At 37.6% G+C, this 144,179-nt stretch overlaps 1 protein-coding gene across 3 annotated transcripts; it reads right to left on the bottom strand.

Annotated features, from left to right (window-relative positions):
* Positions 1–5,949: 5,949 nt before the first annotated feature.
* Positions 5,950–98,229, bottom strand: pdzrn3b (PDZ domain containing RING finger 3b). 3 transcript variants are annotated; one of them, XM_051896646.1, is made up of 10 exons: positions 97,364–98,229; positions 94,115–94,201; positions 90,668–90,775; positions 15,516–15,769; positions 12,638–12,725; positions 10,718–10,816; positions 10,525–10,587; positions 10,340–10,441; positions 10,125–10,241; positions 5,950–8,259 (listed from the first exon to the last, which is right to left on the bottom strand). In XM_051896646.1, the coding sequence occupies exons 1-10, from the start codon at positions 98,075–98,077 to the stop codon at positions 6,724–6,726; spliced, it is 3,168 nt and encodes a 1,055-aa protein (XP_051752606.1). In that variant the 5' UTR covers positions 98,078–98,229; the 3' UTR covers positions 5,950–6,723. The 3 variants fall into 3 exon arrangements, with proteins under 3 accessions (XP_051752606.1, XP_051752608.1, XP_051752607.1); XM_051896648.1 differs by lacking the exons at positions 90,668–90,775; positions 94,115–94,201; positions 97,364–98,229 and adding an exon at positions 43,835–43,979; XM_051896647.1 differs by lacking the exons at positions 90,668–90,775; positions 94,115–94,201; positions 97,364–98,229 and adding an exon at positions 29,196–29,835.
* Positions 98,230–144,179: the final 45,950 nt, after the last annotated feature.

Here is a 144,179-nt window from a genome sequence, read left to right on the forward strand (position 1 = left end):
GAGCTTTTCTGCAGCTCTAAAGAAAAAAGTGCACTATGAGTTACTGCAATGCTAAGCCATAAACAACATGGCTAAACAGACCTTTGAACCCAACAAGTCCGTGCTAAGTTCAAGGGTCAGGTGACTAGTGGGGGTAAATTTTGCTTGCGGTCATGCACAGGGTCAAGACCATTCTTTACCATTTGTGTGTTCAAATGCATGAATTGCATATTTTCTGACTTGGATAATTTCCTGAATTGCACCGCGGGGATCAATAAAGAACCTCTTTTTAATTTAGGTCTGATGTGAAAGTCACAACAGCATTTGATATAATATATTGCAACAAAACCATCATCCACCAGGCAAACAAAAAATGAATTGTGATGCTTGTTGATTTCTTGCTTGTGAAAACACTGCCATTCATTCCCTGTAGTCAAATGGGAAAAAGTACTCTGTGACAAGTAGGCTGCTGAAAAATGATTCCATAAATGCAATGCATCACTATTGAGTGCAATTCCCCAACGGACTTGTTTCAAACAAAGCTAAATGAATTGGTGATAGGCATGTTTCTTCAAAATGAGAATGAAAATGATTAAATTACCATCAACTCCATCATCTTTTTTTAAGTCTGTCATCAATAGATCTTCACATTAAAACATAGAAACAAACAGCAGATCACACTTTTTGTTGGATGTGTTGCTGTAGGCTACAGCTGTCCTCCACACTTCCCAGTGTTCAAATCACTGGCCCAATTGCATCTGCTGCCCAGAGCCTGAAAGTTAATGGTGTAAGCTTTCTGAGAGATGTGTGGATAAGGAAAAGGTCAGTGTGACTTAAGTGTGTGTGTGTTTTTTTTTCTTTTTTCTTTTTCATCTGGTGAGAGAGTGACAGGTCCATGTTTGACTGAAAGATTTCTACTATTTCTCCAGTTTGGCAGAACCTATTAGTGTAAGAACATCTGTACCATAACTAGAGACCAGAATAGAATCACTGAGACTATGGGCTGCAGTCCTATCAATGCAGTGATGACTTTTTTACTAGTTCGGTTCTTGAACGAATCATTCTTTTAAGCCTGTAACCTGTCGAGCCGGTTCACAGAATCGAACTTTAGTTCAGAGTTGACGAAGCAAGATCTAAAGTAGCACACATGCTCCTTGCTTGTTATTGAGGGGTTATTGAACCAAAGAACGGGTTTGAAACAAACAAATCAAACCTACAGGCAGAATTGAAGGTCATTTTTTCGTTCATGTCCAATTCAAAAAGAACAGAAACAGATGGTTCTAACTGTCGAAGTTTTCAAAAGTTATTCTTGGAAAACTTCGACAGAACCAGCACATTTGTTTCTTTTTGAATCTGTTCTTTTTTATTTGTTCATTTCGAACCGGTTCTTTAGTTTAATAACCGGACTATATGTAAGCAATAAGGTACTCGAGGCTGTGCTGTATCGTGAATAAGTCACGGCTGAAGGCCCTTCAGTCGTGACTTATTCACGATACAGCACTAGCCTCGAGTACCTTATTGCTTTTATAAAACGGTTACCACACAATACAAATATTAAAGCCAGAAATATGTATCAATGCAACTTTCATGAAGTAAACTTTTTCTAAAAGCCCTCCTTCCGCCGGAAAAATAGTTCTTGACCGTGAACAGCAACAGAAGTTACATTTTCATGCCATTAGATGGCAGCAAAGACTGTCTTTATGAGTGTGTCAGTCAGTAGCGAAGACTTTTACATTAAAAAGACTGAATTGTTGTGAAAACGGAACAAGACGCAACTGACAAATGCTTTGACTAGCGCTGTCAGTCACGGGAAAACCCCTTAAATGTTAAAAGGACAAGATAATACATTGGACATTTAAACAGATTTTTTATTATGAACATAGGACTGACCTGAAGGAAAATGATAAATCTGAATGCAGGTAATAAACTCGTTCAATCGATCTCTTTCTTACAACACTCTTCTACATAATACAATAAGCTACAATGAACAAAATCAACTGAGAACAGTTTGCATTGCTAAGAGTGGTTGCTAAGGGTGTTGTGTAGTGACATAATATGATATAATAAATGATATAAATGTAGTGATATCATGAATAAAACACAGCTATTGACCAATCAGAATCAAGGACAGGAACTACTACTACTACTTCGGATGTGTGTCTAGCGTCATCAACACGGAACCTGGTTTTGTTTTTCATTTCCCACTCCAAGACAGTGTATCAGAAATCTATTAAAACTATGAAAGAATGGGTGCTCACATAAAAAATAAAACCTCAAAAGAGAAATTTGAATGTGTGACCAAGTATTATTCTACATTCCTTTGAATTGAGACTGAAGTGGTCTCTTCCATTCCTATACTATAGGCTATGCAGTTCAATGCACTCCGGAAATTGCACATAAACTCTGTCCTACGTTTCAACTGATTGAAGTGTTTCAGTACATTGACAGAGGGCTTTTTTTTATAAACTACATCATCTTAAAAATAATGAGATGTCACTATTCAGAATTCATGGATCTGGTGAAACGGACAGCCCAGCAGAGGAGGTTTAATTGAATTGGGTGCATACTTCATGTTTTCTCTGACGTTTTCTTCTTGTTGGAGGGTCTGTGGGTGTTTTATATGGTGCATGATCAAATGGAAGTCTACTTTCCTGCTATCAGTCATTATTATGTCTGATGCCATTTCACCTGCATAATATATGAGAAATGATATACAGTTTATGGCATCATGTATTTACATACTGTACGTTTTTGTATATTGGTCCATTGTGCTGTTTTGATGACATGACAGTGTTGTTGCATTCAATGTAGCTGTATTTGCACACAGAGGATTGTAAGCTAGCAAATGTCAAATAATTAACTACAGATGACATGAAACCAAACATGACATAAGTGCAGTTGCCTATGGCAATTTAAAAATGAGTAGGCTTAAGTTAATTAACATTCAGTACGTTTTCACATTTTCATATTGTACTGTGACCTTTTTGAGTCTTGGAGAAGTGTGAAACAAGAAACCCTACAGGGTTTGTAACGTGAACAAAATATTAACAGAAAAATGACCAATTATTCAGTGTTGAGTTTTTTCAATTGATAGCCTGTATTATAATAAGGATAGTTACGACTTTCTGAGAGGACTAACCATGTTTGAAGGGCGTTGTAAATAAACACACTCATGATGAACATTCTACATGGCACATATTTGCCCGGTTTCACAGACAAGGCTTAAACTAGTCCCAGACTAAAATGCATGTTTGAGCTGTTTTAACTGAAAGCAACTTGCACTGACACATCTTAAAATATATCAGTGTCATTGTTTTGTCTCAAGATGCTCACCAGTAATGTTTTTCCCAAGGCACATTTATAAAAACAACTTAAATGTCCTAATTGAACTAAGGCCTATAATCCTAGCTTAATCTAAGCTCTGTCTGTGAAACCGGGCCATTAACCCCACAAGTTGCTAGTTAACCTTAAATAACGTATAGAACTAAGTGAGGACTACCACTTAGAGACAAGATTCAACGACAAGCTTGCGTTTTTGCCTGTCCAGTGTGATGAACGTGAAAATGGGGCTACGAGACACAGTAAATCACAAACAGCCAATCGGGTATGTTTCCCAAAGCCAACTATGGTCACAAGTTCCATCATTACCAATAGAGTTCAGTGGAACTTGCGACCAAAGTTGGCTAACGATGCTTTTGGGAAACCCACCCCAGAATAGTCTCCGTTTGCATGCTGTCTCGCTCTTGCAATGCGCTAAATCTGAAGCTCGTAAAACAACTCATACATTACCTTTTTTCAACTTATACATTACCTATTTTTATGACTTCCGTGATGCTGCAGTAGAGGATGTTATTTATGTTTTTCCCTTTGTAACTTATGCGTTTTGTCATACATATTCAGAATTTATACTACAGGGCTGTTGATTGCTCGAATCTGATTGGTTGACAAACGTTCCTAGGTGTGCAATTATTTTCAGGGAAAGGCATGGCTAAAGTAATTCTAGCCAAGTCTTGACCGCATTACATGTCCATATCACTTCGCCATATGATTTCAGTTATTTTATTATCCTTACAGCCTTACAACCGCAAAAGAAACAAAAGGAGGCTTTGGAAGAGATGCGTAAGAAATTAGTCCCACACATAAGAGAGTTTTAAGGACAAAAACCTGACAAATGTCTTGAAATACAACATCTGAACAGTGTCTTAAGGTGTGGTAACTATAATATAACGAAATAATTGACTCCAGACTGTTAAATTATTAGAAAATAATTCACATCTGAGGTGTAACGTGTATTATTATTTTCTGAGGAGGGTACTTCAGTCCAATGAGTTTGAGTGTGGGCAGAGCTATCTGCCGTGACGCCACATAAATACTAACCAACTCACTATGTGCTGTAATGTTTTTACGCGATTGGTTATAAATAAATTTTATAATATGAAATATGATAAATACATAATTTATTGTACATACAGTGATTTTCACCACATAGCTGTTGCCACCTTAAGACCTTATCTTACTCTGATAAAAATTCCAAAACAATAAGCTCACTATTGCCGATCTCCCAAGCAGAGAAGGCCCACTGGAGTTCATTCTCATTCTTAACAATAAACCCATCCCGTCAGACGGTTTCCTCTCACAACGCTGAACAAGAGCCAAGGACGCAAACAGTGGTCTTATCGGTCAACAGCCGATTTACTCTAGAGCTTCTCCTTTTCTTTTGCCGTGGCATTTAGACAAATGAGAGGAGCTCCAAAACTAATACCAGAGGACAGCCGGCCGTATCACACGTTGCCCACCTTCATTCATTACTAATATAAAAATAAACCAGAGAGTGTGATCAAAGCAATCTCCACTTCGCCTCTCTTCCTGGCCCGGGAAGGGAACAACTCAGAATTGATTGCTGTTGCTTCTTTTTGTTTGCCTTTGCATGGAACGCTGTTATCTCCTATTAAAAGAGTGTGTGTGAAGAGATCTCTGTGGACATAAATCACACAAACAGTCCTCCTTTAGGCAAGCAGAAAAGCAATCAATTACATACAAGCAGACAGAGAGGAGGAGGGTGACAGCATGTTCCATCTCCTCCCTTATTAACATAATTATTCCCTTAACATTTGCACAAAGATACACAATGGTATGGGCTTTTTTTTGGTAGATTATATATATATATATTTGGGGTGTGTCAAGGTATGAAACAGGTCTTGTATTGACAAAGTCTTTAGATCATGCAGTAGTAAATAAATGCCTAAAAAGCTTATTTGCTGTATGCACAATGCCCTCACAAAGTATACACAAGGCATCTGTGCAAGACTGCTAGATACATCTATTAGAAAATCTAATATTTGAACACTTTCTGATTGTCAAACCTTGTTTAACATGTTCAGTATAGGTCATGTGATGAACTGCAACTGTGGTTACTCTGCTAAGACAACTCTCTGAACTTTATCCATCCACTAAAAAGACACCAGTTGGTTAAAACAAACTGCAAAATTAACGAAGGAAAAAGTTCTAGCATCATTTGTTTGCACTTGATTTGATACTGTGTTATCAAATGCAAAGACATGAAGTTTACCAGAAAAAGACTGAGCTAGTATGTGTGCTAGGAACAGAAGTCTTTCAGCATGCAGCTGGTTGCATTGCAGACCTTTCAGTGTGATTGTAATGAGATAGAGGTCTGTTCACTGACCTGAGCTCTACGTTTCAGAGCTACACACAGCTGGGGACAGATAAGCAGAAACAAGGGCCTGGCCCTAAGGTCGAGTGGTCACTGAAGTGTGGACATCGTCCACCCATAACCCCCTAACAGACTTGGACACGAACAGATACACACACATATCTGCAGAACCCTTTGCTTCAGTCATTTAAATTGGTTTGAAGAAAAACCCAACTTATTGTGGCTGCAAACTGAAAACCCTTTTTAGTTAAAATTTACTGAAAATAAAAAAAGCTCACAACAAATATTTTGAAAGCTCATCAAATATAAAACAATAATTTATTATTTCTCTCATTTTACAAGACATCAAATTGAATTTCTAACTAATGATTTGTTAAACTGTATTATCTTGCTGTAATAGAATTGAGACCTATACAAAAGGCTTTTTGTCTACAACAAACATTGATATCAACAATAATATGAACAGATTTAGATTTTAATAAATGGTTTCGCTTATGTAACAGTAGCTGAGTGAAGTATGAACTTTAGGAATAACAGCACCTTTTCTTTAAAATCTGTAAAGCGAAGTTATCGTTTTTGTTGTAAAACCCTGTAATAATAATGCCTGCAAAGTATATAATGACACCTGCCAAATACTCTGTGATGACCATGAAGCTAAATATCTGCATTACTTTAATAAGCAACATGTATGCAAAAAAAGTACAATATTGATGACTGTTAGTAACTTGTTGGAAGAAAAAAAAAAATGCTGATGGTCATTTATGGTCTTTGTATTGTTTTCCAAAACTTTTAAACAGGCTGAATGGTCATGAATCAGTTCCTTAATATAATATTTCAAACCACAAGCTCAATATAGAAATGAACAGAGCAAATAAGAAAACATGTTCTCGTCACTTGTATAAATCCATCGTCCTATTCAATCTTTGAGACTCTCATTGTACCTTCTCTTGGCAAATGGCAAAGTTCCTTCAGACAAGGCATTCACATTTCCTATTTACAAATGTTGCCGCATTGAACGAGGCAGGATTGTCTACCCCAATCGGTAGTGTCCTATATACAGAACATTACAGAGCCTACACCGTGGTCACTGACAGTAGGGAGTTGTACACTCGTGTCCCATCGGGGGACTTTGTACCATGGGTCAACAGTTCCTGGATAGTCATCCAATTGTCGAAGATTTTCTTGTTCCGTTTCTTCATCATCTTTTTGTGACTCAGTTCAATGATGTTGAGCTCCTTCTTGTCTTCGGCGCTGCCTCCTTGCTCCTTCAGACAGTCAATACGGCTTTGCTTCATAAACTCCCTGCGCTGGCGCTGCTCTTTGGCTCGAACGGCATGTTGTTTGCGTTCCTCTTTGCTCCAGTAGCGACCCATCTTCATTTCGCTGATGGCATCGTCATCGGTAGTCATCCCACTGCGCTCCTCTCGGATCCGTAGGGCTCGCTCTTTCAGAAGCTTATCCCGGACGGGCCGCTTGGTAATGTAGCGTGTACCGTCACTGCGGATCTTCACTTTCCATTCCATCTTGGGTCCCAAGTCGGCAGAAGCGACGGGGTCCCGGCACATGCTGACTAGGCTCATCTGGCTTTGGGCGTACTCCACTGATTTTTGCTGGATCAGTTGCATGTAGCTCTGGTAGTGCTGGGCGTGAGCCGGGATGTGGGCGTGCTTGTAGGGCGATTGGGGCTGGGCATGGCGACCTGCTTTGCGCTCTCGGACTTCAGGCTGGGTTCCAACTTCCGACTCTTTCAACAAGGTTGGGCGACCCCTGCTGGGGCTGCAAGCCTCTTGGACGGGCGATAGCAGAGGTTTAAGAATTCTGCCGCCACCTGATGTACTGCTACTCGCCCCTGCCTCCGCCTGATTTTCATTTCCACGCCGCAAAGAGTTGTCCGGCGACAGCTCTAGAGTGAGCGGCGTGCTACGGCAACTCTCTCCTGTGTTGTACGCGCTGGAGCTGTCCTTGTCTGACTTTTCTGGGAGTTCGCTGATGTCCGCTAGCTCGTGGCGTCTTGCATCCACACTCGTGTTGTAGTTGCGGAAGCCGCTGTTGTGCAGCATCCAGGACTGTTCGCGGCACTGCTCACGCAACTGCTGCATGCGGTGTGCTCTGACTATGCTCAGGCACTCAAGCTCAATGCTGCGGAGCTCCTCGTTCAGAAGCTCCAGCTCTTTGTCGACGCCCTCCTCGCCGTCGCCACCCTGTCCGCCACCTACACTGCCAACGGGCCAGAACAAGCTCTGATCTGGTGTACCACTGCTGCCCGTGCTCCGCATCTGGCACTTGAGCTCCAAAAGCTCACGAAACCGTTCACATTCGTCAGCAGGAAAGTCACCCAAGAAGTCCGCATCCCCATAGTCTGCGGAAATGAAAGACTCGCTGCTGAAGGGGAGGTCGCTACTACCTAGGGTGTCCTGACTGTAGGCGAGCCTGCGACGGCTGCCTAGCGTGGTGGAGGCGCTGGTCTGGTCGTCCGCAAGATTCTCCTGCTCAGAACTCTCATCGTTACGAGTGCTGTCGTCAGTGCGGCCCACTCCACTGTCCTTCTCATGGTGGTGGGAGAGCAGCGTGGCAGTGTCTGTTGTACCTCCATCTTCCTCGTGCTTCTTCTGTAAGAAAACAAGTCAGGGAATGTCATTACTCTGATATGTGTAAATACATACTGCAAATTTGATGTCAGGCAGCTTCGTATTAATATTAAATATTAATAATGATCAGTTATCATATCAAATATTTCCATATTGGTGCATCTGCATCAAAATATATCTTAGTATGTACAGGCTTCTCCAAAGTTTTTGGAGGATGTTTTTTGGAACCCTAGCTGGCAAAGTTTCTAGTTTTGGCATACATATAGGAGTAAACAAGAGTAAACAATCACTCAGTACTGTTTGGGATGAATCAGGAAACATTAGTGCTTACATTACAAATTTAGGTTACACTTTATTTTAAGGTGATGTAGTTACATTGTACTTACTCAAATATCGTTCAAAACCAGTAAGTCTTTCGTTCATCTTCGGAACATAGATCATTTTGATGAAATCTGAGAGCTTTCTGTCCCTCCATTGACAGCTACACAACTGAAACTTTGACGCTTCAAAAAGTTCATAAAGAAATCGTAAAACTAATCCATATGTATTGAGAAGCTTAGTCCAGATTTTCTGACAAGACTCAATCGCTTAATATGATGAACAGATTGAATTTAGGCTTTTATTCACGTATAAACATCATTTGCAGTAAACGGAAGCTCAAACATGTTTACATGACGTGCGAGAACCAGTGAGGTTTATTCTCACGTTTGAGCTTCCGCAAGAGGCTTGTTCTCTTGAATGTTTATGTGAATAAAAGATTAATTTAAATCTGTTACTCATATAAAGCGATCATGTCTCTTCAGAATATTTGGACTAAACCACTCAATTCATATGGATTAGTTTTACAATCTCTTTATGAACTTTTTGAAGAGTTTTTGAAGTTTTAGTTGCGTAGCTGTCTATGAAGGGACAGAAAGCTCTCAGATTTCATTAAAAAGATCTTCATTTGCATTCCGAAAAAAAGTCTTACGGGTTTGGAACGACATGAGGGTGAGTAATTAATGACAGAATTTTCATTTTTGGGTGAACTAACCCTTTAACTACATGTACTTGCTATAGAGTTACATTTAGGGTTAGGGTTTAGTTTAGGGTTAGTTACTTGTAATTATGCATAATTTACTGTTATTACTATAGTAAGTACATGTAACGTGTAACTACATCATCCTAAAATACAGTGTTACCCAAATTTAATGCAGCCATTCGAGATTTGACCACCTCCAAATTGGTCAAGATGCATTTGACTCTGTTTACACATGTACATTGCACAGTCCAGAAACAGATGCTAATACCAGGTGCAAATGGGGCCTAAACTAGTCATGCTTTCTTTAAACCAAAGTACAGGCTTGCCTGCTTTACCTCCTGCTCAGTGACGGACACAGAATTTATGATTGATATGTTAAGGCAGGAACACACCAAGCCGACGGTCGGCCGCTGGGCAGTTTTTTGTTCGTCGGCCAACTAAGTTTTCTCAGTGTATTCCGCACCGTCGGCTGAAGTTGGTCCTCGTCGGCTTTTTTCGGCCGATTCGACATGTTGAATTGCCGTCGGAGCTTGTCGGTCCGTCGGGCCATCTGATCATTCTGATTGGCCGTTCAGCTACTGCCACCTGCTGGTACGGAAAGGCATTTCATTTTGCGCAGGCGCAGAACGGACGTGCTACTTGGCCGTCGGCTGTCGAGCGTCGGTTTGGTGGGTCAGGCCAACTTCGGACCCAGATGCTGCTGACGTGAGCCAACCCCGCAATCTGCTTTCGTCGCCACTAGTTCGTCGGCGTCAGCTTGGTATGTTCCTGCCTTTAGATGTCATGCCATGACAGGCTGAGATATGATTGACTGATATGCCTCCTGACAGACTCCACAAGTGACTTTGTGATGGATTTACTGTACCTGCTGGAGCATGCTTGCGGTGAACTGCATCGCCTGATGGTGTTGTTGCTCCAACATATCCATGTGGAGGTCATCCAGGTAGTCGTTTCTGTCATCATCCATCCAGCCTTCATCCAGCTAAAGCAACAAGGACAGGAGAAAAGCTATCAGCTATCAGATGTCCTTTAAAGTTTGTGAACAGCATGTATGGTATGTCTGTGGCTTGGGTCTCTGACCTGTATCTCTGGTCGAGCCAATAGCAGGCACACATTTGGGTGTTCTTCACTGGTTAAAAGAGCCACTGCTTCCTCACGGTTCTGGATCTCAATGCCATTGATCTGAATTGTGGAGTGGAGATTTGTTTAGACAATGCCTGAATATGATGGAATAAGACAAATGAAATGAATGAAATAAAGCAAACCTGGATGATTCGATCTCCCTTTTGAATTCGGCCATCTTTTGCAGCAATGCTGTTCGGATCAATCTGCACAATGAGAAAAATTGGTGACCAAAAATACAAACCGATAAAAAACATAATTGAAACAACTGGTTTTAAAGAACATACCAGAGACATTAGCAATCACAAAAATGGCTACTTTCATGACATAACTCACCTCACTGACATAGATCCCCGTCTCATCCTCATCGTCAGTCCTGTAGCACACAGTTAACCCCAATTTATCCTGGATATTAGTTCTGTATAAATCCACTTCCTGAAAGAAGAGAGCGATAATTCAATGCATAGCAAACTATCAGTCATTTGTAAGCTGACTTGCCGAACTGTGTAAACAAAGCAGCTTAATCATAAAAATGTACACAATCTGTTGTCTTGATCTGCACATTTGAATAATTTGCTCAGATTAAAGAGTGCTGCGACAGAACTACATGCTGCCACAAACATGTACATGAACCAAGTCTCATGCATCTTATGTCAACACCTGTAATCTACAAGATACATATGGAGATCACAGCTCTCACGGGGCTGGTATCAGAGCAGACATGAAGGAAGAAGTTATCTGCAAAAAATCCCCTGTAATCTATTCTACACCAACCAACAAATGCTCTACCATCAGTCTTAGTCAAATGTAAACAGAAACATATGTATGTATATGCTACTGTTCAGTTTAGGGTCGGTAAGATTTTGTAAATTAAAAAAAAAAAAAAAAAAATTCTTTATACTCACCAAAGCTATATACACGTATATATATAAAATAATAATATATAATAGAATTTATTCCTGTGATTTCTAAGATGATTTTTTTTTTTTTTTCCCCAGCAGCCATTACTCCAGTCTTCAGTGTCACATGATCCTTAAGAAATAATTCTAATATGCTGATATGGTATGATATTTCTTATTATCACAGTTGAAAATAGTTGTGCTGCTTAATAATTTTGTGAAAACTATGATAATATTTAAATCAGCATAAATTATTATTGTAATTTTTTTTTTTTTTTTTTTCTTCATATGACGGTATTGAGAATAAGACTTTTTTATTGTGGTAATGAGAATAGATGGTAGAAATGTCAAAATGTAAAAATCTTAATTGTCCTAAATAGACATTATTTTTAAATACTGTATAACAAAAAAAAATATAATCCCTTATTTATTTCCTTTGATTTTGGGGTGAAATATAATCGTAACAGGCTTGACAGTTTTCATGAGATTTAGCTAAGCAATAATTATCCATTATAAATCTCTCAGACCTTTGATTTTTCCCAAAAAAAAAAACAAAACAAAAACTTGATCCTTGTTTTTAACAATGAGTTTGCTCACGACCAGGTTGAGGAAGTATTTGATAAGCTGGTTAGTTTATTACATAACATGATTAAAAATTTTTGCCAACACTGCACTACGGTATGAAAACACCCACAAACATTGTTTATTAATGTATTTCTACCTTACAGCATTTAAAACTTTTCTTTTGTCCTTGAAGTGCAATGGAGAGCATTAATCAAGGTAAACAAGGCAGGAGGGTGGTGTTGTTGGGCATTCAGATATGTCCTATCCTGCTCGTTGATCTCTGTCTGCATGGCCCCTACTGCGGCACCTGGAGGCCCTCAGGGGCCAATGAGAGGTCGTTGAGAGGGCTGCGTGCAAAGCATCTGCTGCTATAAGTCTCTGAACTTCATCTCTTCATGGACTCACTCGTGACCCCTCATGACTCACAGCCCACCACTCTCATTACAGCGTGATCTGTCTATGCTTATTGTACACTCAGATCCATCACGCCAGTCGTTAGTCTAATTCCAGCCTATCCAATTATCTCTTTTCACCGATATATAAGTCAATGACAAAAGTAAATAATGATATCCCTGTCTTGCATCTGTTCAAGGGAACAAGGCTAAAAAGGGTACTTGATGTCGGAACAGCTGACCACTTCAGTGTCTGTGTGAGGTTATGGAGGGTGTGGTTGGTCAATTCACCAATAGATCAGTGGAGACAGTTTGCATCAGGACTGGCGTCAGCATGTCTTAATTCACATTTCAGGGAAGACAGAAGACGGAGTAAAGAGAGAGATTCTGTGTGGCATTACCTCATATTCCAACTCCTCTCTTTCAATCTCATGCTGCATTCCCTCAAGGAAATCATTGGGGTCGAAGTATTCATGAGCAGGTGAATGTCTAGAAAACATAAAACCAAAAGCATATCGTACTGTAAAGAAAAATAATATAGAGGCACTGTTTAGATGGTTGATTAATAAATACGTTCTATGAAATGCTACCAGGCTGGTTGAGCTGCCAATTTCACATCTTACATGCATCATGCGTCTAAGGCCGTTTACACTTGGTATTAAGATGTGTTTTGGTCGATCGGATCACAAGTAGACAAAGGAGACATTCCTCATTTACACCTCATTTCTTTTGTCCTTTTTCAACCACTTTTGTCCTGATTTCTTCGAGGGGAAGGTCAATGGGTGGTTAAATGTATGGGCTTTTTCACATCTTTCGATTTAATGGATGAAATAAGCTTGTGCAATTTACATATGAACGCGAATGGAGATGCCGGAAAAACATACAGACAGCATCAGCTTTCGTTTCTGTTCTGACAGCGGCAAGACCACGCCAAAAAAGGTGAGTTTGTGTTAGAAATCAGGAATGGTGAGAGAACATTGTGCTTTGTATGTTGTTCATCTTCAAACCAAACTTGGGTCATCAGCCGACAAAGTTTAAATCCGATCTGGCTAGCGCACTTCATATAATATTTACACATTAGGTCAGTAGGCGGAGATTAGACAGACTTTTGTGGTTGTTCGAACACATTCAACCACATGAGTGTCTATACTACGAGAGCAATCCGGTCAAATGCGTTCTCGACTGCCTCTGGAAGTGGTTGAAAGTAGACAACCTGAAAACGTTTTACACCCAGTTTACACCTGTATTTAGCATCGTCCGCTTGTGATCCAAAATGCATCTTAATACCAGGTGGAAACAGGGCCTAGGGGATTTTACCCTTAAAATCGCTAGAATGTGTGATAAAATAGTGATTTTAGAGCTGTAACTATCAATTTTATAAAATGATGTGACTCCCAAAGACCTTTTTTTTCTTGGACAGCACCAGTCATAATCTATTTTAATAACTCAACTAAAATCTTTTACAAAATATAAGAATTAATAAGGTAAAAACAAGCATCTGAGGAAATTAGATATCACCAAGTTTTTTTTTAATTTTGGTATGTTGGGAAAAAAAAAAAAAAATCAATTAAATTCTTTTCTCTTGGCTACCAAGTTCCTGTCAGTAACATGTCACAGACAAACCCCAAGGACACATTAAGTGTGATATAAAAGGACAATGCAAATCCAAATAAATGAGAGCAACTTAATTTCATGTTGTGCCCTGGGCCAAAACACTGCTAATCTGACAAGTATATTAAAGTCTAGTTGGGCTGGTAGCGCAACTTTTGAATTATATGCAATGGCACGTAAATGGTACATTTGTATTGTGTCTCATAGTGTTGTCAAGTACTTCGGTACCAAGTCGGTACTCAAATTTTGAAAATGTGACGATACCCGCATTTCTGTAGTACCGGTAGTACCGAGAATCCAGGTATATTCGGTACCCACTGATAGGGCTGTGGCAGTATTTACTTGAATATGACACGAGTGAAGCACAAAGCTTTGTTTACAAAAGAAATAATAGGTTAGCAATTAAATGTGACATCGCAGCCATGGAAACATTTTGGTTCATGCCGAATGAGAGAGGTACGTGAGTCCATACATTTATTTTGTTTTGCGAATTTAACAGTATTCCATTAGTTATTCCACTGAACATGGAATCTCTGTTTCTTTTCCCAAATCTTCACTCACTCAGGGGATTATAAACGTTTCTTTCTTTTGTTCGCATTTAGGCCTATTGAAGGCTATTCGCATTCTTTAATGTGGTAAAGTAGAAAAAACCCCGTAGCACAGAAACCTTTTTGCTTGCGCGTCAATTTCTATTTACACAGTTTGTGCTTGTTATTAGACTTTATAAGGCAAGTCAAGTTTATTTGTATAGCGCGTTTCACACACGCTGATGATTTTTACTTTCGCTTTTTTCTGCCAGAGCAAAATCAAACACAGCCTGAATGTCTGAAGATAAAACTCGGTTTTTCAGACCTTTTACAACAAGTGTCAGTTGCTTGTAACATCAGGAGATAACATGAAGATATTATTAAAGAGAAATGGTCTCTTTCCTGCTCGTGTCCCACATCCCTCTCAAAGAGCAGAGCGGTAGGCTATATGATGCATCTTTGTGTGGAAATAAAAAAACGAATGTTTTTAAATAATATTTAACTTTCTTATTATTTAGGTTACCATTATTTACCGATATTTATTTAATAGTTTTACAGGCTGTAGTGTGTTGTTTCACTGACGGAATAGCTAAAATAAACACGCACGTCTGCTACCCCTGTTGAAAAAAACAGCATATGCTGGTATGGTAGGTTTTGAAGCTGGTATGCTGGTTTGAGCTGGTCCATGCTGGTCCAGGACCAGCTTAGGACCAACATAAACCAGCTCAAACCAGCATACCAGCTTCAAAACCTACCTTAACCAGCATATGCTGTTTTTTTCAACAGTACAAAATGAGCATTTATTTATTTTTTTTATATTTCAAAATGTATTTCATTGTGGTAGCCTATATATATACACACACAAACAAACATACACACATGCTCCAAATCATATTTAATATGTTTTTAAAATAGGCTATATAAAATAGTAAAATAGTTCCAACAGATTTTGCTGAAATTGGTACCGAGACCGTAAAATTTTCATGGTATTGGTCCCGACTACTGAAATTTTGGTACCATGACAACACTAGTGTCTCAGAACTCTCTTTGCTATAAATAGCACCATCTTCACTAATTAGGTGTCAGTCATAACTGAAATCTGTGATATGCATTCTGATTGGCCCAGAGAGTCGTCACTCACCCCTCTGGGAGCAGGTACTGCTCAAGTACATCCACAGGCGGGGAGGACGTAGGCAGCTTGCTGAGGGCCATGATATGTTGGAAGGTGATGTCCGTCTGGGTGCTGATGTCTACTACCTGTGCTTCCCCAGTTGGGCCTGTAGGTTTGGGCCTGGGAGCACGGCGTAGCACCTGGACCATAATGGGCTCTTTAGCCATACGGAAGGCCTCCACTGCCTGGTCGTGCGTTGCCTTGGACAAGTCCTTTCCATTCACCTGTTGAAATGCACAAACATGACAGAACTGATGTTAAAAATTGTTTTAGCATTATTGTGTGTGGAGTTTTGCATAACAAAAACTACTCCATCATAAACAGTAGAGCTGCACTGAGATGACAAATTCATGGGAGCAAAGCAATAAAAACAACCATTACAACAGAACAAAGAGTCTGTAGTGCCTCTCGTCGCTTTCGGGGGTCAAAGATAGACTCAGCAAAACAACAAACATAAATTAGAAAGCTCTCTCTTGCTAATTAATCAGGGTCATTAAACAAACCGAACCAGGGGAAACGAATTTAGCTAAGTAATTTGAAGACGAGGGCCTCCCTGGAAGATGTGGGAGCTGTACATGAGGAAATGAACGCAAGCTTCAGGGCCAAAGCATGACACACCAATCAAGAGCAGAGCTCTGTTGATGAGGGCTGAAAGAAATGAGAAAGAAGAGGTTCAAAGCAATCTTTTAATGCAGAGAACCAAGGCCAGATGGGGTCTGAGCTGCACACATAAGGGGAAATTTCAAAACGAATTCGTACAGCACTGAAGTTGCATTTATAAAATTGCAACTGTTGGTACCCTTACAAAAAAGGGTGGTGGCAACACAGTCATGCTATAGTACTTATACTATAAGTATATGTACCATTGTAAAGATTTATTACCATATATTTTTAATGTCTTAAATTAAATAAATAAGGTGTATATAATATATAACTGAGAACAAATTAATTGCTTGAATCAAAATGGCATGAAAACAAGTCCAAAAACATACTGCTAAATAGTAAAAAGTAAAATTTTATTGTTGGTGTATTGCATAAATTATTTCCAAAAAAGAAAAATTCTATACAAATGTCCTGGTTAGGCTGATGTCAAGCTAAACCAAAAAGCTAACGCACCTTCATTTGGATGCAAAAGCATGACAGTTTCTGTTAGTGTGTTTGCTAACAGGGTGTCTGACCTTGGATGAACCGCCTTTCTTATCTCAGAGCTTATAGAGCTTTTCCCCATGTTCTCCTCTCAACAAACACAGCATTCCCCATTTGTTCATTTTTGATTTCTAGACGAGAGACAGCTTTGATAGGATCTTTGCTTGAGGCATTCACACCCACTTATGCAAACCTGCTTTCACACACACACACACACACACACACAAGCTGACAATAGCACAAGGGTGTGATGAAATTCAAGGAAAAAACACAAGAAATTGGGTGATGCCATGTTTGAGAATACACAAACATCTTATTAGTGCACACAAAGTGAATATCTCCAAATGCGTGCACAAATATATTTACATACAAATACTCAAATAATGGTTTAGCGATTCATTTTCTGAGAGGCATGGATGGATTTCTCTAGTTGTATGCCATATTCTTTTATATCAAACATTTCTTCACCTTGTCCACAGAATCAAACCTCTCACACAGCTTTTAGAAATGTATAAATCCACTGTGCATTCAATTTTCTTTATAAATAAATAAATCACTTGTGAGAAAAATATATAGTCTAATTCACAAGCTGCTGGATTCCATTCTCAGATTTTCAAACAGGCAGGATCGGAGCACTTCAGCTTTGAAGAGGGAATATGTTAACTAATAACCAAGAGGATTAAAACTAATCCCAGCCTGAGGGATAATTGGAACATCCAACATGAATCCAAACTCTGAAACTTCCAAATCGAAACAAAGATTTACCATTTTTAATAAATTAACAATAAGAAACCCTTTTATTTTTTTATTTTGTTTATTTTTGTTGTTGCCAAAATCAATATTCAATATTAACTTAATAGGACAGCGAGTTAAAAACTATGTAAAACCATGGTACATTCATTTTATAGGTAGTATGGTCCTGAATGATTTATACACCATTGTATTTATGTGGTACTTCAACATAATGTAAATCCTTACAAAAAATTCAAAGGTATATTTTATTGGACATGTTACATGGTACTACCATGGTAAATTGATTTCAGTACCACAGTATATTTCAAAGTACCACAGTATAACCATCATTTCAAAACAACATGGTAGTCCCATGGTAATTTTGAAAATGAACTGGTTAGTATTTGCTAACCAGTAGTAGTAGTACTTTGGCAGTGTCATGGTATTTACATGGTAAACAAAGGTCCTTCAGATAATATCACAGTATTACTATATCTAGTGTCCAAAACCATGGTATAACCATGGTATGTTAAGTAACTACAAATAAAATTGTGTCAGTACAATAGTACATGTCCAAAAGATACAAAATACTTAAGGTACCAAATTTTGTACCAAATTTTGCTGCAGTTCTTTCCCTTTCTTGATCTTTCCTTTTCTTTATTTTACCTTTTAACTCTTAACTCCTTGTATTCAGTTGTGTATAGATTTTCTTTTCCTTTCTCAATCAGCTAGTTCAATAACACAATCATCCCTTTCTGTGTGTCTGTCTGGTTCTCGGTAAGACTTAAGTGTGTAGGAATCCCTCTCCTCCTCGAAGCCCATGACCCCGAGACAAAGCCTCAACCCTGGAAACGTTCTGCCTCACTGCCTCTTCAGCAAGGAGGTGGGGGGAACCGGGACCCCCATTCACACAGCTCACCTCTGACACCGTCTCACTGAGGAGTACACACACCAGAATGGTGCAAACTGAGTCTCTTCACCCTCTGTTTAACACGGACCCACTGGAACGATCACTCACGGATGACACAAGCTGTTGCATTAGACAATGAACAGAAACAATATTCAAACTGACACAATATGAAAAGTCAAATCTAAAATACAAACTTCACACTTCACATGCTGCTTAATATTTTTGTGTTTATATCTTACTAACCCCAAACTTTTGGATGGTAGTGTAGCTAAACATAGCCTTAGTCTTGATCTAGATCTGGGTCTTGGCTTATGACCTTAAACAAGACTGCAGTCTATTTCCAATATACTAAATTCCCTACTCATCTCAATCACAAGTATATTTACCATTACAGATAATTCACAAGAACTTCATGACTCTGAATGAATTCATGTCATTACTCCAACTCTGGTTCGTACCAGAATGATCAAAAGTCGATCCTTTCTGATGTGAGGTGGATTGGACCTTTTTCCTGTCACTTATCAATATCAATAAACAAAAAATATCAGATGCAAAACCAGATCAGGAGCATTTCACTTGGAAAACAATTCCAACTTCATCATCAATGTCCGCTTCACAAATGCCAAATCAAACTCAAATTATACCCATCATATATAAAGTAGCAGCGGCAAGCGATGACTTCTTTAACTGGATATGCCGGGTGGTGCTTCATGTCAAAAAATGTGCCCGGTGCCGATACGTTGGACGGGTTTATTATAAGCGAGGCGCTCACGTTTGCTCTAGACAAGAGTGTTATCCATAGATCTATGGCGTTAGCTACTCTTATGACACATCACAACACAGCTATTCCTAATATGTTGGACCTTTTATTGAAAGTAGCCTACATTTACCTGTTGAGACATGCCTTCACAAGCACCCATAAGAGCTGTGATTGTGATATTTGGGTTGAAGGAAGCGCAACAAGCGAAAGGGGTGTTTACAAAATATGCTGTATTTTTGTAATTCTGCTAGGTGCCACTAGTATCGCAGAACCAACATATTTCACCTTTAAACAGCTTAAAGACTCAGATGCAGCAACAACAAATTTTTTTTGCTTGGGCGAGCAATTCGCGGACAGCTTTCCTTGCGCATGAAATCCCCCATTTGCCAGCAAACCAATGAGAACACGGAACACTGATGACGATGCATAAAAACAGAGTGTAGGTGCCAAAGCTGTTGTGGATCTGTTAAACCGAAACCATGCATAACTGTCAGATTCGAAGAAAATTATCATTATTTGGCAAATAAATAAATGACGGACAGTTACATACGTATTACCAACACTTTATCACGTAAGCTTTATGTTACACCTCAAACAAGTGAATTTATAGTATTTATAACACAGTTATTATTAATCAGCGAGTCCACAAAAGACTTGGGTATGCAGAGCATTTGCAGTTTATATGGACTGCACACCCCTGATATATAGTCTTCTCTAGTTAGGTAGATTTTTTACATTCTACACATTATGAGTTTAAGAAAAACAACATAAAAAACAAGTATCTTTCAAACTTGACAGATGAAGTTTAAGCTTAAGGCTTTATTCCAAGAATCCCTGAAAGAACATTCTCACCATGTGTTAGTCCCATCTAGGGACTTAATTCTTCTTTTCTAAACATAACAGTCCTAAAGAAAAAATGGGGGAGGGGGGTTTGCAATTTGGCAGGGTTTGATGGTCTTTCGATGTGTACATGTATGTGTGCATTATTTCATTCAGAATGAGGAAACCTCCTTACAGTTCTGGCTGACTTGAAACACAGCAACCTTTATATGCTGTGGCATGCCATCTCAGTGTGGATTAAGCAGCAAACAGAGGGAAACTAATGCCCCTGATAAGCATGGATGCCTGCTAAAAGACGCCGCTGTTTACTTGCTCTTAATCCTGTTTAAGCATGAGACCTTCTGTTATCCACAGAGGATCAATAGTGGGAGGCTAAATCACTTCCTTCAAGCTTCCTGTGTCCTTGCTTTCCTCCTATAATGAGTTGTCCGTCACTTTCCGTGTGAGGAAATACAGTTTCCCACACTCTACCACCCATTTCCTTACACTACTAGCAGTTTTTGAGGTTATAACCAGGCTCACACGAAATCAGCGTCCACAGAACTTTCTGCAGAATTTTAGGCCATATTTTGGGTATTTTAATATCCTTGCAGAATAATGCAATTATCTACAGTAAAATTAGTGCAAAAAAAATGAGAAAAAAGTCTGCAGATCCCATCCAGGCCTAGTCCTAACCTGGTCTTTAAAACAAGAAATTCCTATGGAAAAATACAGTATAAAAGTGTTTTGTTTTAGAATCCAGAACTAGTGAGAATGAAAAGTGGTGGAGATGAAGAGAAAGTTGGTTTGCATGTAGTAAAGAAGTGCAGAACTGAGAACTTCAGATCCATCTGCCAGGCTCTCTGTGGCACCTGCATGGACTTCTTTCATGTTAATTATTGTCAAAGAGTACACCTGTGAATAATTAGTTATTGCCTTCTAATCACTGTTGTTTAGTTTCCTTTCACTCTTGAGTTCTAGCATCCAGTTAAACCTCTGTTTATGCAAGAAACATGTAACCAAATATATGCTTATCAGTGAGGAAAAATGAATAATTGTTCATTCATTGCACAATGAATATGGATAACCACTAATCTGAATATTGAAATTGGTCTCGCGCAACGTCTAAGGAAGTTACAACCGAGGCTTGAAGTTATTTTATTCTACATGTTTAAAATTTAACAGCTGCTACACCTTGTTCCCTTGCAGGCCATTTTTACAGACCAAGTTAAGTGAAAAAAAAAATAAAAAAATACTAATACTAATTAAATAAACATTTAATAAATTAATGAATAAATAATATCGCTGTGACCCTATATAGGAAAATCAGTTTGGAATAAAATGGATGGTTAAAATATAAAATAAAATAATATAATGCAGGCAAATGAGATGTATATGCAAAATTGCTGAAATTTTACCTCAATATTTACTCTAACACACTTATGTTCTAGTCAAATGTTATCTGTGGGGAATATTATGTTACTAAACAAATATTTGACAAATGATGACATTCCATCTAAAAAGCCATCTGGGCAAAGAGAGCTACCACTAGAAATGATGACAATACCATCTTCACACACTTGCACAACAAGCCTTTAGTACCCAAAAATGTACATATTTAAGACACAACAGCACCAGTATTTTTAAAGTGAGCAGTATTTAGCCACTATGAGAGCACTCATTCTGAATATAAATGAGATATAATAGCTCCATCATCAGCATTCAAAATCAGCCAACTGCTCAAGCCTAGAGAGTTCAAACTTCTCTGTTAGCATGTTTTATTCATGACTCAGCATGGACACCAGGGAAGCATGTCACCATTCACCCCCCCAACATGCATACACTCAATTTTTATGCTGTTAAATTGTGTCTTATCACATTCTAAAGAATAACAAAGTCTCTGGAGTGGAAGCTTGTTCTCTGATGGAAATGCTAATAGCAGTTTAGCTTCTCAGAATTGGGTCTATTAATATAAATGATTCAGAATTAATGGATAAAGGTTGACATGCTTTGCTTTTACTATTTCCTTGTATGCAATTATAAAACAGACAGCAAAAATAGTTGACCCCTAGCATTAGACAGAACAAATGGCAGACGTAGCATCATAAGTGAAAACAAAGACAGTTGGGACACTTAATCTGGTCTTATTTCATTTTAATTGTGAAGAATCTGATGCATCTGCGCAAATAAAGCTGTCCATAAAAATGTGAGGGCACACCTGTGTTTGTCTGTCGCCATGCAAAATCACATCTGCGCCAGACTTATGGAGACTAATGACAAAATAATGCACATCTATTCATATTCTCCACTGAGAATCTACTGCAATATATCGTGTCATATATATATATATATATATATATATATATATATATATATATATATATATATATATAAATAAAACAGACAGCAAAAATAGTAATCCCTAAATATATATATAAAATATACATATATTTTATTCAATGCTGAAATAAAAAAAAAAAAAAAAAAAATCTATGATATTTGTGTTTTAAGTTTTTTTTCTGGTCAGAAGTCTATTGCATTTGCATTACTAATTATATTACAGCAAACTCTAATAAAGTTTTTTTTAATTTTTTTTTAGTGTTTTTGCCTTGTTTACATCGTTTAAAACAAGATTTACATGTGTTAGTTAATAAAAATTTTCAGAGAATTTACAGTATCTTGAATTAAGTTTACCAATTGGCAAAACTTTTTTTTTGTCTCGTTTTAAGCATAAACTTCACTAAAATTTGCGCTTAAGAAAAAAACTGTTTGCGAATATTTCAAATCAGTCATTTGTGAGGTTACAATTCAGTTAGATACTTTCTTAGAAGGCAGCTTCCTATGTAGACACTAGACAGTAAGTCACTAGGTTTTCAAACAGAACTTCTGCTTCTTCATGCTCAATTTGTTTTGTCTGTAACTTGACATGTTTAGTCAAACTAGGTCTGTGCTTAAACAGTTCATGTTATGTCTTTACTTTGCTATGGTAAATCAACATTATGTCTATAGCACTGTCAATGACATGTCAATATTGACATGTTATGTCTGTATTTCATCTGTTCATTTGTCTCATTCCATCTGTATCATGTCACTTTGTGTATGTCTTTGTCATGTTCTGTCCATGCTTTGTCTACCCATCAGTGCCAGCGGAGGAAAGAGTTAGCTTGTAAGCCTGCAGACTGGAGGGTAGCAATCTCTCCCGAATGGCTGCCGACCACCTGCTACAGCGTGAAGCAGCTGTGGAAGCGCTGTGGGGAGGACCTGTCCCTGATTAAGCTAACTAGACTACACTCAGTCGATTTCCCCACAGCAATGAGCGTTTTCCCATCCCATCGTTGTATAGACTAATTAGGGGAAGAAGGGGATAGCAAGAAGGATTGTGATAGTGGAAGCAGTTTGGAAAAGACAATGCAACTAAATGACAAACGGACAGACGGACGGATGGATGGAAATTCTGAATTTATAATCCATCCATCCATCCATAGACATACAGATAGACAGAATGATGGATGGATAGCATTATATATTTAATTAATATTTAATATATATAATATAAATTAATATTTATATTGTTTGATCTCAATGACAAACCAATATTATTTGGCATCAATATACTACATATCATTTTAACACTACATAACATTATAATATATATTTATATTCACAAATTTATCATGATTTTCTTAGCTGTTTCTTATATTTGTTTTTAATTATATTTTAAATACATTTTATTAGAATATTATTAATGATTTTATTTTTTAATCATCTGTTATGATTATTTTTAATTCATTTTTTATGTTGAGCACTTTAAATTACCATTGTATATGAAATGTGCTATAAAAAATAAATAAATGTCTTGCTTTGCGAGACATTTAATTTCTGCAAACATTTTGAAGAATGTAAAAGGCCTGCCAAAGTGTGTAAAGCTTTTAGAAAAAAATGCATTAGCTAGCACTCATCCAGTACAAACCTAATCTGCGTCCGAGCTTCAACAGCCTGACTGTTTTGATACTCTAATTAAAATGAAGGTCTTACACGAGGTGCAGACAGGCGCCATGGCCATTACAGGCCACTTCTAGGGAGATTAGGAGCCACAGAGCTGTCAAACACAGTCTCCACCAACATGATGGGCCAACATGGGCCCATCAGGGACAAAGGAGACTAGATCTCCACATGGTGCATACCTTTCCTGTTTAAAGCACCGAGTTCAGCACAGTAAGAGAGAGATCAAGTTTACTCAGGGATGGCGAGGTGAGCTCGCTGCGTCCTCTCTCGGTTCTAATTATCTTAACTAAAGGGGAAAATGACCTTCTCTCGACCTGTAGCTTTACAGGGACTAATTCTCTTTTCCTGTGAGCGGTTTTGTTAAATGGGGCTGCTACATTGAAATCAATAGGCCAACTGAACTGCTGTTTTTAAATGCAGAATTTTGGCAAATGTTGCCAGAATACAACACAAAAGCACAGTGGAAGCTAAGCTGCTCCTTCACAATGAATGATTGCTACTAAAAAAAACTAAAAATTGCATTAAAAGCACATGGTTTGAGGTCAGTAAGATTTTGTAATGTTTTTGAAAGATATCTCTTCAAGATATGCTTATTTAAAACACAGTACTAATATACTGATTTGGTGTTTAAGAAATATTTCTTATTTAAGGCAAGACATCTCTGAACAAGAACTAACAGATATCACTAGAGCTGGGACAATACATTGATTATCAATTTGTGATACAATGAATCTGGAACAATTCTGATATTTTCCGAATGCATCGCGATTCTCTCTCGAATCGATTCTGAGCTTAGTTTTTAACAGCAGATGGCACTATTTGCTTTAGAAAAACACGTAACATTACTGCTGCTTCCAGTTCCTTTACACACACCACTTAAACCTAAAATTATCATTCATAAAGTTCGAAAAGGTTGAAGCAAATTGCAAGTGTGTTTGAAGTGGGCTGTTTACATTAATCTTGTGTCATAAAAGCATTCTGAGCCGAGGCGCAAGTGTAATTAACCACTTACATGACTCAGACGAACACACAAGCGCTCTCCAGCAGTCTTCTTTGTGAGCATTTGTGTGGTTAAAAACTAACCTAGAGCGCCATCTGCTGTGAAAACTAAGCTCAGAATCGATTCGAGAGAAAAAAAAAAAAATCAGGATCGATCCAGATTTATTGTTTCGTGAATCGAGAATTGCATTGTCCCAGCCGTAGATATCACCATACTTCCCTAGTTGATTCATGATATTAAGAATTGCAAACATTTTTTGTATTACAAGTTTTCTGAAATGTTGTTTAAATATGCAAATGATTCAGTCTTCAGTGGTGAAACAAGACAACACAAAGACCATAAATAGACAACAATAACAATAAGCATACAGCAACCAGTATAGTCTGATTCACAAATAAAAGTACTCTCAAGAACTGATTCTTTTGAATGAATTAGTCGAAAAGACTCACAAATCAGTCTCACAAAAACTCACGTGTTACCAGTTTGAAGCGGTTCTTGACTTCCTCATTGAACCTATTACTTTCATCATGACCAACTCAAGAGTTTTGTAATAATAAATGGCACTTTAATTAGAAAGAAACAGTAAATTTAGGGCTGCCAATTGATTAAATAATCAGATTAATCACATATGTCAATATTTGCACTTAGGTGGTAGCTTTATGCTTGAATTACTCCCATGATATCAAAATTCCTTCTTAAAAAAAATTTACATACAGGTTGAACAGCATGATTAAATGTGTTAATTTCTGGAGTTATATGCCCTGGAACACATGGCCTGTGAAAACAATTCTGTGTGCCCATGAATCTCTCTCTAGGTGAGTGTGTGTTTATGTGAGGAGAAGGCATCCTTCTGTATCAGTTAGCCTCTGGGGAGCTCTAAAAGAGAGAGACAGCAAGAGAAAGACAGAGAGAGTGCCAGACACCCTAATGAAGAGGATCTGTATGTATTATCTGGGGATGGGCCCAGTCAGAATCCTGATCCCCTGCCATCCAATGAACCATACACATTCTGACAGATCTCCAGATCTCCCCAATAACGTTTAATTTTCAGAAAAGCTGTTTAAATCCCCAAGACCAATATAAATCCATTTCAATAATGCAGTTCCATGTCACAATCTACAACACACGTGTGTTTACGCACATGCTTAGAGAGGTCAGCATAGTCCAGCTGGACACATGGGTAAGCGGGCGCCTGGGAAAGGATGAGTCAACAGATCGCTTTCACACTTCAAACGAGTCTTTCACTCTATTCATTAAAAGCCCAGCGACATCCTGCCGCCACTCACAGGCCTTAATTGTGAGTGACCCCGACGCCAGCCAAAGCACTCTCAACATTACCCTACGAAACAACAACCCCCTCTGCCGCATACTTCTCCAGGCACCTACTGTCTGTGTGAGACGGACCGATCGGACATCACAAAGACTCCATTATCTGTCTGTGGAATCTACATTTGCAGTATACATGAGCAATATACTTTCCCAACACAACTGTTGATTTTACATTACCTCCAAACTTTATATTACCTAATATTACCTACTAACATATAGGCATAGTATACTGTATGTATATATATATATATACACAATAATATACAATAATATAACATACAGAATATATACGATTTAATGATGTCATGCTGTTTGTGGTTTCTGCACTTTCTGAACAATTCCTATGATTTGCCATGACTTTTTAGTTGTCTGTGTTTTTCTGGAAAAGGATTTGAAATTAGTGCTGTCAAATCGATTAATCGTGATTAATCACATCTAACATGAGTTTTTTTATATATATTGTATATATATTATATATATGTCTGTGTGTTTATACACACACATATATTATGTAAACAAACTTTTATGTTAGATGCAATTAATTGAGATTAATCGTTTTGACAATACTAAATATAATAATATTTTTAAATATAAAATGTATTAATATCATTATCATCATCGTTATACAAATTCATAATGCATTTTGGTGTAACATTTATTATTGTTGTAAAAACTCTATTAATTGGTTCTGCATAATGGTTCCCTTTCAGTCGGTCACGTTCGACGTACGTCAGTAGTGACGGATGAATTGGGATATCGCCAGAGAGCCCAATTCATCGGTCACTACTGACGTACGTGTCCATTCCCTCCTTCAGGGAACGAGGGTTACATACGTAACCGAGACGTTATCAAACATGCTATAAAAACTATATTAGTCCTGAAAGCCTGTAATAGAGATTGACTGATTCAGTGATGTTCTGTCTACCTGGTTTTAAATGTGTTCTGTGTTAGGAATGAAATAACACGTCCTTTGCTGTTGTTTTCAGCATGGACGTCTTCTCTCTTCTAAAATGTCTCGGTTTGATGCTTGTTTTATTGGTAAAAGTCAACTGCTCATGTCTAATTTTAGCAATGTCACACTGTCTGATTCAGCACAGAAAAATGGTGCCTCTCTTTGATGCATAACCCCAGACAAAAATGGCAAAACAGCTGCATCATCTACAACCAGCACAGAAAACAGCAATATCAAAGCTTCTCAGATGACATATCAGTATCATGTGAGGTGTGATGAACACCATTTGATGTTAAACATAGACGAGCATCTTTGTCTGACAAATCTTTTCTCAGGCATGTGGTGACCCGGCTTTGAGTAACTAGCAAAATGAAAGCACCATTAGAGAAACCAGCATGGTTCCCTTTACTAACAGCCTGTCAATCAAAAGTAATTGACAGCAGCATGACAGATGCAGTTGGATGGAGGAGTAGGTCAAATAAAGAGCTCATATGATGGGCCCAATATGTCTTTGTCTCTTTTTTTGTTTCATTCAGGTTTTTTTTTTTTTCCAACAGGGAGTGATTTGAAAAGGCTGATGCTTCCTTTGAAGCCCAACATCGGCCATTGGGTTGTTAACAAACAGAGACCATTTATTGTTGTAGTGCACACACAAATACACATATATATTCACTCAGCCCTTAGCGGGAGAGAAAGCTTTTAGTCCCGCTTTCACACAGTCTGTACGATCAAAGCGGAGTCTTTCACAATAGTGACTGCTCTGTCATCAACAGCTAATGCAGAGAAACAGCCGCTGTGGAATATAGTGAAAGGAAAAGACGAAGTGGCCACTCATTAGATTTACTGAAAGCACCCTCCTCACACACCATACAAACATCAAGTATGCATCCCTTAGTAGGCAAGGAAGTGCTAACAATGTGGTTGTACAATCTTCCTGGATGCTTTCATGCATGAAATACACAAAAAAACAGCGATTCTAGTGTCAGGAATTGAATAAATTAACAAGTTTTAGTTTGTATGAGCTTTTTAAATCAACAAGAAGTCCCCACACTGGAACATATAATTCAGGTTACAATTTGTTGATAACTGTCAATTTCTGTGATAATGCGTTTATGGGTGCACATTTACATAAGTATAAGTAAGAGCATGTGTCTCGCCGTGTTCTCAGAGGCCCCCTATTGGTTTTCATCTACAGCCTCCTGGCGATATTGTGTCAGACATCCTAAAGCTGTAAGCGTCAGGATCACAAAACCCACAGGAAATTAAATCAGAGCTGACAACAATGTCAAACAGTGACATAATGCTCACAAGGACAGTTCTTACATGCTGCATAACATGGCACAAATTCAGAAATATCTGATGAATAGAAATTAAAAGACAAAACTATCTGTCTATCTATTTATTATATGTCAATAACCCACTTTCTACAAACCACCAGTGTAACGTCAGAGCTTATTACACCAAACATATAACAAGAAACAAAAGCAACAATAATTTTTGCATTTGGCTCAAATGTAGCCATGCCAAATAGATGGACAGTGATTCACATACAGCACTGACAATCAGCCTTAGAATGGAAAGTTAGCTGCTTTAAATATAGAAGATAGACTGAGATCTGTCCACACATCAACCCTGTAACATGACGATTCATAAACTGTCACACTCAATTTAAGCTATCCCAAACACAGTCACATAACTCAAGACTATGGACTACTCAGGACCACAGTGCCAGAACATCACTCTCCAAAAGTAGCATTCTGTCAGACAATACTTTCATAAATATGATATACAAAAGCATTACAGATTACAAGTACTAAAAATTGTTGTACATTATTAAAAATGATTGATAATCAAAAACAACTCAACATGACCATGAAATAAAAGTCCACTAAGATTCAAGCATGGTACCACCTTGAATTTATCATACATTATTCATAAAATGATTGATAATAATTCTAATGAACAACTTTCTGTGAAAGATAAAAAAGAACAGTTACCTGGCATACTTCATACAGGAGTTTGTATTGCTCTTGAGGCTTCTGTAGAGTACAGACTCTGCACCCCATCATGGACAGATCAGACCATCTAGTTTTTCTCTTGGAGGAGAGAAGGAACTCAGTGCGCTCCCTCCCTCTGTCTCTCTCTCTTGCTCTTTCACATGTGGCTACCCTCTTGACCATACACCTTGTCTTTTCCTCCTCCTTCTTCACTGTATCTCACCTCCTTTATTCTGTAAGATTTGCACAAGCTCTCAAGCATGCACTATCATTCAGTATGAGTGTGTGCATAAAGGTCTTAGTCAGTCCCCCTCTCTGAATCTCCCTGCTTACACCGGCAACACTCTACTACTTATGCACGCCCAGTCATGCATATTAAGCATTTCCTCATTGAATATTCATAAGGGGGCTGTCCTACAGTGCTGCTGTGTGTAAATGGTGATTTGGGTACATTTAAGTCTGCTCAAGATGAATTAATTATTCGTTCCACCTGATGTGTAAACACAAAGGCATTATGCCAACAACGACTGTCGAATGGGGTCTGATAATTATGCAAATTGAAATAATTTGAGACAAGTCATTCAAACAATTGTTAATGCAACAAAAGAGAAGCACTCATGAAAGATTTTCTTTTCTCCACTAATATTGAAGTATAATAGAATTTTTAATAAATTATAAAAACAATAAGCAGAGCGAATGTTTAGTTTCGTCTTTATTTCTGTGACCTTTGGTATACAGCATGCATGAGGAATATAAAAGAATAATCGGGGCAATCCTTGGAGCTTTTTCTCTGCAAATAAGTGGGCTGACGGCCAAGCAAACAAATCTAGAAACTGAACGTTTCCTTTCACCTCAACGACCATGCTGAGGAGACTGATGCAAAACGACACTGTGCTCTTGGTTCCACGCTAATGCGTGAGTTGCCCTTTACGGCACCATAGCTGACAATAGGGCAGTGCAGACCTGGCATTGGCCATGTCCAACACTGTGGTGCCACTCAGCCAACCAAACATAAGTGCCAATTAGAAGAATGTTGAACCGTGCTGGGGCAGTGTTCCTTAGTCACACAAGGGGAACTATGATATTATTTCATTCACTAATGGGGCACTGCTGTACAACAGGTTGCTAGTAGTGTTGTCGGTACTGAAATTTAAAAAATGTGACGCTTTGAGCACTGTTGAGCGGATTCGTAAACACAACTGGCCATTGTGTTCACTCGCTCTTCAGATACGTCTGTGATTGGCTACAATGATCAACGCTTCAAAAACATTGTAAATAGACATTAATGACGCTCTTCACTAAGCGCTTATTGAAAGCAGGCGTCTATGAGCAGACCGGTCCGCTGAGAGACGCCTTCTTTCAAACACTCTCGCTCCCACTTTCAAAACGCTTTCAAATTCAAACACTTCCGTGTGCTTTCAAAGGCTCCCATGCGTTGATCATTGTAGCCAATCACAGACATATCTGTTGAGCACGTGAACACAATGGCCAATCAGAGGTGTTTACGAATCCGCTCAACAGAATGCATACACAAATATCCAAGTAAACTAAAAAACAAAAGTTGATATCAATGGGTATTATCAAATGCAAGTCAGAATAAATAGAGCACATGTTATTCCTTTATGGCATGACAGCTGAATGTCTGTCCACATTCCATACGTGTCTTTGTATTTTCATAAACACGTTTTGCAGTCCAAAGATATCAGGAATGGCTTGCCTTGTTGTATATTCAGGGTTATCAGATAAGAAAATATTATTTCAGACGTGAGTTTAAGCTGCCTCTGCCCTGTATGAGCTATCATCTCATTGACCGGGAATGTGTCATGAGGGAGCAGCACAGGAAGGTAGTTGGCATGGACCATCCTTTCCTACCAGTCTCTGTGAGAGGGGTTAGGGTGAGAACTGAAGTGTTTCTATGTATGTTTATGTTTAATCTGGTGGCAGTGGTGGGATTTCCTCAGACCAGATGTTTCCATATGATACTTAACTGTCCCGGTTTCCTGCCATTTCCCAGTCTAGCTCCATAGGATCATTCCACTTCCAATGTTCACATCCTTCCTGGACCGTCCTGTTGTCCTCTCTCAATGCAAGCATAATCCCTTTCCACCATCTCTGGTTTTGGAATGATTGACAGCCCTGAACACTTGAGATCAAATGATGTTATTAGAGCTCATGGAAAAAACAAAGGACTGCAAGAGGCATCATGCCGAGCAGATGATAAGGGTTTAGTTTATTTGAAGGTACGAATTCATAATTTGGATGTCTTTCTTTCTTTTCATCATCTTCATGTTTCTATCTTCAGTCCCTAGAGCTATTGTTTGGCCTTGATAGGAGTGTGTATGTGTGTATGGATTAGCCTCTGACCTGCTTAAGGCTGAAATGATCGAAGAGATTTACAGACTCTTGACTGATCTCACCTCAAGCAAGAAGATTACTAATATATATATATATATATATATATATAAAATTAATTTTACTCAGTTAACAAATTTACTTATTTTAATTTAATTCCAACAAATCGAGAATTTCATTATTTTAATGCAGACAAAATTGCTTGATTAATTGTGATTCATTTTTCTAATCTACCGACCACTCAACTACATACAAATTAGTATGTTGTAAACATATTTGTCATGGTAACAGTTTGCTGTTGTGCCAACAGTGCACTTCGCCTCTTTTTCTGGGGAACTTATTTTTTCCCCCAGACTTTTGATCTTTAAATTCTGTAAAAAAAAAAAAAAAAAAAAAAAAAAAAAAAAAAAAAAAAGGTCATTAGTGAAAGTAGGACTCCTGTTGCCTGAGCCAAACAAAAGAAGCAGCCCAAGTCACAGATAATGATGTTTCTCGGGGTGTCACGAGCCACATGGGAGGTGGAGGAAGGGCCAGAGAGGAGGTGAGTTGACATGAGGGGGTGGCGGCTACATCATCCCCACTTTAATTAAGACAACACCGGCATTGGGAGAGCTGTGTGGCCCTGCTCAGGGGCTAAGCTCTGATGCAAACATTTATATTCATCGCCTGTTCCTCCAGATGTCTCGCTGTGGCCCCATTGGACCCAGTTTAACAGTTGTCTCTGTTGATGTTTTAACAGCCACAACAGGGGGCCAAGGATCTTAGTAGCATGAATTCTTTGTTGAAAACAACACTTTGAATCCAACTCTAAGGAGGTACATGCATTCATTTCAGGTTGAATTTCACATTTTAACATCAGTCGTTATTGTATTCTTTTAAAATTGTTTTGTATGACATTTAATATAAAGAGAACTCTGCAATATTTCTCTCTAAAGGAGAAATCATCTTTAAAAAACAAAGCAAATATACATAGGTAATAGTTGTATAGGGACTATTACTGCACACAGATCTCACAATGCAAACCTCAATAACAATGACAATCAATGAATGTAAAAAGATGAGTTCCTAACATCACCACACAACAATTAACTATTGTTGTAAGTGAGTAAGTGACAAAAACAATAACATTGGTATAAATAACAGCAAAACAATAATCATATAACAGTAACTACTAGGGCTGGGTTCAAAATATTGATTTCTCAACTTCAAGAACTGAAAAATCTCAAGAATCAAGCTTTCAATCTATGCTGTTTTCAGTTGGTTAATGAACAAAATTGTAGTGTACCTTACATCCAATAAATAGTAATAAGCTTTGTGCTTTGTTACTTCTGATATGAAACAAAGTCCCAGCTTTCAAATTCTGTCAATTTTATTATGAATTTCAAACAATATATACACTGTTTTGGTTTTCTTTAATGTGGTGTGATAGATCGCTGGTGGCGCCTCAGATCAAGCGAAGCGCATGTGAATGGATCATCTCTTTCACTTTACTACTAGTTACAGCATGAAATAAACATTAATGAACATCAGAAGGTATGTTAAAAGATACAGTACAACATACCAAAATTTCCATCAGCGTTTCAACCACGAAAGACGTCAATAAAAATTTTTGCTAAATATATACACTGTATTGCAAATTCATTGTATTTTTACTAAACCTGTTCTTCAATATTTAATATATTTTTGAATAAACCCATCATGTTTTTTTATGAGTCACCATTTTATTTTTAAACATTATTATAAAAGCTTCCTTGCATGATTTAAATGTAAGTAGCCTAAAAATCAGTTAAACCTTTAATTTTATAGTGATGTACCAACTGGGTTGCCTGTATAGTTTACACTATTAGTTGAGAGATTTTTTTTTTCTTGAGGAAATTTGCCATGTACTGTACCTGATAGGTAACAATTAATCAATATCGAATTCAATTGAACTAAATTGAAATTAAATCGAGCTTGTGAATCAAAATCGAACCGAATCATGAAAATTGTGTCAATTCCCAGCCCTAGTAACCACATAATTTATTCATGCCGTAATGCATGCTGGTATCTCTCAAACCCTTAACAAATCAGCAACAATGTTCAATATGGAATTGTTCACACTCTATTAGACTTATGGGGGAAAGGGGAAATATTGTTGGTCTAACGTGTGCATTCAAATGTAATTTATATATGTTATAAACCCAAAAAGTCTACTAAACTAGTCTGAAATACCCCTTGTTCCTCAGTGAGAGTACATGGCAAGCTGTATCTCCCCACACCTTGTGTTGGAGATCAGAGTTCAACCCAGGTTTGGATGGGAGTTAATGGAGCTGTGACCTGGCATTTTTGAAGTACCACTAGGCTAAATGTCATACTATCACTCTCCCTATCGGACAGTTTAAGCTCTGTGAGGAAGAGAGAGAGATTCAAAGGTGCTCATCACACTTTTATAGTGGGGTAGAGTTTAAAGAGCAAGAGACTGTTAGACATGGTGGAGGAGGAGAGGACACTGCAGTGATGGACACACACGAGATGATGAGGACAATAAAAATTTCAGCACCAAAGCAACACTCTGGGAGCATTTTTAACAGTTTCTGAAAGTTTGAATGATGAAAACTTGTGTTTCAATGATGCACAATACAGGGCTACAAAAGATATATATGGAATATGAGAATGTACAATCAGTCGGTCATTAATCGTAAAATAAACCTTGACCAAATAAAGAATATATAGCTTTTATATTTCTTTTATTAATTTTTTTACTTAAAAAAAAAAAAACTAAATGTAACTTCATAAATTCAAACATTGCAATGCAAGACTTGATTTCTTGCTGATGCTTTTATCACAAGTAACTTTAGTAATTTTGACAAAATGTCTACGCCATATGTCTACGTTGTATAAATATATATATATATATATATATATATACACACACACACACACAAAGAGGGGGGAGAGAGAGAGAGAGAGGGAGAGAGAGAGAGAGAGAGAGAGAGAGAGAGAGAGAGAGAGAGAGAGAGAGAGAGAGAGAGAGAGAGAGAGAGAGAGAGAGAGAGAGAAAGCAAATACTATCTTCAGAAGCCATCAAGATATCTCACAACACAGGCACAAAAGCACACACCTGAAACTATTAGACACCGGCAACCATTTGGAAGGATTTTTCCAGTGACAAAGCCAGAAAAAGTCCTAAAATGGGGTCGAGGACTCATAATAAATGAACAACTGATAGTGAAAAGCTGTCAGACTCCACGCTGAGAGGATAAAAACGGATTTAGATGTGAATAAATTGGCAAAGGTGATGACAGAGGTGGGACTTAACTGAGTTAAGTTCATTCTCAGCCTCTGACTGGCACATCTAATATGTCTTCGGCCCTGGCTGGATTCCAGCGAGCAGTCATCTGCCCTCGCCAGTACAAAGCGGAATTAACCACTATAATAAGGGCATTAAAATCAGGGCCTAACCTTTGCCACAATAAAACCTCCTCACTCGCAAACCCAAGCCTAATAAAACAATATTTACGGTTCATTATCTAAATGCCATGACATTCTTTTACGGAGCTAACTCCCAGTGCTTGTCACCACCACTATTAGACAGAATATTAAAAGATTTCATATTCAGCTCGTGGCTCTTAATTCGCTGGGAGCGAATTTTATCAAGCATTTGACAAAAGCACAGCTGCTTCTCGATCAGTTTTGCTCTGTTTTAGAGTCACTTAATCTGATTATACGGCAGAATCAACAACATCTGATCTTAAATTAGTACAGACATGATCTGCATTTGTTGAATGAGGTGATTTATGAATTTAGACCTTGGCATGACAATGAGGGGTCCTCATTAGGACAGAATCTGCTATCTTCATTTAGCATATGCTTTTAGCCAAAGTGACTTACAAATAAGCAAAAACACAAGCAATTTATCATTAAGGAGCCATCGATCATAGTTTAAACATCAATCCCAAACAGGACAGCAGGGGCCATTGAGGTTACACAAAAACCTTGTCAACATCTGAACAAACCCAGTCAGAGATGATTACATAGAAAAAAGAAGAAGAAAATAATCTGTTTAGTCTTCCAAGCATTTATGCACTGCAAGCCTATCAGGGAATTTCTAGGAGATACGTCCTCTACTACAGGCTTTTGGGATTACCTCTGACATGCCCTGTACATTTCTACTCTGATTACTTATTTATAGGATTTAAAAAAATAAATAAATTAAAATGACTGCCAGATGTTGTCTTATACGAGCTGTATGGGTGAACGGGGTGGTGCTGAGCCACAACTACTAACAATAATGTACCATTTTCACCTTTATATGCCTTTGAGGGCACAACCTAATCTGTTGTATTGTGCTACCCAAGCAAGCCCAAGCACAGACCTATTTTTTAAATGGTGGTATTGTACTTAACTTTTTAACCCCGGGTTATCGTCATTCTAAACACTGCTTTTAACCCCGGGTAAAGAAACGTTTCACACTTGTAATTTAGAAGCAGGTTAGCACCGCTTTTTACCCGGAGTTATGAAACTCTGCTCTGGGGCAGGGTTAGCACCGCTTTTGTGGTGTTAACCCCGCATTACGGTGCCAAACTTGTACAGTGTAAGCAATGCGGTATTAGAATGTTACAGCTAGACACTTAGCAACAGACAACCAATCGTATACTCGTATTTGCCCACTTTTGACAGTTACGGAAACACTGCACATTGTATATAGACAGTAAATTCAGCATTTGAGATGAAAAATGTCAAATGCTGACAGAAAACGTGACAATTTGAATGTAGAAGAAACCGTTTCATTCTTACATTTATAGTCCGAAATGTCCATTCAGTATAAACTCGGTAATATATGCAAATAAGAACGTTAACCCAAGGTTTAGGAATGTACAATGTGAAACATCAGCTTATGAATACCCAGGATTAATTGTTAACTCCGTTGAAATTATGAGCAGTGTGAAACGTGAAAAAGATAACCCAGGATTCCATTTACACGGGGTTTAGAATGACCCAGGGTTAACTACTTCAAGTGTGAAAAGCCCTATTTAGTTGTACTGAAAGGAATTTGCATTTGTTTTCATTTGTCTTGAAAGAATAAAATGACTCAGTCGCAGTCAATCAAAGCATTTCATGTTGTGTTAGAACACAACCAAAGCTTTGCTAGCACAGTACTACTTTTAAACTCACCATGAAATCAAAATTACCACATTTTATTTTTAATGGAATATTGCAGTGTTTTTTTTATAAATGATTTACATGTGCACATCATTTTTTATTATTATTCATGTGCCATCGTAATCTTTAATCAAAAACATTAACTACTTCTCCCCCTCGCAACAACAGCTCTTCTCTGATACGGTGTGCACTGACACAAGAGCTGGCCGATAATCCTTCCTCTCCAGCAACCTGTCACTCACTTGAGATCACATCAATTGGCAAATGCCAACAATCCAAAGATCCAATCAATTCCTGATGGACAAAATCAAGTCCCATCCTACATTTTTCTTGTTCAAGAAGCCAGTTCAATTGCAGTTTCATACTGAACATAAATGCTCCAACAGGGTCTACAATGTCCGCTCACTTTGTGCTATCGCACTTCCTGTCTGTATTTTCCTCCAAACACATCCACTTCAGACAATACAAATCTTGTTAGTGAGTCGTTTCAAATCGGATAATATGTCAAAGTGTAATCAGATAACAATCAAAGTGCAATTTATCAAATCTTCACCCCGGATTTGCCACTCCGCATCGAAACACAGTCGTCTGGAGGTTTAGACTGCAGTCTCTAATCATTTTAGCATTCATGAAAAATTCATTTGTAACAATTTCCATTATTTAATGTCTTATTTTCCAAAAGGTCAGCCAAAATTGACTTCTTTAGAACATGCATGAAAAAGGTTGATATGTGCATGGGAAAAATGTGTCGTGTCGTAAATGTATCATAAATCATCACTAGATTTTTGTAAAAACAAAAAACCTTCAGATTAAACAGCCTTATTAATACACGAGTGCTAATGAGGTGAAACTGTGTGTAGTAAAAACTAACAAGTGCTTTGAAGACGGTTTTCAAAAGCAGAAGCACAGCAACAAATGCTAATCAATACTGTCATTTGGGTGCTTTTGAGTATATTTGTTGTTTCTTTCAACTGTCTTTAAGAGAAAACCACCTGCAACAAAGAGCCGGTTTCCCCATTAGCGAACGCCGCAGTGTTCTCTTACTCCAGGGTTATTAGCGTGGCTCTAATTCCCTAAGAGCTGTTGTCCCCACATAGAGCTGCCTGTTTGTTTGAAGATAATTTTACCCTAGTCTTCACATAGCCCTTCTTTCCTGGCTGAGAATGGGGGGGAATGGTTGTCTGAGGCTTTTAAAAAGACCCCAGGTCCTATAATTTTCATCCAATTCAAACTTCATTTGTGCTGAAGTACTCTGCAAATGCTGTCATTATGGCATACAATACTATGGCTCAGTTAGAGGGGCATCAGACTCCATTAAGCAGGGGAACAGAGGAGTGTCTTAACCATCGGCTGCCTGACAAAGAAAGAGAGTGAGTGAGTGAGTGAGTGAGCAAAAGAGTGAGAGAGTGTTTTGCAAATAGAAAAATGAGCATCTCCACCAGCCAATATGTGCCACACAGTTGCTAACACCTGCACAAATAGTTCAATGCCTAAGGGGAGACTATACCTTTCTGTCTGTGTGCTCCTAATGAGTGAAGGGCATCATTTGATTATGAACTATAGATTTATGCTGGCTGAGGAATCACAGGGAACATTGGATGTGAAATCTAGGTTTATGCACATTTTCCTCAAGACTACAATCTAGCTGTTAAATTTAATAAATTAAATAAATTAATTTAATAAAATAAATTTTAATTTTAAATAAATAAATTTAATAAATGAGCAATGAAAAACACAAGATAGGAGACAATTCTATTCTTTAAGTTTTTCTTTTTATATTTTTATATTTAATTTTTTAATATTATATTTGATATTTAATATATATATATATATATATATATATATATACACACACACACACACACACACACACAAATATATAGTTTAACAATTAAATTAATAGCACATTATATTATCAATTTAATTTATTTCCATATATATATATAAGCATTATAAACAGTATTACATGTTTAATATAAATATTACAAATTAATATTAAATAATAATAATAACAATTAAAAGAAATGTAAAAAATCAATTAAAATTAAAATAAATTTGAATATATGTAACATTGCAATATAATAATGTAATATAATATAATAATGTAATATATTTAACATACTTTATATTAAATTCTTAAATATATAAAGTATTATATTAGTAATGAAGTTAATGTATTTTAATATTTAACAGTATTAATTATTAAATAACATCATAAAGGATAATGGTAAATAAAATATATTGTATTGTTTTATTTTAATTCTTTTCTACACGCATCTTGTTGCAATTTTGCAAAACTTTGGCAATGCAAATATAAAGTCTTTTTTTAATTAATATTAACAAAATGGACTAAGAGGGTAAGAGAAAAAGAGAAAAAACAGAGACAGACAGAGAGAAAAATTTAACGTAGCGTACCACACTCAGCATTTACCCATAAGACATCAAAGACTTCAGTTCAAGGCAGGTTTAAGACCGAACCTCATACACAGAGACGATTCCTCATGTAACCCAGTCTCTCTGTAATATTAATCACTGCTTCTCTCTCTGACTTTGCCTTTTCTAATGGAGTCATAGTCAGTGAAGCATATCCTCTCTCTTCTGACTGCTTATTCTGTCACATGTTTTCAATTACTGTTGCCAGAACACACAAAGAGAACCAGTGCCATAATTCAATAAGGACACAAAGGGAAGAGGGCAGGAGGAGCCCCCCTCATTGTCACCGTAACGGCTGAGTGACAGTGGCCGTTCTGCATCTTTCTCCCAGAAACCATAACAATGAATTCTAACTTTGTACCCGCCATTCAAATGTTGACACTGGGACCTCACAGGGCCTTCAGGGGTTGTGTTATATGCGAGGGTGTGTGTATAGATGTGTGATGGGGCGGAGAGAAAGGTTCTTTGACCGTGGCCCTCTAAAACAGCCGCCTTTTAAAAAAAGACACACACTTGCCAGCTGATCCACAGCTCTCACATATACTGAAGCAGAACAGCAAATGAGGCAAATACAATAATTGGTGTATAATGATAAATTGCCCAAATCAAATTTGCTCCTACATGTATATTTAGCTCCAGGGTATAATTATGAATTAAAGCTATATTAGTGAACCAATCCTTTAGTGTGCAGAAATAATATCTCACAATTCTGACTTTTTTCTCGCAATTGCATCATATAAGTAAGCAATAAGGTACGAGAGGCTGTGCCGTTTCGTGTCGTGCCTAACAACGCCCTTCAACCATGATTTATTCACGATACAGCACTAGTCTCGAGTACATTATTGCTTTTATAAAACGGTTACCACACAATACAAATATTAAAGCCAAAAAAATATGTATCAATGCAACTTTCATGAAGTAAAATTACTCTTCCGCCGGAAAAAATAGTCCCTGACCGTGAACAGCAACAGAAGTTACATTATAACGTCATTAGATGGCGGCAAAGACTGCCTTTATGAGTGTGTCAGTCAGTAGCGAAGACTTTTATATTGAAAAGACTGAATTGCTGTGAACACGGAACAAGACGCAACTGACAAATGCTTTGACTAGCCAGTCACAGGAAAACCAAGGACAAGATAATACGTCGGACATTTAAACAGATTTTTTATTATGAGCATAGGACTGACCTGAAGGAAAATGCTAAATCTGAATGCAGGTAATAAACTCGCTCACTCGATCTCTTTCTCACAGTACTCCTCTACATAATACAGTAGGCTTCAATGAACAATATAAATTGAGAACAGTTTACGTTGCTAAGAGTGGTTGCTAAGGGTGTTGTGTAGTGATACACAGAACCGTTGGGTGAAGCGGTCATAGCCGTGTTTTATCGTGAATAACCAGAATCAAGGACAGGAACTAACCGTTTTATAAACTGAGTTATAAAGTCAGAATTGCAAGATAATAAAAACTCAAGTCAAGTCTTTTTTTCCTCAGAATTGGACTTTATAACTCACAATTATCCAACAGATATATGAATGGTGCAGAAATATAACTGGTCAAATCATAATGCCTAAGCATCAATGAAAAACAAACAAATCTTGTATCTATCCATACTGCATATTATCCATAAATTAGACTAGTCAAAACTAGACTATAACATGTGGTTCATTTAACATGGGGTCCATCATACTATTGATTTAGAAAGGATATAGTGTGTTTACACTCTCCGAAACCAACCTGATTCATTTGCTTCATCAAATTCCCTCATCCTCTCTTTCTTTCTTTGTTTTTCCACCTTCTCTCTCAGTGGGGAGTGAGGAGTGCTGTTCTGTTCAGTAGTATTAGTGTCTCGGGCATGATGGAGATTCATTAATCAGAACCCTACTTTGATGTTTCTTCACAGCTCACCAAACACCAGCCCTCTAATGAGACAAACAGGTGAGCAGTGATCTCTCCACACACACACAAATTCATATCAACAAAGCACTTAAAGGGATAGTTCACCCAAAAATGAAAATTTTGTCATCACTTACCCTCAAGTTGTTCCAAACCTGTACGAGTTTCTTCTGTTGAACACACAAAAAAAAGATATTTTAAAGAATGCTGGTAATAAAACAGCTGATGGTAACCATTTACTTCCATAGTAGGAAAAAAATACTATGGAAGTCAATGGCTACCGTCAACCAGTCTACCTGTCTGGTTACCAACATTCTTTAAAATGTCTTCTTTTGTGTTCAACAGAAGAAAGAAACTCATACAGGTTTGGAACAACATGAGGGTGAGTAAATTATGAGAAAAAATAAAAATAATAATTTTTGGGTGAACTATCCCTTTAACAGACAACTTAAACTACTCATCATATTCCACTGTTCACCAACAAACCCAACATTGATAAAGAACCATAGAAATGGCACGATAAGGGCTTCAATCAAACTAGAGAACATGTACCTCTAACCAAAATAAAGAAAGTCTCACTGCTGATGTGATCGTTATGCAAGCCAAAACCTAAATGACTCCCTCAGCCTTTATGTAGTTGGGTATATGGAGAGAGAGAGGGAGAGAGAGAGAGAGGGTCTTTTGTTGGTCTGTAATGCGATTATCATGACGGCTTCACTCTAGAACCAGGGTAGGCAAAATGGCAGTTTCAACCATCATGAACTGACCAGTGCATCAGCAAAAAAGAGCATCAGTACAGCTAAACAACAGAGATTAACTCAAGCTTGTCACAAATCCAATCGGGTGACCTGTGGTTTAATGCATCGATTTCCATTTACTTTATGCACTGCTCTCTCTGAATCTCTCTGTACTGCAATTTTAGAACTTTGTGTTGTATACAACTTAAGAATTGACTTGTTAAATGTCAAAGTTACGCTCTCTCCCAAACAAAAATCTTGGATTCACCTCAATGAACACTTCACATACAATGAACTAATACAAAGATGATGAATGGGCATGTCATTACTCATTATCAATACTAATATATGAATTGTCTATGTAAACAGAAGCTATTGCAGAGTACATGGAAATAATTTTATTTCATAATCAAATTATGATCAATATATCACTTTAAAGTGTTAAGATTAGAGCTTTATAGATAGTAGTGATAGAAGAACTGATTTTTGAAGTTTTAGCTCCCCCTATAGGTAGCAAGCTTTGTCAGAGGTTTTGTCAGAGATTTAACAAAAGAATTGTGAAAAACATACATTCTTTATATTTACAAATTTTTATAAATAACTACCCATTGGAAGTTTTTATATAATTGTATAAATAGGGGTGAATTCAGGTTGATTGGGACACTTTTTCCCAGTTAACTCAATAGCAAAAAGTGTCCCAACCTGAATTCACCCCTATATGGATTGTCTTCCAGGTCTTGCTGATCAACCAGTTTAGACCAGCTAAAAAACATTAAGGACCTGATATGACCAGTTAGAAACAATATAAAAATAGCACTGGTTCATTTTGGCTGAGATAACATATAGAAGAACCTTTTTTCTAAATATATGCAACAATTCATTATCATTTGGCAAAGCTGCTTCTTGTGGAAAAAAAGAAAGAAAGATAATTGACAAAACCTCTTCTAACCAAGGTGAATCATAGGTGTGAATATGTTGAGAGTGTGAAAGAGGGCGAGAAAGAGGGAAATATGTATGTCTGTGAAAAGAGAGTGGAAAGTTTAGTGTCCAGGAGTTTATAGCAAACTGAGAATCTGTGCAAATAGTTACAACAAGAGAGAAAATCCCAGACATAGACAGATAGAGAGAGAGAGAGAGAGAGAGAGAGAGAGAGAGAGAGAGAGAGAGAGAGAGAGAGAGAGAGAGAGAGAGAGAGAGAGAGAGAGAGAACGAGAGAGCAGGTGGAGGAGGTCTACTGTTTGCTTGCTACATTCAACAGCATCTCATAAATCTTCCCTGCACTCATCACAACACACACAACACTCCTCAGGACATCTCCGTTATTCTCTGCTCTCCCATGCGATTCTCTCTTTATCTCCATTGAAGGTTCTTTCTTTACCTGTCTCTAAGTCTGTGATTTTCCATCTTTCTCACACTCTTTCTTTCTATGCTGTTCTGTTCAGCTTTCTCCCCTCACTAGAAGGATCTTTCTCATCTCTACCCACTCCACTCCCTCTGAATCTCTCTCAGATTTCATTCTCATGAACCCCCTCTGAGTCCATCTGGACATACAGTGTGTGTGAATCATCCAGCGTGCCCTCAGGAGATGTCAGACCGCCAAATATCAAAACAGGTCTTCCTCTCATTAACACTCACTTTCCCAAAAGCTACTGTAGTGTGTTTGTGTGTCTGCAAACACAGAATCTCCTCATGTGGCAACCAGGAACAACACCAGTTCAAAGGAAAACCGCTGTCATCATCAGCATATACAGTCAAAAAGGATAAAAATCAGTTGGCATATGATTGGATTGTGCTAAATGCGATGTGTTAAGTCCGGGACACACCAAGCCAACGTCAAAGAACTAGCGGCGATGAAATCTGACTGTGTTGTCGCCTCTCGTCGGCTGTGTCTTGGCCAAAAAGCTGCGCTTGAACACAACAAAAGGACTATGGCGTCTGTCTAGCAGCGTGTTCTGGGCCTGAGTGTAAGGAAATAACTGTCTATATCAGCAGGTATCAATCTATTTTTGTCATTCAAAAAAGGAAACCAAAACCAAGACTCCAGATATACAAACCATAAACAAAGCAGCGCTTGCTTACCATTTTGAATATCAATGAAGCTGATCAATTTCTTCATTCCAGTCGGCTCATGTTATTATAAAAATATTCGTGCATTTGAATGCTCAGGTAAGATGATGTAAAATTATAACAGCCTTTTGTCTGTACCGTCTTGACTTCTTTGCTTTGCTTTTATTCTTGTGCACTGACTCGTTCGCCAAGATGAACAGCAGTTCTCTCTCTCACCAACGGCGCCGATTCCGACTAAAGCCAACACAAAAAAATATGAGCCACTTAATATATATTAATTATAGTCAAAAAGGCTAAAAAAAAAAAAAAAATCAGTCTAAAATCAGGCTAAAAATCGGAATATGATTGGATTGTGCTAAATATGTATGAGAGTGGTTTATTTTCATGTATTTTATTTTATTTATATATTATATATAAAGTATAAAATAAAATATAATATTGTGTGATTATGCATCCTCTTTTTGCTTTGAAAAACGTGAGATGCGGGCAGTGAAATGGGGAAAAAACTCAAGGTCTCGAGACATGTTTTTAAAAATTTTAAAAGTTAAACTGATTTTCAACTTGAGCACCGCGTTTTAGAGCTTCTTGTCATGTGCGAGACACTGCAAAAGACACAAGATGCGAGCACAACGGTCATACAAGTCTGTCTAGTGTGTGTTTAGACAAAAAAACGAAAAGGAAAAGTAGTGCATTGGAATGGAAAAATGCATTCTGTGTGAACGGCCCCTAAAGAAACTAAATTATTTGTACTAAACACTAAACAACACCAAATTCTCAATTTGCCTACAGGTTGTCCCTAAAGCATCTTTTAGCCTTGTTAAATTGGCACTGCTATAAAGATTTACCACAATTCAATGTGTTAAATAAATGATATCAGGAATAAATCAGAATATTACCCCCTTGTTCAAAATTTCACGTTGGAGAAACAATTGTAGAACCATTTCTATGACTTCTACTTGCATTCTTCTCAAACATCTTTAGACAAAGACAAACGAGCTCCTCTCCACAAAAGCATAGTTGATCTTTCTCTCAACTGTTTGTTGAGTTAAACATAGCCCTTGAGGCAACCAAAAGAGCATTCTGTGATGTCTGCTGGTTGTTTGGGGTCAGATACAGAACAAATGTCATTGTCTGCTCTGAGCTTGACCCTCAGATTCCTCAAGCCATACAATAGTACATTTAAACTTAAACACTGTCAGAAACCACAACAGTCTGCTTTACAGTTTAAGCTCTTTAAACACAGACAGACCCTATGTTAAACACAATGACTCTCAGAAAAGAAAGTCAGCGACTACAGAGATAAAAGCATTGTGAATCATGCAGAGTAAACCACTACAATGACAGATGCACTAAACTGTCCACCCCCAAGTATGTGGTGATGATGAGCTTTGTTATTACTGAAGTGAATTATTACTTGAATTATACAATTACTGTTCATTTACGATAAAATTAAAATAAAATCTCCCTTACATAATGCAAGAAGATTCCATTATACTTTTCAGCCGTCTTTTTTTCCCCATGACACCAATGTAGTAACCCTCACAAAATGTAATGTGATGGTACTATAACACAGTGATGGTATCACATTCATTTGCAATGTTATTTATATGCTACTTAAATGTAATTCAAAAGAATACCATGGTATCACTATTACAGCATTGCCCTGAGAAACATAGCAATACCACAGTAATTGTTTGGAAGGTGATTATAAGTGCTGACAAAAGCAAACCATACCCTACATCCTTAAACAGTGGCAAAAAATTCAAAAAAGTACATTAAATAAATATAAGCTCTTAATTTGTTGGTCATTTTTTTCTTTTCTTTTACAAATATTTTTAAGAGAGTCATACTCCGAGAGTCAACTCTACTTTTTTTTTCTTTTTTTTTTACAATATGGTTATTCAAACAAAGAATCAATCATTAAACTACAATTCAGGTAAAGAAGAAAAGTATCCCCAAAATAAAATTTATTCTACAAGAACGGGTGCTGTGAGTGTTTGAGGTTGCTGAAAAATTATTTTCACAACCGATTTGTCCACTAGAGGGATCTCCTCTCCTCCTGTCTAATTCATCTCCAGTGGAATGGTCGAATCCAGCTGGCCTCTTGGCAAAAGGCAGGGCAAACAACATCACATTCCCTCAGTCTCTTAAAAACAAGACATTGTAACAGGTCAACGGAGACCTGCCTCAACAGACAACAGCCCAACTTAAACGCCAAAGTAAATTTTTTCAGTGAGCACATAAATATTTTACAGTAACGGCACACCTGGCACCTAACAGCCTGTAAATTCTCTCGCTCTGACAGAAACAGTTGTGTAATGTACAGTTGGGTCCATTTTGTTGGAAAATACACATGGTAATGCAATATTTGCCACCATAATGTTTAAACCAACAGTGTTTGTGTTTTAGCATAGATGAGGCAAAATGACCTGATATGAATGAAGCATGAGCATTTTCAACTGAATCTTCACTGATGGCGGCTGCGTTCAAGGATACACAAATTCTTTGAGCATTTTAAGACCTTGAACCCAGACACATAAACTTGTGAAAAGTCTGATGTCACTGATTTGACAACATGGAAAGAGAGAAAAAGAGCTCTCAAATCTCATTAAAGGTTTGAGTTCAATTCAAAACATTCAATCAGGTTGCGAACGTCAAACCATTATTATCGTCAAATCAACTTAATAAATGACTACATAAAATGCTCACATGACTTCAAAACACTTAGAAAACTTGGACTTGGAGACCAAGCAATAGCATAATAGTCTCTTATGCTCACCATTTATTTGAACAAAAATACAGTAAAAACAGTAACATTATGAAATTTTGTGTTACATAATTATATAATATATATTATAAATAACTATATTATATAACTTAAGAGAAAATCATTCTTATCAATGTACAGTAGAAAACAGTTGTGCTGCTTAATTTTTTTTTGGAAACTGTGGCATCTTTATTTAACAAAGAATCCTAAAAGAAAGTTAAAAAGAACAGCATTTACTTGAAATAGAAATCTTTTGTAACATTATAAAAGTCTTTACTGTCACTTTTGATCAATTTAATGCATGCTTGCTGAAAAAATTTGTAACATTTTTCTTTCAAAAATGTAAATATGAATATTGAATGTATCCAAGATGGATGGGAGACTACGAGTGTAAGAGTGTCAACCTTATATCTCAGTTCATTTAAGGTTTATTACATTCTTACTTACGGCGAGAGCACCTGGGTACAGGGGCTCTAGCAGGAGTGCAGCTGGAATGTTTGTGTGTGCATACATTTACCCAGCCATCCCACACCATACAAACATTTCTCTCCCATCATGCAGCACAGAGACAGCTCTGTCTCCAATGGAGCTTATCATATACAGAGCAGTTTGTGTGTTTGCATGTGCATGTCTATGTTTAATCCAGAAGACAATTTTAAAGTAATTATAACATGAAAGAAAAATAAATAAATAACAGTTCAAAGTACTATTAAAGCAATCTCAGAAACTGGGTTAGAGTTCAAAACCTTCTACACAATGAAAAAAGACCATTTTATTGAAGACAATGTGCAAAGACATCTTGTTACAACATCAGACAAAAAAAATTCTCATGTCCGCCCACATTCAGATGTTAGAAACACCTATTCAGTGTTTAAAAACTTCTCTCTATGGTAAAGGGATAGTTCACCCAAATACGAAGATTCTGTCATCATTTACTTACCCTCATGTCATTCCAAACCTGTATGACTTACTTTCCTCTACAGAACACAAAAGAAGGTATTTTGAAGAATGCTGGCAAAAAAAAAAAAAAAAACTTCCTTATGTCCCATAGAGAAAAGAGAGTTGGTAACACTTTACAATAAGGTTTCGTTTGTTAACATTAGTTAACTACTTTAGTTAACGTGACGAAAGAATGAACAATACTTCAACAACATTTATTAATCTTTGTTAATGTTAATTTCAAACTTTACTAATACATTATTAAAATCAAAATGCAAATGATTTACCAAAGAATCCACAGTGAAATGTACCGAATACAAATAAATAATGCTCAACTGAGACATTCACATTGTTGAAAATAAATAACCATATTCCTAGCATTAGGATCCTTCGAAAGGTAATGTTATTTTTAGTCCTGCATCGCTGTTCTCTCCTCGTCATCTCACTAACACGCCAAAGTGATCAAAGAACGCTCCCTTTACAATCGCTGGAGCTGTCAATCAAACAGTGCAAGTTTACAAGTGACAAATCTCGCGCCAAAACTCCCGTTTTATTCAACAAATCTCTTACATTGTATCTGGACTGTTAGTTATGAGTAAAATAAGAAAAGTCCAGCAAAGATGTGCTCTCAAGTCTCTTTCATGCTTACATTAATTTCAAAACATTCAGACACATCAGTCACAAGAACCAATGAAGTTTCAGACACCATGTATAAATATGTGCAAAATTTGAGAGCTACGGGGAAACTTTTCAACAAGCTTTTTTGTCCATTTTGGCCCATTCCACACACAGCCAAAGTAAGCTTCACAAGTCATATGCACAACCTTTATACTTCGTTTATGTTGCCTTTTTTTTTTCTATCTATCGATTTTCGTTGTATGGAAAAGAGCAGCCTTAACATTCTGCTAAACATCTTGGAAAAAATAAACAAATACAGGTCTTGAATGACATGAGGGTAAGTAAATAACAAAATTTTGATTTCTGGGTGTACTATTCCTTTAATAAGCTGAAATGGCATGATACCTGTTTTTCTTCTGTCTCTGTGCGGCATAAGAACTCAGCCGCTGCTGCTTCTGGTCTGCACAAGTGTGGGTCTGTGCATAAGTGTGTCCTACTTGCCGTATGGTGTGTGGCTTGGCCTCACAGAGACAGGAAAGGGAACCAAATGTGGCCACGGCAGCACGGAGACCGGCAGCCTACAGTAAACAGCTCTTTCCCAAACCGTCCTGTAGAAACACCAGTAATCCCCACCACTCGAAGACAGGCCATCTGTGGCATAGAAAAACAGCGTCCACAACGACAACCGGAGCTGTGTGTGTGTTACTGTGAGGAGGGAGGCTAAGTATACATGACTTAGCTTTGCTAAACTCCTCTTTCTTGGAAGAGAGTTCAGTACCACAGGCTCTGAAAATACCCCTCATGTGTGAGGCACTCGGATAAAGCCAAGTGCTGTAAAGACTGTTTGGAAAAACTATGTTTTCTTTGACGAAATTAAAGTCCATAGTGACATCACTACCTCCTTTGAGACAATTTTATTAGTGGTGCTTGCTATTGCCATTCCTCATAGATAAGGTCTGAGGTAGTCTCGTGTAGCCAGACCTTCAGACTGATGGCAGAAGGTCTGGACTCCATAGCAGCTTCATTGGCCAAGGACCGCCCAGAGGCTGTCTGACTGACATGTAAAGCAACCAATCACAGTTCAATTTGTTCTGCATCATGTTTAGGGGTGTGAAAATGTAACGCTGATGTCCCTACAATAACAGTAAAACTCTTGGACATATTTTAAAGAGTCTATAGCGCGAACTTTACATACTTTTGAAAATCCAGTGTTTAGTTGATCCTGGTAAGTGCTCATTGTCACATTTGTAACGGCGATCTTCTTCCATGTTGGGGTTTGACGTCACGGTATCTTTGTTTCTAGGTGGACCATTAAAGAACGCCACACACGTGTCCCAGACCTCCTGTAGAATACAACCAATCGGATGATGACTTCAAAAATCCTGAAGTGTTTCCAGTTAAGTGTGCCATATGCATCATATGTTCAGCCAGCAGTCCATGGGCGTGACGTCTGAGGCTGAGACTAGGTTTGAGATATGTTCAAATCTCTAATCCTAAGTATTAAAGTTGCGATGTAGAAGTGACAGTTCAGACAGTGATGTACATCCAAGTGAAACGGATTATCGATAAAGAACAATAAAAAGTTGGGCAGGACTTGGTTTTATCCATTGGCTGTTGAATAGATGAAGGCAGATCCAATCCAATTGTGAGTTTGCAGTTGACTGTAAAAAAGGGGTGGGGTTTAAGCAGAAATTATTGGAGAAAAATCCAAAATTATTGGAAAAGTCCAACATACATCACCAGATAGAAGAACATTATGACATTCTTTATTCTTTCTTTTCTTCTTTCACCTCATGAACCATAAAATGGGAAAACAAATCAATCTTAGACACTAAAGAATGAGATCACAATATCATGGAGACTTGGGTAAACACTTCACAACCAAACTGCCTTGACAACCACTTACACCACCCTAGTATAATTGTACTGAATTTTGCATTGGCATATACCACATTTTCTACATAAAATATAAAGATCTACTTCATTATTTTAGTCTCAAACAATAAGACTTTGTATACCATATGTAAGGCACTATATTCTCTGCAGTTTACCTATATGTTTTGCTTTGCTTTGGACTAGGTTACATTTTAACTTGGAATAATAACTTCACTAACTAGAAAGGCTCTGATGTTAGTCATTTCTCACAGTGATGGAGGTTAATACGGGCAACTCATGCAGTAACCTGACAACAGACCTCCCTCTAAACTTGAAGAAAGCCATAAAATGCAAGAAATTAACCAATGCTGATGGTTTTTTATTTGGATAACACAGAAAAACACAAATAAAACAAAATAAATCACTATTATTCTGTTGACTTCACTGTGCTTGATGCGAGTTCGGTAAGACACATTCTTGGTAAAGTCAAGAATTCATGAGCCAAACGTTTCTCAAAGGGAAACACTTTTCACTTGCTGCGTTGATTGATTAACATTGGATATTTCAATAATCACAAACCTTCAGCTCTTGCAGTGTTCACCTCAAATACATGTCCATCAGCTTTGAGTGATTATATCACCCCTCGCTGGCATGGGTCAAAGGTTGGTGTGGATCATTACATGTGTGAGCACATATGAGTGTAACGAGCAGGAGGCAAAGATCAATGTCTGATCCAGATCAGTCTGTTAAGTCTTAACACAAGATTACGCCCAGTGCGCCTGCTGCGGTGAAAGAGAGCGCAGATCTAAATCACCCCAGAGACATGAAACAGGAAATGTGTGGACACTAATGATTCTAGTTATGCAGGCCAAATGTTCAGTCACGTGAGAAACAGACTTTAAAAAAAAAAAAAAAAAAAAAAAACCTTTGAACATGTATGCTCAAAATGATTGGACTCGTGGAAAATAATCTACTCATCAGTCTTAGTAAATTATACAAAACCTATAAGAACTAGCAATAATGCATGTACTTCATGAATTCAACCTAGTCGAGTTTTACACTGAAGATTCATTTTTATATTTAGTAATTCTGAAAAATCTGTATGTAAAAGCAACAGTTATAGGTAGGGATGCATGCATATAGTAATTTAATTTCGGTTAATACACTAATAACAATAGTCACATTTATCTGCTGATACAGACACTTGCTTTTATATCGTGCATTCCTGCAAAGAGCTACTGCAATGTGAAAGAACAAGTGAGGTAATCCTTCTATCTGTGTAATGCTCAGTAGATAGCTTTTGAAAATGATACTTTAATACTGTACTTATCAGCATCTTACAATGCTACTTATCCCTTCTTCCTCTTTCCCTAATTCCCCATGTGTCCAATTAACAAATTAACCACTATGCACCTTGATCTCTGCTCAGGTCTTGAGTGCAGTTAGTGCTGCGACCTCCGCAATCACAGTAATCCCCCTTTATACCCATACTACAGCCGCTTCCCATCCGGCAGTGCAGGGTGAACGTCAGGTGTGCTCCAGCAGATTAGCGCTAATCTGCTTTCTAATGAAAGCTGGGGTATACAGCAGGGGTGGACCACGGCCTCATACCGCCTTTGAAGTCAGATCAGTGGGGTGGAATAAAAGGCATTCCCACTGATGGAGGAGATCCAGGGGGGCTGGAGCCTGACTCTAGACCTGACTCAAGGGCTGATAAGGCACGTCTGGGATTAGCAGATCCTTTTGCACCCCCTGCAACTCTTAATTTCGCCGTCTCGGTTTGCCTGTCTCCTTCTACCTCAGTTTCAATTGAATTAATGTTGGAACGGGTGAGTTGTAGAACATCTCAAGATCTTTGATGTGCCCATAAAGGTATTTCTGAATGAAGATTATTTCTTGGATGACATCCAACTTCTTTTATAAAGGTCAGCAAGAGAAAGAAAGGCTAAAGTAGAGAGAGAACATATAAGGAGGAGGAAAATATCAGTAAGCCAATGAGTGAAAGCCTAAACAGAGCCCAGAGCTGGCACAGAATGAAGGTCATAATAGTACAAAAACAGAAGGAAACCCAAGACCCTACAGAGACCACCGCAATAGAATAGACCCCATAACCAGAAGTATATCACTGGAAATGTAAATTGCAACACTAGCACACCATCTTAAATAACCTTAAACAATCCACTAGGGATTCCAAAGAAAACTCGAAAAAATTCCGTCCTCCGTTCTCGTTCCCTACAAAGCGTACTTGTCTTGGACGCAGTGCACACACAGATGTGTGCTGCATTAATGCACAAATGACTGTATTGCCCATATGCCTCGAAAATTTCTAAAATTAAATTGCCCTCAGCTGTTCTGTTCTTACTTTTTCTTCTTCCTAAAAACACCCCTAACTTACCTACAACTTTTCAAGGCACAGTTCACCGAAATAAAATTAAATAAGTTCTGTTATTATTTACTCATTTCATGGTATTCCAAACCCATAAGCTGTTATTCATTCTGTGGAACAAAAAAAGTAATACAAGTAGTTTTTGTTGACCTTGGGCTGTCAAGCTCAAAAGAATGCTATAAAAGTACAATAAAGAAGTCTAAATTATTATTTTTTCCCCAAGTCTTCTGAAGTCGTTTTTTTGTGATGAATATATCAAAATTTAAGTCATTGGTCTCTCTCAAATCAGAGTATTTATACAACTCAGTATGCATCTCTCAAATCAAATATTGCACATACTGTAATGTATGGTTTAAAAAGTTTGGTCACAGGACAGCAAAAATTTGATGTTGTAGACATGTTTCTTTTTATTTTTCTAATTTCTCCTTGAATTTGTTGAAAATGACATACAAAAAAATAGCATATAGATTTGAAATGACATGAGGGTGAGTAAACAATGACAGAATTTTCACGTTGGGATGAACTGTCCCATTAACTTGAGTGATTCCAAAGCCCCAGTTCAGGGTTGATTCCTCAAACAAGACAAAAGGACAGATAAAGCAAAATATAGGGAGCTTTCAGAGCTCAGCCAAAGACATCAAGAGCCTCTCCAATGTCCTTCCACTCCACCAGTGGCATTCTCGGTTTCTGTGTTTTCCTTCACATTTAAAATCTTCAATCCACACGCTCCTGTACACAGTAAATTACAATCTTTGTACAGAAATAGAACAGGATGGATGCTATGGACTCGTTCTCGGAAATCAGAAGCGCTGGTCTGAGCAGAGCTGGATTGAGGGCACAGTGGAAAAACCATGTAAGAAAAACCAGCTGACTTAAATTTCACGTCAATCAGAGAAGAAACTGTCCATGAACAAGCCCAAGCCAGCTACAGTAAAAGAGTAAAAATATTACCTGACCTGAGGCATATACTTACTTCTAAAAGAACTACGATTTTAGTTCAAGAGAGGACTGAAATAAACTTTTTATACAATATATACTGCACATCAGGGATTCTATTTTTTTTCTTCTGCTTTTAACTTCATATCATCTTAAAATCGCAGTACTCCATCTTAGATTTGGTTGAGTTTGACATTATTTGTCTTTGATTTAGTACAACAAATTGATTTGCTGTTGATGTCTGTTGTGGCACTTAAAGCAGTGGATCTTCACCTTTCTGACTTCAAGTAATGGCTGCTGAAAATTCATATATTTATATAATTCATATATACAGTCGACTATACTACTCATCACACTGACTACAAAAAAAACAAAAAAAAAAGACAAAGAGAAAGAGATAAAAATGAGCAAGTTCATATGAGTCTACCATGGCAGCAGATGGCTCTGGACGGAGTGAGTTAATTATCTTCACTATATGCACGACTAGGCCACTTATTCAATCTCTTCTCAGTACATACAAATACAGTCTCACATCTTCTATCCTGCTGATTCCTCTTGTTCTTCGGCCGTTTGCCTGGAGCTTTGAAACTCCTCTGAAGTTTGCAGGGTCGTTTGTTCGCCCCATGAATTGTTATTTTCACCCTCAAGTTCTTTGAGTTCTCCTCCTAATAAACCCAACCCAATCCATCATAATTCTATACAAAGCTTCAGACATGTCCTTCTGTTTGTCTCGACCCAGAGTACTGGAAGTTCAACACCACATCTAGAGAAGCATGCAAGCAGGAAGTCCACGTGCTGCCTGACACGCATGTCACTCATGCACTCTCCCATCAACCCCTGCTCTCTGAGAAAACAAGACCAGTTCCAAAAACTACTGCTTAGCCGCCACTAGTTATCTTACATCATTGGAGCCCATGCTCGGCCATTTTATTTCTTTAACCATAATTTTCACTGTCACGGCCCAGACCAAACATTATAAACATAATTAGGTGAAGCGACCGTCTGTTCAGTTTTTTCCTCTGTGAGGATGTTTATGCCAAACTGGTTGACCGTGACTATTCTCAGAACATTTAGTTAAACAAATATAATCTAAAAAGTCTCTAAATACTGTGGGGTGAGTTGCCTCATTTGAGAAAACTTGCAAGGGTTGACTGCATTAAATTCTACACTAATAACAAAAATATATACGTTGGTACGATGGAACAAAAATGAAAAATCACAGCAATTAACAAAGCATTTTTGGTCTAGAATAGACGCATTTTGGTTTGGAAAGCAAAATAAGTATGGGTGAGGCATGATAGTTTTGTGGCATTAAGATGTTGGTAAACAGGAAAACGTCCTTTTCTAATCCAAGATTCAAATATTAAGTTCCAAGTGGCTCATTGATGTGGGTGGTTTCATCCATAAAACAATACATCTAAAGAAATTAACAAAGTTGGCAGGATTTTACTAAACTACCCATAACAAACTGCTAGTTGTAGCTAATTACAAAACTAAAACTAATTAAGCAGAAAAATAGACAAAGAGGTAAAACTTTCCTGAAGCTTACAGTGACCTCACCAAGTAGGACACAATTCTGGATCAACATCTTTGTTGATCCTGGAACAACATTAATCAATTTAGACTTTAGGGTTAGGTTTTATGGTTGGGGTTAGGGTTAAGGCTGAGGTTTGGGCTTCTTATCAACCTATCATTTGGTATAAAGAGTAGTTATTGGTTATGGTTAGGACTATGTTTGTTTGACAGCAATGTAGTTCCAGAACCAACAAAAGATGTTGATCCAGGAGCACATCCTACTTGGCAAAATCAACTTTCTTAAAATACTATTTAACACTATTGGAGAAAGCAAGATTGGATTATATGGTCAAAATCAACATGAAATGGCATTCAAACTCCATTTTACTTCCACTGTGTAATGCATTTAAAAGAAAAATATACAAAGAGAGAGAGACAGACTGATAGATGGATCAACAGATAGATAGATTGATGGATAGATATATAAATAAAAGAATGGGACTTGATTTTATGCAATGGAAATTTAATGAACTGTGAAAGTGGTCAACAAGATTGCTATAGGGAAGGAGTTGGTGGCAGCCGAAAAGGAAAATGGTTTCAAAGGCGGATTCAAGATGAAAAATATTCATAAAAGGCATCTAAATAAAATAAATAAATAATAACATTTATTGCTCAGATCTGAATTCACATTGTTGTTTTAAATGTGGCCAATATCAGATTCCAGTGTGAACAGATCATGATCCTGGACTGACCCGCATGCGCAAAAGAACAATAAAAAGACGTCACGCAGCATGCTGTCATAAGGAAGTAAACATGGAGGACATTAAAGTAAGCAATTACGCGTTTTTTGTAGTGTGATCTACCATGGAAGCCAGCGAATTTATGCGCAGGCAATAAAAAAAAACAAAAAAACAAAAATGAGGAAGTAGAAAAAGAGCAGATTTTCTAAACATTTATAATACGAGCCCTCATGTTTTGCCTGTATATAGAGCTATCACTGTAATACTTATGAGTTCTGACACATCACTGTCCTGATTCGCAACTGCCTTGATAAGTTCAGGTATGTAAAATCTGACTCCCATGAGCACAGAATTGTGATGTTGATCTAGAGTGAGGTAAAAGTCGCATGAATTTCGATTTGACTGTTCAGACTGAGGTTGCATTTCAAAACATCTGACCTGTATCAGATTTAGGACCACATATGGAAATGGCCCAAATCGGAATTTAAAAGATGAGATTCCATGAGGTTTGTGCTGTTCACACTGTCATGAGAAAAACAGATCTGAATCACATATGGGCAAAAAAAAATTGGATTGGATCACATTTACCTGCAGTCTGAACCAAGCCTAAGTCTCATTCAATCTCACCACCTTCCAGTCTTTCTCCTGTCCACCTCCAGACAGCAGAACAGTGTTTTTTTCTTTTTTTTTTTCTGTCCTCCCTGTTCTGAAGGCCTCTTATCTCTCTTGCTTCCCAGCCAAGCATGTCTTCCCAGGTAGCGTCTGGTTGAGATAACGTTAGCCAGGCCGTGAGCGCGTGTGCAGCTGCATGAGGAGACGAGGGTCTCTGAGTCTGAGGTTAAGTGCTCAGCATAATGCACCTCGTGACCTGTTGCTCGCTGGTCTCAGACTCACACAACTAGTGCTTTCACTCTCTCTCGGCCCTAGAAACAAGCAGCGCACTTACCCTCTCAAAGCTGCGACTAAAAGGCCTGCTCTCGTTCTTTTATCCCTCAAATCCTGACACATCGTTTTCATTGAGTCCAAGTATTCCCCTGACGATTTACCTACACCGTATCACTTTGACGGCAATTACAAAAAAAAAAAAAAAAAAACCCTGGGAAGCTGCTTTTTAACCGACGATTAGGCAAACGAGATGGTCAACACAGGTTAAGGATCTATTATGGCTATGCCAGTGGTGGTCGGGAAAGATTACAAGTGGTTAAATGGCTCCTTTCTGCAAAAAGCAGAGGAACAGAAAGAAATGATGGTATCAACTCACGTCCGCAAAGGAGCTTTGTTTGCCTGACAGCAGGATTACAAGATAGTGGAGAGGTGGGAGGGAAAGCTTAGCTCTCGATGTTTCAAAAGATATAAGTGCTCAAGGGTTTGTCAAAACAACATAATCCAGGGTATATTACACATCTGCAGGGTGAATAAAGTGCAACAGAAACTCAATGGCTACTTACATGGAGGATTGCACACTTTATAGGTGAGAAGATTCAGATTTCAAGTCTTACCTGGGGAGAGAAAAACAGAAAGAGAGAGGACAAAAAAAAGATTAATAAACAAATGGCAATGCATTACTGCATTTTATATCAGAGCATTGTTGAATGCTTGATTCTGATTAGCTGACAAACTGTAAAAGTTCCAAGTCTGTTGACTGCACAAATATGACATTACATCATTTTAAAACCAACTGTCCTCAGTATTAGAATGCAGTATTTCACTTAGATTAAAATGTACATTCAAATAAGAAAAACAGAAACATAAATATATATCATGTAAAGTAACATTACTACTACATTCTGGCAAACAGAAAAGAGTAAGTTAAAAAAAATATACCTATTTTATTACATATATAAGGTTTTGAGTTCAACAGGGTCACACATACATTTTACAGTTTTTATTATTTTTATTTAAGTATAACTATTATAGTTTCTGTCACAAGCATGATGTGTCAACAACAGAAAAAAAAAAAAGTCTTCTGCATTTAATACACAACAAATGTTGGGTTGTTTCAACCCACACTTGTGTCAATTATGGATAAACTCAACCGTTGGTTTAAATTTTTAAACAAATATTTGACCCAAACATGGGTTGAAACAACCCAGTATTTATAGTGTGTGAAATATGAATATTTTAATTTGAAATCATCTCATAGTCTCAATTCATTCATTCATTGAAGTGAAAGCTAGATTTGTCAGTATTTATGAATACTATTTGACAAAATACATTTACATATATCTGTTTTGTTAAAAAAAAAAACTCCAAACCCTCAGGGTTAGGAGTTTCTTTTAAAAAACTAGACTTAAGCATGTGCAATAATAATAGTGAATCTTGCCTTAGCAAACAGCACTAACAATAGCACTTTTCTCTTGATGAAGTTTGACTGTAAAGCATTAGTGTGCTGCAGTATTTGGAGGGTCTGTTTTTATGCTGGTGTTAAATGCATGCTTGTTGGCAGTACAGCAGGGGGCTGGAAGAGTATGAAGGGCACAGTGTTTGCCTTATTTGGGGATGACTGGCTGTGTTTAATGAAGGACACTGGCCTTTACAGAGCTGGCCGAGGGAAACTTCACAGAAAGGTATGCGAATACACACAGAGGTTTTCAGGTTTTCTATTTGTCAATTGTAAATCTTACACTGAAATTCCTACTTGCTCTTTGCTTGCTCTCACAGCACAATATAAAATATACATGCTGTGCAAAATCCGACAGGAAAGAAAAAAAGAAAATCTTAAGAGATCACTTTAATGTCCCAACTATTTCTGAGATGACATTTAGAGCAAACAGAGGCTTTGCTCAAGTATCCTGCTACTCAGATGTGAGAAAGAGACCCTTTAAAGTCTCAGAGGAGATCTCAAACTGTGCTCAGATTTGTCAAGATAAAGTCTGTAAAAGCCAGATATTCCAATTTATATATTTAATATATAAAAGACCAAATTATCTGACTGTCTATGCTGTCTACATTTAATTTCTAGCTCTATACTCTTACTTCATGTTAACAATCGTCTTAACTGTGCATATTTTTATTTCTCCTAAAGAATTTTAGAAGAAACATCTGAGGCTAGAAAAACAATTCCAAAGTCTCTTTAGTCTTGGAAGAGCAACATCTGAGCCACAAAACTTTGCTCTGGGAATGTTCAACAACACGCAATGTAGAATCTTATATTAATTTGCAGAACTACTATTAGCATTCCAGCGTACACACTCACACCGTGAGGCAGGTGACTGCACATGTAATGGGGTGTGTCAGCAGATGTCACATTAACAGTTAACTCTATGAGGACGATAAAGGCACTGGAACACTCTTGGTTCGGGTCAATGCGGTGACTGCAGATTACTATTGAGCTTTTTGTTTAACAGACATTAGGTCACCAGTACTCTCTTAAACCGATGTGTCCTCTGTTAATAAAATATAGTTTTTCCAAAGTCAAATAATGCACAAAGAGAATTTTTTTTTTTTTTTTGGTGAAGTGTTCAATTGCAACACCAAAAGTAATATTTAAAAGCATTTTTTAAAGTTACGTTTTTAAGAAGAGAAAGGGGGGCAATTTCAAGGCTGTTGAATCTCCAGATAACAGCAGAAAAAACATAAAACCTGAGAAGAGTAAACAAATAGTGTCCAGTAAACTTAACATTTCATCAAGCTTTTAAAAGCTGTCTGTCTGGATATATGTCCCACTCACTCCCGACTACTACTACTACTACTACTACTACACACACACACCCCAGTGACTGATGTTTTAACAACAGGGTTCTGTTTTAATCCCTGCCGTCATCTTCAAAGATTAGGGGTCTCGTAATGAAGAGGCAGAGACAGAGAGAGAAAGAGACGGAGACAGAGACAAAGACAGATGGAAATGCTGATGAGCAGTTCATGTTCTCTAGTTATACATGACTGAACTGAATGAACTCTGCGTTTCAACACTATTCCACACATGAGGAAATAGTTCACCTATGGTAAAAGTACAGTAACTATGATAGTAATTGACTCCAAACTGTTGAAGTACTGAAAAAATGTAATGTAGCCTAGTAATTCAATATTACTTATGATTACTGGATAATGGATATATTTGAATTAAAATTTGATTTAACTATAAAAATGTACATCCTACAGGATATATATTCACTATAATATAATATATGCACAATAATATTCCAAAAATAATTATATAATAATTAATAATAATAATTATATTTACTAAAATTCTAATTAAATAGAAATTAGAAAACAGAATATAATAATAAAATATATACTTTTATTAATAATATTTTATATATATATATATATATATATATATTCTATTATTAAAAATAAAATATATATAAAATATATACTTTTTTATTTTTAATAATAAAATATATACTTATAGGAACAGCACTAATAAAAGGCCAATTAAAATATTTAGAGTAAATGTAAAAAAAAATATATAATATAATATACATTTAATATACAATAACAAGCAAAAAAAATCAGTTTATATTAGTAAGCAGTAGACATGGCGATATACGGTAATATGATATATCACGATTGTTACCGTAGGCACTTCAAAATACAGTAAATAATTCTTTATTATGAATTATTTCAATTTTAAGTGCATTTTAAGAATACTTTTCCATCAACCAGTTAAAATGTACAATGTATGGTGCATCAAATAGGCATGTGCACTCTGATGTAAACAACCCCAACACGGATGCTCAGCAAGGCGGAACAAGTGAAGGAGACGCGCTGAATGAAAATGCACTTTCACTCTCTGACAGCAGATGACGCTGACAGAACAGCAGGAATGCAGCAGTTACCTCTGTAACCCTGTAAACAAAGCAGCTGCGCTACTTTCTGTTTCTGAACAGTATTTAAATGTTCCAAACAGCCATTCAGATATTTGTATTCACTGTGGTGTTCATCACAGCACATATATAGTAAACAGAAATTAGAAAATAGAATGTATTTATTCTGAGAATAAAAATGAGAATTTCAACCCCATTCCTCTTCTCAGACCTGTTGACCTGCTGTAATATTACACAAAGCAACATACCGTAAGACTATAGAAATGTACAGAGTCACATAGTGAGCTGAGAGTGTAATGGAGACATGCACCGCTGGCGCGCCATGTCTGTCCACGGGTTTAAATTTAGCCTGGATCAGTCTATCTCAGACATTTGAAAGGAGTATTATCATCTCCACCGGATGAGACGCTACTGGACAAATTATACTTCAAACATTGCCTCTGCAAAAGAGAAGAAATCCAGTTATTATGTCTAGACATGAAGTGAACATTTTGAAAGGCAAAGAAAGCCTCAACTAAATTTAAAAAATAGTGTATAATCATGCCAAGATGCCTGCCAAGTGATAACGTCTTTTTACATGAGAAATCCACGTCAGTTTAAACAATAGTGTCTCCCAGCCTTTATGAGATTTGTGTTTTACATCAAAGTACACTCTCCGAAGTGTTTGTTTACTAGCCATTTCTCATTTCCTGCGGCACCGTCCTGTTGTCAGTGCGCCGCTATCTCTTCTATAATTGTACGTTATTATATAGACGAGATAAAGGTGAGTGAAGTAGCGACGCTGCCTCTTGCGTAAACATTTGGATGTGATTTTTGCCTCTTATCTAACCTTTGTTGGTTGCTCTCTTTTCACTCTCTCTCATGGTCTCGCAGCATGTGAGCGTGTGTGTTTTGGAGCGCAGAGGGGGCCTGGCTCTAGCCTGGTCTTAACAGACTGAGTGGAGTCATTGCAGCTGTTTCGGCCCGGCCACAAAGGGGAGCATTTAATTGGTAGTGAATGCAGGGACAGAGGCTTTCAATTTGGTCAGGGCTGTAGAGACACGCACTCTGCTTGCTGTGTGTGCGTGTTTTGTTTTGTTACGTTGGTCCTACCTTCTCATGTAACGCACTACAACCCCCCACAAAGCCTTGAGAGACCCCCACCCCCACATGCAACAAGCTATAGCACAGTCATGCACAACAAAACAGCAACAGTTTCAACCTGTGCAGCGGTTAATAATTGCGCTGCATGCGTTAGGGTTTGTAAAATGAGGGCTGTTAAAGTAAAACTGGACAGGACAGCTGCACATCCAATGACTGTTTCTGATTTTCTATCCATTCAAAATATCTTTGTTTTGACTGTTCTTTGGGATTGGGAATGTGGTCTGCCAATAGTTTTACAAGGTTTCATTGTCTATTTAAAAATAGACATAATAGTGTAATCATTCAGTCGGGGGGCGTTAAATGGATAATGTGAGGTTATATTAACCACTCCCCCCTCCCCTCCCTATGACATTTCTCTGTTTAAACCCAACTCTCGGAAAACAATGGAAAACTTTTCATGAGTATGACACAGAAAGGCTGGTGTAATTTTCTGATTCGGTAACATCGTCAAACATCATATGGAGTTAATTTGAGGCTCTGCTGTAGGTAAAAGAAGAAGAGATACTCAGAGATGTGATAAAAGTCTTTTTAGAAGCTCAGTGGCCTGTTAGTAGCATACAAACACACACTAAATGTATCCTAGAAGTCTTTTTCTCCTAATTCCCTTAAATGTGGGACTGTTCTGATGAGATCACTTTGTTTCAATGACCCCTCCATTTGAGAAAGTAAGAGAAACATACATACTTACAATTCCATAGTCCTTAGTGTCAATAAGACACCCACAGTGTGGGGCACTGACAGACAACTATAGACTGAGACCATTTTTATGGTCCTGCAAACACAGAGGTGGTCATTTTTCCTAGCCAGAGGCTAGGAAAATGGGGGCCACTGGTATGCTAACTGCAGTTTGCAATGCAAAAAAAAAAAAACTGGCAAAAAAATCAGATTTGCTGTAACATTTTTACTGGTGCAAATCAGGATAAAGCATATATCTGTATACCTGGAGACAGTGTTGGGGAAAGTTACTTTTGCATTACAATATTGCGTTACTCCCTAAAAAAGTAACTCATTGCGTTACTTTTTTTGCTTATTAGTGTGATTGAATTAGATCATTGAAGGTCAGCAGCAAAGATATTAGTTAATAAATTGAGATTAAATAAATTGCATTTCACTGTTTTTATTCATTTTGAGGAATACTGAATGTTTTCGTGCAAGTGAAATGAGTAAATGCATGTTCACATTTAGTCTAGAACTACAGTAACCATCGTGTTTACAGAGCGCACACAACACCTCTTCACTTTATTTCTCTCAGGACAGGAGAGATGTCAGTCAATAAATGTGAAAAAGTAACTTGCGTTACTTATTTGAAAAAGTAACCGATATTTTGATGTAAATTGAAAAAGTAATGCATTACTTTACTAGTTACTTGACAAAGTAATCTGATTACGTAACTCAAGTTACTTGTAATGCATTACCCCCAACACTGCCTGGAGAAAGCTATCATTTAGCATTCCCTTTCATTTCAATGGATGGACAAAAAACTACTATATGTTCATAGGAACAACATGACTTTGAGCCATCTAAATAGTAAAAAGTGTAAGCTTAAGACGCTCCTATGCTTACATAAGTAACATCCAACACTGCCTTAACAATGAGGTAAGTAAACTAGGAGAATGAAAACATTACAGTGTGTTTAGGTTATGGTGAATATTTGTTAGCACACTGTTTTCCTTTGGGTCCTGTATCCAAATAACGGAGCGCATCAAGACAACTGCCGGCAGAGATCGAGGAAAGATCTCACATGGCTTAACAGCCGATGTTCAAAAAAACAAGAGCGTGAAACCGCAAAGCCTCCAGCTAACGTTTGCACCGCTTTATTTTTGAATTGCATCTGGAGATGTTTAAATGTTATTAAAATGTGTGCAGTGTGAGGACAGATCAGGTTACGTAAAAAAAACTAAAAAAAAAAAAACTGGTGAGAGTACTGGGGATGCTGTTTCTTTCAAACGAATGAGAAAAACGGAGGTGGGTGAGGAGGAGACAGCGATGAAAAAGAGGAAAGGGAGAAAGAGAAAACGAGGGGTGAAGACTCTGACAGCAGTTCTCTGTGAGTGTCTCTGCGTGGCTCGTGCCAAGAAAAACAAGGCTCGAGCAAGGTTGGGAATCTGATTTCAGCCGAGAGCTGCGGCAGGAAACGCTGTTCCTCCGGGGGGAGGGGTGCAGATCCACAGCCATGGAGCACTCCCAAAATCTTTTCTCCCCAAAACACCTCTGTTTCTTCCTCTCTCAAAAGCCTCTATGTATCTCCTTCATTCCCATTTTCTCCAGGTCAGGACCACAGTTTATCATCCGGTCTCTGTATCTTCTCAGATTTTCCAGGTCTAGGGTTCAGGCCAAAAAAGCTTTGTCTGGGAGGTATCACATTTCACACTTGCGCTTGCTTACAGGGTGAAGGGCAATGAAAACCAGGTCCCACATGTCACGAGAAGGTCGTGTTAGTTAAATCTAGCATTGCTAGCAAAGGGCCACTATCCCCATCTGGATCACATAACCAGCACGGTTGACGACAGAACGAAGGGTTAGAAATTATCAAGCTGCTCTGATGGATACAAGAGAGCTAGATTCACACACTGGCTAAAGGAGCAATCTCAAAAGGATGTCCGCTTTTTGTGGTCTAAATGTGGTCGTAACGATGCCAGATGTGGCCAATCAAGACCGTGGACTGCTGTGGCGCAGCATTCAGCTGCAAATACAGCTGTGCTGATCCTTCTTATTTCCCCCCCTAACTCCTCCCTCCATCTCTTCCGTTCAATCCTTGCCTTCTCTTCTGGTCTGTCCAAGCAGTCAGTTAACAAAATATCCTATTCTGACAATGGATTTGGGTAAAATGCGGCCATTATTGTAACTTATGTGCACTTTGGAGCTGCAGATTTGGTGGGGAGGGTTTATGCTGATCTCTTTTGCAGAATACAGGGAAATAGAGCTATAAAACTAACCTGTCTCTGATTAGCACCATTCCAAAGCAGGACACAGGACCTAAAAACAGTGTGACATTGATGAGGTGAAGAAGACATCTGTCCGAAAGGAAACGGATCAAATGTCCCCAGAAAGAATCCTGTTGACACTTGTAAATATCTCATCGCACAGCATATCATGGATAATATTCACTTCTGGAATACTGGAAAGAGACAAGACAAAGGACAGAATGTATGTGGATCCCATGTCCAGCACATTTGGTCCACATGCACTGTGTCCATTGGCTGGTCTTTCAAGCTTTTAAAAAGGTATGATATAGTTATGGTATGGTATATAGTTGTTTAGGTAGGCAACACCATGAATAAAAGATAATCTCCATCACTATAATTAAATAGCTTTTCAAAGTCAAGTCACCTTAATTTATATAACGCTTCATACAATACAGATTGTTTCAAAGCAGCTTTACAGAGACCACCTAACTACTTTTACAATGAAAAATAATCTTCCTTGCCTCTACACTCTTTTTAAAAACGTGCAATAATTTTACCTTTGTCACTGGGGTAATACCCTCAAAGGGACATCTTTGTACCTTATCTTATTTACCCCTAAGAGGATCATGGTAGTACTTTAGGGTACATTTTACTACTGTAGGGGTACTAATATGAACAGGGTAGGGGTAGATAAGGTACAAATGGGCCCCTCAAGGGTATCGCCACAGTAACAAGCTGTTGTACCTCTAAAGTTCTTAAATTTTTGCACCTTTTTTTGATAGCGTTAGATAATGTCCTTTGCAGAAAACTCTTAGTCCGAGACATTTCTCACATTTTTTTCCCATGAGAGCCAATGCACTCACACAGGGGCCGCACAAGAGTCTCTCTGTTCGCGGCCTCTGTAAGGAGCTAGGGTCTGCTAGGCTCCAGGCTAGCATGAATGTGGACATTTAAAAAAAAAAAAAAAAAAAAAAAAAAAACTATTCACAGACTTGGCCATAATTAAAACCCCATGTCACAAGCAGCAGGCTGGGGGTTTGCAGCAACCCGTCGCTGGTGAGGAACACATGCTGTAAACAAACACAAGAACCAGAGTCAAAAAGCCATTGAGCTAGGGTCTGCTAACCACATAGAATGAAGCTAAGGGTTCAGAAAAGTGACAGATGCAACATGTGGACGCTCTGCTTTTCGCATTATACCGTTGATAAGCCCTTCCCAGAAGACTGCGCTTTTGTAAACTTTCCGAAAACAGCTGTAAGCATGTGTGCAGATGCATTCCAATTCAAAGCGACTGGATTCACTAGAACAACAGGATGGCGATTTGTTAGACATGTCAGCAGCACAGGCCCACAGAAGACATGCCAGTAACCGAGGTCGGCTAATAATAAAATCTGTTAATGAGCAGTCAGCAGGCTTCTCAGATGTTCACGAGCATCAGCCATGCCAAAAGACTGAACCGTGTCATTGGTGGTTATCAGCATAAATCTACAAAGTAAGGCATGCATGAGGATAATATTACACAGCGTGCCAGTGTGCCCTCTTCAAACGTATTGGCTTTCTAGCGTTGGTGACTGCTACTGGGAGAAGGTAGAGCAGCTTGTTTCTCATGACAAGACCTGAAGCCTGATAAATTACACATCTCAGAAGTCAGAACCTTAATATGTTAATGTGGATGAAATAGCGCACATGCCAGCTGGGGTATCAAAGCACATGACGGCACTCAGAAATCTAGTGCAAAGGATCAAAGGTTTGATCGAACAAATATCGAGCTCTGTTTGAACACGGATACTCATGAGAACTGAGCCTAGCAAGCTAGCCTTATATCCACACATCAAACCATAGTAAATCTCTTTTAGATTTAACAGGATATTGACCTGTGGACCAAAAAGATGTTTTAGTAGTTCATAGAAATTACACATCTAAGAAACAGATAAATTTGACGTTTTGAAAGATAAGAAACACTACTTTTATGGGTTGACTATTCACGTCAAGACTAGAAAGCGACAAATTAACTCTCTGTCATCCATTTACAATGGACGCTGCTGCAGTGCGGGGTTCGAATGTTTGAAATGCAGCAGCAACAAGAAAAAAAAGGCAAAGGAAGAAACGTCAGTGTCTGTAGAACATTGACCTCTGGGCCCACCTTGTAACCTCAGTTCAAATGTCATCTCTATTCAAACATCCCATGAACATGACAGTCCAAGAAATCAGACCTTGTTCAGACAGGCAAAAAAAAAAAAAAAAAAAAAAAAAATCTGTTAAGTGTACATGCAGTCTGAACAACTGGATTGTCACAAGGCCAATCCAATGTTCTTCCATCCTGGTTCACATAAGTATATATTCAATCTAATAAAGTATCTAAATCAAAATAGATGGCCATCCATCAGGCCATCCATCCATCCGTCCATCCATCCATCCCCTATTTCAAGACTTTTCATATTCCTGCAAACAAGACTTTGTCAAGCCAGCATTCATAGTAAGTCTTGCCAAACTTTGCTTTTCTAGTTAAAAATGAGGCATGAAATTTCTTCAAATTTCAATTTTCATTTTAATTCTACTGAATTGGAATTTAAAGGTATTCTCAGTTAAATTCTGAATGGCTCACAAGCCTGGATTTCAGATTTCCATACTCCCCTCACAAAAAACATGATCGATGGCGCAACATGCCTTGCTGAAGTCTTCACGCATGGTGAACCTTATGACAACAAATGTGGAACGTGCTAGCAAAGTGACTAAAAGTGATAAAAACAAAGTGACTCTGATTTAGACAAAAAAAAAAGTCACCAGATTTCCCCTGCAGCTATAAACTCAACCAAATGGACTCTAAGTGTCCATGAATGTAGGTCAAGAAACAGAGCAACAATAACACAAAAGAACGCAAACACAAAAGTGATTTAATGGATAATACGCAACATCTTCTGATCTAAGTTTAGATAGCATGAAATTCATATAAAACAAGTGCTGGGTGGAGTGGTCGGTCAGTTTCTAGGTGTCCAAGATGACTTGGTTTCAAACACAGAGGCCACCCACCAGAAAAAGCTTAAAACTAGTCTGGAATAAATGATGTTAATGTACCTACAGCAAAGCCAAAAATAAGATCATCTGCTTCTCCTATTAAAAATGACTCTGCAAAGGGCTGTCTTAGCTCCAGCTGGACGTAAACTAGTGCGGTCATAACTCAGGCCTTCCACTGAGCCTGGCAAAGTCAGACCACATGAGATGTCAACTCAGCAGATATGTAAATCAAAAGAGTGAAAATCGTTAAATGAGAGAAAAAAAAAAAAAAAGACAGAACATTTCATTTACATGTTACGTTTCCAGTCCATGCTGTGACTGCCGGCAACAGATGGAGCGGAGGCTGGTCTGCTAATGAAATTAAAGGCAGTAATCTGTGCGTGTGAAGTAGTCAATGCTTCATGTTCTTTTCCTCACACTGACGGCTGGGCTGTTCATTAAGATTTATGGATTCCTGAGGGGGGAATGGGTGAACTTTTGCGTGAATCTAAATCATGACTGAAACAGTAAGCTGCTAATTGGGAAAACAGTAATGGATGCTATTTTTCTTAACTGTGTACAGCTTTGTGGTCACTAATGTAGGCTGAAGGTCCCAAACATTATGCCAAATGCGGAGGAATTGCGTATTGAAGATGACTGGACTATTCTCATCTGGGCCATTAACAGAGCCAAATAACAGTGAGCTAAAAAACAAACACAATAGACTTACAAAAATTAAAGATTTTAAAAGTTAGACTTAAAAATAAGTAAAATAACAGTTTTTGATGTGCATCTAGAAAGTCATTCAGTAAATGTGCGCATGTACTCTTTAGTGATTTTTTTTCTTTCTTTCATTTTCTTCTCATCTTGGCATTTTCATTCAGCATATTTAATGGGATATATCAAAATTCACATAAAAATATGTGGACTGAAACTCATTTTTTGAAATAAAAATAAGTACATACTTAGAGAAAATATTGTCTAAAACACAAGACACAAGTAAACTCACAAACTCTCGTTTTTTAACTCACAAATAAATACATGTGGGCAACTTCTAGGCCTGAAAATCACACTTTTCCAGTTCAAGTACTTTATGATGTCTTGCAGTCTTCTGTGTGACTTACAGCCACTTGCCTGGGTCCCACCTCCAGCACTAAGTGAGCAGCATGTGTTGGTAATTTGCAGGCAGTTGATGTTGATTAGTGCAGGCATGACATCTCTGGACCTCAGCTGTTATTGTGTACAAGGAGAGAAGCCCCTCTCAATTAGCTGCAGCATGTTAGCAAATCAGGGTTTACAAGACCTCTAGGAACACCTAAGTCTTTGGCGAGAATAATGGGGGTAGAGAATTTTAATAAACTCGAAGAATCTGAAAGTCCATGATCTTCTGAAAAGAAGCTGCTGCTGGTGATCTACAACTAAAATAAATAAATATTTCACAAAAATATTTATATAATCACAAAATTATTATATCAGATGATATTAAATTATATGTAGAACTGAAATGTATCATTATCAGTTTCTGATAAACTTAACTAATATCTGCAAAATCATGAAGCTGAAATAGTGACTCATTTTTTTCCCCTCCTATGTCTGATTCTCATGTTGTTTTCATTGCTCTGAAACCCTTTGAAAGTGAATGAGGTTTGATTCCTAAGAGAGATAGACAGTCTACATGAAAGCTCAGTTCCCACTCCCACTGTTTAGATGTGATAACGTCACATTAAGTCATTTGGAGCCGAGCCCCTCAGCACTGTAAATGTAGGGTGATGCATAATCCTTCATTTTTTGCTCTATTTGCATGAAGATAAGAGCCTGATTTAATAAACCAGACTTGACATGTTGAGCGCTTATGTGGAAGCTTTACGCTTGATGGCTCGAAACATTTCCGTTTGCTTTATTTTCCATCCAGCTGTTTGCGTGAGTGTGCTCTTGCAGCAAGGCTCATGAGAACCTGCATTTGTGGCAGAACATCAAACGGACTTGCTACGTCCCATTGGGGCCAGGCTTGCCTCTGAAGTGGACCCAGCCCCACTAGGCTTTCCCTTCCCCTCAAACCACTTCCTCTTTGGCTTGGAGAACCTCTGCCCAGTCCATAGGGACAAGACTCAATGACATCTCCATCCCTATTGCTCCAAGACTTTGCCTTACATCAGTAACATTCAGTCTTTCTCCTTGTTCCAAGTCTTTGTGAGCAGCTCACGGCTGGAATACGAGTAAGACTCATGGGTCAACGAGTTACCCCTTCATCCCCCAACCTCCCTCCCTCCCTCCGTCACTGGCACTCAGACCTCTTCTGATAGACAGATAGCGTGAAGGTCATCCTCAGAGAACAGAGGCTCCGGGCAAGAATGCAAAGTATGACCCTTTTTTGAGCTGTCGGACAGAAAGGCTATCTGTGAATCAACAAATGGCTGGCACAAGGGCCTATGTGTCTGACCTGTCATGCATCTGAGCTGCAGAAGACATCTGATGTGGTGTAAGGGGCCCACTATCTTCCACAGAGTTTTCAGTTAGGGACTTGTGATGCAAGTCTTATTTTCCACAATTTGGTCTGAGCCATTTATGTAAGCAAACTTTCACAACCTTTATTCTTACCAAAGGCAATAAACAATAATAAATCCAACAAAAGAAAAAATGAATCAAATCTCACACTCAATCAAGGGAAATGCAATAAAGAGAGAGAGAGAGAGAGAGAGAGAGAGAGAGAGAGAGAGAGAGAGAGAGAGAGAGAGAGAGAGAGAGAGAGAGAGAGAAAACGATTTTTGTAAGAAAACGTGTTGTGTCGCCTGACTATAAACAAGCTGTTTAGCAATCTGTTTTGACCAAATACTCCTGCTTGTTACTAATTAGAATTAAGTAGATTTTTACACTAAGGAAAATGTAAGTGGTGCTTACTCATGCAAAACAGCACGATTCAAGTGTGGTGGCCAGGTTGTTCTGAGCGGATTGTTGCTACTTGCTAGGGAAAAAAATAATATATTCATTACTCCATGCTTTCCATAGGCACTACTCAAGGCACCAAATGACAATTTCATATTGGCTTTACCTTACAACAACTTAAAAACAAACCCTTGTTATATGAGAAGCACAGCTGTGTGGGGAAATGTTAGCATTGAGCCAGCTGTTCCTGTGCCAAAGTAGTGGGAAAAAACAGCAAACCAGCATTTTCCTATTTGGGAGATAAAATAGTAATAAAAACACTCAATTCACTTAGATTTAATTGTACCTGCTGATAGTGTCATTTATTTGCACACACTCTCTACATGTTAGACTGCCAGATTTACTATAGGAATTAGGGCTGAGTGGTATGACGAAATATATCGTTACCACGGTATAAAATGTCTATCGTTAGAGACGTGGTATGCAAATATATAGCAATACTGACATTTTAGAGTGATAAAATACATGAATGAGAATATAAAGAACAGGTTGTGCTTGATGTTAAAAAAAAAATATAAGCGCAATACATCCTAAAAAGGAACTTGGTGCGGCACTCGTGCTGACTGGCACACTGCCAGTGTGCGTGCACAGAAAGCTGCCTTTCTCAGAAGAGTATCCTGAATTTAGGACGTATCCTCAAAGTTAAAAAGTCTTATTAAGCACAATAAGCGCTGTAAAGAACTCAATGTGGTGCACGCATTGACTGACACACAGCTTATGTGCATGCATAGGAAGCCGTCTCTCTTAGTATGCGATAACGAATTCTCTTTCACGTCTTATTGCGCTTGAATGGTTGAATACACACGCAATTATGTCAAAACGCCCATCGTGTGGAGTGTTAAAAGTAAACAGTTGAGTGTTAACCTGGATGTGTATCAGTATAAGAGTCTTTGGTCTTAAAGTGACAGCAGCCTAATATATCTATCTGCTGCTCTGTGTCAATTAATGTGAATCCAACAAAAGAGAAAATAACTTGCTACTCTTGACTGAATAACTTTTTTTTTTTTTTTTAGCTTTAATAAGAATAAATTAATATTTAATTTATACAGTGAAGACTATGCAACCTTTTTTTTTTTTTTTTTTTTTTACATTTGATTATTAAATTTCTGTACTATTTCTAACTACATGTAAAATTAACCTACCTGAAAAACTTAATTAGTTTAATTTATATTTTTGTTATATTGTATCTGTCCTTTTCTTTGTAGTTTGCTTTTTATTCTTATTTTTAATAACAGAAATGAGATAACATAATATATATCGTTTTCGTGAAATAAAATTTCTCATATTGTGAAATAAGAATTTGGTCATATCGCCCACCCCTAATAGGAATAATGCAAATCATCTATCTGGCTCTTTAAAATGCATGTGTTCTCCATAATTTGATCATCATTTCATGAATTACTGCCATGATCACTACATAACATCACACATAAACATCTATTTTAAACAAAATTATGTCTACTGCCTGTTTGCTCCAAGCAAATAGTGATGAGTTTTGTGAATAAAGAGTAATCTATAATGAGCTTAATAAACATAGAAAAAAGGTGTGTTTGCAATGAAACTAAACAACCGATGATTCAGCATTATTTCAGTGCATTTAGTACATGGAAAAAACTGGATTTAGGTTCTTGCGTTGAAATGCAGCTGTTTAGTGAAGTAAAGAATCAACGCTACAAACCACAAACACACATTACCGCATGGCTGAAATACAGCTTGTACAAGTAACACTCAACCGAATATGTTGATTTAGCAAATGTGAGTATCTGCAGGTCCGAGGAACAGGCGGTGCCGAAAGGTAGTGGGCACGCAGAAAGGTCTTTACAATTAGTTGCGAAAGTTGCCTGGGTGTGGAGTAGGACTAGGGGTTAGTTTCTGTTGTAGCATTACGTACCTTTCGGCACGCCCATTACTCCGATCTGCAGCTACCCCTGACTCTGATTTACTACAATTCTTTTGCCAACAAAAGGAAATACTATAAATCTAATAGCGACAGACAATCCTCCAAACACTACATCTTCTGTTGGAGCAACTAGCTGGCAGCAAGTTGGGCATCTTTCCTTGTCACTGGTGGTCTATTGTGCTGCGTGTCAATGTGGTACCCGTGGACCACACAGCCAGCTAAATAGCAGCTGAGCTTGGCTTCAAGTGAGCAGTGATTCAAAACTGAATCCGATATGAGCAGATAAGCAAAGCACGGAGAGTTTGGCCGAGCTGAGTGGAACAGCTGAGAAGAATGCTGGGCTGGTGTTCAGTAGAGACTGGATCGGGACATCTGGTATGATTATGATGATTTATCCAGTTCCGAGCAGCTTTAACCTCCCTGTGACTCAATCACACTCATTGTGTTCCATTATAAGGTTCAACGTGCAACATTTTGATGTGGGTTTCTGCATGTGGTGATGCCTTTAGAGATAAACATCTGACAGTAATCAAACAACTGGAGTGAAATCCTTGTACTTCACCTAAAGCTGAAGGACAAAGACATATTTAGAACATGATTAACAGTTGAAACAAGGACAGAGAGAGAGAAGGTTCATGCAAAAAGACAACTGTATGGCTTTCAGTCTATGCTCAAACTTTTTATGTACTAGACAGCTATGTGCAACCAAACCAAAACCTTAAGACTATGACACTCTAGGAACTGAAGTCCCGCCTAATCAGCTTGCTAAAATAGACTAGTTTACTAGCATGCACATTAACTGGACCCAGCAGCAAATGATATTACTGTATTTTATAATACTGAGTTTTGGAGATTTCAGTCTTTCCCCATTCAATTACATACCAAGTTGTACATTAATACTCATTAGTTACAAAGAAAATGCCCAGAAGCATTCCCAAGATCGCCACCATGAGGAATGACTTGCCTTAGAGGGACTTTGGTCTTACCCTGCACCCTTCTTCCCTGCCTCAAGCCTAAGATTTGAAAAGTGACAAGACACTTGCTTTTGCTTTTCCTTTCCCTCTTTCTCCTCTATTATTGTGGTTCTCCTCCATCCACTTTAAAGAAAAGTTGCCATGTTGGCAGTTTGACTCATTTACCCAGTGATGGAGGAAGTATTTCCAGTAACTTTTTCCAGCATTCAGTTTGAATTCCTGAATGATTTTCTCATCAACCACAGGATTTCATCATTCAATCCTGCAGGAAGGTCAACAAGTATTACCAAGTGACATCAATGATCAATCAAGAAATTTCAAACATTTGATTTTTACTTTTGTGATTAGTTACAATGGCATTTTGGGCAATACCATGTGGTCTGGTTAGAGTCAGGACAGCAACTGTATATGGTGACTTTCAGTTTAGTGCAGCATCAGTGCTCAAAACTCACACACACAAGACACTTTCCTGAATTCGTCTAGATGGACCGAAAGGTATTAGCAAAACACTAAGGTCTTGAAATGCATTTTTAAAAGTTTAACTATTTTTAACACAGTAAATATCTGATGTACTACCGTAATATATTCGTGTGATGCCAAAGTTGAATTTACATAGCCATTACTTCAGTCTTCACCGTCACATGATTCTTAGTGCAGACCACAATCTCTACATTTATTTGTGCTGACCCACTGTACATGTACAAATCATGTCAATTTTTATAAATAACTATTTTGATTGCTGTTGGTAGAACATTAAAATTCACAGACAGTGAGGAGAGAAAGAAAAAAGAAAAATTAAAAAGGAAAAAAGAAGTTGTTTTAGTGTTGCATATCTTAACACTTGCATCATCCAATCCTCTATTTAACAAAATCCCATAAAAAAAGCTAATAAACATCCTCCTTTTCTAGTTATCATTCCTCCACTATAATGTCTTTAAATAAGTCTACAACACATGATTTCACCTTCTTCCACCGTGGGGAAAGCACAGGACAGATTTCTGATTAAGTTTAATGTACTGAGCTAATCATTAGCAGTGGTTCAGGGGCTTTAAGAAGCTTTGTTTCGTCTCATTGTTGAATCTGGGAATATTCTGCCTCATTAGGCACAAGCTTATGCCTTATGTGCTTCACAATGGAGAGAAAGTGTAATTGTGTTTTCGTGTGTGTGATGTATTGTAAATCTGTTTAATTAATGAACTCCCTCCAAATGATCCCAGTGTCAGGATGTTGTAACTTTTCCACTGCCCCTTCTATCCCAAGGGTTTGCTCACTCCATCTTTGCTTGTTCCCAAACTCATCTTCCTTTCATTTCCGCTCTTATGTGCAACCAGAGATCAGCAGCTTTGGGACCTGAGTGTTTATCAAATCGAGATCTGTTTATTAGCATGTCTGCCGTATGAACGAGGAGTGAAGGGAAGGCATCATGGGAAGGGATATAAAAGGAAGTGCTCACAAGGACTTAATTGAGTCAGTGCATCATGTGTTTTCTGACCAGCTGCTGCTAGTAAACTCTGGCTAGCGCTAGACTGTCTCTATGCTAACATAAGGAAAGTGTATAATAAAGTAAAGAAAAAAATATTTTATATAAGAACTTGCAACTATGCATAAATTTTAGTGCTGGGCAGTATGACAATTCTTAGTGTTTTTAAATAATAACTTAAATTGAGTAACAACAGCAAAGATAATGTAAATGTAAGGGAAATTAGCATATTTGATAGTTTTATCAAGTAATTTTTATCTAGTTGTGCTGTGATGCACTGTTCTTTTGCAGTATTAACACCTTGAGAAAAACCACAAAATAGGAGTCTCTAGTGTGCGAGAGATTAAGGTAGGGATGCGCAGTCATCTGGGAACTTAAAGTGCCACCTGAATTCACAGAAACAACCGCAGTGCCAATGAAAACAGAACCATCAAATGTGGCCAATCCACGTGCAGTCCTGCTCAGGAGTTACACAACAGACTCGCGCCAACACCGACAAGCCCATATGGGCTGTACGCAGCTGCAGTGAGAACACAAACAAGCATTCGAAAATATACCACCACAAGCCGACCTGAAAACAGACACAATCTCTCCTTGCACAAAAGTCCAGTTATGACAGAAATGCCCACTCTGACCCCGAGTATTGCGATCTGTTCACATCAGAAGTGCAGCCACATGTGAAATTCATCATGTAACAACTCGATGAGCATGTGTAAGCGTAAGTAATGTGCAGTTACACTGCAACATGTTCATCCTTGTGGGATTAAAAGTACTGTTTGCTGATTCCTGTGCTAGGTGACTAGGTCAGGTAATAATTCTTCAGTAAAGTCACATAATTTAGATAAATGTATTGTTTGCAGTGAACAGGATGCATTGAAGACCTCAAGAAACCCAATTTGAAGTTTTTAAGCTTTTAGTTCATGCCTATCAGTCATAAATATATGTTCATATACACCAAAATTATTATTTAATAATTATTGATTGATATTAACATTTTTAAAATTTTAATTTAAATACTATTTTCTCTAAATAAATTAAAAATAAAACACTGGAAACTAAAATCAATCAAAGTGAATTTAGCTATCACAATATTATAATGTACAGTGTGAAAAATAGATATCAATTTTAAGATTTGCTAAAGATTATATTAAACTGTGCTACTAAATTTGTAATGTTGGTAAAGACTGACTAGAAGCGAGCATTAGATGATGGCTGAAAATTATTCTAAAATATTATGTTCTTTTAAAATGGTATAAAAATAAGGGAAATCAGCATGCAAGTATATAGTCGATATCGACTGATAGCAATTCACTAAAAAATTCATGTGACAAAAACTAGCAGACATACAGTACTCATTTTTACAGTACTTCATAAATTTTTCTCTTCTGGAAAAATAGGCCAAACAACTCGAGATGAATCATGACATTACAAACGGATTTAAAAAAAAAAAAAAAAAGTATTGTCAAAACACTTGAGAGGTCTTTAAGGTTTCTGGCATTAGTTTCTGTAGACGTAGCATTTAGGTAATTCTGTTTTGGTCTTTTCAATCAGAGAACCTCAAGGTTGCACATTTCCTTCCAGAAACATACCTCATTAATCAAAAGTACAGTTTCCAAAAAGGAAAAAAGAAAGAAAATGTGAGCAAGAGAGAGAAAGACAGAAATTGAGTTGAGTCAATGAATTCTATGGCCATTTCAGAGGCTGGAATGCAAAGACACACATAGATGCAAAAACAAAAATGTATGGCAAAAAAAAAAAAATTTGCACTGGCCCCCCCTATACAGTTGCAACACAGCATATGACTGAACTGGGTCCAAACTGGAGTCAGGAGTCTTGATCCCCACAGCTCGTGAATCACGTCATCTCATTCATCGACCGCACGTCACCGCCAGCACCCACATACTACTGTGTGGCCAGAGAGTTAGACTAGCATTACCTAAACGCAGGCATTTGACAAAGAACTGCCTCTCATATTCCTAAATTACAGCCTCTTCTACTTACCAAGCCAGTCTGTGGCCTTCTATCTAATTGACTTCATGATAAATGAGCCCGTCCAACCACAAGCAAAACATTTCCAGGAGTTGCAAGAGCATGTTTCACCCTCCTTATGGTTGCCAAACATTTCTAAAGGACTTCAGTGGTCCTCCTAAGCCATTCTATGAAAATATATGACCTGGTAGATTATACATTCTGGAGAGAGACTTTGCCACAATGGAATAAGTGAAACAATTCGCACACCAACCTGTGGCTTTAAACATGACACAGTCTAAGTTTGATACGCTCATATGGAGTACTAAACCTATAGGCAAATTGCAGGATGAATTTGTAAAAACTGCACATTTTTGCTTAACATGAGCAAAAATGGACAGTCAGTCCTCCACTATAAAGTATATTTCTGGTCAAATAATACAGAAAAGAATTTTGAGTTTTGATTTTAGTACAAAAATGAAACCCATTCAAGGAAACCATAAGACTTCAAACATCAGCCAACATTTGGGACATGTACGTAGATTCCAGAAACCTGGCATACAGGCAAGACTGATTATTTATTTTCTTTTATTCAATCAAATCTCTATCTGAAAGGATGGTGATTTGGAGGCCAGTCGCCCACCTTGTCATCTGATTACCCTCAGCTTCGTTAGGGCTTCCTGGAGAGCAGACTCGTCCGAAGGTCACACATGAAAGAGCCTTTTGATCACAGAGTTTGCTCATTCCTACTACAGATGCTTACAAAAAAGTTTGACCGACGTTCCAAGGACCGTGCAAATTGTTCCCAAAACAGAAGAGATAGAGATAGTCAGAACATGCTAGATGTAATGGTCTTTGAAAGTGCTGACAATGATTCTTGAAGAATGGCTGGACTGCCTCCAAAACATAATCTCTCTTCCAAGAAGTACTTATCTGTTTGAGGTAGTCTACAGTATCATGATGTTTTTAAATAATGGTAAATAAGAGTGCGTTCACGCTATATTGGAATTACAGTAGTCTCAAGACGACAACTCGTAACGTTATATTCTGAGCTGTTCATGTTCTCAGATTGGGAATTATCGTTTCTAGCACCACTATCAACGCCTGAATGAATGTGCAGCAGCAGGTGGTACAGTGGTCTTTTTACAAGTTGAAATCACGTAATTGCGGTAATCACGACATGGCGTGAACACACCTTAAACCTCATTAATTGTCAACCATATTGTCAAATGCAACTTGGTAACATTTTCACTTTCTCCATCATAAAATAGGCATTTAAATATAAATGATAATGATAATTTAAATGATATTAATGCATGTATAGGATAGGGCAGACCTTGACTTTATCCATTGAGAATGGGTTTGCCTGTGAAAAAAATAGGCAAAAATAAAAAAGAATCTAAAAGGATCTTGGACCTTAAAAGCATTTGAAAGGCGGGTTTGGGTAGAGAATACCTGCTGACTACCAACAAAACTGCTCAGAAAATAAACCACTCACTGACAGTTTCCAATCTGCCAAAACAGAGTTGTTATGGATAGACTATGCAAGACTTATCAGATTAAAATTCTTACAAAAAGAGCTGACATATATTAGAAGCAAAGCAAAAGTCCTATCAAGACTGCTGTTATACTTTCCACCACAGACTAAAACACCTTCCATTTGGCTTTGATCGGAAAGGTCACAACCTACACTGGATTTTTTTTGAACATGTCAAAGTAATCAAAGCCCTAACATTCATCCGAGGTAACCACTTGTGAAATAAAAATTTGATTTTGGTGTTAAGACATGAAAGTCAAAGCTCAGACGCTTACAGATTATCATTTCATCCTTAATTTTTGACATTAACAACATCACACCAGAAACATGGGCCTACAGAGAGGAATGTGGATAAATCTGCTGAGGAAAGGTACAAGTTTGAAAAGAACGAGTCTTGGTCCCTCTTTTTCTTTAACACACACACTTTTTTACCTTAAGAATGTGGCCAAACATGTGGTTCTCATTTTCTAAGCTTAGTAAAAGTGATAATGTTTGAAAATATTAGAGTGATGGATTCGAATCGCATTAAAAATAAAACAGGAAATTTAAGGGGAATTAAACGAGAGGGAAAAGTAAGGACGAGCATTTGTCATATTAACAACGCTAACAAATCAAATGGCTCGTAACCAGTTTACATGAAGTGATAACTGAAGAAATGTTTAGGGAACCAGCACATTATCTGTAAGGTTAAGCACATTTTAAGATCTACAATAGTAGATTCTGATCTTTTTCATGGCATTAGAGAAAATTCCAATCCATGGTGCTGTTTCCTGTGCTTTTCGGCTCGGTCTTAGATCCAGAGCAGACGTAGAGCCGGAAGACAGCTGGAAGAGGATTTACATTTTTTCTGGCTACAAATCAAGAAATTTTTCCAGCAGTATCACATAGTTTTTCATAATGCTTTTCATAATGTTCACCTGATAAAGTAAACGTCTCATCTGAAACAAGACTACTAACACTAAAAACGTTGGAATTTTTTTTATTTTCAGGCAAGTTTAACAAGTCCAACTCTACTCATGACAGGATATCTTAACAATATTATAAGAACACATCAACACACATATTCATCTTGCAAGACATTTTTGTCATGTCTCCTCTCACATGGTTTCATAAAAAAGGGATTTTGCCTTCATTTCTTCTACTGACGTTTATGGTGTTCATGGATTAGTTCCACCCTGTCTCATTCTGCATTTCAAGTGGGCATCTCTCAATTTGGATTAGAGAGATTTGTTCCTCTCCTGTTCTTTCCTTAAAATCATATTTCTGCTAATAACCTGAAAACAGAAAACAGAAGAGTGAGAGAACGTGATATAAAGCCTAAAAAGCAAAAGAAAGAGAAAATGAGCAAAAAGCCAAAACAAGAAAAGAAAAGCGAAAGAAAGAGCGAAAGAGAGCGAGCAAGCAAAAGAAAGAACGAAAGAAAGAGAGCGAGCGAAAGAAAGAGTAAAAGAGCGAAAGAGTGTGAGCAAAAGAGTGAAAAAACGAGCGAAAGAAAGAGCGAGTGAGCGAGTGAAAGAGCGAATGAAAGACTGAAAGAGCGAGTGAAAGAAAGAGCGAAAGAGTGAAGCAAAGAGAAAGCGAAAGAAAGAGCAAGTGAGTGAAAGAGCGAAAGAAAGAGCGAGCAAGCGAAAGAAAGAAAGAAAGAAAGGGATATTGAGGATAAAAAGAGTGGAGAGGAGGAGAGAGGGACAGTGCAGGAGAAAGAGGGGAAGAAAAGGACAGTGGTGCGGAGAGAGTGTGAGGTGAGGGGAGAGAGAGTCTACAAAGGAGCGCTTGTCAAGCTGCCCGGCGTGTGAGAAACCTGATGCCCTGCTGCAGATGTGGCCAGATTTATTTAACACCACCTACCTAGTCCAACAGAATCCATTATATCCATTCTCATACTACTCCACCCTAAACCGCCTCTCCTACAGCCACTAAACCCACCATGGCGATCAACGGCCATTCTATCCATCCATTTCATGTCTGAACTAACGTTTCTTCGACATCTCCAAGGTCTGACCCTCAATATGACTCCCCATAACACTGCCGAACTCCATCACAAAGGCCCGTCTGCAGTGTGAAGCCAGACAACTTTGCCCCAAGAGTGCAAGACTTTGACCGAAGCCTCTGTTGTTTGCCTCTCTTTGACTCTCAAAAACCAGTCACAGTGTGTCCAGAAGTTCTCCTGTGCTTTATTCAGTTCCACATCGCTCTGAGGTGCTGCCAACTCAAACACTGCAATGATTGTTTTCACACAGTAAGAGTAACAGACGAGGTTGATGACAAATGGAAAAGAATGAATAAAAGAGAAATGATTTGGCTAGATTTCTGTTGGAAAACTAATAAATTAAAACTTGCCTGCGGTCAGGTGAAAGTTTAAACTGTGGTCCACAATGACTCATTGTCTGAAATGGTCTTGGAGGACAGTACTGCACTTGGGTTGCACATGTTTTAATTTCCAGAACAATCCAAAACAGTTAAAATAATCAGTTCACATGGAACATGCACTCTGTCACCAGACTGTACATCTCAATTAAGCACAGTGTCTGCTATGCCATATAAAACTGCAACTGGCTTGAACCAACTTCAAATGAAAAATTTTAACCACCTTATAAGCCACGAGTAAGTATTGAAACACACTCTATGCAAGTTTAACTTTATATTAGAGCTGCACCATTCTGGATAAATTGAGAATCACAATATTTTTGTTGTTTCAAACAGAGATCACGATTCTCCCAACTAAACAAAAAACATGTAATTTACTAGAAGTTCTGACAAAATGTTATTTGCTGCAGTCTATAACATTTTTGTCGTTGCCAATAGCCTCGTGGGCAGCTCACCAACATGGAGGTCCCGAGTTCGAGTCCCAGCTAACAAAAGAACACACATCAAAAATATACAACGGGACCATGAACTTGCCCAAGCATCTGATTTCTTGCCTAGTTTCTGGCTGAAACCTGGTCAAAATTCTGAGATTTAAAATTAAATTATATTAAATCTTAATTAAATCTTTTGCCACATTAACCTTGATAGTTGGTCTTGACATTAGAAGCTCAGCTGGTAGACCTCTGTATCTTGAGGGTAATCCCTCTTCTTGAGCAAAAGTTTGAACAGCTATTGAAGATGGAGAACTTTAATGTATATTTGTAATACACATAAAAGTAGGCTACCTACTGATACAATAGAAGAATATATTGGACTTCTACCCAGTACCCACTTTGTTGCATTACTCAAAACAAATTTCTCTGTTGCTAAACTGAAAGACGTAGGAAGTCTACAATTAAATGAAGAAGATACGTGTGAAAGGAGTACATCTCTTTCAGTGGAACAGGGATGCACACAGTAGGTCCACAAGGACAATAACATGACTTAGGAAGAGTGTTTTCTACTTGCGCTCATTTGCATGAGAAGGGTGCACAGCAGTTGCTGGTTCCACTTTGTTTGGCGTGTGAAAGACCGCTTTCTTAAAAGACTCTTGAAAAGAAAGCTTGTCAAGCTAGAAACTAAGGAATTCTATACAATCCCATGTTGTCTGGATTTAAAAAGAGTTTGATTAGTGAGGCCTGTTATTACAAAGATCTAAACCATCAAATTCAGACCAGCCATGTGTCAATTGTAACCAAAGAGAAGACTCAAATGTACCAATATTGACCTCACTTGTCTATGAGCTGAGACATTAGGCCAGAAACACCACAAAATGACAAGAGATCTAGTATGTTAGGATGGTTTTTGAGGTCAAGACAACTCCGGAATCTCATCTGCAGTGAAATTCTAGAAAAATAATTTCATAGGCTACAACATCCATAGAGTTTTCTTGGCCCCAAAACATACTCCATGCAAGTAAGTGTGTTTTCAGCTATGCCAGTTCAGCTTCACAGAATGTGCCAAAATGCAATTTGTAATACAAAGCAAACAGATTACATTGCTACATTTCAGCCCTGTCGCAATTGTCTTCACTGATCAGTTTACACACCACCTACTGCCATGCCGGAACTACGGTGTGAAACAAATCTTGCTGGGCAAGTTAGATAAACTGCCGACATGTGTATAGCTAGCTACCAGAATGGTAACACACCTGTTTTAATGTCTAGTGGTGCAACAACGCACACTACATAGCTAAGCCACATGTTTGCATTGCACTAGCCAAGTATTCAAGTTTGCATATGTTTTTGGCACTGCAATAGTCATGTTGAGCACAGTTAAACCATATATCTATTGGGAGGAGGGACAAAGAAGAGTAGTCTTGTACTTTGGTGAGTTATGACAGGAAATAGGACCTCAATTCTCGGCTTGGGCTGTGACGTGCTTACTTTAATCATGAGCTAGCTGCTGAAATATGGTGAAAACCAAGCCTAAATTACAGAACAGACATTCAATAAGTACATTTACAAGATCACTGTGGCTGTACGTCCATAAAAAGAGGGAGTGAGCAGAAAATTACCTTTACGTCCAAGTCTTAAAACAGGAAGACTGTGTTCATGTGTACTCATAAAAGTGGATGGATTCATAAATGATCTGACTCCCTAATACCATATTTGGTGAAAATCACAGACGATAAGATGTGTCGACTCAGATACCAAGCCACTAAAAAATTACAAGTTTCCTTATATGCATAAAATTAAATAATGATTTGTCCATTCCTATTGATTTACTGTGATATACAGAGCCACGAGTTGAAAGCCTAGCGAAAGTCAACAAGTGGCCTTACCGCAGAAAGTGCTCTGCGGTACCATTCTCTTCTTGGATCCCATTTTGCATTACAGATGGCTGAAACAATCCATAATGCAGACATGTTCTTTTTCAACATCCACCACACTTTCCTGACTTGGACAGGCTACATTTGCTCAGGTCCTGCTGAGGGCACTCAAAGTGGGCTGTAATTAACAGGCCTGGGGCCTGGCCTGCATTACTGAGGGCAACTAGAAGGAAACGACTGCCTATTACTTCACGACCGAGGGTCTGTTAATCAGCCTATTAGCGTTTAATTGAGGGTAGTTAATTAGAGAGGCTATGGGGGTGGGCGGCTTGCATGGAGGGTGGGGGGTTAACGGGGTCTGACTGTGAGAGCAGCTGGCTAGGCAACCTGAGACTATTGTTACTGATATGTTTACACAAGCCTGGTGATTGATTGGAAAGACAATTAGCCTTAATTATACCTGCCTATTGCCCTCTCCAAAACGTTTTAGAAGCTATAAATTATTCTCATGACTTCTACACATAGGGAAAAGGCCTGCTGAACAGAATTCACATCACATTTACAGTAGGCTAAGCCAGAATTAGCAACTCCTTGACAGACAATATCAAGAAATTCTATATTGGGCTGAAAGGAATAGTGATAGACTTATCAGACAAATGGGTTAATCTGCCTGTCAATTTGAGATGAACAGCATCGGACCATGATAAAGTTTATGTGGCCAGTTAACAGATTGTTACAATACAACTACTAAAACTAATATTATTGTTGTTGCTATTCAAGTTACGTCATTATAAAAATAGGAGATGCTCTGCTTGTCCAGCAACATCTAATGGCTTTACTTCTCTCTCTAAAACAAACACACACAATCATACATGCACCACAGGATTGTCCATTTTATCCATGCACTGCTATAAAAGAAGCCGAGACCAGAAGCCTATTATATCCTTTTTAAAACTTCCATTGGGTTTAATGTCCTGTAATAGCTAAGTCAGCCATTCCAGTCAACCGGAAAGCAGCTCACCACTGGGACTAACTGTCTTGCTTGCCTATACTCCTTCCCCCTGCTCACTTCCTTCTATAAAAAAAACAAAAAAAAAAAACAGGGGCACAAATCCAATAAAGTCCTTGACAAAGGCTTTCTTCTTGCCATCAAATGCCAAATAACATGTGATACTGCCCACGGTGAACTAACTGCTACCTCTGGACTGCTCTGTTGGACTCAGTCGAGTCAGAAATAACACAAGAGAACCTTGTGACACATTCCAAACTAAAGATGACATGTGCTGTGATATCTTAGTTGTCAGGGGAAGAACGGTGGAGACTGGAGGTTGCAGGGCGGCCCCATGCTGGGTTGACCTGACTTCATGTCCCTGAGGAAACTAAGAACAGGGTCTCCTGATTCAAGAATGTCCAAGCTAGTCATAAAGTCCAGAGTGGGACAGATTAAGGTTAATGCCTGTTTTAGTGGAGGGTATCCTGGATGAGTTACAGCGAGTTACAAATTACAAAATAGATCAACATTGAATCAGTGTGGGAGTTTCTTAAGAACAAGTCCAGTATATTCATTGCAACATTTTCATAATTAAGTACATTTTTCAACAATTCTCATTACTGTATTGCAAAAAAAAAAACATTTAGTACTATGTGTACTGTCTCGAAGTTCATTTTAATAATAAAAAAATAAAAATAAATTACTTTAATATACAGAAGTCAACATTTGAAGTGGATCAAAACCTTTCATCAAAGTTGTCCTAAAACCTTCTTCTTAGGACAACTTTGATGAACTTTTTTTGATCCACTTCAAATGTTGACTACTGTAGTTAAAATGTTGTATTAACTATACTGTTAATAATCAATAAGGATAGAACTACAAAAAATAAATAAATCAGTGTTTACATTAGGCCCCAGATGCATTATGATAATGAAAACGGTGTTGGGAAATTTTTTGTGCAAAAACTATACAATATGCACATTTAAAAAAAAAAAAAAAAAAATGTCTTAGAATAGTCTTCATTTCTTCATTCACCCAAGTAGCATTTCAGAAAGAATTAAGAAGAATGACAGGTGAATTAAGGACAACCACTCCACCCAAAACAAAACAAAAAAAACATCCTAGGGGACCACCAAGCCTACACCATTTGAAGCTGAAATAAATTTCCCTCAAAGACTCAGTGCATCCCGAATCTCCCTTTTTATAAAAACAATGGGACATTTTGTACATGTTTTCTTCCTCCGTCCTTCATTACAGCTGTCTGATCTACAAGGTTCTTCTTAATCATCAATGGACAAGAATGCTAACAACCTGAGTTCAAAAGGGCTGAGGACTCATCTGCATGCTAGCAATGGGCCCCAGACTCTTAACATATCTTTTCAAGCTGCCACTCTTTTCATGTTGCCACTCACCCCTCACACCATTTAACGCCACATCTGACAGCGAGCACACTAAAATAACTGAAAGCACCATTGGGTGTTAAGTGGTGGACTGTGGATAACCTTACAGCTATATGGAGTCAGTAAAAGATAAGGAACCACTGGTGTTACTAAAAGTTGCTGATATTACAGTTACATTCACATGCATTTTACATATTTGATGAAAAACTAAAACAAGACAACTCGGTGCAAAAGCTGGATGATAAAAACAGTGACACGAGAAATCACATTTTCCTTGATCCTTTGACGTAGGTATTTGTACAATTAAAACATTCTGCAAGTTTCACAGTTTAAAACGTCTTCCTCTTTATAAAGAAAAAAAAAAAAAATTAACCAAGCTCCAAAAATGGTTAGCTTGGATATTGTGGGATCTGTGACGTCACATGGGCAAATACATGCAAATTGCATATGACTGCCTCTAGATCAAGAAATCGTTATAATAGTTATACATCATCGCACCATATGCCCTGCCCACTGGTGTTCAGTCTTTTAAATTCCACATGCTTGACTCTGCCGACAACAGGACAAATGGAAGAGTTTGTTTTGACAAATCCTTTTTAAGCAACTTGCAAAAAAACTTTTGTTGAAAGATGAAGCAGCCAACTGTACTGGATTTGGCAGCAGCTACGTTGCAAACCGTAAGTAAACAATTTTATAATGCTTTGCCTATAAATGACAATTTTTATATGGACAATGTTTTCAAAACACTTGCGTGCAATAGCAAGGGGTTGTTGCTACATTTTGCTATGCAATGACATTAGCCAATCATAACAGTGGCCATTTACAGACACACGATCCACCCCTTAAAAATTGATCATTTCAGACAGAGGATCATAATGAGGGTTGAAAATAATCTTTTTATACATATTTTTTGTGCAACCTCAACAAACACATAAAAAAAAAAAAAAAATCCATCTCATGCCCCCTTTAAAAATATCTGTCCAAGCACTCTCATATTCGTGACAAGGAAGGGAATGCAAAACTAGCCTTCTGGCAAGACCTTTAGGAAACATAATGGCTAATTTAAAGTGATATTTAACATATACTGATAATAATATTATTAACAAAATCATTGTAAAGATATCTCAAATCTCCCCTGCCATACTCAACTCTTGTTTAAAGACAACTACTCTTCTGTTAATGCTGGAGCTCTTGATTCTTTCAGATGGCAAACACTAGCTTCTCAGTGGAGCTGCATTTTAAAGTCTGGTTGTTGTTCAACCTCTGACCTTTGTCTGTTTGCAGGCTTTTACAAGGTGACATTTACAACCCGGTCTATCTCCATGACCTCTTCCTACTCCCAACACATCCAATGCTTCTGAAGACAGCCATGATCTACACTTGGATATCAAGAGACATGGGTTTTCCATGGTTTTGTGACAAAAACACATTGAAATCTGAAGATACTATTATAGCCATGTACAGTGTTCCCAAAACCCCTTAGGGTGAGATGAAATTGAACATGTATGTTAACTGCGGCGAACAGCATTCTTAAAGGTGGTGCGTGTAATTTTGTTGAGGTTAAAATACGTTCTTTCCCAGCTAAATGTTTAGAGGCAACTATGACTAAGCCATTTGTGGATTGATTCCCCAGACAAGTGTAAACACCGTGACTCTACAGTACTTTAACATTGCTCTGTTTATTTGAGAGGTTTGAAATGTAAACCTATGGTTCAACCAATGGTGAGTGGTGCAAGACTACCTGTTTTACCATACGATGGCAGACTGGGCTTTAGTTTGGAAAAAAAAACTCTGTTTAAATAGTAGATATATATATATATTATATATATATATATATATATATATATACACAAAGATGTTTTTCCAAACACAAGCGCTGTGTTAAATCCAATCATAAATCCATAAATCAAACTGTCACAGGCAAACTCGGCTACTATGTGTGAAAATTTTCGAACAGTGTGGAGCGCAAACACAGCACCATTTTTTCTTCCCTTTTTACATCTTTTTTTTATGAGAAAATAAATGTCTCCGGCGAACAAGGCGCTATTCATCCGCTGAATTATCTGAGCCTGTCTCTCTGGTGCTTAACAGGGACATCTGCCGTGACACTCCTCCGTCGGACAGCCGTGGGAGATTCTACATCTTTACGGGCATGTCATGTACGTGCACATAACATCTTTGAGGCTAACATAGCCAAGAGAAGATGAAGAATACAGGGCTATTTTGTGATTTTCCCAATTCACTCTCAGTAAGATGTGAGCAAATAAACATTCCTTCACTTTCTATAAATTCAGGCAGTGAAATTTATTTGAACTCGTTCATAAGGGCCAGATGATCTGTGCAGAGTGTTCCTGGCTGGAATTTCTCATGTTCGCTCAGTGAGTCACTCATCACTGCTGCTGTCAGGAACATGTGCACAAAGCCCGCTGAATACCGTGATGGCCCTGCTCACCCTATGACACAAATTCACACGCTCCGCCTGGATGCTCTCAGCCGAGATGCTGTCGCAACTCAGGAACGCATTGTACTGATCAGTAGATGCTAGTCACCCAGAGTCTCTCGCTTGAATGGTAAACAGCATAAAATTGACTCAAAGAGGTTTTGGCGTATCTTTGGTAAACTAGATTTTTACATTTTCTGAAGAAAATGTGAGTAAAATTGCCGCCATGATGGCTTTTGCTATGTGATTGTTAAGATGCTCTGAGACATTTCTAAGTGGTTACCCTAGTGAAAAGTAAATATACCAAAATATATTTGAAATACATTTATGCTAAGTATACTACAAATACATTTACATATTTACGTACTTAATATAAATACCCTACAATTGTACTTTTCGTATACTAAACTGATATACTTAAAATCTGCTAATTTTGTACTTAATGCACTTTAGTTATCTAGAGGTAGTGCTTAAGTCAAACAGTATATTTGATTGTGCTAAAATGGAACTATTGCAAGTATACTTTAGGTACACTTTAAATATCTTGCATTTAAAGACTGATATTATACAGTGATATACTATCCTTACTAATATTAACACACATTTTAGGCTTAATATTAAGAAACGTGTATTGTGCAATAAAGAAGTACTCCGAATAAAGTTTAATTGTAACATATCAGTAAGTGTCAAGTGTTATGTCAGTAAATATGTTAATGGATTTGTAGTATACTTAGTATGAAATAAACGTATTTTAAATATATTTTGGTATAGGGTTCCCCCCCCCCCCAATCGCTGCAATAGCAAACAAGAAAAGACTATTGCAACTCCCATTTCATGCACAATTGCCAAGGAATACATGTGGATCCAAATGAGCTGGGGGGGAAAAGGAGATAAATGGATAATCCATATGATGATGGATGAAAAAGTGCTGATGTAGCAAGAGAGACAAAAGAGTGCAGGGACCTGGAGGCTTCCAGAGACACATATTTTAAACAGCAAACTCCAGCTGAGTCTAACTCTCATGGGCTATAAAGGATGGGACTACAGGGTGTTGGTTTAGATACGTACAACTGAAATTACAATGGAAACAAAACTGCTGTAAGCCATTTTGCACTAATTCTTCCCCTGTGATTATATTTCTACAGAAAATCATTTCTCAAGTCAACATAATTAAATATGTGATACCACCTGAGGCGCTGACGTAAAGCTAGAATCCATATTTCGATCCCAAAGAGCACAAAATTACCTCAGGTGTCAACAATAGCCAGAAAAGCATTATTACACCCTTTTCAAATGGCAGAAGCATTATTAAAGTAGTTTTAAAAGTTCCGATAAATCTCCCGAAGGAAGCACAAAACGTTATTCCCATGTACACATGATCCAAATAGACTGCACAGGGTGGGAACAGCTTTACATTGTGGGAGAGAGTTTCTGACTATAAATTTTAAAGATTTACTCAATAGACTGACCTAGGGCTTTGTGCTTCATGTTCCTTATGTATTTACATCCTCTGGCACGCATGCTGACTCACCTTAATTATTCAAAAGACAAAGACAAATAGTGACTTTCTAGGTCTAGTGCCATCCTAAAGCAAAATATCTGGTTGAAAAAGCTTACTGCACACTACAATGAAAATACTAAACCAGTCACCGATAACCCTTCTCAAATATCTATGCATTGTTTAGTTGATGTCCTTTTTTTAAAAAAAGAAAAAGGAAAAAAAAAAAAACAGATGTAGGTGACATCCACAAAAACCACAAGGAACACTCTCAGATATCACGGCAAAGCAGCAGTTGGCATGCTAAGCACAATCCAAAGCTTTTCCCCTCACTCCGGCCCCTTCCTCCAAGTAAGTCATACTAGCACATTTCCGCCCAACGCATTAACCAATCTGGGACTCTTCCCCCCCCACCAGAAGCGCGGCCAGTTTAGTGGTCTTAAGTCACCAGGCGCCGACTGCATTACTGTCGCCTTTGGTGGCTCAATCTATCCATTGTCTCAAGGGCTTAAGGCATATCTAAACGAACAGGAGAGTTTAAGACACTTACAGCAAGCACACTGCATGTGGCTGCTCTTAAAAGTTAGTATAAGAGCAGACACGACTTCTCATTCTACATACTGCATATACTGAAGTCAAGCGCAAATTAATAAATCTTACAACCAAAAATTGATGTTGTTAACTAACTCTTGAAGGGAAAAAATCTTGCGGCGAAAGCTACCATTTTGTTGAATGATGATTCAACTACACGAAGTGAAAATATTTACATTAACTTAGCTAAACAATTGTACAGACCCAGGCCATATTTATAACACCCTACAGCAAATTCAATGCATCCGTTGTACCATACTTGTGTTTCATGCTGCTATAAAAGCAACCTTTGTAGGGCTGACTTTCTATGCACCCTCAAAAGTGACCACTGGGAACTTTGGGCCTTTTTAAATAGTCCAGATTTTGTTCCAAGGTAAAAGAGAGCCTTCTGACCTGATGCCAGCCAGGAAGGATTCCTTTATAAGTCGGTAAACAGCGTCTAACAAATTACACTGAACAACCAAATGCAGACTTTCTGAAGTAATCAGGGTTTAAGGATAGTTTTAAACAGGAATCTTGTAAAAGCAGTTACATCAAAGCCATTTTAATGGTATAATATGCTTCAAATATTATTTTATTTAGGGGTTCAACATGGTTTGAACAACTGTTCCTTTCAGGATGAGCTATAATTGGCAAAAAAACACAGTGTCCTAACATGGTGCAACACGATAAAAGTTTCTGTCCTAGTCAGCCACGATTGTGACATAGGACAGGATATGCATTATACATCTCATTGTGTTATACACAAAATTTCCATAACTGTATATGTATATCAAATATGTTACGATTGGCTCTTATTGTGCCATTGCGCCTTGGTTAGACAACGGTATCAGGCTTAAAACAGAGGCACTTACCTCCATTATCCTGTCATGGATCTGCAAACCCCCTTCTTTATCTGCCGGTCCATTCTCCACAATCTTCGACACAAAGATTCCTTCATTCGAAGTGCCGTCTTTATTATCCTGCAATCCAAAAACAAGGCAGCAATATTTAGCCAAAAATAATAAAAAAAGATCAATAAAAAGTCTATATTACTATCCAATGAAACTGTTTAGTGAGATTACAGACGCAAAATCACTTTTACTGCAAGAAAAATAAAAAATAAATAAAATAAAGTGATCAACAAAGAGACAGACTCCCTTAAAGACATCCAAAACACAAATAATTGTTTGCAGGTGTACAAAGCAATGTGCTCCATTGTTCAGCTTCTCTGCAAATACACTGTCAAATGAAAAACATATTGAGTTTGTGAGAGATTTAAGTTGTTAAGAGACTAATAAAAAGATGCTCACCATTCATTATATGAAAACATAACCTGGACAGGAAGTTATATCAAAGCCTCTGCCAAAATATTGTTGAACCCACCTCTCAACCACATCAAACCTCATTAACTCTGTGCCATGTTGTGTGACACTGTGCTGTAATTTTTAATGGAATACTTGAGAAACCGCAGGAAGTCAAACTGTGAACTCTGCAGTTAATTACTGTAAGCCCTTCCCTCTTCCCTATTACAACAACAAAAACAACATCTTTATTTACCAGAGGATCCTATCCCTTTCATTTTTCATTTTTAGAATAAAACAACATGAACTCTGTTCCAAATCTAAGTAACAAGTAACAGTACACAAATAGCTGCTAAACCAAAGATAAAATACTTTAAAAACTACAAAAAATAAAAAAAAATTAAATACTAGTGCTGTCAAATTTATTAATTACGATTAATCGCATCTAACATAAAAGTTTGTTTACATAGTATATATGTGTGTGTATATATATTATTATACACCAATCAGGCATAACATTATGACCACCTTCCTAATATTGTGTTGGTCCCCATTTTGCTGCCAAAACAGCCCTGACCCGTCGAGGCATGGACTCCACTAGACCCCTGAAGGTGTGCTGTGGTATCTGGCACCAAGATGTTAGCAGCAGATTCTTTAAGCCCTGTAAGTTGCGAGGTGGGGCCTCCATGGATCGTACTTCTTTGTTCAGCACATCCCACAGATGCTCGATTGGATTGAGATCTGGGGAATTTGGAGGCCAAGTCAACACCTCAGACTCGTTGTTGTGCTCCTCAAACCATTCCTGAACCATTTTTGCTTTGTGGCAGGGCGCAATATCCTGCTGCACCAGGGAACACCATTTCCATGAAAGGGTGTACATGGTCTGCAACAATGCTTAGGTAGGTGGTACGTGTCAAAGTAACATCCACATGGATGGCAGGACCTGCAGAACATTGCCCAAAGCATCACACTGCCTCCGCTGGCTTGTTTCTTCCCATAGTGCACCCTGGTGCCATGTGTTCCCCAGGTAAGTGACGCACACGCACCCGGCCATCCACGTGATGTAAAAGAAAACGTGATTCATCAGACCAGGCCACTTTCTTCCATTGCTCCATGGTCCAATTCTGATGCTCACGTGCCTACTGTTGGCGCTTTGACTGGTCTGCGGCTATGTAGCCCCATATGTAACAAACTGTGATGCACTGTGTATTCTGACACCTTTCTATCAAAACCAGCATTAACTTCTTGAGCAATCTGAGCTACAGTAGCTCGTCTGTTGGATCAGACCACACGGGCCAGCCTTCGCTCCCCACGTGCATCAATGAGTGCTGAATCCATTTTTCCTGCTTCTAACACATCAATTTTGAGAACAAAATGTTCACTTGCTGCCTAATATATCCCACCCACTAACAGGTGCCGTGATGAAGAGATAATCAGTGTTATTCACTTCACCTGTTAGTGGTCATAATGTTATGCCTGATCGGTGTATTTATTTTTATATATATATATATATATATATATATATATACACACAGTAGTCAACATCTGAAGTGGATCAAAAAAGTTCATCAAAGTTGTCCTAATAACTAAGTTGTCTTAAGAAGTTTTTCTACAACTTTGATGAAAGGTTTTGATCCACTTCAAATGTTGACTACTATATATTATATTATATTATATTATATTATATATGTGTGTGTGTCTGTGTACGTGTATACATATACACACACACGTATATATGTACATACAACAGACATACAAATATATAATGCAATTATATAATTAATAATTGTGATTAATTGCTTCGACAGCACTATTAAATACAAAATATACTAAATTAAATATACAACATGTACAAATTGCCTAGTCAGTTCAGTAATTGACTAATTAGAATCAGAGAGCCATATAATACAAATACACAAATAGTCCACACAAATATTAAAACTAAAATTTCTTTCACATTACTGACAGAGCTCATCGCAATGCATTCTGGTATTCCCATCTCTGCGAATGATGCTGCCTTATATTTTGGACAAAAAAAACAAACTTTGCACCTATGACATTTTAAAATGCTACCTAAGTGGGCAGCTCACTAAGTTTTAGAAACAGATCTAAGGTCTTACAAGCAGACAGGATGGCTGGCATGTCAAACATTTGCTAGGGAGGGGTCATGGCCACGTTGAAGTAGTTGTACAGTTGCTAAGAAACGCAGCCATTTGTGTCACTCATTAGTGACTGACCTCTTCCACTTTAGCGTAAACTTAGCCATAGCAATTTGTGCTATATGCTATAACTGTGGTGTATTTTTATAAATAAATAAAGCCTCGTCATTGTGACAAGGCTACATCTGGGTCTTAGAAGAAGCCCTGGAAACTTGGCTCTTGTAATAATTTTCCCCTTTGGAAGGTTTTGCTGCAAAAGTCCAGTTCAGACCAAAGTGCGTCATATTTCTATTTCAGACGAACCACAAACAAACACTTTTTAAAGGGTTTGGTGCTCATTCACACTGATATGGATACCACAACTACCACTTCAGGGTGGACTGCCGTACCAAAGTGGCACTGTGTATAAAAGATATAATTTATGTCTGTATTTTCCCGGTTGCAATTTCCACTTAAATTGAGTCATCCAGTGACACACTGAGATTCTGAAATAACCTGACAGATATTGAAGGTGTCTGTGTCATATTTTGTTGTTTATCATCATAATAATTTGTTTTGGTTAAGACTAGTTCAAGATCTAAAAATGTAGATGCGGCATGAGGTAATCTAAGGACTTAAAATATATTTAAATATATTTAAAATGTGATTGATCTGAGATTCCAAAACATTTTTGTTAGGGAAAACCCCTCACAAAACCCCTCCAGATTTCCTTTACCAAACCTTGGGGGTTTGTGAACCCCAGTTTGGGAAACCGTGGAGTATGAAAAAATAATGTGTGCTGCTTTGGACAATCATGGGCTGAAACAGGAAACAGATTGAGTCAAATATAAGATGGAGGTGCAAATCTTTCTAAACTTACCGCACATGGCCTTCCTCCAACGATATTGAAGCCTAAAGATCCAGACTCACGATGGAGTATAGCCGTGACACTTTTGGTCTCTCCACCCTGAAAAAGAAAAAACAGTATAAAAGGTCTATTAATTCACTCATACTTGTCTTTAAAACCTTGTATTTATTTCCATTCGGGAAGTAGCTTCTGAGCTTCCAAACATAATATTTCAAATAAGGGATGTGCCTGAAGCCAAATACTATGGCTGTGTCCGAAAGCGCATACTCTCGAGTAGGTACTTATTTTGAATAAGTAATAACTTCACTATTATATACTTCACATATAGTATGAGTCTGTAGTATGAATGCAATCCGGACGTGCTACATTATCACATTATCATGTGACCTACCAGTGTCAGAGCTGCTATCAATATGCAGGATATTGAAAACGCTTTTGAATCCTCCGACATCGTCCTGTCAGTCATCTCTCTGTACTATCTTCACGCGATAAGTGAAATCTGATGTACTGTAATATAATTGACTACCATCAAGTCTAACCATGTCCCTTTAGGGGCTCAGTAGAATGCGTTACTCATTTTCTGTGCCTTTCTGAATTGGTGTTTTTATAGCACAAGCTCTTAAATCATCCGCAGGTATTACGGTTTACATTTGACTGTGACCAAAAGTAGTGCGTGACCAAACAAGTACAGAGGTGCACCTGTTACAATCATTAAACATCATGTTCTGCAATCTACATAATTCATCTCAGCTTAAAGCATCTTGGAAAAGGAGCTGTCAAGTGGCCAGCGGCTTTAAGGGTTAAGCCCTTGTTCCCAGCTCATTTGGCCAAGTATATTAATACATTTGCAGCAAACGGCTCTCACAACAGATGAACCGCGGAACGTGGAGAAACGAGTGTAGTCAGCATTTTATTCCTCACTTAGGGTGCACTGCATAGGATCAGCGACTAAAGCAGCTGTCATTTCTGTGTGCCACAGAATACAGTCTAAATATAATACAGACATCAATGGCATGCATGTACAGTGTCCCCTTTACTATCTTTGCTGAGTGTATGCAATGTACGTCTCCTAGTGAGGAATGTACCCCGCTGGACCAGGTCATGGGAACAAGTCCCATAATTCCATGGGAAACAATGTCTGTAGAAGGAAGCAACACCACTTAAAATAAATGCACATCACTGTTGTTAAATATTGCTAACAGGGAAATAATAAAAATGTGTAATAATGTCAGAGGATGACTCATTTTAAGAATAAATTCTCTTGAATTGCAAAAATAAAAAAAAAACATAAAAAACAATGCATAATTCATGTTGAAATGCTATAGTAGTGATACGAAAATTCTTGTGATATCTTTTTTTTTTCTCCAGAGCAGCTGGATCAACAGCCCAGCATTCAGCAGACAGGCCCAATCCTGCAAATGTCAGCTCCCCATCATCGCCCTCCTTTCCCAGCCCTGCTTCAACTCACTTGACTGATGAACCATGTGATGGGAACAGCAAGAGAGACTTCATTCCCCAGCAGGAAGGCAGTCACTGGCACTAAGACATCATTCAGAGCCCATAAACATGCTCACTCACTGGGAGGTTGCCTTAGGATCTCATGCTCCTTCATAGAGCGGTCAAGGGAGGTTATCTGTCACAAGTGTAACTCACTGACATTTTTCCATGCTCTGATGGTGTCCTGAGGTGAGAATATATTATAGCTAATCTAAAGGGCATCACACATGCCAAAAGATGTCATAGTACTTGATTTAAGGAACGGCAAGGACATACAGCCCTAACAAAAATGTACCGAAGTAATCTTTTACACCAAAGTATCACAGCATTACCATCACTTTACCATGGTCCCTCTCAAGTACTGATGTACTGACAAGTTATAAATAAAATACTGTAATTTTATTACCTTAAGTATTCTACCATTATTAAGTCTAATGTGCAAATATAATTGGAAATTTTCTTTAGTTTTCCCTCAGTGACATAACCTCAAGCAGTTTTACTACCCAACAGACACAAAGTTTAATGTAGCTCTTTAAACGCCTAAAAATAATGTAGCACAATATATAACAATATGTTTTCAATACTAAAGCCCATACTAAACTAGAAAGTTACATTAGAACCAATGAAGTCTTCATTGCAAGCCAGCTAGCAACGCATCTTTCAGGGTTGGAAGGAATCATAACAGCAAACACCCGAAATCAAAACCTTTATGCGCCCCGTGTGCATCACAACGAACAGAACGCTCGCATTAAATATTAACAAACAATACAAGCTAATAAAATAACAACAACATGAAATTTACCAGAAGAGTCTAAATAAAAACGTCTCTAAATCTTAAAGTTCAAATAAGAGATGGTGTGACACGCAGCGCGGAACGCTCGAAGCTGGGTTTCTTTCAAAGTGGATTGAAAAACACGGAGTGTAGCTGATGAATTGGTACAATGAACGCTGACGGAAAACGCCCTTCCGCTCCACTTATAGACGTTGTTCCAGGCCAGGGTTTACGTATGCTAGACAGTTGCTTGGACTACACGCAAAGCTTGGCTTTGGCCTCTTTTGGAACTATTTTTGTTGGCGGAGATGAAAAAACCAAGTCACTGCCTAATATTTGCATGAAACGTAAGTCACTGGATATTAATTACTTGTCCAAGCATGCTTTTAAAACGATAAAAGCAATATCACACTCGCAAGCTCGCAATCGACAAGTTATATCAACACAGGGCTGTGATTGACAGCCTCTTGCCTACCGCCCAATCACAGCCGATTTCAGTAAAGCAATATCAGTGATATAGCCTAAATGAAAGTCCATAACGAGTTTAACTCTTAACAACACTGACTATAAAAGTCTAAATAAATAGACGTCCCAACACTTGAACAAAATTAAACGAAAAAATATCAAAACCACATCTTGAAACATTTATTTCTGAGAAAATTGGAACAAAACTCAATAATACCTGAGAAACAGCTCATTTGCAGGTACAAAACAAAACAGCCTCCAATTTATGGAAACGGTCAGCATTAAAATTTACCATGGTAACCAGTTTCCGCCAAAATATCATAATTAGTAGTGTAAAACCGCTATAAATTATGAGATTCCATTCAAGCAGTGCAAGAAGCTTTCAGACGGTTTGTGTGTTATTTATTTAATGATGGTTGCTAATGCTTCGTTTTACTATAGTTTTATTGTAGTAGTGGATACTATGGCTGCCTTAGTAAATATTTGTAAGCGTTATTAAGGTGTTGTCATGATTGTGCAGCTCTTACCTTACACGGTGGAGAGATACTCTTGGACAGCGAGTCAATCCTGGCGCTGTATTCAGTGAATTTCTTCTGATACTTCAGCGCTGTCATCTGAAGCTCGTTATGAACAGCCGACAGTTGAGCCAAAAGTGATTTCTCTCGTTTAGTCGATTTCAGAGCTTGTTTCTTCAGCTCCTTATCCAAGCAGACAACTTTCCCTTGCAGCGCGCCGTTGTGCGCTTTGAGGGCTTTCAAACAGCAGTGGTTGTCCAACTTCTGCTCCTTATGAGTGAGCATCAATCCGCATCCACTCTCGCATATCCCGACCGCTCTGTAATCACACGATTCACGCATGTGAGCATCCATATCTTTAAGGTTCAGCACCTCGCTGCAGCCCTTATTCCTACATTTGGCAGGGGAATAATCGCACATCTCCGCGTGCTCTGCCAGATGCTGAAGTTTGACGATCTTCTCGCAGCCCCGCGCGTGATTGTCACATTTAATATCTAACTTTAATATTAAGTTTTTGAGAGGGAGGACGTGGTTGAGCTCTTTGGTGGAGATCCTTTGGCATTTGACCGGGCAGCTGCTCTGCTGAACGACCCACGGCAGCACACAGCCGGCGCAGAAGACGTGACCGCACGGGGTAGTGAGCGGGTCCTCCAAAACTTTATTACACAAGTTGCATTTGAAGTCTGGGTCCACAGCCCCTTTGAATCGATCCAACTCAAATCCCATTTTAAAAAAAGAAAAGAAAAAAAAAGAAACAGAACCCGGGCTCCCACAGAATAGCACAGGGGTTTAGTCGCTCTTCGGACTAAGTCATTAGAAGAGCTCAGAGAAACTGAGTAGACTAGTACGAGCACTTCTACTGACTGAACTAATTGCCTGAGACTTCCTATGGGGGAGAGAAGTGTTGCAGATTTGGGTACCGTAACTATCTGAAGAACGGCGCATTCAACAAGTTGCCCAAAATGTATGAATGTTTAGTTAGATAACAAAATATAAAGGAAAGTGGCATTTATACCAAAAATATAGTGCAAAATATAGTGCACGCACACTTTTCAAGTGAAACATTTCATAAAAAGGTTTAAGTTTAAATGATTGATAAAACAGTAGGCTATATTTGGGTGGAGACTAGAGCTAGTTGTCAAACTTTTTACTAGTTTTTTTTTTTTTTTTGGAAAGTCATTAAATTTATGTTTTAATAATTATGAAGGATTTACACAGAACCAAACATTATGAGATCCAGATTTTTTATAGTATTTAAAATATTAAATATACTTTAAAATATTAAATAAACCTTAAAATAAATTATATTGTACTTTTTAAAAAAAATCATATTGTATTATACTAGTTTTTTTGCAGCCTTAAAGAGATAGTTCACCCAAAAATGAAAATTTTGTCACAATTTAGTCACCCTCAAGTTGTTCCAAACCTGTATGAGTTTCGTTCTTCTGTTGAACACAAAATAAGATATTTTAAAAAATATTGGTAATTAAACAGTTGACGGTAGCCATTGACTTCCATAGTAGGAAGAAAAAATACTATGGAAGTCACTGTAAAACATAGTACTGTAAAAAAGAATTGTTGGTTTAACTTAAAGTAAGTTACCTGGTTGCCTTAAAATTTTGACTTGAATTTTGAGTTAATTGAAATTAAAAATTTGAGTTAAAACAATGAAGTCAATTGGTTTAATCAACAGAAACTAAAAATATTATGTTATCTGACCACAGTAATTATCTAAGTTGATTTGACAAAAGAAAAAATGTTCTGATAACAACAGAAACATCTTCTTTTGTGTTCAACATAAGAAAGAAACTTCAGATTTGGAATGGTGATGGTGACTAAATTATGACAAAATTTTCATTATTGAATGAACTATCCTTTAACGTCACCACAAAGTCAAAACTGACAATTCTATTTTTTAATGAAGTATTGCAATATATCCATTTATTATAAATGATTGCAATAGCAAACCACAACAACCCATCAATCCAGTCATTTCCCGATGGACAAAATCAAGTCCCGCCTTACTTTCTTGTTCGGGAAGCCGCTTCACTCGTATATACTGTATGTCACATTTGTAAAGAAAATACTATTGCAACTTCCGTTTCATGCCGACTTTAACTCAGCTGTTGTGAAGTTGTCACCTTTTAAGATACAGATTCTTTAAGAATACACATAGCCGAAATGACAAAATAAAGCTGGCCTTAGAAACATGTTTTATGTTCTTATGTAGAGCAGCTGAGAAGTTTACAGATTTCAAATTCTAAAAGCCCCAAAGCTAAAGATGCTCCCTCACATCCCGTCGGTTTGCATGAGTGGCCAATGATGCCTCTTAGGGGGAAAATAGTCATCTGTCTGAACAGTTTTCTGATAAGTAAATGGGAGCTTGTGAGCGTATGATTTGCCTAAAAATGTGTATTTGTGTCCAGTGTATTTTGTGTATAGAAAAACCTGGAGTTTAAATACAGCTCATTTAAATAAGGACATTTTCCATCTCGGTAGGAAGTAGCATGGTCATAAAAGCATTTGAATTGTAAATGACTGAGAGCCACAGACAGGGTCACTGGCAGCTATGTGCAGTGAGGGGACAAGAAAGGCCTTTACTTTTGCAGCTTAACTATCTTTTGTGAACAGCGTCCATCTCTCCTGCTTTTGACTGATCTGAAGATGGGAAATTCTTTGCTTTTGCTCATCAATATTCCGTGAAATCAAATTTCATTACTAGGCCGTAACAAAGCGATTCAATCCACATGTGCATTATTAAATAACAGAACTCCCAAGTTCATTACTGACTCCAGGAAATGGGGAAAAATTTAAGAAAAAAACTAAAGTACATGTTTACAATCACCCATACATTTGTGACTACTTTCTGCTCTTTAGATGGAAATCTGTAGTTCAGAAAAACAAATGTTAGAGAAGTAGCTCTGTAATTTGATATTGCCACTGATAGAAGCTTTAAGTAATCAAATTATTACTTCAAAGATATTGAATCAGCATCGTGAATGAACTATACCAAAGTGTTACCTATGTTACGTTCCGAAAAGTACAGCCGGCACAAATTAACTTATCTTCCAGTTTATGTCTGTTTTTTTGAGGTTGTGAAAAACAGCACTGGTAAATTGCCAAGTAGAAAACAAAAGATCTTTGATAAGATTTTTTCAAAGACAGATATTAGCCTTGATGGAGTGTTACTAATGTCTCAGCCTTAATTTAACCACCTGCCAAACTATTATTCAAACGGATCATGTGCAACCAAATGATTACATTACAGATGCAGAGTTTGTAATCATTACGTTGTAATACGAAACAGTCAGAATAAACGATAGTCACTGAAGTGCACTTACCAAAAACATAATCCTTGTAAATAAGGAAAGAACTTGAGTCTTGTTTATTTGTTGGCTGTGGCAGAGAACTCAAATGACTTAGATCAAGCTATGCAAGGTTAAAAATAAAGATCATTTGTGATAAGACTTGATCTGGCTCTTAGACTCTAGGCTGTATTGAATGTTACTGAACCATTTCTCATGCTCTACATTTCTTCCATCTTAGCTCACATGTCTAGAGTCTTTCACCCCACCCTTCTGAATCAGATGAACTCATCTATTAAAGTCAGAAGAGATCCTAAAAGAGACCATTTGTCCAGTGCCAGTTTAAAATATTCTAAAATAACAAAATATGTTGAATGCATCTTTTCATAAAGTATAGACATATTTTTGGTGGCTTGATGTCTTTATTAGAGTGCTTTTCAGTGTTGGGGAAAGTTACTTTTAAAAGTAATGCGTTACAATGTTGCATCACTCCCTAAAAAGGTAACTGATTGTGTTACTTAGTTACTTTTTGTAATGCGTTACGTTAATTTTTGCATTACTTTTTCTCATCTGGGCTGTTTTTTTTAATAACAAAAAGTTCTATTTTTGTGCAAATGTAAAGGCCCTTTCACACCAAAAGTGCAAATGCAAAAGGAAATGCAAATTCACACCTGTACAGTAGAGGGCGCAGCTCAAACAAACCTTTCAGAAGAATAGGATGCACTGTTTTTCACTGTTTTTATTCATTTTTAGAATACTAAATCTGTTTTGTGCAAGTGAGATAAGTAAATGCTCACATTTAGTCTAGAACTACAATAATCATCATGTTCACACAGCGCACACACAACAAATGCAAATACTCACGATTTTTCTCAACATGCATGGGCACAGGAGAGCTGTCAGTCAATAAATGGGGAAAATAAGTAACTTGAGCTACTTATTTGAAAAAGCAACTCAGATATTTTGATGTAAATTTAAAAGTAATGCATTACTTTACTAGTTACTTGAAAAAAAGGTAATCTCACGTTACTTGTAATGTGTTACCCCAAAACACAGGTGCTTTTGTTATACTGAAGAGTAAAATAGGACCATTAAAACAATGCACAGATTTTTTGCTTTGCAAATCTGTGATTAAAACTGCCTTGAGCTGCAGGAAAATTAACTGCTCATTTGGACATTTAAAATTCACATGTTGCTATATTTAAAGGTGCAGTGTATAAATTTTAGCGGCATCTAGCGGTGAGGTTGCAAACTGCAACCAATGGCGCTCACCCCTTCCTTTCGAAGCAAAAGAGAGAAGCTACGGTGGCCGTCTGGCCGACACAAGACAAAGATGTCGTCATCTGAGACAGCAGAGAGTATGTTAGACAGTCAAGCAATAAGGTTTCTTCTTAAACCAGACGACTACTACTACTACTTCTTCTTCGTGCATATTCAATGTAGTGACGATGCAAGCTGCCTCTAAAAACACGAACGATTTAGAAGAAGGACAACATAGTGACTAAACATGCTCTGTAGAGTGTTTGTCCGTTTAGGGCTGCTGTAGAAACATGCCGGCGGAAAATGGTGACTTAAAGGCAGGAACACACCAAGCGGACGCCAACGAACTAGTGGCGACGAAAGCAGACTGCAGGGGTTTGGTTCACGTCGCCAGCGTCTGGGTCCAAAGTTGCCCTGACACACCAAACCGACGCTCGACAGCCGATGGCCAAGTAGCACGTCCATTCTGCGCCTGCGTAAAATGAAATGCCTTTCCGTACCAGCAGGTGGCAGTAGCTGAAAAGCCAATCAGAATGATCAGATGGCCCGACGGACCGACGAGCTCCGACGCCGATTCAACATGTCGAAACGGCTGAAAAAAAGCAGACGAAGACCAACTTTAGCCGACGGTACGGAAAACAATATGAGAAAACTTAGTCGGCCGACGAACAAAAACTGCCCGACGGCCGACCGTGTGTTTCTGCCTTAACATGTAACGCTGCATTCACACGGGGTGTCGGCGTTAACGCTTCTCGTTTACTTTGAATGGGTGACGCCATATGGGTTATGGGTTCTGTCGCGTCGCTTCACTCACATTGCTCGCGGCAGAAGTTGAAGATTTCTCAACTTTTCAAGCGCCAACGCAGGCATCAGCCAATCAGATCGCCTTATGCAAACACTCTAGAGCAGTCGCTAGCCAACTGCGTTCATGCAACACCGGAAAGTAATGTGATTGGCTGTTATCACTATAACAGTCGCGTCAACACAAGCTTCAGACAGTCCATCTGTCAAGCGTTGACGCTGACACTCTGTGTGAATGCAGTGTAAGGGGACCCGCAGTGTATGTAGATAGAAATGGCTCATTCTAAGATAATTAAAACAACGGTTCATTATGTAACGTCTTTATATACCACTGAAAACAAAGTGATGTATCTTATATTGCATTTCTGTCAATAGATCCTCCCAAATTTTACACATTGCACCTTTAAACCACTTTATGAGCTTTTTTCTGTATTGTGCATCAGTTTGTTTAAGACTTTATTTCCTTTTTGAAACAAAGCTCATGCTTTTGAGTCCAGGAATAGACTGAGAATTTCTAAGCCCATATAGTAAATTCCTTGTGTAGAAAGTTATAGGCTTGTAATCGCTGAAGCTTTTATCTAATGCTAGAGGGATACAGAAAGGCCTACACTGCTTTAGATGAGGGCTTCATTTGGAGCTTGGATGCCAGCCATACTGCAGTCATCACCACTCTGCTATAGTGAAGATATGTCAAGACCATGAGGGCGATGTGGGATTGCGCGATCTTCTGAAGACTAATTGCTTTTCTGGATATACGTTTTCATCCTGCATTGTGATAGAGTTGCCATCAAAGGAAAACGAGAACATGCATGTGCACGTACATGTGCGTGTTGTTCCACGTGCCTGCATGCATACGAGTCAGTTAAATGTAGTCGAAAGCAACTGGACTTAGTTATCCATTCGTTTTATTTTATTAGGTCTGTGGCCCTCTGCCGTTGACCCCAATCAGAGACTGTTAGCGGTGAGCCCGTTTTGAGTCCACCTGAGGTTGAAACACAGATGTTTCCTATAGTCTGCTGCTTTTTCCTTGACATTCCTTCATATTCTCGTACCAGTTGCGGGTTATTATAAAATGTCTGGCAATTGTCTGTGAAGTTTTTCAGTCACCCAGGTCATCGTAGAATCATTTGAAAGGAACCAGTACAGTATCTGGCTTTTAAGGATTACTGTAGTTCACCCAAAAATGAAGCACCATGTTTTGGATAAACTATTCCTTCATTCTTCATGGACATCTTTAGGGTCTTTATGGTTTGTATGTGTACTCTGTTTTGCAGTTGGAGTTAGACATGTCCATACGGATCTTATGGTGACCTTGTGATCTTGTTCTTGTGAACTGGTAAGGGGACGGGCCTTAATGCAGCACATGCAAGGCCACACATGTCTCCTGGAAGATGTTGATGACAGATGGTGTGAGCAAAATTTTTCATAAGAGCAGATTGCTCAATGCTCACCTTTACATGTTGGTGTTTATATAAACAGAAATGTGGAAATCAGCACTTAAACACAATGTCAAGTACAAAAGGTTTAAACATTTTTTTCAATGTTTAAAAATACTTATACTTGTCTCTGCACATTAAGCTGGGATATAAGTAAGCCAAAAGTAGGTTGATTTCTTCAAAAAATGTGAACACTCTGGCTCCTTGGTGTTTTCAAAATATTGCTCTGTTTGTTCAATCAGTCTGGCACAGCAACAGCAGTTCAACCAATGAAGTGAGTTTGGGGCAGAGTCTTCTGATTGTGTAACCAATGGGAGATGGGGGAGTGTTCTGTTGGTGCAGAAGTAGACACTACAGCCTTAAAGGGATAGTTCACCCAAAAATGAAATTCTGCCATCATTTACTCACCCTCAAGTTGTTCCAGTTTCTTTCTTCTGTTGAACACAAAAAAAGACATTTTGAAGAATGTCGGTAACCAGACAGTTGATGGTAGCCATTGACTTCCATAGTATTTTTCCTACTGTGGAAGTCACTGTCTGGTTACCAACATTCTTCAAAATATCTTATTTTGTGTTCAACAGAAGAAAGAAACTCATACAGGTTTGGAACAACTTGAGGGTGAGTAAATTATGATTTTTGGGTGAACTATCCCTTTAAGAGGTTTTCAGGTACAATACTTTTGCTTTTACAGTATTTCAGATGAGTTTATATCACAAGTGTGTGACCAACAAATTATTTGCTTACAGAAATTCAAAAACACTCGAAAGATTCACAAAGCTTTTAGGGACTATCCAGTCAAGGCTAACAACAATACAGCGCCCTCAAAAAATTTATTTGTTGGGACATCTGTGAACGTTTAGTAATGTGAACGATCAAAGCTACATTAAATTCCACTTTGTATAGAAAGAATCAGAAAATGTGCCTCCACCTTTTGTGGAAACTACTTGCTGACAGAGCAATATCAAGTCTGGAGGGAAATTAAATTCAAAATACATTCTTTCTGGAAAGACTGATCCAGAACTAACCAGATGGTGAGGGTGGTTAGGAAACAGCTGTGTTTTAGAGAATAAGAACGAGGGGAAAAGATGAATAGCATCCTTTATTCCTTAGAGAGTTTAGCGATGAACCTTAAGTCAGACAGAGATGACATAAGTCTTACGTTAGTCAACTTCAGTGTTGATGTAATGCAGGAATACAATAGGTCCTGGAACTCTGGGACCTCCTCCACAATATCTTTCATCGGCGGAGTGGGTCTGCATTCGATCTTGTATTGAATGCTTTTGGCAACTGAGCTAGCATAGTGCATTAGCCACAGAGTTTCCCAAATAACAAGTGTGTAATATAAGAAACAGATGACTTCTTTTACAAAGCGGACGACCCCAACTGCTCGAAAACAGAGCAAAATAAGAAAAACAACTGAATACTGCAGTGTTAAACAACATTGTTTTGATACATCCCTGAGAGACGAAACAGAAAGAATTGATTAGGCTTGTTTTACTGTGTGGTCCTGCATCTGTTTCCTTTTGATTGAATTGATTTCAAAGTTCAGCTTATTATTCAAAACACTCGGTTGACCCTGAATAAAAATAAGCTTACAGTAATGTTCCATTTCTTTTTTTTGGAAGTCAGCTATTAAAAATCATTATAAAAAGTATAGTTTTGAGTCTAGATTAGACAAGCCACATTTGATGCTGTCGTAAAATAGCCGATCACTGCATATGAATTAAATTATACAAATGGCTCCAAAAGTCTGAGACCACACTAAAAATCTGGGACTTTTCCATTTAAACCTGGAAATAAACAGTTTAAAAGCTTTTGGGTTTTGAAAAAATTAAAACAAAGAAAATGACTTAAAAGGAATGAGAAGTATTTAAGATTCTGCACTTCAAGTTATGTTGATAAAATAATTTGTAATGTAAACAGTCTTAAATTATGCAAAACACAAAATAGCAAAAAAGAATACAAAAAATACCTATAGTTAGGCTAATGAACTATAGTTGATTCGTATTGTTATTGTGATTCTTTATTTAACAGTATTTGTTATTGAACTTTGTTTTATATCATAACTGCCACATTTTATAAAATCAATAAGTCACAAGAGGCTATGTTCAACTTCACATGTTAAAACCACCCCTTTAATCTGGTAAAAATCACTGTAACGCACAACCTCTAATGTCTTCTTTCTTTATTTGCCCATTCAGCCTTCAAATATGACCCTCATAATGTTTCTGATATCATTATCATCTCCATGTTCTTCTGTCTACCTTAGGTAATTGGAGATTTTTGAGATGGAGGCTGATCCTGATGTTTGGCAGCTACAACAGAGACCTGAGAGAAGGTGATAGCAGAGTTGGAACTATAGATGTGCCTCAGCCTGTAGAGATGACCAGTGAAAGTAGCTGAGATGTTATATCTAATGAGAAATCAACAGGAAGTCTGAGCTCACGCATTCTAGCGCTTGTGTTGAATTGGAGGAAACCATTAATGTGCTTATGGGATACAATACCTTCATAAAGCATCTTCACGTCTTTTTTTTTTTTTTTTTGCCCTTGGGATCACCTTTGTTAAATAATGATGGCTTTGTTAAATAAATAATGGTAAAAACCATTAGGTCTGATATTGAATAGTTTGGCATATGTTCACCGTGTCCCTAAAGCTTGAAACATAATCTATGAAACAGATGCAGTGACTTTTTTTTTTTTAATTCACAGGTCCATATTTTTACCCTAGACTCATGCATGTTTTTTGTGCACTTTTGCATTTTTACCTATAGTGGTTAAAGTTCATGCATTTAGCAGGCTAGTTAAAGGATTAGTTCACTTCAGAATTAAAATTTCCTGATAATTTACTTACCCCCACGTCATCCAAGATGTTTACATATTTCTTTCTTGAGTCAAAAAGAAATTAAGGTTTTTGAGGAAAATATTCCAGGATTTTTCTCCATATAGTGGACTTCAATGGGGATCAATGGTTTGAAGGTCCAAATTGCAGTTTCAATGCAGCTTCAAAGGGCTCAACATGATCCCAGCCGAGGAATAAGGGTCGTATTTAGCGAAACGATCGTTCATTTTCTAAAAAAAAAAAAAAAAAAAAAATTTACATTTTAACCACAAATGCTTGTCTTGCACTAGCTCTAAGATGCGCCACGTATTACATAATCACATTGGAAAGGTCATGCATGACGTAGGCGGAAGTACCGACAAAGTCTTTACAAAGCAGGCATGCAAAGACTAAGTCAAATAACCTTTACAAAAAATAAATAAAAAAAAAAGGTAAAACAATAACGTTGGATGATTTTGAAGTTGAAGGAGAAAATGGGATGGAGTTTTTCACCCTACCTTACCCTGCTGCTGGGTCGGTACTTCCGCCTACGTCACGCGTGACCTTTCCAATAACCTTATTTTATGTACGTTTTTATTTATTTTTTTTAGAAAATGAATAAGGTAAGACCCTAATTCCTCGGCTGGGATCGTATAGAGCCCTTTGAAGCTGCATTGAAATTGTAATTTGGACCTTCAAACCGTTGGTAACTGTTGAAGTCCACTATATGGAGAAAAATCCAATGTTTTCCTCAAAAACCTTAATTTCTTTTTGACTGAAGAAAGAAAGACATGAACATCTTGGATAACGCTGGGGTGAGTAAATTATCAGGAAATTTTAATTTTGAAGTGAACTAATCCTTTAAATAGAAATATGTAAGACATACAATGACTGAATGATTTACTTTTAGAAATTCTCTTTACCAGCATTCCTCCGACCACAAATCCAGGTTTAAATATTGTGCAAGGAGATCCAGAGAATATGCGCCTATCAAACTTAGAACATCTCCCTGTGAATTAATATGTCTGAATATTGCTCAATCTAACATCACAAAAGAGGTTAGGGGAGGAACAGGATCAGCGTCAAGTAGAACCAGTTCTCCACAATGAGCTTTGGATCACTGCCTAAATGACACTGAGCTCTTGAGAACAATCTTGTGTAAACAACACAAACATTGTCTTTGTTATCCTTGGTTTTGTCCCGGAGGGACTGAGATGTCAAAGAGCATGTGTATTTACAAGTGATTCTGCTCTGAGGAGCCATAAAGCTTTAAGATGTCTTTCTTTCATCATGGTTACATAGCTCAGGACTGGTGCAGCATCTCAAAGAATCCCCAACAACTATTCATGAAAGAATATGTTCCTTTATTTTTTAGTGATTAGACAAATGTCACGTTGATACAATTCAGAGGAATTTTGTTAGCGAACATGAATGGCTCAAAGGCTTCTGAGAGCATGAAAACAAAAGCTTGCAGTTAACTAAAGTCCTAGTGGGCAATATTAAGCGTAATGCTCAGCTGCAGTGCTGTAGTAGTGGCTCACAGCGGTATAATTTAATCAGCACGGAAACAAGGCAACATTCTGCCTCGGTAACATGAGGAGCTAATCGGAAACAACCCCACTCTAATTATCCATTACAAAAATAACGAGCTGAAGACATGACCATTGTTACTGTCCCTTGCGGGAATTTCTCTGGCAGGTCAGGCTAAATATAAATTGGCTCTACCAACAAATAAATTACACTGTATTTTTACAATATATTAAGAGTACCTGAAAAACTTTTTTTGTGTAGATAACACTTCTCAACACAGATGTCGAGATACCATCGATAGTTATATTCCAACATATTAAAAGGATTAATCTTTGTCTGATAAAATGCTTGAAATCCTATTAAAATGTACTCAAATTACATTTTAAAAATGAAAAAAGCAACAAAGTTTCATAGAATGACCTATACAACTTATGTATCGTACACCACATCAGGTCACCACTTTCTTCCTTTCTAGTCATTATCTGAACTCTACATTAATATTTTCTCAAAGCACACTTTAAGTAAATCTTTTCCTTTTTAGGTGTGGTCAGTGTCTCTGTAAATGTTATGATACGCTGCAAGGTCGTGACCACCGCGGTGCATTCTGGGAACTTTTGGTCTATTGTGGTTTGGAGTAGCAATCAAGCCCATGAGTGGAGGGTTCCTGACAGGAAGATGCCTCAGAGGCAAATACCTGGACTCCATCTTCTGCTTTCCTCTTGCCGTACCTCTGCCCCCTTCTGTTAAACCAGATGAGACTAGAGATAGTGATTATTTCCTTAGTGTGCAGCACAAAGTACAAAAACAAACAACATACCAGACATGAAGAGAATTTCCTTTTGCTGTCTGCCCACTTTTACTGAATTTCTCTTCATTTGTGTGCCATATAGTGTTAGATTCCATGGATGCATATTTAAGGTATGTGATCAGCTAAAGACACTTTATTATTCATAAAAATATTATTTTATTAAATAAAAAAAAGAAATATCTTACTATTGCAATAATACTTAAAATAAAAAAATAAAAAAATCGAGTATTTAATAATTATATTATATTATAATGTGTTATAATAAAATTATTAGCAGAATTGTTGTTATTATTAATAACAATAATAATAATTATTATTATCATTATTATTATTATTTTCATTTTACAGAAAAACAGTAAAATTACAACACTAACATTTATGGTTGATTTAATTTCTTTGCTTTCAAATGTTAAACCATTGAGCTTTTATTTTGGCGGAAAACCGCATGGAGACCCATAACGCTTCTCTTTGTTGACCAACAGATTTATAAATGATTCTCATTATGAATTTGGGAAGATGGTTGGCGCACATTGCATTCCCAAATGTAAGTTATAAGCGACTCAAACATACAGCACTTGCAGAGTATCATTTACTGTGAATCGAAACGCATGTCGAGTGCGCATCAATGTAATACATTAACGACAAAGACTATAGATATGGAAAGACTATTCACTCCAATTAGTTATGAATGGGAGAAACTGCAACACGCAATATGGCGGAATACGTCCCGCCTTCTAAGTAAAAGAGCCAATCCCTGATTGATAAAGTCATTGCATCACTGTAGCTGCTGTTAGAGGCTCCGGTTCCCATAGAAACCTGAGACTCACACATAGGACTGCTCATGCGCATTGGCTCATCTAGTCTGAAAAATAAGCTTTGGGATGTGGGCACCAACCGACAGAAACATAAATCGGCGCTGAATATTTGAATGTGATTTGTCGTTTAAATCATGTAAGTTGATCTATAATGCGTGATGGGTGCTGCCACCACAATTTAGCAGTGAACGTTCTGATCTTACCGGTGTTGTGATACACTTCAAAGGGTTCAAATCGATCACCTTTCATATCTTTATGGACATTCTAACTGCATTCTATAGGCTATATCACGCAGTGAGATGTTGCCCTGCATTATATTCATCATCAGTCAACTGCAGGAAATGTCAGATGACCTATGTAGGTCTAGGGGCGGGGCAAGTGCGTTAAATGCACACTGTGACTGTGTCGGAAACTGTGTGTTGTTTTTACTGAATTTTGAGAGCTTTTTGCACTTTTAACCCAACTTCAAGATTTCACCTGTAGGCCTATCTGAACTTTCCACTCGCCTTTAAGTGTGAGACTGTCACGCAGCCTCAATTCGCCTCCAGATAATCATAGTGACATATGGACTTGTCGTACTTGCACTCTTATATTCTGATCAAATGTGGCAGACGTCTCATCACCTTCTGCGAAGCACTGGTGAGCACATGGGCTCGTAGAAAGTAGTTCATCCTTTCCAGACCACATAAACAGGAAACATTAACAGCATGTAAGCATGTCCTCCCTGCTTGACGTCTTATTTTCTTGTTTTATTTACTCATTTTAGTGAGTAGCGAAATGCCATTCCTGCCAGTTGCTATGAGGTGAATGGCTATTAAATGTTGATTGTAAGGCTAAATTGTAGCAATACAAACTAATAATTCTATGACGTGAGGTTAGCTTTACATAAAACAGGCAGGTATATTGTTTAGTGTGTTCATATTGCTTACAGGAAGCTTTCCTCCCGTACAGATCTGTCCACTAATGTGCCCCATACGCTTTTAAATGTAAACATGCAGACATATGGTAAAGTAACTCAAGCGTAACATCTGTGGTGAATTAAAATTGCTACAACATCAGCTGTGAGTGAACACAAGTGATTAAATAAGACTAATTGAGAGATTAAAGGCTTTTTTAAGATCTGCGCTAATTAAGTCATAACGCGTGATATTGCGAAAAACTGTACTGTCTGCACGTAAAACGGAGCCACAATAAATAATTTAAGAATTAAATACCACTGTTTTCCGGTTTTAATGAGTCTTCAATTAAAGTCTTCCTCACAATGATAATAAAAGTAAAAGCAAAACAGCTGAGCTCCCAGCTAAAGCATTTATATAGTTTTTTTTTTTTTTTGGTGTGTCTTTTTTGAATTAATGAGATTAGCATGTATGTCAGGGGTTAGGGACATAATATCTGGGGCATGAAACATCAAAGGCTTGGAGTTTAGCAACAAGGATAAAAGCTGCACTAATCAGCTAACATGGCAGGCCACAATAAGTTCTTGACTCTTTGCTGAGAGAAGGAATCATATGGTCAATGAGTGTAAATAAGTGTATTTTGCTTCTATTGTGGGGGATATTGTCCTTACAATGACTTACCAGGGCTCAACGCTAAGGATTTTTTTTTCTACTGGCCCAGTTGGGTCAGTGGTTTAAATTTTTACTTCCCCTGCCAAAATTTTCACTGGCCCCAGACAGTAATAAATAAATAAATAAAATAGGCCTAGTTATTGTCTTTGATGTTTTTGACCCAAAACCTTCATAAATAAGGTTGTGACACCAAAAACTATCCTATAATTTCAAATATTGTTAAAGACAATAAACTGTAAGTAATAAAATAAGAACAAATAATCAAATTACAAACAATAGCACAAACACAACAGAACAAACAAACAAATAAAATAAACACTGTTTTTCATGCTTTTCAGGTGAGTCTAACAGTAATTTTGATTAACATTTAAAACAAAGACAGCAGCAGGTTTGTTAGGCTGCTGTCACTTTAAGAGCTGCACGGATCCAATATACTGTTACGCATGCATTTTATTTCTCAACAGTTTATGTTCACTTAAGATATAACAGACTATGTTTACTATACTCTCCGAGACGGGCATTTTTTGATGTAATTTTGTGTGAATATGTCCATTCAAGTACAAAAAGATGTGAAGATGCTGATGCTGGGCTACTGAATTGAGAAAAACATGTGCAAGTGATAAACTTTCGTGATGTAGCACTGGCCTGATCGGGCAAGTGACAGTTTTGTCAACTGTCCCGAGTGACATTTACACTGGCCACAGGCCATCAGTCAGTTCTTATTGTCGAGCCCTGCTTATGGCTTATTATCCATCTGACACTAAAGCTATGGGTAATATCTCCATATTTTATTGAACTCAGCAGTATAAAACAGTCAAGTTTAAAGATCTTAAAGGAATAGTTTAGTCAAAAATTAATATTCTGTCATCATTTACCCTCATGTCGTTCTAAACGTTTATGAATTTTTCCTCTGTGGAACACAAACAAAGTTATTTTATAAAATATCTTATTGTTCTTGTCCATACAATGAAAGTCAAAGGGGGTCCAATGTTCTTTAGACTCAAACATTCTTTAAAATATCTTATTTTGTGTTTTACAGAAGAAATAAGTGCATAAAGGTTTAAAAAGATTTGAGGGTAAGTAAATGATGACAGATTATTATTATTATTTTTTTTGGATGAACTCTCCCTTTAAGACACGTAAGCCCAAAGCAGTATCAGTAAACATGTCCATTCATGTCAATGTATTTATTTATTTGGTAAGTGGCCGTAAAATAAGATCACCCTGTTGAAGTTTTTTTTTTACAATAATGACCGACTGGCTCTTCATTTTTCCACACATACAAGTGTCCTTAAATCACACAGATGCTGACTGCATCCCTCTTTGTAATCTACCAATAGATAGGAACAATATTTTCCAGATTAAAAAGAAATCCAGCGTTAGCGTCAGTTCTGGCAGGTCACGTCAGTCAAGCTCGCATCAGCTGACTCCCAGGTGACTCACGTCTACCTATAGGAATACGACGCCTATCACAGCATCCATATATAAGCTCCTCAGTATTATCAGCAGCTATTGCATTTCTCAGGAGATAATCACCCTCCTCCATCCCCAGCTCCTCCTCTCTTCAGTCAGGATTGGCCTTATGATTCTGCTAAATCAAACTAATTCTGAAATATGTGTACATGTTAAATTATTGACAACCTCCAAAACACATTGGCCACAATTATTGGCACCCTTTTGCCAAGATAACAGCTCTGAGTCTTCTCCTATAATGCCTGATGAGTTTGGAGAACACCTGACAAGAGATCAGAGACCATTCCTTCATACAGAATCTCTACAGATCCTTCTGATTCCCAGCCTCATGTTGGTGCTTCTTCTCTTCAGTTCACTCCACTAATTTTCTTTAGGGTTCAGGTCAGGGGACTGGGACGGCCATGGCAGAAGCTTCATTTTGTGCTCAGTGACACATTTTTGTGTTGGTTTTGATGTTTGTTTTGGATCATTGTCCTGATGGAAGATCCAACCACGGCCCATTATAAGATTTCTAGCAGAAGCGGTCAGGTTTTGTTTTTTTATCTGTTGGTATTTGATAGAATCCATGATACCATGTATCTGAACAAGATGTCCAGGACCTCCAGCAGAAAAATAGGCCCACACCATTAAAGATCCAGCAGTATATTTAACTGTGGGCATGGGGTACTTTTTATCCATGTGTGCACCAAACCCAGCTGGTGGGTTTGCTGCCAAAAAGCTCTTGTTTTAGTTTCATCTGACCATAGAAGCCGGTCCCGTTTGAAGTTCCAGTCATGTCTGACAACTGAATATGCTGGAGATTGTTTCTGGATGAGAGCAGAGGATTTTTCTTGAAACCCTCCCGAACAACTTGTGGGGATGTAGGTGCTGTTTGATCATTTTTTTAGGCTTTCTGAGACTCAAGACTGAAATAATCTCTGCAGTTCTCCAGCTGTGATCCTTGGAGAGTCTTTGGCCACTCAAACTTTCCTCCTTTTGCTGCACATCAGAACTACATTCTTTGGTTTTACTCATTGTGATGAATGATTAAGGGAATTTGGCTTTTGTGTTTCCTCATGTTTTTACTCCTGTGGAACAGGAAGTCATGGCTGGACAATTTCATGTTCATGATCACCCTGGTGTGCTAAAAAAAATGTAAATATGAATGGGAATATACTTCATAGATATTTACTCATAACTTTACACTAGGGGTGCCAATAATTGTGGCAAACATGTTTTGGAGAAAAACATTTATTTCATAATGTGATTTCCCCCCCACTTTCAATTTTTTTCCTTCAATGAAAGGTTAGATTTTTGCTAATTTTATGAATTAAAGATCAAAAGGATAAACAATGCAGATTTATTTTTATAGTCATCTTTGATGATATATGTATATATATATATATACATATACATATGTTGGTTCTGTTCTGTGTGCTGCTCTCCCTGCTCTTATCCATGGCTGCATGGATGCGCAGGGAGTTCTTGCCCAGAACAGAACCATACCGCCAATACAAACTCTATGCAGTTATCAATCATATTTGACGATAGCGTTCCTGACAGAAATACCTTTTTTAGGACACTTCCGAGAGCCCAAAATGTTTAAACTAGACCAGCTGTATTTTTATGGATCACACATTTGGTAAGCAAGCATTTGGCCAGGGCTCTATGTAGTAGTTAATCTTGGCCCTTGTAGCTACTGATTCCAGGATTTTTTTTTTAACCGTATTACAAAGAACAGCACAAATTTCTAATTAGAGATATAATTTATCCAGGACTGGTACTGTAGAAGGAAAATCTTTAGTGTCCTCCAGTTTGGCAATGGAATTATCTTATCCCTACTCCTCCACCGTTTTTAACATGCTAAAGACATTTGACAGTGAACCACAAAGGATAAGCAGGAAAGATCGCAAAGCCCAGTGGTCAACCCCTTTCTCATTAACCTCCTGGATGCTCCCCAGCAATAACTGAACATTTCCATGGTTGCTTAGTAATGCAAAACCAACCATACAAAACAGAGCATTCAAATCATTAAGGCATTTGGGAGGATGAGGCCAGTCCAGGAAGTGGCTGCGCTCACATATCATTTCTATACACTTAATTACAGAACAGATATATTATCTTTGGTGAAGGAGCAGATATAAGTCAAATATATTATATTCTATTGGACACTTTAACTAGTTCTACAAGTATCTTCAGATTTACCCAGATAAATGGCTATTTACAATACAGCCAAGCCAACCAACCTGGGCTATATTTTCCAAAAACATTGTAAGCCTACGTAGATTGTAGAAACCACTGGCACCATTGGCAGACCTGATTATAAAAAACTTGGTTTGTTCTTTTTTTAAATTTGTTATAATACAGTATTGGTTTTGTATCTCTTCTGTAATCATGAGTTGATAAAGGTATAGTCAGCCATAACAGGAAAGCAAGTCCCAAAAAACTCAACAAAAAAATCATATAGTAAGAAGTCTTAGTTGAACTGGTTAACCTTCCTGCTGTATTTATCCTACACTCTGTATTGAGCAATTGTGCTACTGAGACTGTTCAAAGTGACTCTGCTGTCGATTGAGCTAGTGCCAGAAGAAGCTTTGGGTTTTTCCAGCTAAACCAGACTGCAGAGAGGAGTAAACCTCTGACCCAACAGTTTGTAAACTATCTTTCCGCATGAGTTCAGACATGCAGCTGGAACACACGATGGTGGCTATCATATAAGGAGATGACTGGTTAATCAGAAAGCCCAATGCTTACTGTAGGTACAACAGGCCTGGAACACAGTTTCCTGGATACAGATAGCAAAATACATAGATGATTTATGAAAAAGTACCATGCTATTATTGTGCTTTTTTTTTAGACGTACTGTGTGTGTGTGTGTGTGTAGGGGCACCAGTCTCAGGGTATGGTTTTTGTTTTGGAAGTTGCAATTCAAAATTTACTTGGCTTCTGAGTAGATGGCATGACACATTTTATGTGCCATGAAAATACCATGGTATACTGTATGAATGGTATTCATTCAATTCCATTGTATTACCCTCTGATATTATCCATTCATTCAGACCTACAAACTGACAAGATGTGAAAAAGGTGACATGTTTACAAAAAAAATCCCTGTAGGGCTGAGTTAAATTTTTTGTGATTTTAACATGTAAACGAAGCATTCTGGTGCATTAAGGACAACAAAGAACAACATTTGCTTTAAGTAAAAAAACAACCAAAAACGTTGACATTGTACGGAAGCCCTGAACCACATGGTGGAAAAAAAAAAAAAAAAAAAAAAATTATGGTGGGGAGGAAAAAAAAAGAAAGAAAACTTATCTTGTTATTTCGACATAAGTCGCTATTTCGAGATATTAAGTCGTTATTTCGATATAATAAGTCGTTATTTCGACATAACTCATTATTTCAAAATAATATCTTGTTATTTCAAGATATTAAAGGTGCAGTAAGTGATTTCTGAGAAACGCTGTTGATATTTGAAATTACCAAAACAGACACGCCCCTACCCAAAACTTTATAGCTTTTTTTATCTTTATAGCTCCGCCTCCAAATTCACAAACATGCTATGCAACACAGGCACCTCCCCCCAATGAGTGTATACACCCCTTACTGCTGATTGGCTACAAGTGTGTTTTGAAACTTGGGTCTGATCCACTTTTTTAACAGCTTTTCTCAGAAATTGCTTACTGTACCTTTAAGTCGTTATTTCGACAAAACTCGTTATTGTATATCAAGTTTAATAAAAGACATGCAATTCAATGTCTTAAGTGGCGCAACAGTAGCGTGTTGGCTCACAGTCCCAGCTTTTACTGCGATCGCCGCGGTTTTAATCTCGCTCTTCTCTGTTTTTGAAATAACAAGATATTTTGTCGAAATAATGACTTATGTCGTAATAATGACTTATTATGTCAAAATAATGACTTAATATCTCGTAATAATGACTTATGTCGTAATAACGACTTATGTCGAAATAATGACTTAATATCTCGAAATAACGACTTATTAACGAGTAACGACTTACTCGAAATAATGAGATAAGTTTTCTTTTCTTTTTTTCCTCCCCTCCATAAGTTTTCTTTTTTTTTTTCCCCACCATGCGGTTTAGGGCTTATTCCGTAACATTGAAACATAAAACTGAAAAAAAAAAAAAAAACTACTTTCACTACTTTTACATAGCTTAATTGAATACACAGTTGGTTTTGGTTCTTTACATGCTCGTTTTTATTTCCCTTGTAACTTTTGACAATGACAGGCGTTAAAATCAAATAGAAATATCAATGCAGTGGGAGTTAGCCTTAAACTCAGCAAAAGTATTCCAATTCATTCTGAACTGAATGTTGTATACTGATGTTAGCTTACGTGCTAACAAGTTAGGAAAATTTTGATGGGGTAACATGTATGTATCACCGACGAGAAATGTATCACAACACACTTACTTGAGTTTCTTACTAAGTAACTTGATTTGGCAAGTTAACGATACTGTACCAACTTACCTAAGGTAAAGTTATTTAAAAAGCACTACATCGTTGGCAGCAAACTTACCTCAGAATTGTTGTAGTACTGCAAAAAGTTGTCTTAATTCAGGAAGATGATGCTGTTATCTTGATTCTGACTGGCCAAAAGACTCAAGGCGCTGCACCAAAGATGTTTTTTTAGGAACATTTTATTGTGACAGCTCGAGAGATGTCTATGGTCTCACTCCAGTCTATGAGAAATTAGCCCATTCCCCCCACGATGAATTTCTCTATTATTATTTTTTTTCCTAGGGGATGTCTGTATAAGGCTTTCTTCACATCTGAGACACTTTGATTTTTTTTTTCAAAGCCTCACCATATGAAGTAAAGCATCTGTAGATACAGGGTTCCCAAAGGCCCTCTCTATGCGACATATGTATTGCATTACTAGATGTCTCAAACATTTCTCCAGAACTTGTGGCTTTACAGTCTGCTTGAGTTGAGGATTAGGCACTCCTGAAATTGATTTATTTCAGCACTAAAACTGTTTATTAAATATAATAGACCATCAAAGTTGTCAGTGGAAGGAAGAGAAAAAAAGGGAGCCATCATCATTTACCACAGAAGTGAACGCTTTCAAAAGAGGCAGTTGAAACGTCTTGGTTAAGGCTGAGGTACCACATGGTCTCAAATTACACGTGCATCTTAAACCAATTCCAGAAGAGGCTAAGCAGTTTTTATTCTAATGACATAGCCATTTACTGTAAATTTTGATTTTCTGTATTTTTTCATCTCTTTTAGCTTATAAATCTCCTCTAACCTTCCATTAAGAGCACAAGAAATAAAAATTATAAATGTACGATAGCTCCAGTCAAGAAAGGTTTTTCAGGAAAGGCCACATAAAATGATATAGAAGGAAGCAAAAAGAGAATGTTTATTGAACATTTTTCATGTTATTTATCACACTTTTCCTCCCCCATATGAAAAGAGTAGCCTATCTGTAACATACATTTCAGCAGCAGACAAACATATCAGGTCATTTCCACTAAAGTGGCCTCCTTCCAAATCTGGTAAGGACTTTTAGTCTGCCCCGCATCAGGCATATCAACAAACAGAGCACGCCAAACTACGGGTGGTCCGATTATCATTATTTGTGTCTTAAACAAGCTTGGAATCTTTAAATACGTGGCAGATGCCAGGCACCCTGTTTTGCAGAGTAATGTGTGCTTGCAAAGGTCCCAAGACAGCTTCTTTATTTCATACAACACTATATACTCATGATTAACTGTAATTGTAGACTTTTAATTCCTTTAGACGATGAATAGTTCTTATTTTGGCCCACATTGTGACTTTGTGGTTAAATTTCTGAGAGTTACAATGTTAACATACGCATTCTGACATTCAGTAACACACAGTGATGTTCGATGTGACAGGAAATTTTGGTCATGGATTAATGCGATGTGACAACACTGTTTTGATAGCAAATTACTAACAAATGAAAGCCACTGCATTTATAAAACTTTCCACAGCAGTTAGCTGTTTCTGTTTACGACATCCCATAGAGAATGACTTGATGTTGACACAGTTGTAGACATCATCGGTAATGATGTGTGTCACTGATGAAAGCTTTCGACACAACTGCTTTTTAAGTCATTTATCAGAATGCATACTTCTAATCATCTGCAACATCTGGAACAACCCTGGGATATGTAAACTAAAGTGAAGACGAAGAGAAAGCCTGCATACTGGAATGCAAACTTTAAGTGTGTTATTTTTATGGAGAGTCTTAATGTAAGAGACATTATGGATGATTTTTTTTCTCTCTCCATTATCTTAAAGGATTAGTTCACTTCAGAATTAGAATTTCCTGATAATTTACTCACCCCCATGTCATCCAAGATGTTTATGTCTTTCTTTCTTCAGTTGAAAAGAAATTAAGGTTTTTGAGGAAAACATTCCATTTTTCTCCATATAGTGGACTTCAACAGTTACCAATGGGTAAGATCCAAATTGCAGTTTCAATGCAGCTTCAAAGGGCTCTACACGATCCCAGAAGAGGAATAAGGGTCTTATCTAGGGAAACTTATCTATCATTCATTTTCTAAAAAAAAATAAAAAATAAAAAATTAAATATACTTTTTAACCACAAATGCACATCTTGCACTAGCTGTGCCACGCATTATGTTGGAAAGGTCACGCGTGACGTAGGCGGAAGTGTTTAATTGTACAAAGACTAAGTCAAACGGCCTTTACAAAAAAGGTAAAACAAAGATGTCAGACGATTTTGAAGTTGGAGGAGAAAATGAGATGGAGTTTTTCACCCTACCTCAGTACTTCCACCTACATCACGTGTGACCTTTTCAACGTGATTACGTAATGCGTGACGCATCGCAGTGCAAGATGAGCATTTGTGGTTAAAAAGTATATCATTTTAATTTTTTTTCAAAATGGCCGATCGTTTCGCTAGGTAAGACCCTTATTCCTCATCTGGGATCATGTAGAGCCCTTTGAAGCTGCACTAAAACTGCATTTTGGACCTTCAAACCATTGGTAACTGTTAAAATCCACTATATGGAGAAAAATCCTGGAATGTTTTCCTCAAAAACCTTAATTTTCAACTGAAGAAAGAAAGATGATGACATGGGGGTGAGTAAATTTTCAGCAAATTTTATTTCTGAAGTGAACTAATCCTTTAACTTTTTAAGGCATGTGTACTATTGCTGTTGCTCATGCTTTGGATCAGGGTTTTGTTATAAGTGTTAAACTTTTGTGCACCGTTTGTTCTCCAGACATAAATAATACCTAAAAAAAAACTTATATAACCTTTTTATTACTTTTCTGTATTAACTTTATTTAGTGTTTTTTGTTGAGTTTTTAGTTTATAAACAAGCACATTGATTGATTGATTGATTGATTTGATTGATTAGTTACGTTGTAATCACAATTCAAACACACCATCTTTATATCTGGTTGGAAATATCTCCAACTTGGTTTTGTAAATTTTTGTGACTGCCTCCTGACAAAATCTGGTCAGAAGACTTTACATGTGACTTGATGACAATGATGGTGTCATAGAATGCAATCAAAGAAAAATGCAACAAAAGAAAATCCAAATGCCACCAAACCATAAAGCGAATCAGCAGGAAGAATTCAGATTTAGCTTTGGTAAGACATCCAGGAATGAGGAGACGTTATCGTCGGTCCTCATCAGGCCTGAGTTATGAGAAGCATCAGTGATCTCTTGTTCTTTGTGCAGGAATCAAACGGCCTATCTTCATTTTCTGTGTGGCGCACACATAAAAACACACACAGATGCAGGGATGCATGCGGGGGAATGAGGACATGCTCATGTACGCTCTTGTACCGAGGGTGAAGAAGCTCTGAGATTGAGAAGACAAGAAGTCTGTCAGGTCGAAGCTCGTTGCAGATGGTTTTATGCAGACAGGTGGCACAGATTTCTCAACCATTATCAGGCTTAGATGGAATATGCGAACCTTTCTGCATGATTTTAGTGGAAATTCTGCTGACTGGATTTATATGGAATTATATATTATATATTTCCCTTTATGTGTTAAATGAAACTGAAGGTACAGTTATAAGAGTAAAATATTAATCAGTGACATAGATATTATTATTTTTATAGAAAATATGAATTGCACTTGCCCTATGTGCATGGGCAACTAATTATGCATGCCAGGCCAGTAGTTGGCGATGTCACTTTGTAAAGAAAAACAACACGTCTACAGACTGAACACGTGACGTCACCGTTTTTACAAATTGACGTTTTTGTAGTTTACAAAGAGATGATAATGGTCTCGTTTTCAAAAACTTTTGAAACCTGCTTTCAAAAGTTTGCATTTTCAGGCCCCCAAAACTCCGTTGTCGTGTAAATTAACGGCCAAAATGCATAAAAGTTTTCTGTTTTAGATGAAAACGGTGTCATGTAAACAGCCCTTCAGTTGCTAGGGTGTTCTGCGTGGTTGCTAGGTGGTTACTTTTTAGCCCAAATCAAAAGAGCAAAGTTTACAATTCTTGCTGTGGAATGCAATTGCGTCAATAAGGAGTTGTACGATTTTATTAATGCTTCATAGAATAAAAAGGGAATGAAGCTATATGAAGAATTACTGAACATCTAAGGCCTATAATCAGTCATGGAGGTCAACAGGGCAAATATTTGTGTTTTGTTAAGTATGAAAACCTCCCTTGTCTCATGAAATATCCACAGCGTTACACATTCATGCCTTGTGTAACAGTATAAATCAATGTAACTGATAAAACATCCCATGATTAACTGTAGCTCTCTTTAGATATGAATTATTAAATAGTTTTGTTAAAAAAAAAAAAAAAAAGTAGATAAAATCACCCACTACTACGCTGAGTCATAAACCTTTATTATGCATGTCACCATTTCATCTTCAGGATGACAGCTGGGTTAGATAAGCAAAGAGACCCCAGTTATCTAGCTTTCCACCTCAGATCACTTTCAAAAAGCCTATGCTCTTTACCCACAACACAAATGACCTGAAACGCAGCTCCTCAGCATGAAGAAAAATCTACATGTCCTTCAAAAGAGAATGAGTGATACAGACTGATTCGAAACAGCTGGATGGCTTTCTTGAGAAACAGGGGGCCAGTGACACACTAGTCGGACTATGTGTTTTAAATGTAAACACGTGGGCTTCCCTGTTTCTTTTGATCGCACTCTCCATTTGAAAAAGTGCCATTTATAATCAACAACCTGAGGTGGTAACCCTTTACAGATGCTTATGTTAAAGTCCAATCATACCATGCTTGTTTGAGTTGGGTGAGGACACTTTTTTTGCGAAAGCACGTCTTCTGTACTATGCAGGGGTTACATTTGAACAATGCTAGAGTGGATTGAAAGACCAGATGGCTACAGACAGAGCTCAGGTATTGGTTGAATGTTTCTAGGTCCTGTTTTCCCTCAGATTAACCTCAGAACACATCTGCTTCCTAGTGCAGGGTGAGTGAAAGCACATTCGAGCAGCTGTCCACCTCACTGAGCCGAGTGCAGTGAACTGACCTTGAACATTTGACTGCAGTAAAACTAATCCTTGGATTATTTCAAGAAGCATTTGTCCATTTAATATCAGGAGCTGTATCTTAGTCATCACGTTTAGGCAAGTTTTATGTAAGTTTAGGCTTTGATTGTGTTTAACTGCACATTATTGTTTTGTTCCGTTTTTTAAATTGTAAAATATTTAGTAACAGTTTACAATAAGGTTCATTAACATTAGTTACTTCATGAACAACAATTTTACAGCATTTTATAATCTAGGGTAATGTTATATTCATGTGTGTTCATTGTATATTAATGTTAATTTATACTTAAAATAACTTAAAATGTTAAAAAATGTATTGGTATATGAAAAAATCAACATTAGATTATGATTTGAGATGAGCAAATGCTATAAAATTATTGTTCATATTGTTAGTTGCATTAGTTAACAAATTGAACCTTACTGTAAAGTAAATTTATATAATTAATATTTCATTATTTCTTTTTTTGGGGGGGAATTGAACTATTCATTTTATATTGTTCTGAAGTATGAACAGAACACCTTCCAAAATAAACATTGATTCATCAAAAAATACAGATTTGCTATGAATAGGCATTAAACCATCTTGTTTGTTTATTTATTTATTTAATTATTTTTGCCGAAATAAGCCCAGTGAAAGCCACTGTTTGTAAATTGTTAGTTTTTTCCCCAGGATCCTATTAGAGAATGCATAACATGGAACAGTATTACAATGACTTGGACTTTGAAAATATTTCCATCCTTTAAAGTCCACATCAAAAACCTAAACTAAAGTGACCTGAGGATTACAAGATTGAGGTAAAGCTGGGCTAAATGACTCGTGGCGTTCCTGTTCAGAAGTTGCCACAAAGCTCTTGGACCCAATGACTTTGCACCAACGCTTGAAACCGAGCGGTTGATGAAAGTTTAGGGTCCATTTACAGCTGTGCAGATGTTCAGCCCATGCATGTTACACGCACTGCTGGAAACACATAAAGTTTGGTGAGACCAGCTGCATTCTTTACATTCTACTTAAATAAGTCTATGGAACCTTTGTAGAGGTTTTAGAATAAAAAGAAGCTTACTAAAAGAAGCTTTGGTGTTCTGATGTTGAAAGGCCATTTGGAGACATTCAAGCCAAGTCTGTTTTTACGCCAACGTCTCTCTGGACTGCATTGAGACTAATTAGAAACTTCAGATAACATTGAGGCTGTACTAAAAGACCATTGAGGGGACTTTCCCTCTCCAACAGAGAAAGAGCGATGAGGAGTTGGTGGTTAGCTTGGACGAAAATTAGTGGCGCAGAGGTCAACATATCCAGCGCAGTTGATTTGAACAGTTAATGCGTTTAACAGTTTCTAAACTAGATCGCTTCCAAGCTCCAGACTTCTTACATGATGTTTCCGTGAAGGTATTGACGGAGTGACCAAAATCATAACCTACAGGAGTCTCTCTGTCTCTCGCCGTCACGCGCTCCAAATATTTCTGTCTCGTAAAGTCGGCAGTCGCACTGCCGAACAAGCAGGCGGGCCAAGTTCAAAGAGTACACTTTCTTCTGAGGGTGGGCACTTTGGCCCCATGGCGAGAGTCTGACAATGCCTATAGAAGATTTACAAGGCTATGAAATGGCTTATCAGATAAAACATTCATCTGAGAGGGAGACAGAAGGAGAAACGGTAAGCTAAGGAGCCGAGAGGTGCAGGGTGAAGAAAACCAGAGAGATATGAGGGGTGAAGCGAGGAGACGAGACGTAGCTTAGACATGAAGAGAGACAGAGCGTTCTCAATAACGAAGATCACTTAATCATCCTTTACCATCAAAACCATTCTCTGTTTTCATCCAGTCTGGATGGTTCTCAAAATAAACATTTATGGACCTGAAAAATTCTCCCTCTTCTGGAGATATCAGATAGCGCAATCCATCAGTCCGCAGACCACAAAATTATACAGCTAATACTCCATCCGCCAGGCGGCTCGATATGACTAAATGTGAAAATCAGTGAAATGAAGCAGGCCTGAGACATCCCGGCACCAAATAATTGAACGTTAAGATGCAATTGAATGAGCAAGACCTGTCAGTTAGGCTCAAAATGAAACAACAATAATGTCAAAATGGGGAAATGAACACACATCTGGTAGAAAGATGTCCTCTTATTTGTCTAGGTGGCTTGCGGTAGCTAGGCTTATCCTGACAAACCTTTTCCTTTCTAAATAGATATAAATTATTTAACACTGAAACTCTGCCTAAGTATTCCTGATGACTGATAACTGCTAGCATTGAGGCATTTTGAGAACTATAATTGTGAATGGCAGCAGGAGGATTTAGAGGACTGAATCCTGTATAAGTGAATGGATATCATGTCTTTTCACTGATTCGCTGCTAGGTGGACAACTCTCTTAGCTAGGTCAGCTAAAATAACATCTTAAAGAAGTATTCTAGGTTCAGTACAAGTTAAAGGGGTCATGAATTGAGAAATCAAATTTTCCTTGATCTTTTGACATATAAGAGGTCACTGTGCTATGAAAATAGCCCGTAAGTTTTAGAACTTAATACTTCCTCGTTAGTCCAAAAACAGCATTTATTGAAACCAAGCTTCCAAAATGACTTGTTTCGGATTTTGTCTCAGTATGAAATAATAGTGTGATGAAAGACCGCCTCTGCAGAAGATCAACGCCTACTTCTACATCATTGCCTCTTTAGCCCCGCCCACCAATTCACACATGTCATATAGTAGTACAAGACAGACGCAAACAAAGGATTACTCAAGCAACAAAACAATAGGGATGCCTCTGAGGATCGCAATTTACAAAGTTCCAGATTGCGTTGGTTTGTTCGCTTCATTTTACTGTGGATTTGTTTTTAAACAAGACACAGTTCAACATAGGCTTTTTAGAGAGACTGAGGAAAAAAAAAGATTCAGTGCCGACTATACCGGATCCAACAATAATGTCACAACACACAAGTGTGAGTTACAATGTCTTTACCATGCATCACTATTGCTTTGTCTGTTACAGATCATTTGATATATATTCACTTTACTTTAATTTGATTGAAAATGATGAACGATGAATATAAGAATGACAGTGCGACCAACAATGGTACTATATTCATAATTTGTTTGCACAAAACACCGCAAGTTATAGTGCCAGCTATAACTGTAACTCCAAGTCCTTAAGCTTTATTTCCCACAACTAAGTTGTAGTTCCCACATATGTAATACGCATAAATGTGTCAAAGTTAGCAAATGTTTCAGCTATGTAATAAGATAAACAACACCTTTCTGTAGCGTCTTCGTTTCAACAATAATATAATGTTATGAAATAAAATGATACCTCACAAATACATAAGGAATACATATAAATAAAGATGATTAGTTAACAATCTGTCACAGACAGGATCGAGTATCCTATGCTATGCATATTTTGAGCTGTAAAGTTGTGCTTGCCATTTTTACAGTTGTTTTAGGTTTATGGCATTGCGTTGTCATAGCTATTGAATGTAACTTCACACAGAAAAGGTTATTAAGTGATTTTTTCCACATTAAAATCATGTTAACAAGCATATTGTTAATGTTTTGTGGATACAGTATAGCCTACTATTGAAACGTTTATGGATTGGCCCCATTCATAATCTGAATACCTCAGATTTTAAGAAAGAGAGGGACACATTTAATTTGTATTTTTATGTTACATATCACGATGCTGAACTCACGATACGATATTATTGCGATACTCCAAGACATATAGTAAAAGGATAACAAAAAATGTACTGTTGATTAAAATGCTAAATTTGGTATTACATTGGGAGTGGAAATGAATAGGCTTGGACTTGGTGAAACACAAACGCTGAAACACACATTTTTATTTTAGATGAATATGTTTGCACTCTGCCACTGACTAGATATATTTAAAATAATGTAGCCCACTTTTTACTGTTGACATAAGACATTTGGCTTTGTCAGGACTCACAAATATTCCCCTATTGCATTATTATACATTATATTCAACATTATATATAGTAGTTTAATGTAGTACTGACACTAAAACTCTGTAAACTTGATTTTTTTTTCTTACACAGTAATTTTCATTTTGAGTGAACTATGCACAACACTATCCACAATACGATATTGTTGCATTTTTGTATTGCGATATATTGTGACACGATATATTGTTACACCCCTAAAAATGATCAAAAACATGCAAAAACATGCAAAATGCGCTGTTGATTGAGCTTAGTTTGTATTGAAGCCAGAATTGTCCTGCCTTAACTATTTTAAAGAACAATGCCAGAAAAAAAGAAAAAGAGATAGTTAAGGTAAGGCTAAATTTGTTCTATAGTGTTGGCATGAACAATCTTGGAGAGACAGATAGAGACAGGGAAAGAAATGACTTTGTGGAATGCTGGAATTTCACAGGTTTTGGAGTGAAAAGAATGTGGTTGAATACACAGATTCAGATCTGTGTAGGAAATGGAAGCATGTCTGAACAGAAGTAGGAAGAAGCATCCAGCCAATAAGTACATGGTTTGAGTGTCACTCCCCAATAGCTGCAGGGTCTGACCTATAATGATATAATTTATATGCTGAATATTACAGACTAACAAACAAAATAAAGCACATGGGAAATGGTTAGCCACAGGGTGATGTTCTGGAATTACATGCTGTTTACTTAAGGAGGTATCAGAAGATTGCCCAGAAGCAACAGTTAGCATTTAGTTTTAACCAAATGTATTTTACTTTAGTCTTACAGATAGTTTCCCGGTTTAAGAAATGTATGACATCCAGTACAAATCAAATGTGTGTCAGGGGAGTTTTCTGTACATTGTGATGTGAAGTTTATTACATTTTAGAGCTGATAATTGTGTATTTCTTTTCTAGTGTTTCATGAATTTTTATTGTTTCATTTAACATTTTACTGTTTAAATTAATTATACGAATAATTAAATGTTAAATTAAACAAATATACTTTATGTATTTAATGTCACTTTATTAACCACACTGTAAAAAAGTATTTTTTAAAAAATTTTTTCTTTTGTCAAATCAACTTCAATAATTAATGTGGTTCAGATAACATAATATTTTGAGTTTCTGTTGATTAAACCATTCGCCTTCATTATATTAACTCATTTTTAATTTCAATTAACTCAAAATTTTAAGGCAACCAGGTAACTTACTTTTTTAAGTTAAACCAACAATTCTTTTTTTTACAGTGCAGTGTCTTTGACCTTCTGCTGACCTTCAATGATCCAGTTCAACCATACTAATAAGCAAAAATGACTTTAGATAAACATCATATTTGTGTTTATTTATTTATTTATTGCTGAAGTAAGTGTTGAACTACTTCTGCGTCCTATTCTTCTGTGATCCAGAATGGCAGCACAGCTGAAAGGTTTGCTGCGCCCTCTACTGTACTGGAGTGAACTTGCATTTCCTTCAGCCTGAGGCTTATTCATTTCACTAAGTAACGCAATTAGTTACATTTTTAGAAAGTAATTCAGTATTGTATCGCATTACTTTTAAAACTAAATTTCCCCAAAACTCCTTAGACCTTACGTAACCTAATTGTGTTCTGTCTTCTGGTTTATATTCTCACAGCATGAAGGTAAGATCTGACGGATTTATGAATGAAGCGCTCATTTTAAAACCTTCCCAGTCTACTGACATTTGTTATGACATCTGCTTCAAATATTACAATGCTCATGATAATTTTTCGGTAACTCTACAAAAAGTGAATCCACTTCACCAGCTAATAACTCTTCAACAGCGATGCCATAGAAATATACAGACCTACCGCAAAAACAGAAGTTCAAACACGAAATTCTAAAGATGGCTGCGTGCTTGTTTCTCTGGCGCACAAGGTCTATAGAAAAGCTGCTGTTATCAAATATAGGTTATCAAATAGTGACTGAACAAACAATGAGGATATTCTTGCAATTTATTTCTAAGGTGATTATTTTGGTGTCACATTTGGATTTGTGTCTAGCAGTGACAAATCAACATTATGCACAAATTTGTGTTAACACATGCTGGCTACACATTTACTTTGCAGGATGTTTTTATATTTGTTTGTCATTTTTAATCGATGATAAGTACAACAGATACAGGACAGGCAATCAAAAGCACATGCAAAAGCCACAGATCAAATCAAAGACATTGGTTTTGGTCCCACCTATTGTGTGTGACATCATAAGATATTTACATATTTGCATTGAAGCTATACATTTTATCAGTATGTGTTGCCTTGGAATCAAACTCATAATCTTGGAGTTGCCAGAGCATTGCATTGAGCTACATGAACAGATATGTGAAGTTTAGTTGGAGGCAGAATAAGTGAGCATAACAAATAGAGAGAAAAACAAGAGTACGTGTAGAGCATACAGTCCTTCCGTAGCGCATCCACTCCTGTTTCCTGTAATCAACTCAATACTTGACGCCACATCTCTCCACCTCGCGTCTATCAACATGCATGCATGAATAACTCCAAAGAGATAACGTTTAAGCCTCACTGAATCGCCGCTCTATTTACCACAGCTAAACTCTCTCTCATATTCTTTCCTCCCTACTTTTCACACCACACCTACCGTGAATAGACTTCTGTCCCCCACCCCTTCAAATGCAACAAGCGCCTTTGTCTCCCCAAACACTTAACTGCCACTTTTTTCATAAGTGCTAGAGCACCTCTCCACATGTACAGGCGGAGGGGAAAAAAGCAGAGGGTGGAAAGATATCTTAAAACATGACCCCTTAAAAGGATACGCGTCATCTGGCCCTTTGTGTCGGTTTTGGATGATGGAGACCAGGTGCAGTACATTCATCTATGAGGTGTGTGTGTTTGTGTGTGTGTGTGTGTGTGTGTGTGTGTGTGTGTGTATTGGACCTAGCTGAGATGGGAGATGTAGTGAGGCTTCAGTTTGACCCATTAAATGTTGAATGTCAAGGAAATTGAGTTCTTTATTGAAGTTATCAAAAAAGTGCACAGGGCAAATGATAGACTAAAAATGATCCCAAATTAAAACCTGGTATGAAATTTCTGTTGAAAAGCTTAGTATGTTAATGAAATATTTAAGTTTATATATATATATATATATATATATATATATACACACACAAAATATTTCTATTTTAAATAAATGCTTTCTTTTGAGCTTTCTATTCATCAAATAATTATGAAAAAATGTTACAATATTATATGTGACCCTGGACCACAAAACCAGTCATAAGGGTCAATTTTTTGAAATTGAGATTTATACATCATCTGAAAGCTGATAAATAAGCTGTGACATTGGTCCCAAAATTAAATTAATGTACTGAATCTTAGCTGGGATATTCTACTGGACAGTTTACTAATGCTTCTGGAATGTGGATTTGAGCTTTTTTAAATGTGTCCTAAATTAAAGGTAGGGTAGGTAATTTTCGGAGAGGGTAGCAATAGCGAGCTAGCTTTGAAAGCAAAATCCCACCCTCCCTTCAGATCACTCTACAAAGCCACGCCTCCTCCAAAACACATGAACGAGTACAGCAAGGTGCGAACAAAAAGCATCACGAGAGACAGCGTTAAACTACCTCATGTCTCAAAGCACATAACATTACAATAATAATGAACATAAACAACTTAAAGAGCACTGACCTGTACCACCTGACTGCTGCAGATTAATTTCAGCGTTGATAGTGTTGCCATTGAAATGCATAAATTCGAGTCACGAACCGCGCTGAGTATAACCTCACGGGTTTCCGTCTCTTCCAAATGATGGTAGTTAAGGCGTGAACGCAGCATAAGCTCATTGTTTTGGTTAATGAGGAACTGTAAAAAACGGCTGCTGTTTCAGTTGCAGTGCTCGGTGACAGCATGAAACGTGCTGATGACGTGTGATATCTGCGCTAGCAGGGTGCGCGGAGGTATGGAAATACATGCGCTGACAGGCAGGTAGGACATTGTATCATACGCCTATGCATATAACATATAACTACATTGCTACATTGCTATTAAGAGGTGATGAGACTTTCAACCAGCATAACAAAAATGTTTCTGGAACAAATCGCCTACTCTGCTTTTAACTGAATGTATTTTGACATTTAACCTCAAAATAACAGTCTAAAACATCAAAGATTATTGCTTGGTGGTGCCAAAAGCTTCGCATATAGTCATGATTGAGCGGTTACAAATATACACTTCTTTCTGTATGTAGGCTATGTGATTAAAGTCACAATGTAAAGGGCTGTAATGGATTTGAGGTCAACAGAACAACACCTGTTGAACCCAGAAGAGAGAAAAAAGGGAAAGAGAGAGTGTTCAGTGTATAGCTGCTCTCAACGTTTTTAAGAGCCAGTAAGATAATTCACCCGGCGAATTTTGTACCAGATTCTCTTTCAAAAAGACCATGGAAAGAAGACTGTTTGATTTAATTCGCCTCTCCTTTAAGTATATATTGGCTACAAATGTGTTTTGATAGGCCTCTGGAAGTTAATGAAAATGGGCTGGCATGTTTAGTTTGGTGGGACAGCCCAGATTGGAGAGTATGAATCTTTTAATCAGCATATGGGTCAACTGAATGTCTATGCTAGGATTGTGTTCTTGGCCAAGACATCTGAATGCTTAACCTCAGTCGGATTTATAAGGTGGTTATTACTGGGCTGTGAGTCTGAATCTGTGTGTATTGGTATATTTGTGTATCTGTGGGCTTGTGTGTGTAAAACCGCTCTCATTAAAAAGAGATGACATATATAATCAATGTGCGAGATTGTTAAATTTAGACGTGTAGAGGATATGGTTAAGCTGACTGAGACATTTGCTCCTCTGTTGTGTTTCCAAACTTACCATATTTTTTTTGTCTCTCATGCCTTAAACATCAGGGCGGGTTTGTTCTGTACAAGGCTGGTGTAATTTAAAAAGAAAAATTAGAACAAACAAACGAAGGCAAATACTAAAGCACTATCAGAAATGCTTATTGCCCCTATCTCATCCAGTTGACATAGATAGAGATGGCAAAAGCCCACTGGCAAAAGTTGCCCTGCAAATTGCCTGAGCCCTTAACCCAAAACCTTAATGGCTGAGCAGCCATTACGCAGGGCAATTTTCTTTTAAGCATGATTGCAAAAAGAGCCAACACATGAATGAGACAGATCAAAACATCTACAGCACTATATCGCCCCCCTCTGGTGAACTGCTCACTGCACACCTAGTTCACTTCCAAAATCATGTTTGACCTCTCAGCATTTAGACTGTCCCTGGCCGCCTTTTCCACATCCAGGAAACCCCCTTAACAATCTTCTTAACCTCAGCTGAACTGCATTGTGCTGCAGAATCTCTCTGCAACCATCTACAGTATGCATTCCAAGAGCATTTGGTTTGGACGGGGCTGCATGAGCACATCTGGGACTGGTTTACCAAATCCCAAGTCCCCACTCTTTCAGTTTAAATTTTAAAATTCGTTTTCACGCTATAAATGAAGGTTAGGTGTGATTATTTAAGTTGCAGTCTTCAAACTTATTCAAGACCATAACTGACCGTTTCCATATTTGTGTGATGAATCTGATTTACAGTTGTAATGTGGCAAACCAGGATAAAATAAATATGGCTTTGCTGATGGAATTAGATTAGTTTGGTTTGGTTGAGGCTTGCGTGGGATAAAATCAGAATTGAAGATTTGGATCTTGTTCAGTTCATGAGTTGGAATTTAAATAGAATTGGCCATTGAACATTATTAGTATTAATGTGTGTGTGTGTGTGTATGTGTTGTTATTATTTATATATATATATATATATATATATATATATATGTATGTGTGTGTATATATATACAGTGCTGGGTAGATTACATAAAAAGTTGGTTACTGATTCGAAATTACATGACAAAAATTGTAGTTAGTAACGTAATCCATTGCATTTCACATTTAAGGTAATATAATCTGACTACTTTTTGATTACTTTTACATTACTTTTGACCCAACTCATTCATCACCTTGATTTGAATAGGATAATCCTGTAAGATATTGATATATAAGAAAAATGAGGGGGAAAAAATCCATTCTTTGTTATTAACAACATGAAGTGCATTAAATATTACATTACGTCAGGCTTTCCCAGACGGGGGTTTGAAAAGCTATTAATTAAATCATGAAAATGTAAAATTAAAATGAATAATTTAAAACAAAACAAAATAAAACACTTACTAAGAAAGATGAAATATTTTATTTGTTTACCTGCATGTAAATTAACTTAATTTTATTATTATTATTATTATTGACAATTTTATTATTGACCTAACTTATTACCTTAAAATCTCAGGGAGTACTTCAAGTAAATACGTTATGTCAAAGAGGTTCAGCTGACAAAAAAGTTGTGGAATCCCTGCATTGTGCGTAAATATGAAATGACATGAATCTTTTTTTACATTTTAATGTGTTTGAAAGACAAAAATCTTCCAAAGACAGTAATACATGGTTAAATGAGTCACTGAGTGACAATTCAAATACTAAATTAACGTGTTCATCAGGAGCTGATTAGATATGCAATGTTGCAATGTTGAGAAAACACTTCATAAAAGTGAAATGATTTCTGTAAATCTAGAGATCAAATGCTGTGGTTCTCAGTTTTCAGTGATTGGCTCATGACTAGTGGCTGGTATGTGTGTTCAATTAGTATTATTTTAAATATTTTAATATTATAATATTAATTTTAATGTTTATGAATTTAAAATGAATGAAATAAACATTGTAGGTAAATCATACTGAAAATCATATTTTAGTATTATTTTTCAGTATTACTATTTGTTTTATTAGTATTTTGTATTTTTACACTAACTAGAATTAGAATCCAAAAGGCATTTTAGTTCAGTTCTGAATGGTTCACAACCCTGTTCCTTGCTCAAAAAATCCCAATCCCCAACCATGCTAACCGCAGTCCAGAGTCATTTATTTCAACCACAAGGGGGCAGTATAAGAACACTTGATCTGCTTATAAAGGCAGTGTCTAGATTTATCTGCTTGTTCCCTGGGAGGGCAATCAGCAGGTTGTCAAATAAGAATCATGCATCACTCATCAGGGAGCGCCCTCTCTGTCCTTTCCTTCTGCTAGCAGTTCTGTTCCAGCCTATATCCAGAGGATGATGCTTTGTGCTCAAAGACTTTCATCTCTTTATATCAGATTATTACTAATAATTGATTGGTGTATATGTAAAAAAAAAACTAAGTTTGGTCTGATTAAAGTCAGTTTATGTTCTTACAGGAATAGTTTATGTTCTTAACCCAAAAACAAAGAATTTCATACAGGTTCTTTGTATTAATATGAACAATTCATTGGTGTATGCAATTCCAAAGTAATTTGTGCAGTAATATTTCCTCAAAATGTAATTTTGCTCTGCCTCTGAAACAACTTTCCTTTTTGGGTAACATCATTAAGACCTTTTATTTTTAAACACCTCCTCTCCAAATGTAACCCCTTGCACTGCTCTAAACAGGATTCAAACCTGTGTTTCCGGCATGGGAGGTGGACGTTCTAACAATGACACTAAAGACTGCAGCCTGTAGTGCACCTCTTCAGGTCAGGGGAGTGAGGTTTACTTGCACAGCGATTACTAGCTGGCCTCCGTTACACCCCCCCAAAACCTCACTCCCATCCGGGTCACGGCACCAATGTAACACCTCCAGTTTTACTTATACCACTCTGAGCAGGATTCGAACCGCCGTCTCCAGCATGGGAGGTGGACATGCTAACAAGGATGCTAAAGACTGCAGCCTCTAGCGTCAGTCGCCAGTGCACCTCTTGAGGTCAGGGGAGTGTGGTTTACTCACACAGCTCTTACTAGCTGGCCTCCGTTACACCCCCCCTGAAAACCTCACTCCCATCCGGGTCACGGCACCAATGTAACTCCTCTAGTTTTACTTGCACCACTCCAAGTGGGATTCGAACTGCCATCTCCAGCATGGGAGGTGGACATGCTAACAAGGATGCTAAAGACCGCAGGCTCTAGCGTCAGTCGCCAGTGCGCCTCTTGAGTCCAGGGGAGTGAGGTTTACTCACAAAGCTCTTACTAACTGGCCTCCGTTACACTCACCCCTCCCCTCCAAAACCTCACTCCCATCTGAGTCACAGCACCAATGTAACCCCTCCAGTTTTACTCGCACTGCTCCAATCGGGATTCGAGCCAGGGACTTCGGTATGGGAGGCGGAAACGCTAAGAAGGATGCTAAAGACCGCAGCCTCTAGCGTCCGTCGCTAGTGCGCCTCTTGAGTCCAGGGGAGTGAGGTTTACTCACACAGCTCTTACTAGCTGGCATCTGTTACACAAGCATAATATTTCACAATCCAATCAAGTCCCACCCTACTTTTTTCTGTTGAATATTCTGCTTCAATTTAAAGCACATTATGAAAGTAAATGGGTTGGGAAAGCCATTTATTGTGTATTTTCACAAGTTCGCCTGCCCATTCAGTCTGAAGGTTAATGGTAAAACAAACTTGGCTTGCTGTCCTCGAAGGAGGCTCGAACCCAAGGCTCAGCTCGAGCTCCGAGTTAAACCCCCCTATAACAGTACTGCATAGAGGGAGAATAAGAGAAATAGAGGAGGAGATGGGGAGGAGGAGGGATGCTGGAAGAATTGTCGCTGGGATGACGCAGTGACTGCTGCTTATATACACTCGTAATGATGATTGACAGGACTGAATGTTTAGGCTCCTCCCGAACCTACGTCTGGAACTACATTTAAGGTTGTCCTTTTAGCATTAAAAGCAAAAAAACCTGAATTGAATAAAAAAGGCTCTTTTTTTAATTAAAACCTTCAGCATACTTGGCACAAGCGCTCTGAAAAGACACCAGCAAATAAATATTTCTCCTTCACTTGAGCCACTGTGTAATATTTATCAAAAACTCTTTTCATGAGGGTGCAGATGTAATTAGAATATAGGGTAACCTTTAGTCTCAAGGCCTAAAGATTGTTCAAATGTCCTTTTCTCACAGAGCAAAAAGAATCATGAATGTTAAAAGAGTGCATATAGTGAAGTTCATGTTGTTAAAAATTTCTCAATTTAAAGAAGAAGAGGAAGATATTAAAAAAAAAAAAAAGTAGGGGGTTTGGAGCCAGTCAGGCTCTACAGTCTAAAGTGCCGTCCTTCTAAAAATGGGGCTGAAAAGAGGTTTTTAGTTAGTGCCAGATTGCATTCCACACAGTTCATTACCCAGCACTTACAGAGAGGACAAAGGTATCCCTTTGTATTATACATTCAAGGCTGACGAGACGAAATTCCATTTCAAGTCAGAGAGTCAGGTGCAGAAAGGGAAAGACCAGTTGAGGGGTGAAAAAGAAAAAAAAAAGAATTGGGTGCGGGGATTAAACCGTCAAGTGAGTTGTGTGAGGGACTAACCTTTTGCTTTTTATCAAATAGAAACCGCACATTTTTAGTGTAAAAGCACAGGCATAGCATGGCTGAACATATGCAAGGGCAAATGTGTGAAAACTCAGGGATGTTAGACTTTCATTCAAATGCAGAGTACAACCTTTTTTGCCAAAGGTTAGGGTGACGTACAACTGAATGGTTACATTAAAATATACGACTTGTAAACTATTTAGCACTTTACAGGCATCCAGCATGATGTTATAGTAAGTACAGTAGATTTATTCCAGCCAACATTTCATGGTGGGGTTGATGTAGGCACAATATGGGCTAGAGATATGGGCCCTAAATGGGTTTGTCCATGGGTTTCATGTTGGCCCTATTTGATTTAGCCTATACTACGACATTCAGCGGTCAGATATTTCCTAATTTTCATTTCATCCATGGCAACAATATATATCAATCTGCTCATCCGGATAACCTGCACTACTTTCATGTCTCTCATATCACACCATTGATGTGCTCTTTCTTTTCATATAAACACAAATAGCGGCTTCTTCCATTGCAGTTATTGATTGTAGTGGAAGTGACCACAGAGAACTGCAGTACTGATGGTATTGTTGCAGTGTTCGTCTTGTTGCTAAGCTGAATGCTTTGCACAATACATTACAATGGACTCTGTTTTTTTCTTAGCAGAAACTTTAAAGGGATAGTTCACCCTAAAATTACAATTTTGTCATCACTTACACCCACAAGTTGTTCCAAACCTGTATGAGTTTCTTTTTGTCTGTTGAACACAAAAGAAGATATTTTAAAGAATGTTCGTATTCAAACAGCTCACGGTAGCCAGTAGGAAAAAAATACTATGGAAGTCACTGGCTACCGTCAGCTGTTTGGTTACCGACATTGTTCAAAATATCTTCTTTTGTGTTCAACAGAAGAAAGAAACTCACACAGGTATGGAACAACATGAGGGTGAGTAAATGAAATTTTGGTGAACTATCCCTTTAACAGACTGTGATCTTTGGCCAAGAAAACACACCTTGATTTAGAAGTTTCTCCATTTATTCACCCAAAAAGTGTATTTCTGGTAATCTTTGTAAGCACTACTGTTTTGGATAGCTAGTCACTTTTATCTCTCTTAAGATCCAATTTAGTTTCTTTCCAGCTTTGTTGTCTCCAAATGGGTTTGTCTGATTTATTAGTTTTTACTTGGCCCACAATAGCACAAGGATAGGACTCTGGTTTGGTACCCAGCCAGAAGTATTTGCCAGTGGATACTTAAGTAGTTTATTAACATTGGTGAAGGTTTGTTTTTTTAGCCTGATAAGAAGCTCCACCAGAACTAGAAGGTTATGTTATGAGGCCTCATGGACAGTGTTGCTCTCTCTTATATTATATGTACATATATATATTTAATTATGCTGTTTTGACAACTTAAGTGTAGACTACATTCTCTGCCCACTGCTTGACCTTGTAGATTCAAAGCTGGGGTAAAATCACCGCCGTAAAACACAATACAACTTAACAGGGCTCAAGAGGACATTCACAGCTCACATAAATTGCACCATGATTTTAATCAGGATAATGACGGTGGTACTGACTGATATGATTCCGCAATTTTCTAATGTTAGTGATTACAGCCAAGATCACATCATGTTATATTGTTGAAATTATTGGTGCATACTAATAGTGGATATTTGATGAGAAAGTTATGTAAGCCTATGTAAACTCTGGCCTTGTCTTTCTGCTTGCTGCCCTGACATCAAAACTGTCAGGCAAATCACAGATCAAATACAGTGTCATTATTTTAGTTTGTTTTTTGAGCACAAAAAGTATTCTCGTCGCTTCATAACATTAAGGTTGAACTACTGTAGTCACATGGACTATTTTATTACCTTTCTAGGCCTTGAAAGTGGTAATAACGTTGCAATATAAGGCCAGAAAGTTCACATCAAAAATATCTTAATTTGTGTTCTGAAGATGAACGAAGGTCTTACAGGTTTGGAACGACATGATGGTAAGTAATTAATGACAGAAATTTCATTTTTGGATAAACTAACCCTTTAAGAATGAATAAAAACTGTAATAGTATATAAATGATACTAAAATAACAGTGGATTAAAGCAATGTTCAAGCTTTGGTTGGTTTAAGCTGTTTTTTCAACAGAACGATAGATAGATAGATAGATAGATAGATAGATAGATAGACAGACAGACAGACAGATAGATAGATAGATAGATAGATAGATAGATAGATAGATAGATAGATAGATAGATAGATAGATAGATAGATAGATAAAGCAAAGTAAAAGCATGATCAATAGTCAGAGTGAATAAAAGAAAGAAAAAAGAAAGAAAGGGATAGATAGATTAAAATGTACATGTCAGAGAAATTAAAGCATTTAATTGGAGCTAATTAGTGGATAGACTCCACAGTTTTATTCATCTCTTTTCAGATCAATATACTTGATCTGCACACTGCTCTGCACAACACGTTCCCCACACACTGCTGAGCAGACGTGTGTGTCGACAGATCAAGAGAAGAGCTGAGAGAACGTGAGGGCTCATGCTACAGGGGAAGGACAAGATTCTCCATCTCTCTGCTGCGGCTGATCCCGCCTGATAACAGAACCAAAGATTCATTTTCAAATCTTTGCTAAATCCCTCCATTTTCTGTCAGGAAGTATTTTTCATGTTTCTTGGTCAGGAGGCTTGGGTACCTATCCAGTACATCTCTTAGAGGTGTTAAAAAGGCGTCTGATATCTAGCACTGGTTCTGAAGTATTTAATATGGAATATTAATGTCAGCTGGAAGAACACACCTCAAATCTTACTCTTTTATTGGAAGAGAGGATGTTTCCTCCCTGATGGATTTATGAAGCATGAGTGCTTCTTAAGTTGTGTGATCTTGAAAATTCTATCTATGAGAATAAAACAGCCAACAGAATTAAATATTAGGCCAAGAACTTTTTCTGTAAATGGTTATGCTGGAAGTGTGGAACAGTTCTGAATGTCTGGGTATGTCTGAGAAAATTTGTACATACAGTTTTGTCAAAAGTGTAAGATTTTTTAAAATGTTTTTGAAAAAAAAACTTATGCTCACCAAGGCTGTATTTATTTCATCAAAAACACAGTAAAACAGCAATATTGTGAAATATTACAATTTAAACTGTTTTCTATTTTATTATACCTGTATTTCATAATGTAATTTATTCCTGTGATGGCAAAGCTGAATTTCAGTATCATTACTCCAGTCTTCAGTGTCATATGATCCTTCAGAAATCATTCTAACTGTTGGTACAATAGTATTTTGTATTTTTAGAAGCTTATTGTCTCAGCTTATTAAAATTAAAATTTGGGTTGCATATTGATCCTAGTTTTGGTTTGAGAAGATAATAAATATATTCATTTGTCTGGTGCATTTGAGTGGCTAGTAAACTGATGAGAAGGAATTGCTGGACATTTTGCATCAGACCACTAAATTATGCACCAGGATGTCTGCTTGCATCAAACGTGTCTGTAGATGCTTCCATATATCCCTTCTGAGATGCACTGGGGGATTGAACCTGATGCCAGAAGAGAGAGACACTTCCAAAGATTTGGATTTTTTTCTGAAGGAATGCTCAGGTCTGGCCCCTAAAGAATGTCCATCTAAAGAAGCCCTAGAAAGGTGCTTGAGTCTATTGATGATGCTGGATGCAGGATGGTAGGAGGAACAGAAAAATACCCCCACAATATAATGAGAACTTCTGCTCCCTTACTTTGGAAGGACTATCTTATCTCTGTTTGAGATTTACACATTAATGTGCTGTTGCTACAAATAGCAAAATATTAATTTAACTGAATGTCTTGGTTTTTAAAGGGTTAGTTCACCCAAAAATGAAAATTCTGTCATTAATTACTCACCCTCATGTCGTTCCACACCACTAAGACCTTTGTTCGTCTTCAGAACACGAATTAAGATATTTTTCATGAAGTCCAATGGCTCAGTGAGACCTACATTGCGAGCAAGACAATTAACACTTTCAATGCCCAGAAAGCTACTAAAGACGTATTTAAAACAGTTCATATGACAACAGTGGTTCAACCTTAATGTTATAAAGGGACGAGAATACTTTTTGTGCACCAAAAAAACAAAATAACGACTTTATTCAACAATATCTAGTGATGGGCAATTTCAAAACACTGCTTCATGAAGCACTGAAGCTTTACGAATCTTTTGTTTCGAATCAGTGGTTTGTAGCGTGTATTAAACTGCCAAAATCACGTGATTTCAGTAAACGAGACTTCGTTACGTCATAAGTGTTTCGAAATTTCAATGGTTCACCACTGGGGGGCGTGACTTTGGCAGTTTGATAAACGCTCCGAACCACTGATTCAAAACAAAAGATTCGTAAAACTTTGAAGCTTCTTGAAGCAGTGTTTTGAAATCGCCCATCAGTATTGTTGAATAAAGTCGTTATTTAGTTTTTCTGGCGCACAAAAAGTATTCTCGTTGCTTCATAACATTAAGGTTGAACCATACATGAACTATTTTAAATATGTCTTTAGTAGCTTTCTGGACATTGAAAGTGTTAATTGTCTTGCTGGCAATGTAGGTCTCACTGAGCCATCGGATTTTATGAAAAATATCTTAACTTGTGTCTTACGGGTGTGGAACGACATGACAAAATTTTCATTTTTGGGTGAACTAAACCTTTAAATCACATAGCTTATCAGTAACAAAGTTTGTTATGGAAAAAAGTAACAATTACTATGTCAATATTTCAGCAATCAAGTCTATTTTCTGTCTGTTGAATCAGAACTAAATGAATCTTTTTAACAGTAGTTGCAGTTCTCTAAAGGCTTTAAGATTTTGTTAGCTAATTTGTGGCATAGTTGGTATCATAGCTACATCTTTGAATAGTTTTCCAACACTGGCACACTCTTCTTAAAATTTAAAAATATTCCTTGTCCATATTCAAGAGTGTACAGATTAATGCGTAATACTAGAGGAACATTGCCATGACAATATTAATGCAAACTGCTCACTCGAAATTAACATATTGTGCATTCTGTGTCTGATAAAACTGACCTCAGTAGCTTGCCCCCTTTTGAACAGAACTCTCCAGGCAAGACTCTTCACAATTAAAAATCCTTTATTTTCTTCCATAAAAATAGTATTGGCAACATGCTCCATAGTTTCAGACAGAGCGTTCAGCGCACCCTGACCTCCTCACAACCCTCGAATAATACTGACCTTGCTATGCCTATTACTGATTTCCGATGCCTGTCCAGTGCCAGGGTTTAAACAAATATGAAGAACACTTTGGGCAAGGATGCCTTCTGTGTAAAACCTGCAGCACTGACCTCTTCTATGACTCTTAGACCATATATATTTTCTGTTCATGATTTTCTTTTTTGCTGTCGGAGTGCTGATGTTTTGATTCCCATATGAGGTGAAATAAATGTCTGAGTGAAATGATTGTCTGCAGTCATATTGATCTAATGGTCATTTGTCAGTTCTTACAGGCTGTTTATTCTTTATCTGAGCTGTGGTTGTCCTCCATCTCCTATTCATAATTTTTGCTGAATACTGATGTTACATAAGCCACAATAAAGCGGTGGCATTCAATACAAATAAACTGTTACTTTAGAGTTAGTTGCAGCTGAATCTTTTCTGTAGAAATGAGTCTCAAAGAAGTAATATGAAAACACCTAATTCAGGTATAAACATAAGACGTTACTGATGGTGTCAAAGGTACACTGAGTAGTTTCTTTAAAAAGTTTAACTTCTAAAGTCAACATGAAATTATATTGCAACCCATACTGTTGTAATGTGACCAAACTACTTGCCTCTACCTACATTTCTGCAAAACTCCAAAAACGTACCTATACATAGGCCTACAATTCACTATAGTTTCCAGCTGAAATGAACACCAGTTGCAGTAAAACACCACCAACTTTTATTCCTTTTCACAGAAATTATGATGACGGGAAGCAGATTATCGATTAATAAAGACTTATTTTCATGCGGTTCCTTGCACAATACTACAGTATGTTATGACTGCTTAATTTGTAAACTAAAATATTTTGATGTTTGCATCACATAACTAGCTTCATATGAATGGCTTTTCACAAGTACTAAAATTCATTGGGAGTTCACTAGCGATCCAGAGTGTCTGGGTACGATAAAAGAGCTCAAACGTGATAGAGCGTTACCCTTTTAGCGCCACTCACTGGACATTTAACTTCCAAAATGCTGCAAAACGTACAACAACCAGCATAATAAGGGCCTGTTTACACCTGGTCACTTAATGTGTTTTTACTGATCAGATAGCTATCTGATTTATCAAAATGATTCCATTTACACTTGGCCACATAAATGTGTTTCCGATATAAATCCGATCTTCAATTCCTGTGCTATATGCAGATATAATGGAGCTCACCGAAAGCAACAAATATGAGCTGCATTTTATTGATCATCAGCTAATTTAAAAAAATCAAAGGCCGCAATGAGAGAACGCGGCAACAGCATAAGATCATTTAGTCTCATTACTTTTGTTGAAGATGATTGTGTTTTGAGCATCTGCGACTTTCAGTTTCATTTCCAGCAGTTTGCGCGAGGAGTAAAATTTACATATGTGGTTTCAACAACCAGATGCATTTAGACTTTTGACTAGAATGCGTCCCAGACCACCTCCTGAAGTGGTTTGAGTGATTGGATGCGTCTCGAATGCATTTCGGAGGACATTTACACCTGGTCGATAGCTATCCGATCAAAGAAAATGCAGTGACCAGGTGTAAACAGGCCCTAAAACGTTGCCATTCATGCTCCTCTCATTCGGAACAAACTGAAAGTGCTTTTAGTGCCACTCACTGGACTTTTCACTTTGAAAGTGACACGAAACGTGCAAGCAACATAGTATTATTTTGTAGGAATGTCACCACAGGGACTTATTTCCAATGACCCTGTGTTGAATGTGATGGATTTGTGAGTAACATGCACGTTAAACAAGAAAATTATAGGATAGGACTTGATTTTATCCATTGGGATTTGATTGGATGATGAAAAGTGTGTGTTATACAATATCAAAAGTGAAGTTTGCAGTGTGGAGGACTACTTCCCTACTAAAACACCACCGTCACTGAGATTTTAAGACTTTTTGACCATGACATGGAGGTTGAAGCATTACTATCCAAGTTATTTTTCAATGCGGAAGTAAGGTGTTTTTTGTGAATGTGCGAGACTTCCAATTTATTAGCCGCTATAGGGAAATAATGAGAAGAATATCAAAGTGCAGAAAACTATAAAACTGTTTGTGCTACAAAGACAATACATTAATAATATGGTAAAAAAAATATATTAGTTTGCAATATCAAGCAGCATAATGAGCTGTTTTATACAGCTAAAATAACTGGAAGTGAATGACACCGGAAGCCAGACATATTAAAATTACAAATGGCCGTGCCCGCTCTTATCTGAAAAATAAGGTAGACACTGCTGCTCATATGGAAGGTAACCCTTATTTTCCAAATCTGTCATTGTTTGCTACCAGTAACCTTCAGTGAATTAACATTACCCAGCATTTAATTACTGGGAAGATTTTAGGAAGGCTATACTGACTACAAAAGTAGCCTTAAAAATGTTGGTATTACATTATCCAATAGTAAGTCCGACCTTAGTGAAGTCAGCCAAAAGGAAAAGTCGTTGTCTTGCAATTTGACTGAATTGAATATGTGCAAACATCAGATGAACTTACCTGAAGCATATTTTCCAAAGGACAGCAGCTTCTGTTGCACAAAGTCAAATTTGCAATTATCATGAGCTGAAGGGGGCAGCAGAGAGCCTAATGACAATGTATTGTTTGTTTAGGATAATGGATAAAAGAAGAATTAATTAATTAATTAGTGAATATTAAAGAATAGTACTTTCAGAAATGCTAGAAAAAACGTTCTATATTAAGCAATCAGGAAGTTTTGATTATCATCAGGATTAGGATTATGATATCTGAATATCATTATCTCTGACTTTTATACACATTTGCATGTGGAGAGGAGGTGACCTGCTTTTATGGCCTGCAGATTCTCCTGTGAGTATGGGATTACCACGCCTTTGGGAAATGCGATATGTTCTACAAAATGCCTACAAGAGCAGTAGTCACCACATTCTACCCGGCTAGTGTCCCTCCAGCCTTTTCCCTCAGACGTCCCACATCATAATGTGTTACGGA

The sequence above is a fragment of the Ctenopharyngodon idella genome, chromosome 6 (assembly GCF_019924925.1).
Source record: "Ctenopharyngodon idella isolate HZGC_01 chromosome 6, HZGC01, whole genome shotgun sequence".
Classification (NCBI taxonomy): Eukaryota; Metazoa; Chordata; class Actinopteri; order Cypriniformes; family Xenocyprididae; genus Ctenopharyngodon; species Ctenopharyngodon idella.

Excerpts from the sequence above, each read along its gene's own strand:
- pdzrn3b (XM_051896646.1), bottom strand. The coding sequence starts at position 98,077 with ATGGGATTTGAGTTGGATCGATTCAAAGGGGCTGTGGACCCAGACTTC. Across the intron at positions 90,776-94,114 it reads TTGGAGGAAGGCCATGTGCG|GATAATAAAGACGGCACTTC; the intron begins GTAAGTTTAGAA and ends TTTGGATTGCAG. Across the intron at positions 10,817-12,637 it reads GAGAGGAGTTGGAATATGAG|GAAGTGGATTTATACAGAAC; the intron begins GTAATGCCACAC and ends CTCTTCTTTCAG.